We start from the raw sequence: 129,020 nt of genomic DNA, 5'->3' as shown, positions 1-129,020 counted from the left end.
TAATTTCTGAGGTTTGAATTTTTTTGGAGTAAGATAATTCTGCAAGAATAATCTGAAATCCTGATGACGTCACAATGCTACTGAAGTCATTATGACATCATCAGTTTAAAGATTTATCACTGGAAACCAAAATTGGCAGCAACAATTGCATGAAAATTTTCCGCGGGTGGATTAGTATACACTTATCCACTGGGTGTGAGTGGGATAGCTCTTTTATCAAACCCGCGACAGAGAACTATTCCCCGAGGGCTTGCCCGAGGGGAATAGTTTCTGTCAAGGGTTTGATAAAAGAGTTATCCCACTCACAAACAGTGGATAAGCGTTTTATTATACTGATGTATAATATAATTTCTGAGGTTTGAATTTTTTCTGGGAAAGATAATACTGCAAGAATAATCTGAAATCCTGATGACGTCACAATGCTACTGAAGTCATTATGACATCACCAGTAGATAGATCTATCGTTGGAAATCAAAATTGGAGGCAAAAATTGCATGAAAATTTTCCGAGGGTGGATAGCAAGAACTATACCCTGGGGTATAGCTTTGCTATGCGTGAACTATAAAAGATAGCTATTTTACCTTCTGAACCTTATATAGGAAACATTTTAACAGAAGTATAATAACAAAAACTATACCCTTTATATAGTCTATACTTTATATAGGAAACATTTTAACTGAAGTATAATAAAAAAAATTATTATACTTCTGTTAAAATGTTTCCTATATAAAGTTCAGAAGGTAAAATAGCTATCTTTTACAGTTCACTCATAGTAAAACTATACACCGGGGTATAATTTTTGCTATCCACCCGCGGAAAAATTTTCTTGCAATTGTTGCTGCCAATTTTGGTTTCCAGCAATAGTAGTAATGATATTTTAAAAATATTGATTTTAAAAAAATATATATCACAAAAAACTTCAAACAAACAAATAAAAAACACAATTAAAAAAACAAACAAGTGTTTGTTCTTTGCAAATAAACCCTTCAACGCCCTTAAAAATCAAGAGGCGTTTGTAAATTGACATATCTAATTCTAAATTTTAAATCGCTTGCACATCTGCTAGAAAATAAAATAAATGATACATACGTGTATATTACTACTGGTTTAAGTAACGTTGAAATCTCGAGGAAATCGAGATATTGGAGGTATTTGTCCTCTGGGGTGGCGGGTAGGGGTACGTGCCCCAATTTCGTCAGACAAAATATCTTGCATGCCCTCTGATTTTAAATACCTGCCATAATTCATTAATTTAGTAGTGAGATATAATCGAACATGCAGGAGAAGCAAGCGAAAAAATTCTAAGCCCGGCTCCCCCTCCCCTGTCGGCAATTAAAATCGATGGTTCGTGCCTGAAAGAAATTAAATCTCTGTTGGGTTTTTTTCAAGAGTTTCTATTTCAAAGTCGTTTCTTGCAGAAAAAAGAGCCATAATAATATTGTTCAATGGACATTTAAGCAGTCTTTTTCCGGCAATTGGCGATGTCAAAATTGAGGGGTTTATCTCTTAAGTTCCTTGTCTCTTTGTGGATTTTTTTTATTATGTGGCATGTATGAAGTAAACCCTTTCACTTTGTTATGCTCCCGTCAAAAAGCCCTTCAAAGTTTTAATGTAATAAACTTTGTAATATATCATGACGATTAAAGACTAAATATATTATTTTCAGAAAATACAAAATGATATGGCATTAATTACTAGTATTTCCACGATCAAAACATTTAGTTTTTATGAGTAATAGTAAATTATTCCCGTTTTGAAGACAGACTAAATAATTTTTTTTTCAAATTTCTCAGCATGGAATTTTGATTGCTTGTATCGTTCAAACGAGGATCGAAAATGCAGACAGTTGTTTAATTTCAAATCAGAATGTACTGTTTTAATTTTTTTTATGACAAAGACAAATAAAATACCGGTTTAACATTCCTTCCGACATAAATTTTTCAGTAGAACGTTAAATGATGGGTTCCTGTTACAAGAGGCTAAAATGGCGCGAAACTCAGAATGATGACGCAACGTCATAATCAGTTTTACTTGTGACGTAAATTTTTATAAGCTAACGGTAGGCCCAAAATAGGCCCGCGGCACTCAATGTAGTATTTGAAAATAGGCCCAAAATAGGCCCGCGGCACAAAGAATGTTAAACTGATGATGTCATAATGACTTCAGTAGCATTGTGAAGTCATCAGGATTTCAGATTATTCTTGCAGAATTATCTTGCTCCAAAAAAATTCAAACCTCAGAAATTATATTATACATCAGTATAATAAAACGCTTATCCACTGGGGGTGAGTGGGATAGCTCTTTTATCAAACCCTTGACAGGATCTATTCCCCTCGGGCAAGCCCTCGGGGAATAGTTCCTGTCGTGGGTTTGATAAAAGAGCTATCCTACTCACAACCAGTGGTCTGGTAAGTGTATACTAATTTTCATTGGCTGAAAGGATGTCACATGATATGCCAAAACGTGAAGTATAGGGAGCATGTTTTTACCATGTGACCACAATGACAGTCGAGTTGATATAGTTACATGTAGGACTGTGTTACAATATAGCTGCAGCATTATGGTTTTATAATTTAATTCTGGTTGTAACGCTGTATTTGATTGGATAAAAAATTACTTCATATCGTATAAAATGGGTTGCCTACGTCACAATGACTTTCGTCAAAAATATCAATCCGCCTGACGTTACATTCAAAATTGAAGTCATTTTGTTAGAACAATCATCTTTTTATCTTACATCAAATGAATGAAAATTAAATTATAAGCAATGAATTTAATAGCTACCCATTTTATACGGTATAAACTGGGTTGGAACAGTTTACGCTTTTTTATAAACCGCTTCGCGGTTTATAAAGCGTAAACTGTCCCAACCCAGTTTATACCGTATAAAATGGGTAGCTATTAAATTCATTCCTTAAATATACTAGTCTTTGACCATAACGCTACGGATCCCGTAATGCAAAAAATAAGCAATTTACGGCACAAGATTTTTTGTGCACTGTTTGGAAGAAATTTCTCCACTTTCCAACTTTGGTAAATCATCTACCTTTCACCCCCTACTTCTTGAACCAATTTGTAAATTTTATCCTCCTCTCAACCCTTTATAGTTGCCTCTAGAAGCGACAAACTGGCTCAATTTGAATTGTCTGAGGGATTGCAGAGAATTCTATTTCAAGCAAGTTTATTGCTTGAAGAGACGACTATAAAGTGTTGGGAGGTGTATAAAATATACAGATTCATTAAATTTAAAATATGTTTCTAGAAGTATTGAGGGACAGGTAGATGATTTACTGATATTGGGAAGGGGAGAAATTCTCCCAAACAGTGCACAAAAAATCTTGCGCCGTAAATTGCATTTTTAGACGGAGGCTTAGCCTCCGCTCTATTGGTACCGCTCATCTGAGGCGGAAGAGAATTTGCGATCGCCATCTAGCGGCAAATCACGTTAACTTTGATTAGCCTGGTCCCCAGGCTCATACTTTCCAAGGCAGGAGTACACGAAGCAAAACAGGGACAGGTAACCAGGCTAAATTTTGATAAACCGGCCTGCCTGTCTGATATCAGATATGCGCTGTATACAGACAGGTGATCAGTGATGTATAGAGTCTGCTGCTGACACGCTCATTGGCTGATAAAAACTCTCGCTGACACAGAATTTAAATTGTCGGGGAAACCAAAACATATCACCGAGTGCAGTTCTCTGCATCTGATTTTGATGCAATTAATCTAATTCGGTCACAATATTTTCCAAAAACAATACATAATTCTTTTTTTTTCCTCATGAACCTATAATTATCTGACCTCGCCTGAGGGCTTTTAAATTAGTTTGCGAAGGTCTTATCACATTAATACCCTACATTACCTAGGTAAAAGAAATCTGCATCATTGTTTAACTGAAACTGACATATTTTAAATGTTCACTCACTGACTCAGCAGAGAGCTGCGTCTTATCTGTTTATAGAACAGGTACAGAATCTCTGCTGCATCTATTTTTAGAATTCCTTATCACATATTTCAGGAGATTTTGCAAACTATTTAGATGGGACAAACTGACCCACATGTTTCTATGTTTACATGACCAAAACAGTGGCTTGAATCTTACTTTGTGGTGTAAATTAATTAAGTAATATTATGGCTAATCTGTGCAAAAAAAGGATGCATTAAAACACTGTTGTCATGGAATCTGCAATAGTGACTCAAAGTATGCCCACAAAAAATATATGCAAGGCGTTAAATTTATTAGGTTTCCCAAACCTTGGAGAGATATTGAAAAAGTGTCAAAGATGGGTGAATGCTTGTAAGCGGTTCATTGGTGGATCCAAAGGAGGGTAGGTTCCGGGGTTGGAAGCCCCCTTTATTTTTTGTCAAGTGGAGAGAGAGAGAGAAAGAGAGAGAAAAAACATTTTCCGAGAATAAATTAAAATACATGTATTTGTACGTCTAACTTATGTATTAAATAGATAGATTCTCACACATTAAGTTTCTTCCACTCACTATTCCCTTTTATATGAAAGAATATAGAGTATACAGTACAAACCCTGGAACTCCCCTTTCAAAAATGGTTGGATCCACCTCTGAAACGGGAAGGATTGTCCACGAAATTGGGTATTATCCGTAAAATCACATATAATACTGGATATTAGGGTATCGTTGAATCCATGAGATCTAGTATTAAGGCGTTGTAATCACTTTATCAAACTTAAACAATGGGATGGCACATTTTGCGGTACGTGTCAACTTTCACCTGGATGCAAATGTTTTCTTAAGGTATCACCAGTCAAGTAAGAATTTGGAAGTCAGGATTAATGCACACTGGAAAATAAAAGCTATAGAGCTTAGTACATTTCATGATCTGGACCAAACAGGCGTTTGTTCTGCTTAATATTTTTCATAATGCTTGAAATATTTGCATCCTCTTCATGTTCATTACCCAACACAACAGAATTGTTAATCAAAAGTTGAATGTGCATGTTTAGATCTATGCATTGATATATCTGAATGCTTGTATCTCAGCTCCTTTTAGTCCTGAAGAGTTAGATATACTAAAGTACTTTTGGTTTTCTCACATTTCAGGAAGCTCTTACCATGAGTCACTAAAGAATTCAAATTAATATAGTTTATTAGCTCACCTGAGCCGAAGGCTCAAGTGAGCTTTTCTGATCAAAATTTGTCCGTCGTCTGTCGTTGTCGTTGTCGTCGTCGTCATAAACTTTTAACATTTTCATCTTCTCCTCAAGAACCACTGGGACAATTTCAACCAAACTTGGCACAGAGTATCCTTGGGTGTAGGGGATTCAAGTTTGTTCAAATGAAGGGCCACGCCCTTTTCCAAGGGGAGATAATCATGAATTTGTTAAAAATTAATGGCATTTTTAAAAAATCTTCTTCTCCAGAACCGCTGGGCCAGGAAAGATGAAACTCATGTGGAAGCATCCTCAGGTAGTGTAGATTCAAGTTTGTTCAAATCATGACCCCCAGGGCAAGGGTGGGGCCAAAATGGCCGACCCAAGTTTTACATAGGAATATATAGGAAAAATCTTTAAAAATCTTCTTCTCCAGAACCACTGGGCAAGGAAAGATGAAACTCATGTGGAATCATCCTCAGGTAGTGTAGATTCAAGTTTGTTCATATCATCACCCCCGGGGCAAGGGCGGGGCCAAAATGGCCGACCTTAGTTTTACATAGGAATATATAGGAAAAATCTTTAAAAATCTTCTTCTCCAGAACCACTGGGCCAGGAAAGATGAAACTCATGTGGAATCATCCTCAGGTAGTGTAAATTCAAGTTTGTTCAAATCATGACCCCCGGGACAAGGGCGGGGCCAAAATGGCCGACCCTTGTTTTACATAGGAATATATAGGAAAAATATTTAAAAATCTTCTTCTCCAGAACCACTGGGCCAGGAAAAATGAAACTCAAGTGGAATCATCCTCAGGTAGTGTAGATTCAAGTTTGTTCAAATCATGACCCCTGGGGCAAGGGTGGGGCCAAAATGGCCGACCCTTGTTTTACATAGGAATATATAGGAAAAATATTTTGAAATCTTCTTCTCGAGAACCACTGGGCCAGGAAAGATGAAACTCATGTGGAATCATCCTCAGGTAGTGTAGATTCAAGTTTGTTCAAATCATGACCCCTGGGGCAAGGGTGGGGCCAAAATGGCCGACCCTTGTTTTACATAGTACTGTAATATATAGGAAAAATCTTTAAAAATCTTCTTCTCGAGAACCACTGGGCCAGGAAAGATGAAACTCATGTGGAATCATCCTCAGGTAGTGTAGATTCAAGTTTGTTCAAATCATGACCCCCGGGACAAGGGTGGGGCCAAAATGGCCGACCCTTGTTTTACATAGGAATATATAGGAAAAATATTTAAAAATCTTCTTCTCCAGAACCACTGGGCCAGGAAAAATGAAACTCAAGTGGAATCATCCTCAGGTAGTGTAGATTCAAGTTTGTTCAAATCATGACCCTTGGGGCAAGGGTGGGGCCAAAATGGCCGACCCTTGTATTACATAGGAATATATAGGAAAAATATTTTGAAATCTTCTTCTCGAGAACCACTGGGCCAGGAAAGATGAAACTCATGTGGAATCATCCTCAGGTAGTGTAGATTCAAGTTTGTTCAAATCATGACCCCTGGGGCAAGGGTGGGGCCAAAATGGCCGACCCTTGTTTTACATAGTAATATATAGGAAAAATCTTTAAAAATCTTCTTCTCCAGAACCACTGGGCCAGGAAAGATGAAACTCATGTGGAATCATCCTCAGGTAGTGTAGATTCAAGTTTGTTCAAACCATGACCCCCGGGGCTAGGGTGGGGCCAAAATGGCCGACCCTTGTTTTACATAGGGATATATAGGGAAACCTTTTAAAATCTTCTTTTCAAGTACTTCAAAGCTATGAATTGGAATCATCCTCAGGTAGTGTAGATTCTAATTTGTTCAAATGATGAACGCCTGGAGGGGGGGGATAAATTCAAGCCCAATGTGCTCAGGTGAGCGCTGTGGCCCCTGGGCCTCTTGTTGCAATTAGAATGGTTTGTCCTTTTGATGAAAAATGGGAATTCAGTAAATTACATAATTAAACATTAGACCACGATAAATAAATGAAGAAGATGTATTTGTGAAACACTCTGGCCCCCCGTGTGGCAATATAGCGAAGATGCAAATTTAATATATTGGTACCAAAAGTATGGTATTCTTACTAGAAATACAATTGTGAAATATGAAAGTAGGCTAAGGCTAAAGTTAATCCATAAGTACGGAAATCTCCATGGTAAAGGTCAAAAGGTCATGATTGTTGGTATGCTATGAAAGGTCTTCCCACAAAGAATACATATGTGAAGTATGAAGCCCTAACCCTTCAAAAGTTATGAAAAATGATATTTTTTTAAAAGTACGCCAAACTCCAAAGTCAAATGTCTTGCTATAAAATGAAAGGTCTTGTCATAAGGATTAAATTTATAAAGTATGAAAGCACTAACCCAAAACCTTTTCAAGTTATGGTCAAAATTTGCTTTATAAAAGTAGGTCAAACTCCAAGGTCAAAAGGTCAAAGTTCTGGGTCTTCTTACAAGGATTACATATATACGTATAAAAAGCACTATTTATCCCTTACCATTCAAAACTTATGGCCAAGGTTAAAGTTTTTTCATAAGTATGGAATCTCGTAGGTCAAGGTCAAAAGGTCAAGCTTGTTAATATCTAATGAAAGGTCTTTCCACAAAAATACAAATATGAAGTATAAATGTCCTGGTATCTAATGTTCAAAAGATATGGCCAACTACCTTTAGGCAAATGTTGGGGTCAGAATATGAATAAAAAATTCCCAAAGAGACAACAAATCATGTTCATTCCAAGCCTCCGTCTATCAGTACTTTCAGTACTTTGATTTGAATTGAGGCAAGTGATATTAACCTCAGACACAGAAAATGATGGAGACCTGCAGGCTCAGTCGCTATCACTTTCTGTGCCTAAGGCCAATATCACTTGCTCTGAGTCCTTATAACTACATATCGACCTACACCTAAGTCCATTCTTATATAATATTGGATGAAATTTAATATATATCACAATATTAAATTCTCAAAATATATCTCTGTAAAATGTTCTGCTATTATAATTGGGGGTCATAAGCAAACCATTTTGTTGTCCAATTGAACTCGAGTTGTCTATTGGTATTTTTCTAAATAGAAATAAAGAAGTTCACAAATAAAAGTTGGTTTACAGTATATTGCATCTTAAGGAATTTTGTTTACTGCAGAATCATTTTATGATAGGTGAATAATCATGGTCAATCAACCAAACTTCTACTGGATTTCATGTGGAACTCTTATTTTGAGAAGATTCAATAAATAGATTATTTGACATTTGTGGAAGAGGATGGCCCACAAAATCTGTAAACATTTGTCCTGTAGCAATGGTGATGATTCTACAGTTACTGTATATAAAGAATAACACTTTAGACAAACAATTCTGTTTTTGTTTTCAAATATATCTGTTTATTACCTTGGTTAACAGATATGAAAGAAATTTATCGTCTAGAAAATACAATTACAAATCAAACTATTTCGTGCTTAAGATTAATTGACAAAGTTATGATATGTACAAGTTTCGATGTGAACTGGAGTCTGAAGGCTTATGAAAACAAAATGGAGCATTTTCAGTTAAGAGACAACTGATATCAACATTAGAAAAGCAATGGGATTTTCTATATTTAGGACTGATTCTGTAGATAATGTTAAACTGTCAAAGATAACTCTTATATATAAACTGTCAAGGAACATTTTCAAGTGCAGAGATCAAAAACTTTATAATTCTTCAAAATATGCAAGAATCGGAATCATTGAAATACACAAAGCAATTAACTAATAAATATTGGTCAACAATTACCATACAAAATGATTTATCTACCCGAAGTCTATTTTTTCAGTCTGCAACAATATACTACCATGTATAACTATATTGAAGGGCATTTAGAATTACCAAATCAGACAAAAGTCCCCTTGTGGTCTTTGAGCGATATGATCTTACATAAACAGGCAAGACTGATACATTGTACTTTTGAAAAACTTAGTAACATTAAATACTGAACATAAGTGGTTGGTAAATTAATAAATTGCAGCAGAAAATATCTAGTGATCACTGTTTTTGAAAAAAAGATTAAAAATTTCCAAAGTTTACAGCAGGCACTTTTAAGAGTTTGAGGTAATAGCAGTGACCTTGAACAATGAAATTAGATAGACACAGTCCTTAAAAATTGTCTTAAGCATCCTTCTTAAATGAAAATCTCAACTTAATACTGTATACAGGAAAATTTTCTCCCAACAAAGAAAAATTCAGTTATTACCAGGTAACAAAACCTTTCAATTGATGGGAGTACAAATAAACTTCAGAATAATCCTTCACAATCTATGAAAAATATTTTGTGGACTTTGATTAAAGTGTAAAGGTGCATTATATAGAGTTTATCAAGTTTATTTTCAACAAGGGTACCTGTCATACCTCTCGAAGAAACAAATCGATGGTGAAGTATGCATATTAGTGAACAGAAAAACACTGTTATTGACATAGATTTAGAAAATACTTACTAAAGACTTCAACTTAAGGCTTAAAATGGCTTGAAAATGGACTTTTAACCCAGTCACTCATTTCTAAAATGTAGATCATTTCCAGTATCTGATAGTGCACATCCAAGGATGCATCATCCATGCAAGTATTGTCACTATAGAACTTGGAATGGACTAGGTTCTAAAACTTTTACCACGTCACTCATACAAAATATGTAGGTCAGATCAAGCATCCAAATCATGTCTGGTAGAATGTATTCCGAAATTCATCAGCCATGCAAGTTAAGTTCCAACAGAGCATATAGATTTCTAGGTATGGACTTGGTTCTAAAACTTTTAAAAATTGCAGCACCAACACTAATGCCCTGTTCACAGGGAGAGTTTAATTCGAATTAAACGTAAATTACTGCGAATAAAATTTAAATTGCTTTCACACAGAGAATTTAATGCATATTAGTTTCATTCGAATTAATCTACTGCACATTAAATTACTTCACATTAGTCCCATGTGACACAAAGCCAAGCTAATTGGAATTTAATTTTGACGCATGCGCAAGGCCAGAATTAAGTCACAGGACACATGTTGGTGCATCGTTGGAAACCCACGGGTGATCTCGTCTTTACTTATCACCGGGTGATAAGTAAAGAAAAGACGAGATCACCCGTGGGTTTTCCAACGATGATGTTGGTGGTTAGATATAATAAGGTATTTGCGCTGTATTTGATTAAAAAATCAAGGCATAGTTATCTAGGATCCCCAGTTATATATATTTAACGAATTCCTTATATGGATTTTATGAATTACAGATATAGCGAAGTTATTTCATAGGTACCAGTAACTTCATTATAAACGAGTTTTACTGTATGCATAGAACAATCTAGAGAATTTCAAAAAACAGTGTCTCATTTTCATGTGTAACATTTATTGTAAACGTATTACATATGGCTTTGTATTCTATTTAGTGCCTTTCGCGGAAAGCATCATCCGCAAATCAAGTACAATGCTAAATGTTTTGGTTTCATATATTTATACAAAGCACATTCAGAAAGCACTAATTCAAATCTATGCTTACTTGTTTAAAAATCAATTCCCGCCAAATATCATACACGCCAAATAAAATACATTTACAGTATTATTGCTTATTTTGAAGACATGCAGGAATTTGTACATTCATTGAACCATGATTGGTGCTAATGGAAAAAATAAGCAAAATGAAACCCATGCAGCTTTAAGCCCATATAAACACCATAATAAACCTGTGTCAATACTGGAAGCTTCTCATTAACCTCTAAAAAATAATTTGATTTTCATGAGTAGAAAATAGATTTATTTGATTGTCAGGACACTTAATCAGTTATACATTCAATATGAAAAATATTTTTAAATATTTACATTTTTATAGCACTCTGGTTTGCACAACATTAGAAACCGGGTAAAAATAATACTTAAAGATCAAACTTGATTAACGCTTTATAATAATATGTGGATTTCACTTAAGTTGCTTTTCTTGAGTATGTATCATGAGATAGAATTGCACTTCAGTTTTGTTTTCTATTGTTGTGAGCATTCCTTCACGTTCGTCTAGGCTCCAGTTTATAAGAAAGTTGAGTTAAAACTCGTTGATTGTCTATAACTTGCAAATTTCTGAAAATATAAACACAAAACATATTAAATATCAAATAAATCTTTGTATTACTGTTCTATGGATCATGCTAAAATGACTTTGAATTAAACCCTGACCTGATGTAATCCTGAACCTCTGTGGACGACTTGGCTGTTGTAGGGGGCTCAAGATCTGAAATATCATTAAAAGTTAACTATAGCATAGCATTCTGTTTAGTGTCAGGTATGAATACATCATTAACAAAAATGTTACTTGTTTAGCAATTGGAAAAGTTTTCCCCACTTTTTCCTACACACTGTAGTATAAAATTCCATTTTAATACTGATACTAATGATAACACATCCTCTACTGAGACTCCCATATGCCAAAACTGAAAACTGTATAATTAAACTAGAACTGTCCAATCGGGACAAAATACCCCCCGCTGGGTTTTTCAGAAGTAAGTTTTTGCATAATAAAGATGATCACACAAATTAAAAAATTTTTCACATGACCTTGAACTTCCCCAAATGACCTTGACTTGACACACCCTATGCCTTTGAAAACTGATCAAACTGATATGGACCGGACACAAATTATGAAAAACCTTCCAGTGACCTTGAACTTCCCCACATGACCTTGGGTCAAGGTCATGACACACCCTCATCTTTTGTGTGAAATGAAAACCTACCAAGTTTATCCTTAAGAAAGATATGGATTTAAATTTTTCTACCAGTGACCTTGAACTTCTCCAAATGACCTTTTAACACACACCCTTGGGTCATGGGCAATCTTTATGTGAAATGAAAACCTACCAAGTTTATCAATAAGAAAGATATGGACCGGACACAAATTATGAAATTTTTCTTCCTGTGACCTTGAACTTCCCCAAATGACCTTGGGTCAAGGTCATGACACACCCTTGGGTCATGGGCAATCTTTGTGTGAAATTAGAACCTACCAAGTTTATCCATAAGAAAAATATGGACATATGAAATTTTTCTTCCAGTGACCTTGAACTTCCCCAAATGACCTTGGGTCAAGGTCATGACACACCCTGTTATGAGCAATCTTAGTGTGGAGTAAACTCAAAGTCCCTCTGTAAAAAATAATGAAGCCTTCTGGGCCAAACAAACTAGTAATACCTTTGCGGGGGGTAATAGTTCAAGTAAAACTCTTTTGCAAGCTAGCAAGGTCAAAGGTCAGGATTATTTGTGAGTGATACCCTTTTATTTATCTATCCACATACCAAATATTACAAGTCTTACATCTGTGGTCAAAGTGCAAGATTATGTGTTGGTCATGTTTGTAAAAAACATAGTCTTACATTGGACAATTTGTACACATGTCGAGCCTCATTTCAAAGGTAACAAAACAATAACAGAACAAAGCTGTGAAACTAGTAATCCTATTCTGTCAAAAGTCAAGTACTTATAAAAGGGTGATATCTCTAGGCCAGTAAGCATAAGTCTAAATTCAAGGTAAAAGTTTTATCCTATACAAAACTGCATAAGATCAAGAAGACTTTCAGTGTTAAACAATGTCTCCTGATAAATATTCACGTTATGGTAAATACACAAAGCCTACATTTTAACACTCCCCTTTGTAGTAATGTCCTTAAATTGTACATAATATAAAGGTAATTATTAGGTTCATCTGAAATTATCTAGTTTTCCTTTGGGTAAGTGTCCTATATATATTAAATCTTAATGGAGGTCGTTTTGACAAAAATTGAGCTAGCTGTTCAGATTCCTCCCAATTTAATTTGTTCATATATGTCAAACAGAGTAAATAACATACCTAATCTTCGACTTCGACAAATACGTACATTCCTCATTGTTTGAGCTATCATGTGCTGAAAGTAAAAATGACAAAGCTTTAGTAAATATAAACTATTGAATTCAATAGAATCTTCTGTTGACAATCTAAAGAATAATTTAATTGATAATTAATACAAGGAATGAATTCAATCTTGAAGTATGCAACTTTGAGCTTTTCAGGGATAGTGTTTCTTGAAAGACTGAAAAAATATTTTTTGCTACCATTTTCTCAAAATTGACCAATCCATCAAAATAGGTTTTGTTGCCATCATGGGTAAATGTCAAATCTACAATGGAAACATTTTAACTAAGTTTTTATAAGACTAGTCAAGAGAAATGACGTGTCAGTACCTTACTATGTGAATTCTCAGTAACATGATAATCATGTCAAAAACACAAAAAATGAATTGTTGTATGAAAAGATTTAATTTTCAAACTTCATCTAGACTTTTTGAATTAAATTATAAATCTAAGAGTTATCTTTCCTGGCTGAGGATCTGAGTACAATAATATATTATTTTGCTTTTGAACACTTTCAGTAAAATGTGAAACCTTTCATTAGTAATGGCATGAATGGAATGATGGGTGGGGTAAGCTTGGAGACAGACAGTCTATATACACGGTGATTTCTGGAGGGGTCCATCAAGGTCTCAAAGTCAGCAAACATCTTCTTAAACTTCCCTGGCAGTTTCTGAAATGTTATTATAAAAATAGAATTTAATTAACTTCTCTCTTCAAGTAAGAAAAATTGCAAAAGATATGAGCTAAAATTCACTGTAGTTACAAGAGTTGCTTGAGTATACCATTTCTATTTTTATTGTAATTAATTTCGAAAACTGATGTATCCCATTTTTTTCAGATTTAGTTAAGATTTTTTACCACATATTTTGAAAGTTCTATAGATTTTGTTATGCAATTATTTTGATGTTTATCAGTGATTTAATAGACAATTAATTTTACTTGCACACAACTTAAAAAGAGTTACCTCCCATGTCTGTGACAGCCTGCTAACAGCAATATTACTAAGTCCCATTACTATGGCAAAGAATGAATGTAAGTTCTGGAATTCTTTACAGCTGAAACAGAGAAGCATATATATCCACCTATACAGGTATTGTCATTATATATTTACAGATATGTACTTCATTACTTTTTTGAAATATGAAAACAGCTGAAATTAATCTCTGCTGTTTGAAAATTATCTTTTGAATTAAACCAAGAATTCTTTCATTGAAATCGGTTTGTATTCAAAAAGTTGTAAATAGACAAAAACATACTGTGCTGCAACTTTGATAAATTTGCGCAGAAGCTGGACTCGTTTTCCCACATTTTGAGCGAGAACCATTTCTGTTACTACCCAGTATTGCACTTCATTGAATCGACGTAAAAACAGATCTAAATTTGCCGTAATTTTGTTAAAGTTGGATCTTCCTAATACTTGATATATTAATTCATACTGAAAATAACAAAAAAGTTTTGTCACAACCTTAAAAAAACTTAAACATGTACTAAAGCATTGGTAATCAAAGATGACAAAGCTAAATTTGACAAAAGTTATCTATAGATAAGACTGAATCAAATGGTCTGGTAATGTTCATCTCTATTATAAACATCTACATGAGTTTGGTCCAGGTAGAATCTACAGCTACTTGAAAAAGGAACTACTCCAGAAAATTAAACTGTACAATGTTTGAGATTCTTACTTCTTGTACACATATAAACAGTTGCCAGTCATGTAATGTCATGTGATATGCTATTTCCTTTGTGCTGAGAAGTTCCAGGGTGTTGGCAGTGCCTATGGATGGTCCTTCCTGTTCAGGGTGGGGAGTCTGTAACAAAGGAAGATAACTCTCATATCAATATTAATCAATAATCTGTATTTATAGTCTCTGACAATGGTCAAGTTCTTTTTCCATTTATCCACAGTGGTTCAAATCACTGCAGTGTTACAACGCACTTTGAAAAATTACGCACTTTGAAAAAATAAAATTTCTTTTCAAAGTGCGTTAAGATCGACCATATTAACGCACTTTGAAAAAAAAAGGGGTATGGCTTGGCCAATATTCTTGCAATTCTTAGGTACATGTATGATAAATAATTGAACCTGTTTGATAACTCTTCAGTGATGAAGTCACTTAAGGATATGAAAGTGAGAGATTTTGATATTTTCATACTTTAAAATTCTTTCTTTCTTAAATATTTTACTGTGCTTAATTTTTTTCAGTTTGCATGCATTTTATGTGAACTAAAACTTATTGAAAGTTTTAAACGTCATACCAGTTATGTAAATACATATACATGTATTTGGGTGTAGCATAGGCATCAGTACCAGGAGGGGGGCTTAGGCACACAGATGTTTTGCAAAGATATACATAATATATAGGCATTGAAAATAGGAACTTACCTTGGGGGATGGAGTCCACTTTCAATTTGCTACAGACGGCAATGTACAATGTATAAGAAAAAAAAAGAGTTGGGCTGATAGACCTTCTACTTGTCTTCTCCTTGTTCTCAATGTGAGTATATGTACACAAAAAGTTTTTCACAGATATAATTATTACAAATTGATTCTCTTAATTACTAAAATTTAAGTCTAGAATATTTTATACATATTTTTTCAAAGTGCATTAAATGTCCCCATGGTAAAAAATGTTTATGTACACTCTTTACGCACTTTGAAAAAAATTTTCAAAGTGCGTTGAGTGTGTCCCAAATTTAACGCACTTTGAAAAATTTTTCCAAAGTGCGTTGATTTTGTCCCAATTTTAACGCACTTTGAAATTTTTTTTTCAAAGTGCGTTGCCACACTGCAGCCCTTTATGGATATAGCCTAAGAATAAGTACATACTTCTGGATGGAGCTAGGAGTGTTCCTTAAACTTGTTTTACCTTGATCGAAAAAATAACTTTGAAATTATACATTACTGAAAAATTAATTATACTATAGAATCTTCCAAAATAATTATTTTCATTTATATTTTTGTTAATATCTAACAGTATTGAGCTTGTATTTGACAGTAAGCATAATAAACAATTAAAAATTCTATGTACATCAATGTACTTACTAAAGCATCCAGGTGTTTTCTTGGAGAGATGAATAAGAGACCATTTAGACTCAGACCTGTTGTAACACAGAGGTCTTCTTCTTTATAGACAACCCTATCTACAAATACATAAAAAGATACACACACTTAAATCTCTGCAATAAAGTATGTATTACTTGTACTAAGGATCAGTATTGGAATCCTAACTCAGTACTAAAACTATTACTCAAGTGCAGTAACTAGATTATCAGTATCTTGAATATTATAGATCTGTTGCAGTGAGTTTGAGCCAGTTTTTCTTAAAGGTATTTTAACCTTAATATCATGAAATCCTAGATGTCTCAAACTTATACTTAAGTCCTTTTGCATTTCAGATAATAAGGTGTGACTGTATATTTAAAAATCATTCATTTCACTAACACCCTCTTTACCCAGTTTTAGTTTGTAATATAAATTTGTTACCTCCCGAGGACTTTATCTCGCAAAGAACTAGGTCATCTGAGCCCAGTCCGAGTTTTTCCCGAGCGTGCTCTATCAGTGTGTACACGGAGGAGTTCATTGGTAGACGTAGCGTGCTGTATGTGTGGTCAGCACAATAGATCTTGACTATATCTACGAATAAATAACCCAGTACATATAACATATATAAAGCTGGACAATTTAAAACACTACCAGAAAAAAGCTCAAACATAAATTTATCAAGTTTGTATGCATTGAATCTGTTGTGTATAAATCGTTATCCTTGAATCAAACCTTAATAAAACTGCACTGCAATTAAATTTATAGAAACTGTATAAAACAGTTATCCTATCAAATATACAGGATCTCATACTACTGTTTCATTTTAAAATATGCAACATCCACTAACTTTCATCTGTGGCCTTGATTGGTTCTTTCTTGTTGATGCTGTCTATATATAATTCATTGGCCATCTTCTTTGTTAGCATTACACTGGGAGAAATTCTTCGTTTGCCTACTTCAGGCTTTTCTATATACTGATAACTGAAAAAATAAAATGAGACACCGATAAAAGAAGTAATGAATAAGTAAAAGCAACAATATGGATTTTAATCTTGTAATGATATTTAGCATAACAAAGAATGTAAGAAGCAGAAATGATTTCCAGTCCATTACTCTGTTGCGTATCTTATAGATATCAATCTGTGATAGGGACACTTACCCCTTCATACATGTCATCATGCTCTCCAATACTGTTAGTTCTGAAGCCAGGGATGGAAAACAAGCACAGTCTTCATCCACATAACTGTGTAATTCCTACAAAAGACCAACAGAATAAATAAAATGGAAGGAAACTCACATTTTTCGTCAAAAGGCACAATAAACAACAAAGATATTAAATTCTTAAAGAACTTGAAGAAACCATTACCGGGTATATAAAATCAAATGTGAAAGATTATTAGGATTTCTTCTTTGAACAGTAAATCTAACTGTGCTATGTCATATTTACTCCATACATAAAGGAATATTAGGCAGGGTAATTTCACTATACAAATCCATCTCTGTTATAAAGTGGTTTCTGACCATTTTTTCAAGCCCATCAACAATAACAGGTCTACACTTACTGACAGAAGTCCTACCTGTAGAAAGGCCTGATCCTGCTCTAGTCACTGATTCAATGATGACAGATCTACTCTCAGAAGTCCTACCTGATCCTGCTTTTATCACTGATTCAATGATGACAGACCTACTCTCAGAAGTCCTACCTGATCCTGCTTTTATCACTGATTCAATGATGACAGACCTACTCTCAGAAGTCCTACCTGATCCTGCTCTAATCACTGATTCAATGATGACAGACATACTCACAGAAGTCCTACATGATCCTGCTCTAATCACTGATTCAATGATGACAGACCTACTCTCAGAAGTCCTACCTGATCCTGCTCTAATCACTGATTCAATGATGACGGACCTACTCTCAGAAGTCCTACCTGATCCTGCTCTAATCACTGATTCAATGATGACAGATCTACTCTCAGAAGTCCTACCTGATCCTGCTTTTATCACTGATTCAATGATGACAGACCTACTCTCAGAAGTCCTACCTGATCCTGCTTTTATCACTGATTCAATGATGACAGACCTACTCTCAGAAGTCCTACCTGATCCTGCTTTTATCACTGATTCAATGATGACAGACCTACTCTCAGAAGTCCTACCTGATCCTGCTCTAATCACTGATTCAATGATGACAGACCTACTCTCAGAAGTCCTACCTGATCCTGCTCTAATCACTGATTCAATGATGACAGACCTACTCTCAGAAGTCCTACCTGATCCTGCTCTAATCACTGATTCAATGATGACAGTTCTACTCTCAGAAGTCCTACCTGATCCTGCTCTAATCACTGAATCAATGATTCAATGATAACAGACCTACTCTAAGAAGTCCTACCTGATCCTGCTTTTATCACTGATTCAATGATGACAGAGCTACTCTCAGAAGTCCTACCTGATCCTGCTTTTATCATTTAATGATGAAAGACCTACTGACAGAAGTCCTACCTGTAGGAAGGCCTGGATCTGCTCATCTTCATTAAAAATGTCCTTGGCCAGATTGTGCCACTCGTGTACAAATTGTATGACACTCCTTTTCTGGGTCACCCCATAGTCCCCTGCATCTTGTTCTTCTGTCTTTAGAGACTTGGCATCATAACTTGATTACAATGTAAGGGAAAACTAATGTATGGGGAATGTATACTTGTATGTTTTTTTGTAATTTAAAACATGGTGGGTGGGAAAATAAAGTTCTTGAAACCATACATCAAACTGAAATTTAGAAAACCTTTTACTTAGAGCATATCCACAATAATTTCTGACAGAATAATAAAAAGGATACTATGAAAGCAATGCTGGACACAGTTTTTCTGTTGGCATGAATATCACATGTGTTAAAAGAAAGTCCTCCAGGAAGCTGTCTGAAAATTCATGAAATTCATTAAATACACTTAACAAACAGTTAATTACAATGAAATTTAAGGTATCAGTCTGTAGCTTAAACCAATCATTACAGAGCCTGACCTGTGGTTTCCTCAGACTTTGTGTTGTCCAGTCTGGTTTCCAGTAGGTGTTCCAGCATCTTCTCTGGAGTACCTGCCATAACTGAATACCTGAAATAAACCATATTAGTCAAATGACTTCTCTTTGTGTGATTCAGAGATGGCATAAGGTTATATCAGTATTTGTTCTGGAGTACAATTGGTAAAGAGCACTAGTCTTGTGTGCCAAATTAATAATTCTCTTTGAAATTGGCCCTGGGTTCAAAAAGTCACATTTTTCAATATAAAGTTAATAAAAAAGTTATATAATACTTTTGCTACAGGGGAAACCAAAAACATCCCAGGTCATGGAGGAATGTCCAAGGGCACATTACTAAGTGAAACAGCATAATGATATAAACCTTTGTTTCTTACTTGTAGTGTGATTGCATAGTTCCATCTGCTGCTTGTGATTTTGTAGGAATCTTTTCAAGAACCAAGACATCTTGGCCATGTTCCTTTAATCTCACAGTATTTGCCTCTACATCCTGAAAGAATATTTAAGATACCAACTTTCTATCAAAATTAGGTTTGCCAGAATATTTGTTTCCAAATCAAATACATTTCATTCTATTTTCATTTATACTACAGACTGTACCCAATATCTGTATCTTTTTTCATTATTTTCTACTTGACTTCTAAATTTGAATAACTTTTCTACAATGTTTTTATCTGTTTGAACATCATTTTACCCTTAATATCCTGTTAAAATCCTCTTTATCCACTCTGAGAAAATGACAGTTGTCTTCTCTCAACACAATGGTGGCTGCCCTGTAAGGTAGAGAGAGATGCTGGTACACGTAATATGACAGATTCAAGGATAATTCAAATCACCTGCTTTTATTATATTCTTTTTTAGATCTACTGTTTCACAGTTTAAAAGATGTTTGCAATGATGCTATACAATTTTCGAAATAAAATTATGACAGGTATTTATAAAACATGTGAGGTTATAATGACAAAGTAGCGTAAGTAAACACTAAAGTAGCATAAGTAAACACTAAAGTAGAGTAAGTAAACACTAAAGTAGCGTAAGTAAACACTAAAGTAGAGTAAGTAAACACTAAAGTAGAGTAAGTAAACACTAAAGTAGAGTAAGTAAACACTTAAGTAGAGTAAGTAAACACTACCTAGGAGCATCATTCAGTAAAGCCAGCTTCCCAAAATCATCGCCTTCATGGAGGGTACAAACAGCTCCCTAAAATATAACATAAAAATTAATGTCTTCAAGTTCAAGCTATCCTCTGTGTGAACTAATGAAATGCTTAATAATAGTCTTATCACAGGCATGAACACTTAATACTAGGACGAGAAAGTTTTTTGATATATTGTGACTTTCTGCAAAAGATTCTGCATTGATATTTTTTTTTTATTTTGCAAGAATTTAATACATTGCTGTCACTTTTAGAGTTACTTTTCTTGATTTAAACTTACAGTGATGAATCAATACAGACCTTGCCATATATAACAACATTGACCGAGCCCTTCAGAATGATGTACCAAGATTTTCCTTCATCTCCCTGGTTAAACACTGAAAGTTCAAATGAAAAAATTATTGACAGCTGTAAAGAGCACCAAACTGATTTCACTCTGTTAGTAGATGTTACTACTCATAAATATTTTGATACATACATCTATCAAATAAGAGAAATCAATAACCTGATAGATGTATAAGAAAGAGAAAAAATCTTAGCATTCAGATCTTTGTGTCTACTAAAAAAAGTTTTGTTTGCAATTTTTAAATAAGAAATATCTTCATTATACACATAAATATCCATTGATGAAGCTTTGGAAAACAAAAATAAACTAGATAAACTAGATGGTAGCCATCTTAAAGGGCTCCACTTTTAGCAATGAACACGAAAATGTAAGGAAGCTGAAAAGGGTTTGACCTTGAACCTTGACCTACAATCTTCATTTAAGGTCACTCAGCACATCCATTGACCAATGGCATACTGTGCGTGAAGTTATAATGAACCACATTGGATCAAAGGGAAAAAAGATATGCTCCAGACAAAAATTTTTCATATAATTCTGCTATAATATAACATATGACCTAGAAACTTGGGTCAAGGTCACAGCACACCCTTTACCAATAGACATACTGAGTGCAGTATCAGCCACATTGGACTAAGGAGGAGAAGATATGCTATCACTCTGTTACACACCTTTGACCTAGAAACATGGTTCAAGGTAACTGCATACACCCCTTTACCCAACGACACTCTATCAGTGAAGCGTGAGCCACATTGGGTCAAGGAGAGAAAAGATATGCTCCAGATAAGAATTTGAACAGAGAGGCTATTTTTTACCTTAACTCTTGACCTAGATTTTTGTTCAAGGTCATGGCATATCCATTGACCAGTGGCACTCTGTGAGTAAAGTATGAGCCACATTGGACTAAGGGAAGAGAAAATATTCTCCAGACAAGGATTTTCCTTAACCTTTGACCTAGAAACATGGTTCAAGGTTACAGCATACATCTTTTACCCAAAGACACTCTGTGGGTGAAGTATGAGCCAGATTGGGCCAAGGAGAGAAAAAAAATATGCTCAAGACAAGAATATGAACAGAGAGGCTGTTTTTTACCTTCACCCTTTACCTAAATTTTTGTTCAAGCACTGCATACCCATTGACCAGTGGCACTCTGTGAGAGATGTATGAGCCACATTGGACAAAGTGAAGAGGAGACATGCTCCTGAAAAGGATTTTTCATATAATTCTGCTATGTCCTTAACCTTTGACCTAGAAACATGGTTCACGATCACTACACAACCTTTACCCAAAGACACTCTGTGGGTGAGGTCTGAGCCAGATTGGGCCAAGGAGAGAAAAGATTTGCTCTGTACAAGAGAGCTAGGACAGACAGGCAGACAGTCTGATCACTCTAGGGCACCCAGAGAGCTGGGAATTAAGTTTAATATTTTTCCATTTTTTACTTGACAATCATTTTTTTTTAACCAACTGTAAATACATACACACAGTTCCTGCCTTGGCGTGGGACTCGAAGACAAGTACACTCGCTAGCTCCCGCTTGACACTTGTGGAGAGATGAGACAAGGCCTTAATGTGAAGTAACTCCTCATAGATGATCTCCAAGTCATCCAGCGTCCTGTCATGTGGTCTAAACAAAAAATAAAAAGTTATACTGAATGGATTTGTACAAAATTAATTATTCATTGTTTTCTAAGCCACAGTTACTTTTTGTGTGTTTGATAAATCCTTAGTTTAGGCCCAATGTGTTGAAGTAAATGGTATTTTTATTCAGAAATATTTCAATTTTTTGGTTACTATAGTCGAAGGCTGCATAAAATTTTTTATGTGAATGATTAAATCTAACTATGAAAGCAGGGACCTGTATACGTTATAAGTATATAGGTCCCTGATTAAATGTAGCATATATATTTATATTGCTGATCTAGAATAGAAAATATCCAAGTGTGAAATGAATTATTTTAAAATAAATAAGCTAGCTAAGCATTTAATGAAAATTTAAGGAAATTGAACTTGAAAAGGTTGAGCTTGGTAGGACATTCACCAAATGAATATATATTAAGAGACTTTAATTTTCAAAGCACAAACAACTTTAAAAACTAGAAAGAATTAAAGAGTATGAGAGGGGATGTAAATAAACCAGAAGTCTCTGTTGAGACTGTAGCTCTACTGATTTATACTTAAAACAAAGGAAGAGAAACGTAGCAGTTGGGACTTGAGACTTTAAATCAGCAATAAATAGAAAAATGATCCTTGCCACTCATCAAAATAAAAATCAATGCACAGAATTATGTATCTTAGTATAGTCTACTTGTGTGCCAAGTTATACTGAAATCGGACCAAAACTGCAGGAGGAGTAGAATTTGAAAGAATTTCACAGAAATTTCTATTTTTAGTAACCATGGTAACACCGTTCATTGAAATCAAAAACCCCGATGCACAGAATTATGTATCTTAGTGTAGTCTACCTGTTTTCCAAGTTATATCAAAATTAGGAGGAGTAGCATTTTTTTTTAAAATTTCACAGAAATTTCTATTTTTAGTAACCACGGCAACACCGTTCATTCAAAAACCGATGCACAGAATTTTGTATCTTAGTGTAGTCTACTTGTGTGCCAAGTTATATTGAAGTCAGACCAAAACTGTAGGAGGAGTAGCATTTTGAAAGAATTTCACAGAAATTTCTATTTTTAGTAACCACGGCAACACCGTTCATCGAAATCAAAAACCGATGCACAGAATTTTGTATCTTAGTGTAGTCTACTTGTGTGCCAAGTTATATTGAAAGCAAAACTGTAGGAGGAGTAGCATTTTGAAAAATTGTTTACAGACAGACAGACGGACGGACGACGGACGCATTACTATCGCATAAGCTCTTCTGGTCTCTGACCAGTAGAGCTAAAAATAAAATCCCAATGGCTATTAAACCACAGTGAGAATAATATAACTGCAGTAATAAGCATCTGTAGAAACACCATTTTCAAATCTTATATAAAAGTTATACATTCAGAATGAGAGCATATAGTATTGGATGGTCCATGCAGAAATTCTAAATTCTATTCCCCAAATAAAATCCAATTTCTCATTTTTGCACCACTCAATTGTATCTTTATATACAACAAACACACTTTGTTTAAAAAAATATTGCAATATATGCATAAATTGTATGCTTATATTTTATATATACAGATATTTCAGTATGTACCAGAAACCTGTCGTATGACAGCTGTGTGCACAATATCACATAAGAGATTAAACCTGCCATCACCAGCAGTACATTACGTGATATGATCTCATCCCCATAGACAGATCAGTCGATAAATCAGTCATCTACACCACTCTTACATTAACCTTTATATGTAAGTTGTTATTCCTTTCTTCATATGTATCTCTCTCTCTAATGAGATATTAAGCCCAATGGCATCTTCACAAACATATAAACAACAGGCCCAAGGGCAATGCAGCTCATCTTCCACTAAATGCTAGTGAGGGCTATTTTTGCTCATCATTTGGATTCACACTTGAGAATGGACCTCCACTTAAAAATAATCTATTAATGTTTAATCCAGGAATTCAAGACTTACAGTTAACTGAGAAAAAAAACCTGCTCTAAAAAGGAAGAAGCTGAAGTCAATAAGAGGGATATATCATAGGATTAACAAGAAAATTCAAAGAATTGTTGTCCCCAAATTTCTGTGTCTTATTGGATGGGATGCCATTACATGTATTTATGTATATTGTATCAAATATGTATGCCTGATCATTTGTCATACAAAAGTAATCACCAAAATTTAAAATTTTTGAAAATTAGGTCAAACATGAAGGTCAAGGTAAATTTTTTTAGCTTGCTTGAAAACATCTTGTTACAGGCAAAGTTCACATCACATATGACAGCCATATCTCTTCTCTATCAAAAGTTATAAGGAAAGATAACATTTTAGAAAAGTAGATCAAACTTCAAGGTCAAAGTCACAGGGTTAAAATTCATACATGTAGTGTATTTAAAAAGACCTTGTCACCGGGAATGCACATGTGTAGTTTGAAAGCCCTACCTCTTCTCTTTCAAAAGTTACAACCAATTAAGAGTAATGTTTAAATTTTTGAAAAGTTGGTAAATCTTGAAGGTCAAAGTCACAGGGTAAAAAATCATAGTTTGTTTGAAAAGGTCTTGTCAGAGGTTAGGTACATGTGAAATATAAAAGTCATTCAAAAGATATGACCAAGGTTAAAGATTTTTGTGACAGAGGGACAGAGACTGACAGGTGAATGAGATTTAATGTATCCTCGCTTTCGCAAAACCGGGGAACAAAAATATGAGTATAGATTGCCTAATTTAAATTTTCTACTGGTTAGTGCTTTAAAAAATCTGAAACCCATAGTACTTCATCATAATGATTACTTTCTTGTTAAATCAAGAAAACAACCTGCAGAACCAATAAAGATCAATTTACCCTGAAGTAGAAACTATTACGCGACATCATAAATTGAATGCAAAAGCCCAAAGAATATTGTACTGAATAACTTTTAAAATCATTGCCTTTCTCTTGCATAAAAACTGAGCTCCTTTCTTTGTTGTTTTGAAGATGTTTGAAAGTGTAATCTTCATAACGACCATCAAATAAGGCATCTCGCAATTAACCAGTTTTAAAGAATGGAAGTAAATTCACGTAGGTGGGAGAATTGTACATAACAACAGATGAACATCTTTGTGCTCCTTGGAACATCTCTACTTTCCTTTTAATGATTTAAGAGAAAATTACATAAAACATGACTTCAAGAATCTGTCACTTGCACCAAGACAATATTTTTGCCTTCATGTCAAAGACTACAATTTTTCTTCATTATCACTAACCTTCTGTAATTCCATCTTTTCACTATATAACCCAATACTCAAGCTGCCCTATTTATAAAGCCATTTAATTGAAAATCATCAGCCTAAACTGTAAAAGTATAATTGACCTTTTCTACCAGTCATATTTCACTTGTGCTAAAATTTATATTCTGGTAGAAATTTCTGACCTACATTGTAAATAATGCATGTGGTAAAACACAGAGTATATACATGGATATGTCTTAGGCCATAGTTTGACACAGTTGATGGATCTCAATGGGCCAGCTGCTTTATCATGTAAAAAGATGTATCTAAAATGACTGTATTTTTTTTTTAAAAAAGGAGATGGGTGAACATGACGAGAGATAAGCCCATAGCACGACAAACATGAAGGTGACAAATTAAATCTTAATTATATCAAAATTTTCCTTAATATTTCATCTAACATTAAAGTATACTTTATGTAAAGTCTCTACAACTTGCACAAATCTCATGAAAATTGAAGTTATTTGCCTGTGAAATATTATAAACACACGAAAGAGGAAAAACAAGTAATTTTTTCACACTATAACACTATTTTTCGTTATGAGTGGGTCTTCTCTCCATTTTTTTGAAAGGTAATCCTCAAAGTTTGCATAAAAACATACATATTTGGTTTCCAAAATTATGTAGCAATGACCCACTGTACCTTAAAAATTTAAGTTTATGACATAACTTTCGTATCTTTTCGAGAAAAACTTGAAGTCCCTTAAGTCAATGGTCATATCACAAACATGATTTAAATGCCACACTTCATCAGGACTTGTGTATTGTAGTGGTTAGCGTGCTAGTCTCAATAAAGAATGCAACTCAGGATTTTTATTGCCAGGGTTCGAACCCAGTGGATACCACATTATTTTTCTTTATAAAAGAATAAATTTTAGCGAAAAATTTTCCTCAAAACTTTTATTTTATCATGATTTTACAAAAATCAATGATGAGAACTTTACTCTAAATACTAAAATCACAATTTGAATATGATTTTTATATATCTGAAGCTTGTGGGTTTTTTGCACGCTAAGTTCACCCATCTCCTTTAAAATGTTAAATACAGAACTACATTTCATGTTCGGTATTCTCAAAATTTTACACAATCCATGGTGTTTGATTTATTTAGCCTTTATTAAACAGTTCTAAAATTTCACTTCTATGAATCTGCAAGTTAACATAGGTAGTCAAAGATTATGAAACTCTTCTTGACAAATGTTATCAATAAGTAAAAGCATATCTCAGACCATTTTTTTTTCAAGCTAGTGTGCATATTGAGATCAATATCTATGCAAGTTTGATTTAAATAGGACATCTAGTTACTTTGGAATGGCAAGTTTGATTTAAATAGGACATCTAGTTACTTTGGAATGGACTTTTAACCTAGTAATTCATCTGGAAAATGTAGGTCAGATCCAGCATCTTAAAAAAGTCTGGTTTTGTATCACCCATGCAATGCAGCTACTCCAACAACAATACCCTAATCTGTCATTTGGAAAATGTAGTCAGATCCAGCATCTGATGCATATCTTGTAATGTTCATCCTTTTATCCTTAAATGCATCATCCATGCAAATTTGGTCCAGGTAGCTTTTAATCTTAGTTACTTGGGAATGGATTTGCTCGAAAAAACTAATATAACCTTTTAGCTCATCTGGAAAATGTCTAGGTCAGATCCAGCATCTGGGGCATAATGATAGGGTCCATCCCTCACAAGTTTGGTAAAGGTAGGACTTATAGTTACTTGGGGATGGAATTAATCCTAAAGCATTTTAAATTGGGATGCAGATGGTAATGGCAACACCAGAGGTATAGCATATGCTCATCTCGAGATGGAGCTAAAATAAAAAAGGGAAATGAACTATGATAAACATTATTGGTTATAACAAAATCATTTGGATTTCAAAAGACATGAGAATTATTTTTTAAAGAATATATTTTAAAACTTTTTTGAATACACTTTACAGTCAAAGCCATAATTTAAGTATTTTTTTTCGTTCATAATCTAGAAAAGCATGCTTAATACATTGAAAAAGCTGAACATTAACTTAATGTTCCTTCCATTAAAGGTTATGTCTGTTGTCCAGTCACTTGAGATAATCAGGGGAATTGGCATATCAATCTATCAATTAGCCATTAAATGAAGACCTTTCCATATCTGGTCCCCTGCCAGATAGACATGAGAACCAGACCACATGTTCTCAGGAATCCAGGAGCCTGCAATTTGAGTGCTTATTTCTTTGATGGACATAATGAGACTAAAAAATGAACCTTATAGTATTGTCTTAGATGTAACTATCCCAGGCTTCTGATCTACTTATTTTCAAGAGTCTGAGTGGATCAGAACTAATGCAATAAAGTCTAAAAAAGAATAAATGTTCCATTTGACTTTTTGCAAATGATGTCAAAATATTGACAATAGAATTTGTAAAATGGTGATTTTGAATTTCTGTAGAAAGACCTGTAACATTAACCAATTTGTCGCTATCCTGCAGCAGTTTAAAATCTTATTATACAAAAAACATGCTCCTGATATCTTGAGATTAACATATGTTAAGAAGTTAGGAATTGATCTAATGTTTTAGATGTCAAATTTTCTTTATCTAAGATGAAGGTTAAATTGTACATGTTATACACGTTATACACAATGTAACACTACAATGCACAAGTTAAGTCTATAAGCTTAAAACTACATGTACATGTATAACTTTAGTACATTAATCATTTAGTTTAGAATTTTTATTCCTGAGTTCTCATTTAACTTTAACATTACCCCAAAGTGACATTACCATTGAAGCAGTAATTAAGTCAAAATATATATATGGTATAAGATTAGTTCAATGAAAAAGATTTTTCTCTCATTCTACAGTAAAACAAAAGTTCTCTCCTTTTTTTTTCTTGTTTTGATGTTCCTTAAATGGTAAAACTGTGCTATTTATTGAAATTTCACCAGATTTTTATCTTTATGGAGGTTCATTTTCAGCACTATAATTAACCGCAGTGCTGAAAACCTTTAACTTCCTAGTTCCAGTGAGAGATAGTGCTTTATGTGGCAATTAAGTCATTTAGGCTGAAAAGGGAAAGAGAAAGAAAAAGGAAAGAGAAAAAAAGCATTCTATTGAGTAAAAACATATTTCATAATTTAGATAATATACCATTTCAGAGGACTGGACATTATCTATGCATGTTGTAATTGTTATGTATTTTTTATAGAGGGCCTCAAGGAAGAATAGTGCTCGCACTAATTGAGTCACCCTTTTTAAATAAAGTATTATTATTATTATTATATTATTATTTTTAACATTGATCATCAAATTTTCTACATACTAGCTCAGTTGAGAAGTCAGCCAGTGAACTAAAGGTCCTCAATCTTGTAAATGTTAGGCTTTAACTATGGAATACATGTATATAGATGATATTTTTCTCCCTTAATAATTTGACTCACGTTTTGAAAAAAAAAATTAAGGCCATTGAAAACTCACAGGGACAATGGATTAAACTTGCAAAACAACTGGCACTTGTAAATATGACTTAATAATTGCAAGAACAGAAGCTATGTATGTCATGTACTTTGGTATTTCAATGCATACATTAAGATTCATGATCTATCATTAATTTACATGCTGAGTGTTGTTTTCCATACAAATTGTTAGGCCATAATTTTCACACTGATTTGTATACAGATTTTCTGTTGACCTGATCATGACAAAAAGCAGACAAGGCCAGGGACTGCTTACTCCTCCATGGCACCAGATCCCATCTCTGATGTTTCTACTCTCAATTTGTATTGTTCAAACAGACTTTTAAGCTTAATAATGTTTATGTTTCATTCAGAAATGATTCAGACAGGTATCTCTACTCTTTAATGGCCTTGACCTTACTACTTGAGGGCCACATAAAAAGATTTTACTACTTTTGTATACTGATATCAAGAGAGACTGACTGGTGTCACTGCAGGGTATATTTAGAGGAAACTGAATGAAAACAAGAATTATTGCCCTTTGCAATAACTTGAAATATAAAAAAAAAAAACCATAATCTCTTAGATGCAAACATGAAAGAAATGACGGGCAAAAATTATAATCAATTGATTACACATTCATAACTGTGCAGATTAATTTTGGTATTTGACTCAGATGTACCCAATCCTTCACAATAGATACTGTTTCTGCCTGATCTCAAAGTCAAACCCTTAATAGTCCTTTTTGTGAACTAACGATTTTACCTTTAATTCCAAATGACTTTTTCATGTATTCCAATTCAATTAGGATAATTACACTCTGACTGACCATTTCCTCATAAGTCAATAATTCAACAGAATATTAATGTAGACCTTTTCATAAGGGTTAATAACTTTCAGACTAATTGAACAGTATTGAACATTTTGTAATGCCATGCTCTGGCAGCTATACCATTGTTGATTCATTGATTAGATGTGAAATATTAAAATTGTAGAATAATTTACAAATATTAAATCAACTTTTGATAAATATTAATAATTGAATTTGCTTGTATTTCTGTATCTAGTATTTAAGACTATATTTTTAAAATGCAAAATGCTTGTTTACACTTTTCTTTCTTTCTTATTCAATAATGAATGACAAGTTGTGATTCTTAAATTTGTCTAATGGATGCCACTTAAATTGACAAAAATTAAGATGAAAATTCTATTTTCTAATTTTTCATCATCAATACATTTTCTATAAATTCCTAAACATAGAAAAGAAACATTTGAACATTTAATGCAGATTAACAGATTCTACTTACTTTTTAAGAAGTAACATACATAATATGTCATCTTCGTTAATTTGTGCAAGTGTCAGGGTAGAAAAGCTGCAACTTATAGTAGAACGAATCAAATGTTCCATTTCCCACTGATTTGTCAAATAATCTTTTAGTCCTGATAAAATTCAACAAAAATTCTTAATATTCCGTAAAATCCACAGGTCACCTTTGCTTTCGGGGGATTCACCAGTTATTGAAATTTTTCTTTATATCATAGACACTATTTAATCCAGAAATGATATTCCTTTGATAAATCACACATGTAGATAAATACAACTAAAGTATTAAAACAAACAAAATAAAAAATCCACTGGCCTCTGATATAAACTTTCCCTTTTACTCAATCCTCTCCCTGTAACAGACCAGTTTGTTTTTCAGTTCGGGACTGTTTATCACGCGGTGGCACTTGTTATGGCATTTTGCTTCAAATGCTTTAACATGTACATTATGGAGCATGTTCCCTATAAAGGCATCCTGTACAAGACATCCCATATCGCATTCCACAAACTTTCGCCCTTCTTTTTTTATTTTTTTATCAAATAATCAATTTTGAACAATACCACTTATTAATGTAGAAGAAGAGAGGATAACTTTTTTTCACAATGCAAAAAAAAAAGCCATTATGATTGTGTAAAATTGGGGTCACACATACCAAGCACGAGGGATCGAGTTTTAATAAAACCAGAGTAAATCAGACAGCCTTAGGAAAACTTAAATCAATTCACCTGTGACACATTTTTTTTACCTAACCAATATATGACTAAATATAAATTAATCACTTAAGAGAAAATGAATATGTGCAACATCTGTAAACAAAACGAAATAGATAACTATTTTTCCTCATCAACAAGTATCAAGCACAGCTATGAATTTCTCTCTCGTAAAAACCATGGAAAATGGCACATTGTCCAATGATTTATAGCTATCTATTCAAGCTTTTGACAGAACAAATTTCCATCATCATCATTATATACATGTTTATATCCCAGTCATTTTAATATTGATTAAATAAGCACATACACATTGAGTCAATGAACTGGGTTGGGTGGTTATTAGATTTAGGATGTAAATTTGGACTTTTAAGAAATATGAAGTGACATTACTGTAAATGTATTACATTTAGCAGTGTATTCTTTTTAGCGATTTTGGCGGAAAGCAGAGTCCGCTAATTCAAGTACATCGTTAAATGTCTTGTACATTAACTTTTATAACTAGCAACTTCAGACAGCGCTAAATCAAATCTACGTTAACTTGTTGAAAATTGAATTTCCGCCAAATATCGTACATGCAAAATGTTATACATTTACAGTAATATTGTCTTGGTGAAAAATGCTTAAGTTACAAAAATTCTCAAAATATCAACCTATATATCTTATCTTAGTCATCTGAGAAGTGGCAAAAATTTACATCTTTGTATTACAAGATGTTAGTGACTTGTACCATTTTTGGGTTATTTGATAGGATATAATACAATTAAAAAGATAAATTGTGCCTTAAAAAGAAGTTACTGTAATTTTTAACATTTAAAAATATAAACCAAATTTAACCTCTTTAAAATAAAGCTAAACAGGTTTTCTGAGTTATATCTTATTTACTGATCTTTAACATTTTTCTACACAAAAAGGCATCATTTTTTAATATTCTATTCACTGAAAAAATACATTGTGACTGTCTCAGTCAATCATGACAGGTGACAACAATGCTGCTCCTCTAATATATCTAAACTACACGTTCAAAGAAAAGTGTTTGTTGTTAAATTCTTGTATGGAATTTGTCTCCTTCTAATTAAACATCAAACATGATTTTTTTCTAAGACATAATTTTTGGTAGCAATTAAAATTTAAAACATGATTTAAAGACTGGGTCAAAAGAGTTAAAAAAAAAAAAAATAATAATCAATATCCACTTTTATCAAACCCAACATTTTCAATTATGCAGCAGGTGGATATCACATTATATTTGTGGTACTTGTATCGACTCATAATCTGTAGGAAATTTATTTACTGATGGATGTTTACCTGGAGTCAATCCTTTTGCTTTATATTGACATTTTATGACATCTGAGGGTTAATCTCTGGCCTCTTGGCTTTACCCTACAGGAAAACACTTCAGAGACTGTCAACAAAAATTGTTTCTGATCTTTCTCAGAAGCAGTATAGAATGCATATTTAGTGATTCACTGGATAACCTGAAAGATTATGCCAAACGGCTTTGAAAATATATTCCAAGACAGTTTTAAAAAACAAATACTGAAAATTTAAAAATTAAGAGCATTTTTGAACTTTTAAAGGCACACAATCAAAACTCATGTTTGTTGTATAGGATGGCAAAAATCCAAATATCTCTACATTTCAATTTAATTACACTGTATAAATATTTTCAACTATTAGAAAAAAAAGCAGCCATTAAGGTTTTTACCCCTTAGGGAGTGCAAACAAATAAATATACTGACGATTGCAATTCTTTTAAAATGACATGTATATATTTAATATCAGGAGTAGAAATTCTTTTACTTTTGTGAATCACAAATCAAAACATTATATATATACTGAACACAGAAGAGACAAAATGTGTTTGTGAAACACTGACACCCCCATATTACAGCTTATGGTCAATATGGAGAAGGTAAAAGTTTCTCAAATGAAAATCAAACTGTGTGCATGGTCAAGAGATCAAAAGTGTTTTACCTAAAAAAAAAAACCCCAGGGAATTTGTCTCAATGAATATAGCTGTTAAATGTGTAAGCCAAAGCACCAACCATTCAAAGTTATGGTTCATTTTTTTTAAGGTGGGATAAACTTTAATGTCAAGGTCAATGGGTAAAAATTTATGCTACCCAGGGGAAAGCCTTGTCTTAAGAAAAACACTTGAAACATTAAAGCAATCCTTCAAAATTTGAAGAAAATGCAGGACTTGAAATCAGGAATGAAATGTCATGGTCACAAAGAAGACCAAGAAGTTAGTTTACAAGACCTACTGATAAAAGTCAGCAGCATGATGGAATTATTTCAGTATTTAGCCTTCAGTTTTCAGATATTCATGAACATTAAGAAATAGAGAGTCCAAGTCAACTGGCAGGTAAAGGTTATAAAAACTGACTAAATAGTAAGCTCTGATAAAAATACTATGGAGTGATTATTATTCGTGGGGGATCAACGTTTGCAGATTTCATGGGTCATCTTTACCCACAGACTGGCATCCTCATGATAGTCAATTTTGTAAAATACTAAAGAAGAAGGTACAGTTTGGGCTTTATTGTGCCCTAAAAATTTAATGTTCTTAAAAAGTTATGAAATATGCTTTAACAATAGTTGAGTAGATGAATATGATAAATAATTAAAGAATAAGGTATGAATGAGGACCATTCTGCCAATATGACGCCATTAATTTGGTACATTTCTAACTTTAATGCAGAAAAGCCCCAAAATGACTTATTTCTGTGCCTACTTTCCTTTAGAATATAATGTCTGCCACTTTCGCCCGCATCAATTTTTGGATATATTATGTAAACTGCTTTGATAAATCATATATATAAAAATCTTCCTGGGCAACGGTGGCAGAGTATGTTTTCTAAACGAAAATTCCACTGAAAATTTGTGTCTTCTGCAACTGTTAAGAAAATACAGGAAAATGCACAAGTTAGTGACGTCACAATTAGCATTTAGCAGGTAATTTGAGAAAAATGATTTGTGTGTTCTTACTGGAATTCCTATGATTCAGAAAGAATGAATTTTATTTTTTATATCACTTTCATATTTTTGAAAAATACAGGGCTTAATTTGTATTGAAACTGTACCCTACTCTTACTAAATCTACTGAAAAAAAAATCAGTAACCCATAAAAGTTTGTTCCCCAAAACAAGTCAAATGTTGCTTGTCACAAAACACTGAACCCCATGTACCAAAACTCCACAGTAGCACATATCTAAATGTGGAGGTGCATTTTTTTCCTACTTGATGACAATTGAGATCTTATTCATAAATCATGAATGATGGAACAGTTGGAACTACTAGAACCCTCCACTCATATATTTTGACCTGTGTCCAGGGAGAGGGGAGTGAATGATTTATTGCCTTCTTCAAAATACGTACTTTGGACTTTCAAATAATGTCTTCCTTTTACAAAAATGTCTGAGAGAATCTTTGATCATGACCAATGTAAAGAAAAAGAACTTCAGCAAAAGAATGTTGAGATTTAATATAATCTTTTCAGTATTACTAATTGATTTATATTACTGATTGATTTATCCAACCATTCTTATCATTAAGCCCAGCAAAAAAAAACAGTTACCAGTTTGCACTAACCATGATAATGATTTTTTATATGCAAAATTAATCTGGAGATTACAGCTCCATGCATTTTCCTTTCTACATCTTTTTATTTATGTCAAAGTTCCCTACTACTTTGTGAGAGATGTTGGACAGATGAAAAAAAGAAGCGCAAAAAAAAACAAGAGGCCCATGGGCCACATCGCTCACCTGAGAAGCTTTGACCATTCTGTTCTTTACCAGATTTCCCCCTTGTTATACATAATGCATCCCCACCCTACCCCACTGGTCATAATTTAGACATTTTGAAATCTACACTACCCCATGATCCTTCCATGGGCACATATGTTTCAGCTTTTTTGGCCCAGTGGTTCCTGAGAAGAAGATTTTCAAAGATTTTTCCTATATATTTCTATGTAAAACTTTGATTCCCTATAATGGCCCCGCCCTTCCCCCGGGGGTCATGATTCCTACAATTTAGATTCTACACTACCCCAGAATGCTTCCACATAAGCTTCACTTTTTCTGGCCCAGTGGTTCTTGAGAAGAAGATTTTCAAAGATTTTTCCTATATATTTCTATATAAAACTTTGATTCCCCATTGTGTCCACACCCATCCCCCGGGGGTCAGTATTTGAACAATTTAGAATCTACATTATACCAGGATGCTTCCACATAAGTTTCAGCTTTTCTGGCCCAGTGGTTCTTGAGAAGAAGATTTTCAAAGATTTTTCCTATATATTTCTATGTAAAACTTTGATACCCCATTGTGGCCCCGCCCTTCCCCCGGGGGTCATGATTTGAACAATTTAGAATCTACACCACACCAGGATGCTTCCACATAAGTTTCAGCTTTTCTGGCCCAGTGGTTCTTGAGAAGAAGATTTTCAAAGATTTTTCCTATATATTTCTATATAAAACTTTGATTCCTTATTGTGGCCCCACCCTTCCCCCGGGGGTCATGATTCCTACAATTTAGAATCTACATTATACCAGGATGCTTCCACATAAGTTTCAGCTTTTCTGGCCCAGTGGTTCTTGAGAAGAAGATTTTCAAAGATTTTTCCTATATATTTCTATGTAAAACTTTGATACCCCATTGTGGCCCCGCCCTTCCCCCGGGGGTCATGATTTGAACAATTCAAAATCTACACTACACCAGGATGCTTCCACATAAGTTTCAGCTTTTCTGGCCCAGTGGTTCTTGAGAAGAAGATTTTCAAAGATTTTTCCTATATATTTCTATATAAAACTTTGATTCCCTATTGTGGCCCCACCCTTCCCCCGGGGGTCATGATTCCTACAATTTAGAATCTACATTATACCAGGATGCTTCCACATAAGTTTCAGCTTTTCTGGCCCAGTGGTTCTTGAAAAGTAGATTTTCAAAGATTTTTCCTATATATTTCTATGTAAAACTTTGATTCCCCATTGTGGCCCCGCCCTTCTCCCGGGGGTCATGATTTGAACAATTTAGAATCTACACTACACCAGGATGCTTCCACATAAGTTTCAGCTTTTCTGGCCCAGTCAGGTTCTTGAGAAGAAGATTTTCAAAGATTTTTCCTATATATTTCTATGTAAAATTTTGATTCCCCATTGTGGCCCCGCCCTTCCCCCGGGGGTCATGATTTGAACAATTTAGAATCCACACTACCCCAGGATGCTTCCACATAAGTTTCAGCTTTACTGGCCCAGTGGTTCTTGAGAAGAAGATTTTTTAATGACCCAACCCTATTTTTGTCTTTTCTTGATTATCTCCCCTGGCGAGGGGATATGTCCTTTCATTTTAAGAATTTAAATTCCCCTTTACCCAAGGATGCTTTGTACCAAGTTTGGTCAAAATTGGCCCAGTGGTTCTTGAGAAGAAGAAGAAAATGTGAAATGTTTACAGACGGACAGACAGACGGACAGCTAGACGGACGGACGACGGACAAAATGTGATCAGAAAAGCTCACTTGAGCCTTCGGCTCAGGTGAGCTAAAAAAGCGAGCTTCACAATTGAACAAACAGTTTTGTACTTCAATTCTAAGTTTAAAAAATTGAAATAAAACCTATCTACTAAGGCCAGATAAAATTAATCTTTAGATTCTCATCCCCGCCCGCCCCTCTCAAAATGTCCCGCCCCGGTGTTTTTTTATCTTGATTTTTGGGTGTTAATAAACGTATTTTCATGTATTTCTATTCAGCAAGAATTTGGGTCAAAGTTTAAGAGTTATCTCCCGTCTGTATTAAAAGTCGCATGTCGCTATTTATGGCAAAAGAGCCATGTGAAGAATGGAGAAAAATCGGCAATAAAAGCACTTTAAAAATGTATGGAAAGATAATTTGTCAGTATAGAGAAGGTAGAGAAGAAAAAAATAGCATAATTGCAACACATCTAGATACCATCACTGACATGTGCTTGAGTTTTTAAAGAGATTTTAGCTACGTAAAAATAGACGAGGAAAATGACACATGGTCAAGTTTTAACGATCTCCAGCTATGTATGATTTTGCTTTGAAAAAAATAAAACATCGTTGGCAGACTTTTGAGACTGTTTTATAAGTTCTAAGGAAATCTTAAAACTGTTCAGGCAGGGTTTTTAATAAAATATATTTCATCAGAATATTGTACATAGGTTGAACCCTCTTTTTACTAGAATTTTATAAGTACCAGTACGTTAACCAGTAACCAGTATGTTAACCAAACTTTCTTTTCTTTGGCCTTATGTTTTCCCTTTGCATACAATATTTATGCCATAATCATGCAATTAATAGTAGTGATTAAAAGTCAAATGTTACAACATTCAATCTGTTCTATTTATATGTCTTGTATAATTCTTATTTGTATTCTATCCCCACCCCCTTTTCTCAAAATTAATCCTTTACAATTAAAAAATGTCCATTGAAAGGCTGGTCCCCCCCCCCCTTTTCCACTCTTTCTACAGTATAGTTAAATCATGGTTGCTAGGTTAGTAAAGTATTATGTATTGTTAAAATTGAGATATGAGAGGAAGCTACAACCTAGTTAACCAACCAAAATTAACAATATAAAAGGAAAAGATCAAATATTGCAATATTTGATATTGCCGTAATACAGTAGTAGTAAAAGAAGAAATGACAACCAAAGGGGTCTTGTTCAATAAATTCTATTCCTTATCATTAAAGTTGAACATGACTCATAAATAGGCATATGCTATTTTTGATATTATATACCATACATCAACATCAGGGTATACATTTCGCATTTGTTAGACCTGACTACTCTATTGTCACGATATCAGCATGGAATAGCAACCGGTGTCCATGCTGGTTATCTTGCATTTCATTTGTTTACATTTTATTGCAGTTGTGTGTATCTGTGTTTGTTTGTATAGTGCACTGACCTGTACAACTATTATTGTAAATTTCTTGGTATCTTACTTTCCTGCATCAGATGAAGTAATACATTATTTTTATCGCTACCAAGTGCTGTATAGCATATGTCCGTCTACACTGGTGTCAATTGATTACACTGAACAGTATCAAAGTCAGGCCCTTTATATGGGGTCCTCAGATATAGCAAGAATCCAAACAAAAATGGCAGACACATTCCTTTACAAACTATGTTCAGCTTAAAGAAGTTAGCTTCTTGCTTAAATTTTCAAAATGCTCATACAATAGATTCATGATTCTTGATTGTCATTACAAGGACTTACAAACTTTAGTCTTGCTGCTGTGGTAATATGGTTTACCAGTATGTAGAAATCTGTGCGATTGATCATTCTGTGGAAAAATTTGTATCCCTAGGGTAATTCCTAGGGCCAAAATTTGACAAACTTACATCTACACTACCTGGGACAGTTGCATAATAAATTGACAAAGTACTGTAAACATTTAAAACTATGTGTGGCATGGTTGCATGTAGTGTGTTCGAAAAGTTCCGTATTAAAGTTCAGTGATTATAGGGTACATATACAGCAGCACAGCACTCTAAGCTCATTATAATGCTACATGTATGATTTAAAGAGATGAAATGTCATAGAGACTGATAGTGATGCCATGAAGTGTCATGCCCTAAGACTTTTTAGCAGAAACTGCTTTCCGTGAACATGGTGAAAGGCCCTAAATACATGTACAATATTATATTCTCCCTCAATTTATTCGTCCCATATAGTACTAAATGAGAAAATTACAAGGCATTCACAAGTTATATAAGCACCTGCTCGCTAGTGCTTTTATTCATTTTATACATAATAATTAATTTATAATAAAACATTCAGAAAGCTTTAAATGATAATAAATCAAATCCCTGCTAAATTGTTAAAAAATCAATTTCCATCCAATATTGTACATGCCAAATAAAATTCATTTACAGAATATCCCTTCTGTTTCTGAGAACAGATTTTTAAACATTTTGCAAATTATAAATTTATATATATGTTTGATCAAGCTGTACACTTTGTGTCCATGGGGTTCTTGGAAGCAATTTATAGCATAGAACAAGTTTGAATTCTATGTGTTAACTCATTTATTACTTTCAACCCAGTAAACCCATTTTTCCATCTTAATGACCTGAGAAATGCCGTTAAAAAATCATAAACAAATAAGTTGAATGTGAAATGCCCTATAAATGCATTCGTAAGAATGCAATTTTAAACATTTAAAAGTGTTATAATGCATTATAGTGATTAGTCTGTGGTATCAAATAGCAACATTTATGCAAGTCTTTAAGTGATATTGAGATAAAATCTATACTCTATTTCTAAAAAAAATATAGAGCTAGACAACCCTTCAGACTCTTTAATTTTGCAGCACCTTAAAATTCTCTATACCATTAGAATTCATTTAAGAAATGAATTTAATTTTTTGAAGATTCATGAGGTATATGAACTACAACGCTTCACGCCGGCATATTTCATGAAGCGCTAAATATGCCGGCGTGAAGCGTTGTAGTTCATATACCTCACGAATCTTCAAAATTTAAATTCATTTCTTATATTCACATTATTTTTCTGATGAGTAGCCACAAATTGATGCCATTCAACTCTATAGAGTGTTTTTAGAGTGCACTATAGTTTTACCTCAAGTGTGGTATTGTGTTGTGACAATGGAGATATTCATGTGCATCCATGGTAGTTCATGAGAAAATGAACAATGCTCCTATTTGCAAAGAATCTTAAGGAAAATTATTTGGAAATGTAAATATTTGCTAGAGTAAAAATATGGCTTTGTAATACATGTATCAGGTCTAATATTTTCCCTAAGGATAAGAAAACAACACTTCATAATTTATATGATCATATTTTGTGATACATTGTACCATATTACATTCTGAGAAGAGCAATGGATATATTTTTATACACATCCCATTACAGCTAACTCATATGAACTTTTGGAGAAAAATATGTGACTCGATGAAGTTGAATGTTTGCATATAGTATATTCATTCTGGATTTAATGTGTACTTAGTATTTCTAACTGCTACTAGGATTAGACAGGTTGAATTAAAACTGTCTCATGGGGATTAATACAGTTAAGATCAACTTAAGAAAGGACATGCATAACATCTTACAAATAAATTATACACATATACTACAAATTTCTATGACCTGAATCAACTGACTGAAGTCTGCACATCTTTGGTTGTGAGCAAATTTTTCTTTTCAGTGTGAGAGTATGACCTTCCACAATTGTAGCGATGAAATAGAAATACCGGTATGTCCTCCCTTGTCTTAGGGTTCATTGATAATACATTATGAAAATTTGTAATAGTGTATGAAGTTTAAGAACAGATAGAGGGAGGGGTGGTAAATGGACATGACAAATACTATATGCCCTGGACATATTCACAAGAGGCCTGAGAGCCACAATGCTCACCAATCTAACTTAGGCCCTGCTGTTTTACATAAGTTTTTTTTCTTCAAATATACATGTACCGGTATTTCTTATGTAAAATTTTGATTTTATTCGTTTGATTTAAATGTTTAAAAAATTGCTAACATTAACAGACAGACAGATGATGGATAACAGCTAATCAGAAAAGCTCACATGAGCTCTTAGTACCAGTGAGTAAAAAAAAAAAATTTGTTTAATTTAAAATTTTACCCTATTCTGAGTATTTGCAACCCCTCCATATCCACAGGAATCAACAATTTATAATCTACATAAGCCTGCAAACTTTTGTTTAAGTTTCATTTTGTTTTCTGACCAAGTGTTCTTTGGATAAAATTATTTTAAAATGAATCCATCCTTTTTGGCCTTTTCTTGATTAACTCCCCTTGAAATGAGCTTGACACTTTACTGTATAAATTTTTAGAATCTTTTACCTAAAGATACTTTATGAAGTTTTTGCTAAAATTACCCCAGTATTTCTAAAAAGTTTGAAATGTAAAAAGTTTGCAGACAGATACACAAACAGATCTCTGCTGGTTAATCAGAAAAGCTCACTTGATCTACCAGCTACCAATGAACACCATGTGATCATTTTAATAGCTTACAGTTTTCGGAGGATCATCCTCATCATGGCGTCTGGTCCGATCTGAGCGAGGGTGATCAGTGTGTCCTGTAGCTCCTCCTCACACTCCTTCTTCTGGGCCTGGGTCGGTACCGTCCCAATCCCCTGGTCATCCTCACAGAACCGGTAAAACAGGTACTTGTCCTTGAACTGATGCTCTCTACATACTGAAATACAAAATTGAAAAATTCTGGCTACACACTGGAAAATTTAAAAGCTGGCATTAACAGTCTACGATGGCTTTGTTAATCTTGAAAAGATTTTTTTTTATATTATCAATTTCCTATGTATTCTCCTGAAAATTTCCATTCCTCATTGTGGCCACCAAGGAATCATAAATTGAACAAACCAGAAATTATGGGTATGACACTCCATCATCAAAAACATTATCATGAAAAGAAAAAAAACCAAACAAACAAACCAAAAAAAAAGAAAATTTGTGGATGGACACTCTCAAATCCATGCAAGCCCTAACAAGGTTGTTGATAAAGATACATATTAACAAACTTTGCTTGGGAAAGAATGACAACTCTTACAGCTCTATTGATAGTGAAATATTGACACCTGCAACTCCCGAGAGTTTAGGAAAATTTAGGCCATTACCTTCAAAGAACAATGGTAAACTTCATTAGTAAGAAGAGCTGGCTGACAAAAGATCCACAAGATTTCCTTCATGTAGAGAAAATGTCAGTCTCAATATAATCTAAGGTAATTCAATATTAAAGACAATCAATTCCCTGAAAATGGTATTGTTACACCCAACAGATCAATTAGGGAAATGTCTAATTGTAAAATCTTTGGTTTGCACTCTAGAAATTGATTATCAATTGGAACTCGGTAGTTGTTTTCTTGAGGAATTTGTTTATTTGGAAACATCTTACTCATGGTGCACTTTTCTAGGGAGTACTCTTAATTAGCCTTTTTTTATTTTCTGTTTTTTATGAAAAGCATACATTTCTTGAAACTTTCATGTACAGCTTATGTTAAACCTACTGATGTAAAGAAGTTTTATTATACATCAAAATTTATTTGCAACTCTCCTTGTACATATTTTTTTTTAATTATACTATCACATACATGTACTATATTTTTGATATTTGAGACTGTAAAGTAACTTTTATTCTCATAGTAAAAATATCCACAAGTTTTGCTTCTTTTTCTAACTCGCAAGTTTTTATCACTGGGAACCAATTATTTTCCTGTGTATTTTTGTAAAATGTTCATCTATTGCAAAAATGAATCATTGTGGAATGATTGCAGACTGAAGTATCAAAAATAAAAGATGATGTAAATATTAATACTTGGTTTACAATATATCTATAACCATTTATAAAATTTGCCTAGCAGTTCAATTTTTATCATAATACGTATAAGTGGAAATTTCAGCGAGATGCAAATTTAGTGATTTGTGTGTTTTATTTTTAGCAAGAATTAATTTTAGCGATATAAAAAGCTCACTAAAGAATCCGTTACAACTAAAACCCAATTAATTTTTAGCGATATTCAATTTCAGCAATCTCAGCACCACGCTAATAATGCCGAAATTACATCCTCACTAAATATTCTGCTTATTTGGTGTTCAAGACACAATCTTACCATGTACAATGATGCCCTCCTCACAAAGAGCCTGCCAGATGCCCACAGCCTGATTTCTGGAGTGAACAATGGGACTCTGCTGCAGTAACCATTCTACCATCTCTGTACCCACCATGCACTTCCTATAGGTACGTAAATGGTACTTCCTGTCCCTCACCATGTGGGGAGCGCGAGTCAGAAGAACGGTCCGTAAAACTTGGCCGGCTCTCTTGAGCTTTTCGGAAGGAATCTGTAATTGTTGTTTGTACATAATGTCAACAAACTAATTTCTGATGGAAGCCGAATATATAGAACTTCAGCTTTCAACAGTTGAAATCAAATATATATATGTGTACATCATCACAAACTATTTAATGTTTATGATCTTGAATCCTTTAAAAAATAAAAATTTCAGTTATGGAAAAAACATAAAACAAATGCTTCAAGTCAAGAAATAAACATTATGGTGATTGCAGTATGTTATGCATCATCAGTTTTATTGGAAGTCATATAAATACAGCTGGCTGGGTGAGGTACAACTATTGCCCATGTAAAATATTGATTTTTGAATGATAAAATTTCATCTTACAGCATATCTAGGATTCAATTTCTTAAATTGATCAAGTTTGATTTTACTCATGTTACAATGTACATCCATCATCACATTTTTTTCCTCATGGCAATAAAATGCTTTCTTTTGAAATCATTTTAGTGTTATTTGTGCAAAGATCATAGATAATTCAGCAATTTTTACACCCTTGTCAATAATTTGAGCAATAAGGGATTTTTTTCGTCATCAATGCAAGCTTCAAAATACTAAAACTCAGTAATTGCTCTCTTGATATTAAAGATGAGGATGGGCTTCAATTTTTAATGTATTTTCTCACTGTTTTACAACCATTTGAAAAAATAATCAAAGTTAATCCCCTGATGTACTTCTGTCAGTAAAAGGGAAAGTGACATCATAGAAAACAACTGAATATTTTTTCATACAACTAAAGTCTCCTGGTGAATCTAGTTCCTTAGGGTTGATAGTAGTTCATGTAGAAATGGGGCAGATAAAATTATATTCATAAAACAAAGATTCTCAAGGCTTTTTGTACTACGAAGAGCTAGGGCAAACAGGATTAGCTAATAGTTTAACACCCTGTCTGCTTTTGTAGAAAGGTCTATAATTCCTTTGATACTTATGTTGAGTTGGTTATACAAACACTGGTGATGGGAGCTGCAGGATTAGGCTGGCCATTATACCGTGTCGCTGCTGTCGAGGATTTACGTTTTCCTGGTCTGGAGAAAGCAGGCGAATATTGCAACTGGTTAGCTGTAACAGTAATGTTTAGTGCTTAAAAAATATCTTTTTGCTCATTATGTACAATTAATATTTAATCCATGATTCTTTATTAAAACAAATGTATTTTGTCTATAAAATAAGATGATATAAGTTTTACATATAAATATGATTGTACTGCAAAGCTTTTACCAATTCATTTTCTTTCAATGAGAAAATTAGATTCCTGTTGACTATATGAGAATTGTTCTGTCAATCTGGGCTTCCTTTAATTTCTTTGTTCATGCATCACAGGTACTTGCTTTGTATACAGGACACCCCCTCCTTTTGGGGAAAGAAAAAGTAGCTGGGGAGGGCCTAGTGTATGCGAAACAAGCACCTGTGCATGTATTTCTGGATTTCACATCTGTAAACTCTCACCTGTTGTGGACAGCCTTTCCAGAGGGGTGATAACTCCTTCAAGTAATTTCTTACTCCCCTGCAAAGAATAAATACAGACTTTTTGCCCATTTTGTTTCAGGTCTATCTCATATACAGGATAACCCAGACATATGTCGAAACCATCAGAGCAGAACACCTGCTCCTTACTCAGATGAATCAAATCAGGGGTAGACAACTTTCGGGGCCTTAGAGTTCTTTTAAAATTGGTCATCAGTTTTAATTTGCTCACTGACTGCCAGGACTGTGACAGACTCTGCGTTCGTTTCACTTTCATTATCCTCTCACCAAAGCCTCAGTAATTCTATTAGTGTATGTCTGGCAAGAATTTTATTACAGTAAACTAAGGGTATGCAAGAAAAACCAAGATCATTAATTATCCTTCACGAACAAATTTAGCACATACTAAAGCAGAGAACGAGCAAATAAGGAATTCCCTTGAGAATGTTATATCTCACAGTATTTTCAGCAGAAAAGATATTAATATCATCGTTTTTGATGATTAAGATGTTTTTTCTCCTTTGCTGTAGAGAGATTTATTGCAAATGATGAGGTTGATGTATGAGATGGTAGTAAAAGCTCTGAAGCCTATAGGCTACTTAGTGAGTACTGCAATGGAAAGTACATAAAGGGGCTATACAGAGTTCTGATGAGAAACCCCATAAAACTGTGAACTCTGGGATTAAATGCTCAGCTGTGTAATCAGGTAGAAATGTCTATCATATCGATGGAAATGAAGTGCATTGTCTCATTGTATGTCCTCCATGACTTGTCTATAGATATCTGCTCTCTCTCTCTGGGTTTCATCAATGAACGTCAACACAATGGTAGTTATAGACTTCCAGTGACAAAAATCTTTCATTAACAGGTCTACCTCTAATTCAAATTGTATCTTCAAAATTTATGGAAACAGTCATCACTTTCTGCAGGTACAGAAGGATTTTTCAATTTTTTTCAACATGGAAGATCAATATCACTTGTAACATCAACACATTGAATATTAAGCGAGGCACAATTCAATCCCTGGCTAGCATTTGAATTAGAGGAAAGGAGCAATTTTCACATTGACATATGAAGCTAAATTACCAAGCCAATAGTCAGCAGTATAAAACAGCCAACAGACATTTCATCCAGTGGAGAAGAAAAACTAAAGCTGTCAACAAGAGCTAATCTGGCTACCATGCAGGCTAAAAAAATGGACACTGTTAATTTCTAAATTCCAAGTCAACAGTTGCAAGTTGACAACCAATGCACTGAGAAAATATTCCAACTTTTAAATATATAATTATATTCCAGTTTGTATGCACATTATCGATTCACAGAAAAAAACACAGCATAATTCTTAATTCTTGTTGCTTTTGTTTTTCATCAATTTCAAACTGCAGAAAAAATCTAAGAAAATTACTTCCATATGGTTTTGTAATCAATTTTAGGGTGTATACAAAAAAACCCTAACAACATCTGCAAGAGCTCAGGCAATGTATAAAATTCAAATTTCACACAATTTTGAAAGAAGTTGATATCATTGGCTGAATACACTTTAGAAATAACCTAACAGATTACAGATACGGTAGCCTAATCAAAAGGATTTTTTCCCCCTAGTATTCATTCAAAAATTAATCATGATGATACCCTCTTTATTGTAATATGAAGGTCAAATGAGTGTCCTTCATGCTAGATAGACATATAGAGTACATAGTTCATTAAAAAAAATGCTCCATTGAGACTGAATAGAATTTTTTTTTATCTATAAAATCTTCCATCTGCTGGTTAAGCATATGCTAAATCCTTCCAATAATTAGTGATTTAACAAAAAATCATTTTTAAATTACCAATAATTTTTTGTTCAACAAAAATAAAAATAAGCCTTGACTATATTTATCATCACTCAATCTCTACATTGTGGAAGAGTTTTATAAACTCCTGTAACGTGCAAGGGAGGTCACTGCCTGTGAACCCCCGCAGGCTCGTACCCGTGATAAAAACGGATAGCCTTGAGATGCTGCAAATATATACAATGCGCAGTCTTAATCACTTGGTACTGCGTTATATAAGGTCTTTACTGGTAGCGAACAAGTGACACTGGCAGGGAAGTCCACACACCAGCGCACTTCCACAAGAGACAAGCAGGGATGACCGCACACTTGCCCTTGCGCAGTGACAAGCAGGGATGACCACACACTTGGCACTAATACGTTCTAGCCTAGAGACACTGGCAGGGATTTCCGCACCAATGCTCTACCACAAGATGCAGGCAGGGATGTCCACACACCTGATCTTGCGCAGCAACAAGCAGGGATGTCCGCACACTTGCTACTTTAAGATGCCAATCACAGAGCAGGGATGACCACACACTCTGTCAAGTAATAAGCAGGGATGACCACACACTTACTACTTAAAACAGTACAATATAAGCAGGGAAGTCCGCACACTTATATGTACACACACAGGTTTGTCAAGTTTTACCTCTAGAACCGACTTCGCAATCCTCGCCAGTAAAAATCCTATATATCCTAACACCATCTAAAATACTTAGTGATTATTTATTTACAAAGTAATTAAAACACGAATCAAGCTTCCACTCAACCAATCTTTAGTAATCCAACTAGTGTAACATACAAAGATTATTATTGATAACTTTAATTCAAATTCAACACTAATTAAGTATTTATTTAAGCACATATATAATTAGTTATAAAAATGACAAGGGCGATAACTTTCGCTATAATGAAAATATAGAAAACGGCTTTCCGTTTCATCACCCCCACCCCAGCTTTATGTGTCCTCGCATAAAAAAAACACAACTGCATTTTTAAGAATCGAACAAATGCTATTTACAAAAACAAATATCTACACTGTATTCCCCATTCTGCAAAATAAAATATGTATAAATATTCTACTCAACAGAATAGTAATTACAGTATCACATTTACCATTGCGCAAAACAAAATGTTATATTTTGTTTAACCCAATGGTAAACAGAACCAATCAGGTTCACTTGCTGGCCCAGGTGCCTTTCATTTCTTTGAATTCCCTCCGCAAAGTCTCAAACTTTGCGCTTAATTCCTCAAGTATCGAGGCAGTTCTTCCTTCCTCGGATTCAACAGTAGTTGGGCGCGCATAGTTCTTTTTCTCAGCTCTGTTGTAAGCTTCTAATTCCACAGCCAATTGAACAGCTTCATTAAGATGCTTAGGACGCGCCTGCTTTATGCGGATGCGCATTTCTGAGTCGACCAATGCGTCCACAAATTGGTCTTTAGACAGTGTTTCCCGAATCCCAGCTGTCGCAGTAGGGAAGGCTAAGTTGGCAAGTCTGCGAATGGCCTGTCCTAGCTCCGGAAGAGATCCTCCAGCTCTTTGGCGCTGCTCACGCATCTGCACCCTGTATAGCTCCGTTGGACTCGGGGGTGCAAATCTATCTTCCAGGGCTTTAACAAGTGTTTGATAATCGGGCTTTGTCCCCTTTGGCATGTTCCCTAACACTCCCTGTGCACTTCCCCGAAGAGAAACTGCTAAATACAATCCTTTCTGAGGATATTTCCATCCACTGATTTCCGCGCATGCCTCGAAATGCGCATGATAATCCAACCAGGGACCACTGCCATCATACGTTGCTGGCTTTATCATTTGTCTTGGTGATGGAAACTCTGTTAGGGCATCGTCTCCCCTTTGAGGACTTCTAAATCTTACTCTGGATCTCCTTGTTATCCCAGGGAGAAGAGAATCATCTTGATCATCTCTGTACAGTTCTTGAGGATGAAGTCTACGCCATTGTTTGTCGTTTCGCGCCGCTTCTCTATCGAATCTTGTAGGAGACTCTGAATGAGTGTAATCGCGAGGTCCCTTTCCGGCTTCTCTAAACATGTCCCTGAGTGATTGTCCTGTAGACTTTTCTTCAAGGATAGGTGCGTGCTGGGTTAGCGCACCATCATGTTCAAGCGTTAATGACTTTTCTTCTGTCTGCCGCAATTCTCCGGAGATGTGAGATTCGCCAACACCCGAGTCTCTTACTTTGTCTTTTATACGCGGGGTCACTGGAGTCGACGACTTGAAACTTCTATTCCTGATACTTTCCTCTTTCAGCTCCGCTAGCTTCTCTTCTATCAGAGATAATTCTTTGTCTACGTCTTCCATCGCGCAGCTATCTCAAGGTATCCCACCGCTGCCACCAAATTTTATGTAACGTGCAAGGGAGGTCACTGCCTGTGAACCCCCGCAGGCTCGTACCCGTGATAAAAACGGATAGCCTTGAGATGCTGCAAATATATACAATGCGCAGTCTTAATCACTTGGTACTGCGTTATATAAGGTCTTTACTGGTAGCGAACAAGTGACACTGGCAGGGAAGTCCACACACCAGCGCACTTCCACAAGAGACAAGCAGGGATGACCGCACACTTGCCCTTGCGCAGTGACAAGCAGGGATGACCACACACTTGGCACTAATATGGTTCTAGCCTAGAGACACTGGCAGGGATTTCCGCACACCAATGCTCTACCACAAGATGCAGGCAGGGATGTCCACACACCTGATCTTGCGCAGCAACAAGCAGGGATGTCCGCACACTTGCTACTTTAAGATGCCAATCACAGAGCAGGGATGACCACACACTCTGTCAAGTAATAAGCAGGGATGACCACACACTTACTACTTAAAACAGTACAATATAAGCAGGGAAGTCCGCACACTTATATGTACACACACAGGTTTGTCAAGTTTTACCTCTAGAACCGACTTCGCAATCCTCGCCAGTAAAAATCCTATATATCCTAACACCATCTAAAATACTTAGTGATTATTTATTTACAAAGTAATTAAAACACGAATCAAGCTTCCACTCAACCAATCTTTAGTAATCCAACTAGTGTAACATACAAAGATTATTATTGATAACTTTAATTCAAATTCAACACTAATTAAGTATTTATTTAAGCACATATATAATTAGTTATAAAAATGACAAGGGCGATAACTTTCGCTATAATGAAAATATAGAAAACGGCTTTCCGTTTCACTCCCACGATTAAAAAAAAAAACTTGTAGGCCTACTTTGAAAAATTACCGGTAACCAGATATTCAAATTCTCTGTTTAGCTTATGCTAGCAAAGTTTAATGTCATACACTGATTACATATAGGTTAATTTATGGAACGCTGTAACTGCCTTATGTGGAGAACTTTCATTATATGCTGGTACTTTGTCATTATATGATGGTATTTTATCATTATATACTGGTACTTTGTCATTATATGATGGTATTTTATCATTATATGATGGTATTTTATCATTATATGATAATATTTTATCATTATATGATGGTATTTTATCATTATATGATGGTATTTTGTCATTATATGATGGTACTTTGTCATTATATGCTGGTACTTTGTCATTATATGATGGTATTTTATCATTATATGCTGGTACTTTGTCATTATATGATGGTACTTTGTCATTATATGATGGTATTTTATCATTATATGATAGTATTTTATCATTATATGATGGTATTTTATCATTATATGATGGTATTTTATCATTATATGATGGTATTTTATCATTATATGCTGGTACTTTGTCATTATATGATGGTATTTCGTCATTATACTACTTTTCATTATACTACTTTTCTTTATACTTTTCTTTATACTACTTTCATTATACTACTTTTCATTGTACTACTTTTCATTATACTACTTTTCTTTATACTGCTTTTCATTATACTACTTTTCATTATATGTTACTACTTTTTCGTCATTATTTGAAGTCTCGATCATCCAGACGCTTGTCTATAACACAAATTCGCTGTTCCTAGACTGGCAGTACAAAATCGGGGATCAGACAGACAAGCCAGTCTAGGTATTGTAACAGTTTTGTTTTGAACTTATTTTACTGAACGAATCAAATGGATTGGAAACAAGTTCTTACAACTTACTACTTCCTCTCCATAAATATAACAATATGTCATGCAAATAATACATTAAAATATAATATTTATAATATTTTCAAGTGATGCAAGTTAATTACAAATCAATTTAAAATCTACATGTTTCACTAATGAATCTATGGACAGCAGCAAAAATATTAATATTAATTGATACAGGCAAATCTCTATCAACCCATAATAACAGGTTAGTGTCAATTGTAACCAATTCTTCCTAACAGTATTTCACTTGGGTTCACGTCAAACCATGGCTGACGCAAAATAATCCCAGTATCTTCCCTTGCGATTCAGGCATTTTGATACGAGACTGGAGCTGAATTTTTTATGAGATGAAAAACAACATGTAAACTTCCTGTATTGACCAGATTTATTAAAATTAATATTTTGCGTCAGTCATGATTTGACGTGAACCCAAGTGAAATACTGTTACGATACCTAGACTGGCTTGCCTGTCTGATCCTCGATTTCGTACTGGCAGTCTAGGAACAGCGAATTTGTGTTATAGACAAGCGTCTGGATGATCGAGTACAAATAATGAAGAAAAAGTAGTAGCATATAATGAAAAGTAGTATAATGAAAAGTAGTATAATGAAAAGTAGTAGCATATAATGACAAAATACCATCATATAATGACAAATTACCATCATGTAATGACAAATTACCATCATATAATGACAAAATACCAGCATATAATGACAAAATACCATCATATAATGACAAAGTACCATCAAATAATGACAAAATACCATCATATAATGACAAAGTACCAGCATATAATGCAAGTTCTGCACATAAGGCAGTTACGGCGTTCCATATTAATTCCACAATTTATATGTCTTTTAGCATTTGATGAAGCAACATTATGATCATAATCTTTAATATATATATTCATGAATCTAGTAATTATGTACTAGTATTAGAAATGCACATTTTTTTAAAAATAGACAGGACAGAGACTGACTTGATAGTATAAAGTTAAGTTGTTTTTTTTTTTTTTTACACATAATTTGTGCAGATCTAAAAAAAAAAAAAATGGAAGCAATACCCTTGACAGTAACAAAGTCTAATTTCATATAAAAACTAAATGCATGGCCCTGATTAGACATGAGGTGTTGAAATTAATCTCGTAATATAATGTCTTTTATTCATACACGCAGTGCCCCACCCCCCCTCCCCCCTTAATTTTTAATATACATTGTATATGATATTCTATGGAATCAGTGCAATTTTATAAATGTTCCCTTTCAATCAATGTTTCATGATCATCATTGTTTGGCTTGTCAAGGAACTTTTGCCTGGTAGCATTCCTTTGCACCAAATTTTATTATCTTATTTAAAAGCAGACCAAAACTATAAAAGGAAAAGCATGTAACACACAGACAAACGGACAGATGAGGGCACAAAATCTTAAAAGCTCTTCTAGTCTTTTTCAAATAGAACTAAAAACTGAATTTTGAGTTGTTTTACCTCCCAAAGGATTTTAAAGTCTTTCTGTTCTACACGAATGAGCTCGGTAAACTCTCTGGTGGTGACTGTGCCATATCTGGGTTTGTTGGTCAAGATGGACTCTCCAAAGCAGGTGCCCTGCACCAGTGTGCTAACAATGACAGCATCCTATAAAAATAAGTCAAAAAATACTGTCATTTACACATCGTAAAGTCATGAATTACCCAATGAGAGTCTATTTATAAGACTTGATAAGAGATCCATGTTTACATTAATCATTGAGTAATTTAAGGACCATAACAAGGCTATTATCACATAAGACAGAAAAAGGACAAAGTCTAAAGCATAGGTAATGTCCTTGTATGAAATCAAACTGTCTTTGTTCACTCTTTGCAATTAAATGTTCTAATTCGGACATTGTCAATAAAAATAGGCCAATGAGCCTTGATGGTCATCTGAGTACAGCAAGTTTCGCAGATTAAGAACCAATTTTGCTCCATGAGTCACTGGAACTCTGGACAAAATCATTACAAAAATTTTATATATTTTGGTCATCACTCATGCCTCTTAATATTTATTATTATTTTTCATGCAGCTTGTCTTTGGAAGTTCATGAGTAAATAAAAAATATTTTGGAACATGCATAATAAATTTCGATTTATGTCCAACTCAATCCCACCTTTAGGCAAGAACCTTGGATTGGGGACATGCATTTTTCTAATTTTCTTGCAGAGAGCTAGCTGATCATTACAATCATGCAAACAACTTTTCCTGCTATATCACAGTCCCAGAGTATATAAAGATTAATTTGGTCTAGACCTACTGATAAAATTTACACCTGTTCCAACAAACATTCAGCAAAAGTAAGCCAATGTTGCATCCAAAGCATTCCATGGTGTTGTGAATCCCAAGTCAAGTGGAATCTACCATGCAAGTTTTGTTTTGGGAAACTTAACAGGTACTTGTGAATGAAGATTGTTAAAAAGTTTTGACTTGGTAATTCATCAAGAAAATTAAAGAAATATTAGAAAATGAAGATGCAGCATCTAAAGCAAGTCTATTAGTGCCCATCCCCATCCAAAGACTTGTCATCATTAAAGCATGCTTTATCCCCACAGTTTCTTGGGAAAGGACCTGCTCCAAAATCTACAACCTACTGAAGCAGGGGTTCTTGAATTTTGAATATGTTAATAGTGGAATTTTGAAAAAAATCCTGCTTATTAAAGATGTATTACACAACAACAACACTGAATCTGGAATTAAGGATACAATGTACCAAAGTTGTAGAAGACCATTTTGATGCACATTTAGCAAATGGTTCAAAAAAGATTGCCTAAGAGATCAGGCTCTGATCTGAGGGAGACCACAACAGACATGAGCAAAGCAGGGTGGCTTTATCTCTGTCAAGGTCTTATAGCAGCTATACCTACAGCATCAGTTATCCTTGAGATGTGCAGATTATTAGACCTGCAATCAATGCTGGTAATGGACTTTTACGAGTAGCGCTGACTTCTACAGTTGACAGCTTACTTTTACACCAGGACAATGTACAGAAGCTCTTTTACGATAAAATATTTAGCTCGACATTTAATTCAACCAAAATAACGGGTTATTTCAAAGTGTAAATCAGTTGTCTTTTAAGAAAACGACAACCACCCTACCTTCAACTCCCGGTCTTCACATGTTAGTGCCCCTAACAACATTAGGGGGCACTACCTATGACCACTAGAAAGGTGTACTTATCTATTATCATTTCTGTACCTCCATGCATAATGCAGGTTTAAATGTCAAGTAAACCATCAAACGTGAAAGTCAGTGCTTCTCGTAAAAGTCCAATAGGATCATATCTGTTCATAGCATTGTTTGGAATCTGCAACCCTTTCAAAATCAACTACTAAAGTCTTAGACACACAGAGTTTACCTAGGGCAATCCTGACATGACAATCTGGTTTAGCAACATGACCAAGATTTTTTATTGCATGACCTGCTGGAAGAGTATAGACATCTTATTGGGGTTTTTTCTTCAGAAAATTGATCCAGAAGGATAACTGAGCTGGCGTTACATGTAATGTTATGATGTGGGTAGTATTTTCCTATAGGTGTGGGTAGTATTAGCTAATAGATTTGGGCAGTACTATCCTATAGATGTGGGCAATATAATCCTATAGATGTGGGCAGTATTATCCTGTAGGTGTAGGCAGTATAATCCTATAGATGTGGGCAGTATAATCCTATAGATGTGGGCAGTATTATCCTGTAGGTGTGGGCAGTATAATCCTATAGATGTGGGCAGTATTGTACTATAGATGTGAGAAGTATAATCCTATGGATGTGGGCAGTATAATTCTACAGATGTGGGCAGTATAATCCTACAGATGTGAGCACTATAATCTTATAGATGTGGGTAGTATAATTCTATAGATATGGGCAGTACTGTCCTGCAGATGTAAGCAGTATAATTCTACAGATGTGGGCAGTATAATCCTATAGATGTGGGCGGTATACTGTAAAATCACAAAATTTCGAGGGGTCAAATTTTCACGGGTTGACGAAAATGTATCAATTCATGGGAATTTTATTTTGTGGCTGATGAATTGTTCAGTAGTAATATATGTGAAAAATTGCATTTCGTGGTGGACATAATTTTCTGGGCCTCTTCATACATTGAAAACCATGAAAATTAACCCCCCCATGAAAATTTGTGATTTCACAGTAATCCTGTAGATGTGGGCAGCATAATCCTACAGGTGTACACAGTATAATCCAATAGATGTGAGCAGTTTAATCCTACAGGTGTAGGCAGTATTGTCCTATAGATGTGGGCAGTATTGTCCCATAAATGTGGGCAGTGTAATCCTATAGATGTGGGCAGTATAATCCTATAGATGTGGGCAATATAATCCTATAGATGTGGGCAGTATTATCCTATAGATGTGGGCAATATAATCCTATAGATGTGGGAGTATATTCTTATAGATGTGGGCAGTATAATCCTATACATGTGGGTAGTATATTCCTACAGATGTGGGCAGTATAGTCCTATAGATGTGGTCAGAATATGCCTATAGATGTGAGAAGTATAATCCTATAGATGTGGGCAGTATTAATCTTATAGATGTGGGCAGTATAATCCTATGGATGTGGGCAGTATAATCCTATAGATGTGGGCAGTATAATCCTATACATGTGGGCAGTATAATCCTATACATGTGGGCAGTATATTCCTACAGATGTGGGCAGTATAATCCTACAGATGTGGGCAGTATAATCCTATGGATGTGGGCAGTATATTCCTGTAGATGTGGGCAGTATATTCCTACAGATGTGGGCAGTATAATCCTATAGATGTGGGCAGTATAATCCTATGGATGTGGGCAGTATTTTCCTACAGATGTGGGCAGTATATTCCTATAGATGTGGGCAGTATAATCCTACAGATGTGGGCAGTATATTCCTATAGTTGTGGGCAGTATAATCCTATAGATGTGGGCAGTATTATTCTTTAGATGTGGAATCAATCTGGCACTTTAACAAGGGAGTTTTACAAATGTACATCCATTTAACAGCTCCTACAGTTGCAAGTTTTTTGTTTTGTTTTTTCCCCTAAATAATGCAGCATAGTAAAACTGTTTTTCAACAAGACAATTCAAAGCCATATATCGATTAACTGACAAGTGGTATGTTAGAAAGACACATCTTCCAGACTCTGCCATCCCTTTAGCCAGAATTAAACCCCAAAGAGTTTGCATGGGTAAGTCTATCCACCAAAGACAAATTCTGCAACAGCAAGACAAAGTTCTAAGGTAAGAGTGGAATGAAATTCCTAGACATTTTGGAGAGACTGAATTACACCCATAAGAAGACATTGCCAAGTTGCCATTGGTCATCATAAGGGGAAACAAGACATTGATCTTCAATAACCTTAAATTGTGTATTGTAGAATTCCTAAGTCTGATAAGTGATTGTAGACCTGTTGTTGAAAACTGTTTATTAATAAATTATTCTCTTTAGTAACCTTCATGGCTTAAAGTGTCATTAAACTTTTACTACACATTTCTTCTTTTGATCTATTTATTTTAGTGTACGTATTTATGAAAGTAAGTTGAGTAGCAACTTTCCATGTTTTTGAGGTTGTGCTACTCAGCTAGACCATGAAATTAGATGGTAAATAACCCAAAAAAATTAAACAGAATACAGGGAGATCCAGGATTCTAAGTTTGAGATCAGTTGATTAGGCATGGGTCTGGGGCTACTTTGAAGACCCCACACAGTGGGTCCAGAGAGAAGCCCTTTAAGGGTCCAGGGGGCAAAAAACCCTCCCCTCCTCTAAAAGCTCTTGGACTCTAGATTTAGCAAGGCAAGAATGAGTTTTTATTGTGATGATTAATGATTAAACTTATTAAAACTACATATTGAAGAGCACTGTTCACGTTATGCATAAAACGACTCTGTAGATATACCAATTTATGGACTAACACTTTAGGTTCCATTTTAAACATCAAAATAAAGTACAGACCTAGTACTTTCATTTCCTATTAAATTTTTCTCATTAAACTCCAGCTCTTGGAACAAAGAAATTGCAATGTTCTTGAATTTTGATGTTAATATGTATATTTGAGTACTTTCAGAAAAGAAAAATAATATGAGCACACCCTCTGATCTAAAAAAAAAATGTCTTGTAATCCTCAGAAACAGTTCAATCATTTTCTAGTTATTTATTTTAGATCAGAGGTTGCACTCTACATCAAATATTGAAAAATAGCTTTAAAAACTGGCTGTTTTTGTAGACTTTTTCAAAATATGAGGAAATTGATGCATTTCTTGACTTCATTATGTATTGACTGGCCAGAAACATACATCATTTTTCATAGACATGCAATTCACCAAAGGTCTAAATGATATTTAATGCATTAACTAAAATTATGCAGTTTTGGGTTTTCAGAAATTCACAGGGCCAAATAAGGCCATAAGTGAACCTTGTTCTTTTTGGAATCAACAATCCCCCTCCCAGCATCTGCCAGTCAGGAATATAGAAACAGAACCTTTACTTTCAATATGTTCAGTCTGAAAATTCATTTCTTTTCAAAGATGGAGCCATGATTTGTATGGAATTTGACAATTTCAAGGACGATTAATTAAACCAAATCACCATATATGTGCTAATTTATACTTGATTTTTGATTACAATTTATAATACAGACATTTAAGAAACACTCAACAACACTAAAATACGACTCCTGCAGAAAATTAGTAAACATTTTAAGTTACTTCCGGAAATACAGGAATGGTGCAATGACAAACAGCACTTAGATATTAACCAGCAATACTGTGCAATGAAAAACTGTGCATATATACATGTATTAACCAGAAACACTGTGCAATGTAAACCAGCACTAATACTTGCAAGTTTATAGAAGGAAGTTATAAACTTAATTACCAAGAAAGGCAAGACAAGTAAAGATGGCTACATGATAGCCTAAAAAAACATCTCAGATGAAATAAATGAAGGGAAAACTGATAAACAATCAATAAAATCAATTTCTTGAACATAATTAGAAGGAAAGAGACCTTTCTCTAATCTACTTTAGGGCTAAATTGTACAAATGGTACAGACCCAGCAATTACTTTCTGGGATTAGGGGGGGAAAGGTGCAAAGAATTGCCATGTATCAACAGCCTCTAATGAACTCAATTTCAGTGCTTTGGGTAAGAATCTTTCAATTTAGGCCAAAATAAAAAATACCTTTGTTTCCCCTAACGCGACCGACCCAATTAAATCGCGCCGACTGAAAAGATTTTTTAAATAAGATGATTCAAAATTTTTTTTTATTGTCAACCAAGTTTTATAAAATTTTTGATTTCATCAAAATCAGTTTTTATCAGAACGGCCGACATTGTTCTACTATGACTTTCAAGCATTTGATGGAAACAAAATAGCGCCCAGATGTGATTACAGAGAAGTAGTTCTTCATAAAACAACGGCGATGTCTCAGTCTTAAGCCTTTAGCTAACTAGAATTCTTCAGTCTTGAAACAATTTGATGATAAAATTCACCATGACTAATTAAGAGTGTTTCGGAGGTGTCTTGGCGTTTCCATGTGAGTGAATAAAAATTTGAAAGGGACGTAAACAAAGAACAAACAAATCTGTCTGTTGAATTTCAGGTACGTAATACATGGAAAGGCCAGTCTCATGAGCAGATGAGGGGCCCACCTAGTGAACACATCATTCAATTTCACTGCATTTTATTTAATTTGAGTTTTGATCTAATAAATAATTCATCTATGTTCCTATGTTTACTCTGTGCCATTATGGAATCATAGGAGTAGTAAATATGTCTGCATACTCATCCTGATAAATATTATTCAGTTGTACTTTTTCATGTCTTTATTTACGGGTTAAACTTCGTGACTATGACATTATTTTATATAGCATTTTTATCATTTGTAGATTCGGTTTGGTTTATTCAAATATTGTTTAAATACTCTTTCCAAGTAGTTTTGAAATCATAATTCAGCTTCCTGAGACGTCCAGTGTATTTTTCTTTAATTAGGCCTTTGAAGATTGGTTGTTTCTTTGCTTTTAATCCCTTCGAGATTTGTTGGGACGACATTTGAACATTTCCCCATTGCTCTAAATTTAGACGTACTACGCACCTTTTTGCCATTAAACAGTGGGGATCTTTTTTGAGCCAGCATCTTCTGCGACACTGGACATAAGTTTTTATGGTCCCTTTTGATGGACCGTTCTCAACGTTCCTCATTGGTATTTGAATGTGCGACTTAAAATTAGCCACTTACGTCTTAACTCCAAAGCAAAATGCTTTAGAACCACCGCAAATCTCATGGCCCTCAAAAAAGTACATTGACTGTCTATAAGCACTGGAGGATGATTGAAGGTTTGAAAAAATATACTCGGATGTCCAGTCTTTGCGTATTTGAGAATCTTGTCTTTTTTATTCGATTTATATAAATGTACTCTGGCGTGAGATATTTTACAAGTTCATCTAAATTACAGTTGTGAATTAATTAATCATGAATTTTGGTTTTAAACGGCATATGCATGATACTTAGCATTTTGTTCACAAATCAATTTCTTGTGCACTTTTCTTATTTATAAATAATTTAATTCTGATTGTAACGCTGTATTTGATTGGATAAAAAATTTACTTCATATCGTATAAAATGGGTTGCCTACGTCACAATGACTTGCGTCAAAAACGTATCAATCCGCCTGACGTTACATTCAAATTTTGTACAAATTGAAGTCATTTTATTAGAACAATTATCTTTTTTTCTTATAGCGAATGAATGAAAATTAAATTATAAGCAATGAAATTAATAGCTACCCATTTTATACGGTATAAACTGGGTTGGAACAGTTTACGCTTTTTTACAAACCGCTTCGCGGTTTATAAAGCGTAAACTGCCCCAACCCAGTTTATACCGTATAAAATGGGTAGCTATTAAATTCATTCCTTAAATGTAATTTTCCATTAAATTTTAGAATGTATTTTCAAAGCTGCTGTCAGAAAATAAAATTGTTTACCTACCTACCGACCCAACTTGAGAATTTAGGGTCGGGTTAGGGGAAACAAAGATATTTTTAATTCCGGCCTTATCCCTCCCCAATCAATAGTTTAAAGTGAAATTACAATGAGAAAGGAAAGGAGGGTTTATTTGTTATTCCATCATTATCAGGACTTCTTCCTTTCAGTCTGTCAATATCTATTGATATTACCAGTCTCACATGGCGTGATTAGAATTCATTAATACCAATTTTTTAGTAAGAAACAAATTTAATGAGGAGACAATTTGCCCCAATTTTTTTTCTTGGCCATGTATTTATGACAAAGGATAGGTTTCTATTGGCAAGAAACAACACTGTATTCCCTTTGCTTTAGATGTACTACACATCTCTAAAAGTGAAATATAAATGAAAAGTGCAAAATAGCTAGTAAATCTGCTTTGAATTCTTAAGTAATCCTTTAAAACAAGATCAAAAGCTAAAGGACCAAATACATAGCTTCATGTATTAGTGATTTTATGGAAACAATTCATATTTTCTCCATACTCACATCTTTCTTTTTAACTTGAATAAATTCATGATATTTATGCATAAAAATAGACCAAACATAGCAAAGAATTTCCTATGTATTACATAAAATAAGATACCCATGGGCCACAACTCTAACCTGAGTGACTTTAATAATGCTGTTCTATCATGAAAAATTTTTAAGATTTGTCCTCCTCATGAAATTATGACCTGATATCATGACTCCATTCTAATAATAAGGGGTCCACAAATCTGCAGAACATGGAAATGCATATATACAAATAGGACTGGAGATAAATTTCATCGATTTGTGAACCAACAAGAGCCCCATGGGCCATCATACTCACCTGGTTTAATTTTGGTACCACTGTTCTTCACCAGATTTTCCCCATAACAATACCTATATATTGTGGCCCCGCTCTACGCCTGGGGTCATTTTTGGAACAATTTTGAGTTAACACTACTTAAGGATGATTCCACATAAGCTTTGGCTTTTCTGGCCCAGTGGGTTCTGGAGAAGAAAATTTTAAAAGATTTTTCTTATACATTTCAATGTAAAAATTGGATTCCCTATCATGGCTCCGCTCTACCCCTAGGGGCCATGAATTGAAAAATTTAGAATCTACACTACACCAAAATGCTTTCACATAAGTTTCAGCTTTTCTGCCATAATGGTTTTTTGAGATTTTTCAATGTCCCCATCCCATTTTTTTAATTTTCTTATCTCCCCTTGTAAGGGTATTATGGCTCTTCATTTTAATGATTTATAAAGTCCCCTTCACCCAATGGTGCTTTGTACCAATTTTGATTAAAGTTAGCTGGTTCTTGAGAATAAGTTGAAAATGTGAAAAGTTTACAGATGGACAAGTGGACAACGGATGATCACTTGAGCTTTCAGCTCTGGTACTTGCAGAGCTAAAAATATTTTATGGGCATTAAATTAAGTTGTTTCGAAAGTTACCCTATTTGCATATAGTCATATAAAGCTTTTATGGGATTTAATTTTGTTGCTTATTGTTAACTATGAAATAAATTAAATTCACCAGAAACATTTCCACTTGTACAGTATACTGTATATAGAATCTATACTTACAGTGACAAAATTCATTCATTTTTTTTAATGATACTTTAAGATCTCCAGACAAAAGCCCTCCGAGAACAAATAATAAATAGAGAAATAGATGAGATATGTATGGCTCTTTCATGTTAGTACTAATTACAAATCCATTATTTATGAAATTAATAAAAACTTGCAGGGGGAAAGAAAAGTCTCATTTGGGCAATATGTTATCATCCACAGTAATGGCTATCATAAATGATTTAGATGTTCTATTAGGGTCATGATTGATGCTGGCCATTTTGTAGAGATACTTGGATTATAATATCATCTTTAAAATTCTTCAAGTCCACAAAAACATCTCATTAGCTCAAAGGTGAATGAAATGGATGTTGAAAATTGAAAATTTGTAAATTATGTCTGGAAACTTATTTTTATAAGTTTTCAATGCTTTACATTGTATACAATACGGTAAAAACTGGGTTATAGCGAAGTCATGGGAACCTGTGAATTTAATTTGCTATATCCGTAGTTCGTTATATCTGTATAACGAATTCATATAATAAACTATATACATGTATAGCGAATTTGCAATATGCACATTTTCCTTCAAGTATTACATATACCAGGGCTCGACATTAACGCTTGTCCGGTACCAATGAAAAAAAATTACGGACAAGTGAATATTGCTGGGCACTTGTCCGATTGGACAAGTGATTTTTCTATGTAAAGAAGTCTTCAAATAATAATAATCAAAACAAAACAAGAGGCCCATGGGCCACATCGCTCACCTGAGAAGCTTTGACCATTCTGTTCTTTACCAGATTTCACCCTTGTTATACATAATGCATCCCCACCCTACCCCACTGATTTTAATTTAGACATTTTGAAATCTACACTACCCCATGATCCTTCCATGGGCACATATGTTTCAGCTTTTTTGGCCCAGTGGTTCCTGAGAAGAAGATTTTCAAAGATTTTTCCTATATATTTCTATGTAAAACTTTGATTCCCTATAATGGCCCCGCCCTTCCCCCGGGGGTCATGATTCCTACAATTTAGAATTTACACTACCCCAGAATGCTTCCACATAAGCTTCACTTTTTCTGGCCCAGTGGTTCTTGAGAAGAAAATTTTCAAAGAATTTTCCTATATATTTCTATATAAAACTTTGATTCCCCATTGTGGCCCCGCCCTTCCCCCGGGGGTCATTATTTGAACAATTTAGAATCTACATTATACCAGGATGCTTCCACATAAGTTTCAGCTTTTCTGGCCCAGTGGTTCTTGAGAAGAAGATTTTCAAAGATTTTTCCTATATATTTCTATGTAAAACTTTGATACCCCATTGTGGCCCCGCCCTTCCCCTGGGGGTCATGATTTGAACAATTTAGAATCTACACTATACCAGGATGCTTCCACATAAGTTTCAGCTTTTCTGGCCCAGTGGTTCTTGAGAAGAAGATTTTCAAAGATTTTTCCTATATATTTCTATATAAAACTTTGATTCCCCATTATGGCCCCACCCATCCCCCGGGGGTCATTATTTGAACAATTTAGAATCTACATTATATCAGGATGCTTCCACATAAGTTTCAGCTTTTCTGGCCCAGTGGTTCTTGAGAAGAAGATTTTCAAAGATTTTTCCTATATATTTCTATGTAAAACTTTGATTCCCCATTGTGGCCCCGCCCTTCCCCCGGGGGTCATGATTTGAACAATTTAGAATCTACATTATATCAGGATGCTTCCACATAAGTTTCAGCTTTTCTGGCCCAGTGGTTCTTGAGAAGAAGATTTTCAAAGATTTTTCCTATATATTTCTATGTAAAACTTTGATTCCCCATTGTGGCCCCGCCCTTCCCCCGGGGGTCATGATTTGAACAATTTAGAATCAACACTATACCAGGATGCTTCCATATAAGTTTCAGCTTTTCTGGCCCAGTGGTTCTTGAGAAGAAGATTTTCAAAGATTTTTCCTATATATTTCTATATAAAACTTTGATTCCCCATTGTGGCCCCACCCATCCCCTGGGGGTTTTTATTTGAACATTTTAGAATTTACATTATATCAGGATGCTTCCACATAAGTTTCAGCTTTTCTGGCCCAGTGGTTCTTGGGAAGAAGATTTTCAAAGATTTTTCCTATATATTTCTATGTAAAACTTTGATTCCCCATTGTGGCCCCACCCTTCCCCCGGGGGTCATGATTTGAACAATTTAGAATCTACACTATACCAGGATGCTTCCATACAAGTTTCAGCTTTTCTGGCCTAGTGGTTCTTGAGAAGAAGATTTTCAAAGATTTTTCCTATATATTTCTATGTAAAACTTTGATTCCCCATTGTGGCCCCGCCCTTCCCCCAGGGGTCATGATTTGAACAATTTAGAATCTACACTATACCAGGATGCTTCCATATAAGTTTCAGCTTTACTGGCCCAGTGGTTCTTGAGAAGAAGATTTTTTAATGACCCCACCCTATTTTTGTCTTTTCTTGATTATCTCCCCTTGCGAGGGGATATGTCCCTTCATTTTAACAATTTAAATTCCCCTTTACCCAAGGATGCTTTGTATCAAGTTTGACACGGCCCAGTGGTTCTTAAGAAGAAGTCGAAAATGTGACAAGTTTACAGACGGACAGACAGACAGACGGACGGACAGACGGACGGACGACGGACAAAATGTGATCAGAAAAGCTCACTTGAGCCTTCGGCTCAGGTGAGCTAAAAACTATTGTAAAGTTTATCGAATAAAAACGGAAGCATTACTTAAACCCGAATTTCATTCCCGATAACAATCGCTATGTAAATTCACACTTGATCGGGATCAATGTTCACTAATTGTAGCCATACTATTGCATGGCATGGATCTTACGACGTTTGCGAGTTTGGAATATATTTGATTGATATTACAGATTCACTTGCCAACATTTATGCTGTTGTCAGGACAGATAGTCTAGATTAAATTTTGTTTTATATGACTGTGTTTGTCTTATTCATCAACACTAATAAACCAAGCACATTTAATTTTTTAATTTTTTAATTGTTTTCAAGTTGACCAGGGACCTATGTAATTAGTATATAGGTCCCTGAGTTGACATAACAAGACATTCATTGAAAAATTTTTGGATAAGTGAAGTTGAAGTTCGGACAAGTAAATATCTTGATCACTTGTCCGAATGGACAAGTAGGAAAAAAAGTTAATGTCGAGCCCTGTATACTACAAAATATGCTAGGAAACCAATTGTTACAAAACATACCTTGGATAACTAAGGTTTTATTAAATTATAAATATACAAATATTTAATGAAAATAAAGTCAGTTAATCAAATTTTGTGATACATGTATCTGAAAATTTGTTATAAAGATATAAAGCTTTCAGTACATTAACTTCTACAGGACTCAGTTCTCTATATCTGTAAGTTCGCTATATCAGAGTTTGTTATAACCGTAAAATTTTACAAAGAATTTTTTCTGGGGATCCTGAAAAACTTCGCTATAACCATGAATTCGCTATATTCGTGTACGTACTAAACAAGTTTTACTGTACATTAAACATAAAATATTTTACAGCCCCCCAAAAACCATACTAGACAATTGTTCTTTGGGGAAGTACGCTGTGTCAAACTGACTACTTTAAAGTTAACTTAATGATTTTCCAAAAGAAAGAATAAAATACGGTATTGGCAATAATTCGCCGAAAATAATACGATATTTTAATCATCTTTGTATCATTGTTTGATGTTATGCATTGAAGTAAAGAAGATGCGAAGTAAATTCTACAGGTACAAAAATGACGTAATCTTTAACTATGACGTCACTGATACGCGCTAAACATCGAATGGTCGTGCAAAATCGTTAAATTATGCTGAAAAATGAGTAATCTTTGCTGAAATTAGACACTTTCACATGCAACAACCACTTTTGTACTCCGCATATAAGTTCAACATTACATATCTTAGTTACACTATTAGAATAGTGTTGGTTGTCACCTGTGATCATTATGAATTTTACAAAAGTTAGCATACGGATAAAGATGTTCTACAGACGCAATGTTCCTGATTCGATGCTAATGACGCTTAATTTACACAGAATATTTTTTTTTATTTCAAGTCCCATCACTGGACTTAGTAAACTATATAAATACCTATCAATATAAATAAAATATTTTGAAAACAAAGAAAAAAATGTAGTTAAAGGTGCCGCTTGTGCTTTTGCTGTTTGTATATCGTATGCACTTGTAAGTTCGTATACTAGTGTCCATCGGCTGTATACATGTATTATTTAACAACACTACTAAAATATCCTATAGGCCTCAATTCAAGCCACAAAAAGCACAATAATATTTTTTTCAATTTAATAATTACAAGAGTAATTAAAAAATCTATGATACATTTTTTATTCTATTGCAAGTGTTTATTTCTGGAAGTCGGAAAATTTCGAATTTGATTTTTTAAGTAGCATAATATTTTCTTCTACGAGTCTTCCTCAATGTATATAGTCTAACTATAGTCACAGTGTGACCTCCGAACAATCACATGGGAACCAGAAAAATACAATAAAATGTAAATACATTGAATAAACTTTACGATTACCTTTTCATTTGCCAAATCAATCATTGTTTTTACCCTTTAATCGTGAAAAATATACATGATATAAATCTTGAGTATATAGTTGATATCAGTTTAAAAAAAATCCAAGTAAAAAAGTTCCCGAGTACATATGTACATTATTAGACCGAAATATAGCGCATACAAACTCAAATGTTTATTTATTGTATTTTTTTCGTTTGTCCAAATATTTCGTGCAGATTACATGTTTGTAACACAAACGGGTATTTAGATGCCAGTGGTATATCGGGAAAGGGTGGTGCTTATTGGGTTAAAAAAAAAAGACTTACAATGTAGACATGTGCATGTTCGTGGAATTCTGAAATTTATCTGATATTGGTCAGCGATAATCAGCAGCTTTTGACCTGTGATCAAGCTAAGGGCTCCCCCCTTTCATCCTTGGATTTTCAGATTTTTAAAAAAAAGATTAATAGTAGACAGTCAAACGGACGAGACAGAACCCACGTGATTCTTTGTTACAAAGGAAAGCAGATCATCTTTGAAAGTTGTCAGCAATGAAATGAGTGTTTGGACACCTTTGCTGTTTAGTTCTTCCCTGTCAGAAAAAAAATCTGCGTGTGCTGTAAACAGTACGTCTTTTATATACATAGATACATGTAAATGTATTTGGCACGTAAATCCGAGTGCATATAGACAATACAATTTTTAATTTGTGATCATGGAGTTCATGTAGAAAAACTAGCATCTACATATATGTATTTTTTTTATATTTTGCACTTAGTCTATCATTAATTTGCGACTATATTAATACATGTATAAAATAATAAAATTAAGATAAAATCCCACCACTTCATACTAGTAACATTATGCATTTTTTACTATAGATACATGTAACAGAAACCGTATGACGTATATTGGGAAATTATATTTGTACAATAAAAGACAACGCTAGCGACTCTTTCAAAAAAAAAAAAAATTCAACATAAGCACTTAGCAACCCGGGGGGGGGAGGGGGGGGGGCACTTTTTCTCCAAACATTTTAATATTATAGAACTGTTCATTGAAAGCCCCCCCCCCCAATTTTATTACAGTACAGTGAAATAAGGGTAAAGTACAGGTAGTACATAATGTATGAAAAAAAGTGGTACTGAAAGAACTTGGCTTATTATCACTATCTTTGGCACCCCCCCCCCCCCCCCCCCCCGCTAAAAAATTATTCTACGTGAATGCAACGCTCTCAGAAATGGAAATATCTATTCATGGGGGAGGGGTTGTCATGGACCAACTAATGAAAGACCCGTTTTTCCGGGTATTGGGGATTGCAGATTGTTTGTGTTTTTTGTTTGTTTGTTTTTTTTTGTTTTTTAATTTTTTTTTGCTTAAATTACTTTATTAACATTAATTCTTGTTGAAAATGACTTTACTTATGGACCAATACATTTTACATCTTTAGTATATCCTTTTTATATACATGTAGGAAATACCTGTCTGTATTGTATTGTAAATACATGTAAGCCCATTAGATTCTTTTTGTCCATTGCAATTAAGAAGCGTGGCGCAGTGGTTAGAGCGTCTGCTCCATAGTCGCGAAGTAAGGAATCAATCCTTCCGTCGCGGGTTCGAATCCCACTGCGGGACGTGGAGACCGGTCCTTCGGATGAGACCGTATAAACCGAGGCCCCGTGTCGCAGTGGGTGCTGGCACGAAAAAGATCCCTCACTGTTCAAAGGCCCTGAGTGCCGAGCATAGGACAAAATTTGTAGCCCTTCACCGGCAAGTGGTGGCGTCTCCATATGAGTGAAAAATTCTCGAGAGGGACGCTAAACAACAAACATGCAATCCATCAATCCATTGCAAGAATCATACTTACATTCTCACATTCAATTGTCAGAAAAGTAAAGACACACGGAAGTTTAGATTTTTTTTTATTTTTAAATAGCTACATTCTCTACTAAGCAAAGAAATTTTGCGAGAAATTAAAAAAAAAGAAAAAAAAAAAAGTGATACTAGCAACTCAAACGTATTTTGATCCTAATATTAATGGGCAAAAACATGAAATAAAACATTTGGAATAAATATTTGTCATTGACTGCTAGAAGGTGAGGATTCTGCGAAATAATCCATGAGCGATTATACTTATCCGACGTAATTGTCAACATGTATTGAATATGTAAACATATAAACAAATGACTCTGTAAGTATTTACTCGGACTGAAAAAAAATGTAGAAAGCCTTTCAAGTGTGAAAGGAGAAGAGTAATCGGCTGAATACTAACCAATAATAATGTTCCGGACAGGTTTTTAAAACTTTTTAAGCGAAATGAAAGAACGCCTGTTATGTTATTCAGTCTGAACTGAGAGTCCGATTTATAACTCCCCCCCCCCCCCCCAGCAATATTTTTTAATCAAAACATTTACTGATAATTCATTTTCAGTCTTATCAAGTATTATCTTACATGTGTTATTAAAAAAAATATTTGTGGAAGGCATATATAAATGATAAGAACTCATTAAACTCGAATGGGGTGGGTGGGTGGTGGGGGTGTTACATTTAAATTTTAAGTATTCCTCTGTCATCAAGCAGGATGTAAATGAATATATCACAGAAAACAATCAGTTTTAATGTACCCATTATCTGATTTTAAAAAGGTAACTGTGCTTAAATTTTTTTATTTCAAAATCGGGATCGAAATCCCTCGCATTCCTATTTATATTATTTAAATGTCTTTAAAAGTTTATTAGCAAAATTGACCATTAGAGGGGGGATTTCTGCTCTACATTAAATATAACCATAGTTTTCTGTACGACTAGTACTGCTCCAATAAAGATATATAATATAAATAATATTATCTTGACATTTGAGTTTTCTGGTCTTGCACCTTACATATTCCATATTCTTGAGAATTGAATTTTTTTGGTGCCCGTGAAACATCGATCTTTTTTTCTCATCAGTACATTATTTTTCACTAGATCTGATATACAAATTTTTCTCAATTTATTTTTTAAAAAATAGCTAAAAAATATTTAGAGCGTATAATCACTGCAATAAAATGAAAGAAAATATCAAACAGAAAATAGTTTATATCTTTTTCTCCACGTTCCCCAGCTAGACTCATCAACTAAAGCGGTGACACCTTTGTGGATGATTACATTGTAAGTATAATTATACTAATGCTAATAAATAAATAAAAAAGCAGAAACAAAACAACAATGACGTATTAATGAATCAACAACTTAATTTCTTAAATTTATATTTGAAATAAACTGTGCCATAGCGAGTAAGTCAGGATTTTCAGATTACGCATACTACACGTTAAATGTATGACGTCGCGTCAAAATTCTTCGTAAAATCTCGACGTTCTGCTACAAAAGGTACAGTATTGAGCGTTATTTTTCAAACGCATACTTTTGAGTCAGGTATATAAATTATATATCATTTAATTCTAAAAATTCTAAGCTCTTTAAAATGTTTTGAACGGGGCAGGTCTGACAGCCGGCATTTTTTGGCCAATACCGTACTTTGTTCTTTGTTTATAAGTAAAATACAATTTTGAAACAATTAGAGCATAGCTTGCGGAACAAAATTGGACCAAAAAATAACTTGAATTTATGTACATAATAATTAATAAGAATATTAAAAAATGCGCTGAATCAAATCTACATTTACTTGGTCAAAAGTCAATTTCCACCAAATATCCTATACGCTGAATAATGCACTTACACTAAACATTGTTTGAAAACTAGCTTACAGTAAAAAGCAAACATGGGAGAATAGCTGCAATAATGTAGCCCTCTCAGATTTTTTTTATCTGATGTTTTCTGACCTCTCCCAAAAAAAAAAAAAAAAAAAAAAAAAAAAAAAAAAAAAAAAATTCGGAGAGGGCTGCATTATTGCAGCTAATGGGAGAACAATGTTTGAGGCAAAGATGATGAAAATTCTCTTTAAAATAATGATGATGATAGAGTCCTGTATTACATTTATGCTGGGGATGACTAGGAATTTGATATCATATTAAAAATCCAAACACAAAGAAATAAAACTGAAAAATTTTCTCCTCTCTCAAGCATGTAAATGTGGTATAAAGAACTTTATTCGGTAATAACCAATATTTGCCCCCCAAATCAAACTTTACGGAGAAATATTTAATTACGTTCTTAAACAGGGGGATACATGCTGACTTAAAAGCGCTGAATATTTTCAGAAGCAATGACGTCATATGTTTGATATGACGTCATGAACATGATGTAAATTTAAAATTTCCAAGATTTCTACAGAAAAATGTATATATTACGTCGGTATTTTGAGTAAAAAACACCGAGCGCAGGTCTGATCAGGCTCCATATTTAGGTCTTTCCACCTTTCTGTGGAAAGACCTCTTGAAATGCTTCTGTTTCTTTTTATTTTATTTCTCCCCTTAGCTTTTGAGACCGTAAGACTTATCGAAAAACTTTTTAGTTCATGATACTGGATATATAAAGTTATTCCGAAAAACGACCCCGTATGTTTTAACTTCAACCCCTTATGCAGTTATTGGCCCTTTCACCGTTAAGCTTGTTATCGCTACTCCTCAGAAACCGTAAACCGTAGAGATACGAAACCTTCACCATTGTCTTGATCTAATTTAGGAGACTTTTCAATCTATTCATTGCAAAAGATTTCTTTGACCCCTTCAATGAGTAATTGCCCCTGAAATTTTATAAATTTTACAAAAAATTAAAAATTTTCAAAACGAAAAGTCGTAGAGACATGAAACCAACTGCATAACATTCAATGACCCTTTGCCTTCAAATTCAATTCAAGGTCAAAGTTCAAGGTCATTCCAAATATGAGAAATAAATTTTTCTTAATAGCTCTTATGTCCTTAAACATATACTTTCTATCTTATGTCTTTAATATGTACTTTTGAAACTCTTTAGAAGATATAATTCTTGGCCCCTAAGATTGACCCTTTAAAAAGTTGTTGCCCCTTGTGCTAAAAACCCTTGTTATCGCTACTCCTCTGAAACTGTTAACCGTAAAGGTATGAAACCTTCACCAATGGCTTTGCCTAATTATGGGGACTCTTCAATCTATTCATTGCGAAAGTATTCGGTGACCCCTTCAATGAGTTATTGCCCCTGAAACTTTTTGAATATTACAAATAATTAAAAATTTTCAAAATGACAAGTCGTAGAGACATGGGACCAACTGCATAAGATTCATTGACCTTTGACCTTCAAATTCATATAAAGGTCACAGGTCAAGGTCATTCCAAAAATGGAAAATTTAGCTCTTTTTATATCTCTTTTGTCTTTCAACATATACTTAATGTCTATGCATCATTAATATGTACTCTTAAAACTGTTTCAAAGATTTCACTCTTGTCCCCTAATTTTAATCCTTTTAAAAGTTATCGCCCCTTGTGTGAAAAACCTTGTTATCGCTACTTCTCCGAAACCGTAGACTGTAGAGACACCAAACCTTTACTAATATCTTAAGGGTATTTAGGTCTTACTTCACTGTACAAGTGCAAATGTATCTGATGACCCCTTATATGAGTTATTACCCTTTAAGTTCTTTGCACTTACTATAAATCCTTATAACTTGAAAACTATAAGGCATAGAAGCATGGGGGCAACTGCATTGTGACCCTTGACATTTGACCTTGAATATTTTTTCAAGGTCAAAGGTCAAGGTCATTCATTTTTTTTTTTAATTTTCATTTTTTTTATGCTTCAAGAGAGTTCTGGTTTCTTTTTCATGGAATTTAATTTTTAGGAGTCATGTATAAAACAAATTTAAAATTCAAAGAAGGTGGAAAGACCTCTTATTGTTCTGTGAACAATAAGTCTCCTAGTTTTATATAATGTTTAGAATGATAATATCAATAAAATATTTAAATATTGTTCCTGAGCAAACTTGCGCTCTATAATTTTTAAAGCTAAAACTGTTGAAATTTTGTCTATTTAGTCCTCTTTCTAAAAATTATAAAAAATCGGGACTAGTTTGTGACGTCATAAAAACAAAAATTGTCAATAAACTACTTTGAAACTATAATATGTTTTGTTAACTTATATTTCTTATACAATTTATAGAATTCAGCACATTTTTTTTTTAAATTCAAAATTTGACTTTTTGGGGGGCAAAGATATGCAATATACCGCATATAGTTCTTTCCCTTTTAAGTGCTCTAGTTTTAAACAAATTTCTTCAAAAACTTCAAATTTACTTGTTTGGGCTGTTGAATGCTTTTTCATACCCCATGTCACTTATATAGAAACATCACCATTGAAAGGCTTCAAATGTTGACCTTTACTCAACACATAGGCAATTGAGTAGTGAAGGATCTTTATCATGTTAAAGCCTACCTCGATTTATAAGGTCTTATCAGAAAGACTCCAACTTTCATTTCAAGGTGCCTAGTGCATGGCAAAGGAACAGTTGCTAACAATTTTTAATCAAATTAGGTCAGCCATGGCCAAGATTCAAACTTACTCTTATGACCTCCCGATCACTGAGTGAGTGCTCTATCAACTGAGCCATAATGACAATTTTATACTAAGGAAATCCATGATTGCTAAAATGGTCAATGTAACGATGTTAATCAGTGCATCTCTTAAGATGTAATCTTGGAGTACTTTCAGTACTTTGATTCTTATCTCATTACTTACACTTGTATATCCTTCATTTTTGAAGATTAATTTGGTAAAAAATAAAAAACACAAACACTAAATTTGGGAAACAGATCAATACTTAAGAGTAAGAATTCCTATTTGATGTGTACAATCCAGACTATTTCCCGGCTACACCCCCATAATCATACCTGGCTTATTCCAAATTACCGGGGGATGACATATCAACTGACTGCATTTACTTCTGAACTTTGCCAAACCATTAATGACACCATATCTTTAGCTTTTATTAAGCAATTAACACATTTTCTGGATCATCATAGGGTAAGATAACTATAGATAAAAGCAAATTCTGTTGAGATTTATGGCAAATGTCAACTTTATGATGTAAAACATTTTTTTTTCATAATTCTCTACCTTGTGTGATATATTTGTACTGGTAATTTAATTTTCAGACAGACATCTGAACTTATGGTTTAATTAACTTGACTGTGTAGTCTAAGGTTTTCTAGACAGAACTACTGTAACAGAAGACAATGGGGCCAATTTCAGATCAAGTTAAATATTTTACATAAATATAATCAGGAAAATTGTCCGACAACTTGTCTTAGATCAAAATAACTCAAAATTGAGCCTTGAAGATACAATTTACAGAAAAAGGCGAGAAGCAATTAGATTTGTTTTGTAGGTCTGTCAACGAGGATTTAATCTTATTTCTGTTACACTAGAAAATTACCCTGCAGAAGGTGTAAAGAGTTCCAACATCAGGCTTATGTACTGTATCAACCTTACCAATGTTGTCAAGTTTGTGAAGAATGATAATGAAAAAAAAATCATTTCTAATCTTTTGTATTGTCAGTATAAAGAGGCCAATGGGCAACAGTGCTTACCTGAGTCATCAAGACCTTGCTGTTTCTCATCAGTAATTTTTTCCTTAATCAGAATATTTTCTTAAGTATTCCTAATAAAACTTTGCTTGCTCTGTGTGGTCAAACTCTATCCTTGGAGGTCATAATTTAAACAAACTTAAATCAACACTATCTTTGGATACATCCTTTTGAATATGACTAAGATTGGATCAGGGAGAGTTCATGGTTACTTGAGAATTGAGCTGCTCCTAAAACTTAAAACATGGGACACTGATATAAGGGGCACAGCATAAGCTCACATTGACTTCTTTGAGGTGACCTTGAATAACTCTTGGATTTACCTTGTGGTCCCCCGTCTCTGACACTAGAACCTCCAGGCTTCCAGAGATCACAATGTACCAGTTTGTCCCAATATCCCCTTGGCGGAACACTACAGGAAAGAAATGTAATTGGTAAAGGTTCCATCTGTATATTCAATTTTTACAGAACTTTGACAGCTCTACTGTTAAAGACTTGAATAATCTCAATACATGTATAAAACGTAACTTATTAATTTTATACAAAATGTTCCAATGAAATTTTTTTAAATAAAAATTCAAAAAGGGATCAGAGAGATGCAGTTACTCCATAACAAAATCATTGTTGAATACGTGATCAAACAATGAAACTTACATGTAACACCTTTGTCCAGGTCTTCATAGTACCCATAGACACAGATCTGTTGGAGAAGGGTTGGGTGAAACTTCTCAAAAGCTTTTAGATTCTTCAGGTGTGAGTAAATCAGATCGAGTTCTTCCCCTGTTCTGTCACATGGTCTATCAAAAGACAGGATGTAATACTGTAAACCAACTTTTATTCGTGTGTGAGAAATTTTTGCGAAGTTCGCGAGAACCTTGTCATCGCAAATATTTCTCGCTGTGAACTGGTCCTTAAAGTCTCTGCGTTATTTAATAATCATAACATATCCAAAATTGGCTTGATCACAAAAATTAATTGTCGTGAACTAGTTTACCCCTGGTAAATCGCGAAGTAAAGTTGTCACGAATAAATGTTGGTTTACAGTAGTTAGTAGTTGGTGTCCCTTCATTTCATTTCAAATGAGTACTGAGAGAGATCTTGGAATGGACTTTATTGAAAACAATTCTGTATATAATTAACAGCTTGTTGGTGTGAAACAAAAAAAGATGCTGCAGTGATCAGAGAATTTAAGAAAACTTTTGATGGGAGTGAAAATTAAACTAGAAGCATGTCCATAGAAATGAATGCCCTGCCCAGGATGAAGCTGAATAGTTCTCCTCAGTATGTATCAGCATATTTTAAAAATTTCATGAAAATATCTTCAATAGTTTCTATGACACTAAGATAAACAGACACTAATTTCAGAAAATTGCTGGAGTTCAAGGTTGAGAAAAGGGTCAAGGTAAAAAAAAGTTGATAGTATAATAGCTCTCATCAAAATGTATCAGCACATGATGCTTGATAAAATATTTGAAAAGTTTCTTTTAAACTGTGCTAAATGCAAAATGTGATTCAAGGACAGAAAGACAGTGATGGAAGATGGACATGACAAACTGTATATGGCCCCAGTCATATTATGGTGTAGAATAAAAAAAAAATTTGTATGATTGATAAATTTTATTTTACAAATGAAAAATTCTGATTCTGCGCCATCAGGAAAGTTATTTCTCCCACAAAAAGCCCTCCTTTATCCCATAAAACTGCACAAAGGGACAATTTACAAGTGTATGGTGTGTATTCCTCTCCCATAACTCAAGAAAAAAAATTCTGATTTTGCATCCACATGAATTGCTCTTTCCAATTTGAGTATATACTGTATACAGGGAAATTTTCGCCCCCGTTTTATTTTTGCCCCTTTCGCCCTAACCTCTGTGGGGCAAATTTTAAAAGGAATTTAAAGAGAACAGTATATTTTCTTAAACAAAATTGTGACTGGGCGAATTTAAACCTGGGAAAAATTGATTGCAAGTGTGAAAGGGCAAAAATAAAGTAATGCGAAAATAACCCTGTACACAGTATATAAATGTTTGTATGCAAAGTATTTTTCTATATCAATAATACCATATACTGTATAACAGCAAAGTGTTGGGTGACATTAAATTCAACCAACATTGATTAGATTAATATTAACCAATTTCATTACTTTGGTATTAAATTCCCATGAAAAATTTATCAGTTTAGTAATTAGTGTTCACGCTAGACATGTGGGGATACTGTTACAATGTACACACATTGATTAGCTTAATGTGTACCAGGTATCTAATGGCATTTTGTTATTTTTAAGTGACTTATAAAGTAATGGCTACAGATGAGCAGCTAATTATAACTTAATTGTACTCCACTGAATGTCAATCGGTCACATATGGCACTTGCAAAATACACACAATCCCTTCCTATCTCTTTTCTAGTGAAATTTAAAACTCTAACTGAAATAGACAAATTGATAATACCACAAAAATCAATATAAGTCCCCAAATCATTAACTTTAAAATTTGAAATAGTTTGTCTTTTAAAACAAAAGTAAATACACATGTATATCATTTCAGGATCAATAAATGTCACACATAAATACTACGAGCTGTTAAATTTCAAAGAATACTCTGAAGGTTTTAAGCAAAAATTTAGTACACATACAAAAAACCTCACCATAACTGACAAAATGTCTTACAAGGCAGACTAGTTTCATGATAAATCACTTTTCTTCTTTTAAACAGTTACCTAATTTGTCTAGACCAGGCAAAAAAACCCAAACCTCGACATCTATAGATCTACTTTTTTTTCTAGACGACTAGACATAAAAAAAATTGACATACCTTTTTGACATAAAAGAAAACTCAACATACCTTTTGTCTAGACAAGCAATCCACTCTGAGACCATCATTTATAGGCATTCATAGGCTGGTAACACTCACAGTGAAAGTCTCCTTAATTCTTTTTTATTAATCTTCTGAATCTAGAACCTATTTTAAGGGTCACATTTTTCTCATCCCCTAAAAGAATCTAATAAAATGTAGGATATTTATAATTAGTGCACAATGTTTAGTTATATTGCATGGACCTAAAGTTATTATCACTATGCAATACATTGAATCAGATGTACACAAAAGATATACCCAGAGTAAACTACTGGTATCTTCTTTAAAAAAAATAAACTCCAATATTATTTTAATATGAGTAATTAAAACAATTATCCACCGAACATTTTCTGCTGCTGATGATACAACTAGACATAACTACATAAATTCAACAAATGTTTAATACAAGAGGGAAATTTAACTACAGACTTGAGGTTTTATATAATTTTAATTGTGTGCAGTAGGAAACTGTAAAACAAATTTAATAAACAATAATTTGTAAAAATAATTATAAACAGGTTAGATACTTATATAATGTAACAGATAATAATAAGGAAGCAAAGTGATCCTTCTAAACATGCACCTACCGAAATAGTCCTCCATGTTCTATAAAAGCATGACAGAAAATCACTAGAATTCCCGGCGCTAATTGACAGATTCAGGAATGACTGTGAAAACCAAGCGTGGCTGAATAACTAAAACTTATCCAGTATAACTACAACCAGCAAGTGTTATTAGGAGACAAAGACAGCCTGGTTATAATGAGTAATCCACTCTCTACCCGTGTCAGAGGAGCTCATCACTACATGCTCCCCGATAAAAGTAATCAATGCCCATATATTCATAGGTATCTGCAGCTGGCAAGTAAAATATTGACCATGAAGTGATACAAGAATCACAGTGAAGAGCCAATTATATGTGGCTTGGCCTTCTGAGGTAATACCTAACCTTTTAATTATAAGCTGTTCACACTGATCCGAACGTGTATAAGTCAATAAGTGTGTCATTTTACAAAAGAAAGAAATAACAATATTACCACATCCAAAATTGTAAGGTAATTTTTTTTTAGTTTTAAACATAACATATAGTTTATACATAGATGTAAATCTCCATGCAGTTCTAAGTAATATTTGTAAAATATCAATTTTTTTTTACATCTAAAACCAAATGGAATTTAAGGTTAAGATTTTTTTTCTCCTAAATATCAAGTATCCAGGTATATTGTATTCCCTGCTCTAAACCTGTCAATGAAACTTAACCCCGAATGCATGTGGAAACATTGTTGATTTCTACAAAACATAAATCCTGCTTAGATCCAACACTTGGACCAAATTACATTATAAAGGGAAACCTTGTCCCTTGCTGTTTAATGTATAACGAAGACAAAGTGACATGGGGGTCTTCAGGGATCTCATATTGTTTGCTGCTGTTGTTTAGTATAGCCCCTCCTGGGAGCCCCAGTAAACAGAATTCAATATCTTCATAATTATCAGATGACACCAATCAGTATTCTTGTCAGATTATTAGGGGACACAATCTCTAGTGACAATGAAGTATACCGCAGGCTTTCAAAGTTTGTATTTTTTCCAGTGAAAATTTAATTTAAGAGTTATTAATATGCTCTCTCAGTCTATGATCAATACCTGAATCATAAAAACTGTCATAAAAAGGATGTATAAACTAAGACAGCCCATACCTACCCAATATTTTTAAAAATCTTTGAAAAATTGCAATTGCCAATATTATAAAAAGCTGATCAAATCTGGTTTCATGAAATTTTGAATTTGAATTAGAGGGTTAATTTATAATCTGATGCAGAAAAAAATTAAACTGGACTATACAGACACAAAATTAGTCGGCAGACAAAAAAGGTCAAGTGAGCAAGACAACAGCTGATGAACTGCCAACTGTCCGCTGAAGAATCCAAATTTTGCCTCAAAATTCATTGGCTGTTAGTCATTTTTGGCAATCTGACGTTTTTTTTTTTGTTTTTTTTTAGAAATAGCACATATTCCAGACTTCTGTGAAAGTGATCTAAATTTAGATGTGGTCAAGGTCAAAAAGAATGTCAAGTTCAATAAATAGATATAGTCAATAGCACTCATCAAAATTCATTAGATATGAAGTTTCTATGAAACTGAGCTAGTCAACAATTTTAAACATGGTGAGGTCAAAGGTAAGGTCAAGGTAAAAAAAATATATTGATGCTAGGGGACACAAAAACAGTTCATTATATATGTTAATTCATTATATCACAGATCATTATTACATTACAATTTTTCAATGAATTTTGCTATGGATTTTTCCAGGTATACTAAAACAAATTCTTAAAATACATAAAAATTCTCTATACAATTCTATCTGTGTTTCCCGGTATACTAGACAAGTTTTACTGTAGCCAGATCGCAGAGACACAGAATATCAGGGAGGGTGACAACCACTCAAAAAATACAGGTGCATTATGCTGACAACCACCTCTCATCATTTAGAGCAGTTTACCTTTCATTTCCATAATTACTGACTGTGCTCTAGACAAAAACCCGAGCTTAAAAGAAACGCATTAACCATCAACCTAGGGTTTACCTGTAATCAATTATGAAGATCAGACAGAGGGAAAATAAAAAGACCAGACTGGGAAAAACTGCAGGAAGTTACAACCTATGTCATGCAAACATCTCTGTAATAATCCCTTCTCATTTAGTCGAAGCACAGCGCTAAAAAAGGACATCTAAAGGGACTCTTCTAACAAACCGGTACTTGAAGACTTTCATGCATGCAAATTATAACTTACAAAAGGATGTTTCTAAACCTCAGTGAATAAAATTCATTAACAAATATATTTCTATCAAGCTTTAATAAGCTTCACACTCCTTTGAATAGAATGACATTTCACAAAGTAATTTCAATGACAATTTGAGTTATACATGTAACACATGTCTTTCAACATTTGTTTCAATTGCTACATAAACATAACTTAACGTAACTTAATTTTTTAAAACTAATTTCGCTGCACTGAAAAACACTCCTAACAAAAACATATCATGTACAATTGATTAAGGATTGTCGGTACATGTCCTATAACTATTAAATTAAGAAATCAATGGAGTAAAGCAACAGATGAGATTGAGTCCTCTCATAATCACAACAACAGCATCACAGATTTAACAGGCAGTTCCTGACCTACCTCTAATCTTTATGGAAATAAATGAAGCAAGTTTTATTGACAAATCTTAATTTACTGCCAGTGACAGAGAGAAAATAATTGAAAAGTAGGTACATGCATACAAGAAAGTAGAAAATAAGCAAATGTCCATGTTTTTTTTCCAAAACAAAAAGTCATATAGAGAGTATATAATTTAAAATAATCATTTTTTTTTCCAAGATTAAAAGGGTTCAAAGTAAATTTTCATAAGGAGTTAAAGTGAAAGAAAAATATTGAATTTATCCCTTTACAGCTAGGTCATTACCTGGAGATATTCCAATCCTACAGACACATTGTTCTTGTAACAACTCAATCTCCGATGATCATATTCCGTCAGCACAAAATCCTAAACTCCTAGCTCCAATAATAATTCAATCTAGGTTTTTACAGCAACATCTACATCACCAACACATCTCCATGACAACTAACATAAACAGGCTGAGGGAGAAAAAACCAGAGAGTGGACCAGATAAGGCCCCGGCAATTAGCACCCTGGCACTACGTGTGGAGATGTTTTGTCAACTCTTCACTGGCTACTACTGTGATACACTTCAGGTGGACTGATCCGATTCTGTCTGTTCTCAGATTCAAAGTTGAGGAAAATAGATACAATTGTTGCATAAAATGTTATAGTGAGAATTTAACAGAATACATGAGTATTAAAACAGAAAAAAATATTATAACTTATATATATTCCTAGATGTCTGCTAATATTCCGATATTTGTACCTCTATTGAAAAAATATCATACATAAAAGAAGATGCTTTAGCTCAATGCATTAAAAGTTTTTAATCATTAATTTTGATTTAAATTACCGGTAACAGCCTATAGTCAAATAAAACAACTGGAAATTTGTTCAATAATAATATATTCAAGTTTTTCTTTTCGAAAACAGACATCTTTGAACAAGGGGAAAAATTGATTTACATACATTTTCCACTCCTCAAAGTTCAAATAGCAGTCCTGAAAGGAAAGTTCTCCTTTAAACTGTCAATATAGACTTTTTAAATCAATGGGAAAAATTGTATGAAAGAGAGCTTAATATTCATGACAGTCAAAATCAATAGGTTAGATTGATTTCTTCTCTCCCTTTCAAACTCCACTTTGGATCCATTTGCTTCAATTGTCTTCAACAATATTAAAATATTGGGCATAATTTGAACTCCACATAGATTTCCTGAATGTACAGATACATCAATTCAAAATTTTCTGATTTTGGTGGTTCCAGCAATTTGCAAAATAGAAAAAAAAGGAAGCATACCATTTGTTCATATAACGAATTATAAACCCCTGAAAAACACACAGCAAGTTTTGCTAATGACAAATATTCATAATTACAGATTTTTTTTTTAAATAAGAGAGAGGAAGAAAATGGAGGTAACCAATGGTCTTATATTCAATGATGAGCTTTTCCCATACTTTTTTCTCATTTGTCTCAAGAAATCCATCATTTCTGTTTGCCAAGGCGAGATTTGAAAATCTCCTTAAGAGATGTGTGGATCATTTTGTTAGAGAGCCTCAATCAGTCGAAACAACGTGCCTTGCCAATACAAAATTCAAGTTGACAGTTTACACGGGATTGAAATCAATAAATCAGCTAGGACAATTTATAGTGGCTGAACATGACAGTATGTGATTGCCAGGGCTATGGACAACTGATGGCACTGATCAATTGACAGGATCCTTTTTACTTCTCTTCAATGAAATTAGCTCTCCATACAACCTATAAAACCACCATTCCCCTCAACTTAAACACCATTTCAAATTCACATCTAAACTTCCTCTTTTTTTTTTTTTGGCATCCAAGTCTATGGACTCAACATACCAAAATTAAAAAAAAAAATCTTCAAATTTTCTTTTCAGAATTCTGCTTGTTTTCAAGTAATTTAGAGAAACGCCCAAAAGTCATTTAAGGTCATACGCAAGGTAGTTTGAACTTTATTGGGTTCTTCCCTGGAGTTGAAGAGTTCCACTAAATGAAGGACCTGTGTGCAATATTTTTAATGTCTATATATGGATTTGTACACCTATTCTAAAACAATTCTTGAAAAAAATCTGGAATTTATGTTTTATAATTTTTGTACAATTTTCTTTGAATAATGTATTTTTTTTCCAAAATTTGATATCTTTTCAAATTCCCGGGTAACACATGTTGATTCTTTGTCTAAGAACATGTTATGGTACATGTGTTATAAGTTTAAATTTAGAATGTCTTGAAAAATTATCAGTAGGTAAGGTACCTTGTGTATGTCCTTAATTCACTTCCATGATTCATGTATTAATGTGCCATTTTACACTTAAGATAATTGATATTCAATATCTAAAACTTGCCCGATACCAATGTTAGATCACATTACAAACCAGACAATGCATTTACATGTTGTATGACCATTATAGTCAAGACTTGGTTACCAATTGTATAATGATAGCAGTTAAGACTAAGTATAATCCAGGGTAAATGTCAAACTTTCTACCACACAAAGAAGTTAGTGCATTCTGATATGATCAAGATAATTACCCATAATACTTAACCAGGTTAACTATCAAAGTGATTGCAGAGAACTTAGAAACTTGTATTAATTGAACATAAATGTATAGTTACGTAATCACCGTTAGACAAAATGGAGACCAACACCATAAGCTGAATCTGAAACTGACTCTTTGAGATGTACCCAACAGCTGATGTCAAGTAGTACGTAACTTAGAGAACAAAGACATTGAGAATTACATTCCATAAATGTACTACCATTCTGCCAGTCCAGTACATGTATATTGTGTAACAGTTTGCCACCTCCTGCTACCTCCTGTTTAGAGAATCAGTGAACCACTTTAAAACATTATTTTAAACTAAATTTGTAATTACAGTGAAACCTGTTTAATCCGACATGGTCTGGGAGACAAATTTTATGTCGAAATAGACAGAGACTGTCAGATTGCAAAGTATAAAAACCAGAAGTCTCTGTCGAGACTGAAGCTCTACTGGTTTGTACTTATAGCAAAGGAAGAGAAAAGTACTTAAGCAGTTGGAAATTGAAACTTTTCAACAGCAATAAATAGAATAATGATCCTTGATTAAGTCTCTTTATGTTCTTAGTGCAGTCTACTTGCATGCCACATTTATATCATAATCAGACTAAAATTGTATTTGGAGTAGCATTTTGAAAGAATTTCACAGAAATGTCTATTTTTAGTAACCACGGCAACACCGTTCATTGAAATCAAAAACCAATATACGGAATTATGTATCTTAGTGTAGTCTACTTGTGTGCCAAGTTATATTGAAATCAGATCAAAACTGTAGGAGGAGTAGCATTTTGAAAAATTGTTTACAGACAGACAGACGGACGGACGGACGGACGCATTACTATCGCATAAGCTCTTCTGGTCTCTGACCAGTAGAGCTAAAAAATGGAATATAGTAAACTAGGAACAAATTGAATGTGGGAATTCACAAGATTGCATAGGTGTCAGATTAGACAGTTTTCAATGTATCTTCATACTATAAATTATTTTTTTGTCAATAATTACTGCGAAAAATTTTACCAAAGATTGTGCATATACCTCCAGATTTAAAGGTACATTGTATTAGTATGTTTATATTATGTGTCATATGATTGTATGACAATGTTCATCAAATCATAAATAAATTTTGTGTATGTGTGTGTGTGTGTGTGTGTGGGGGGGGGGGGGGGGGGGGGGGGGGTTACCATGCCCCTTTTCAGGTCCATCCCATCCCAAGGGTGAACATGCATACTTGAATCTACACTCTATCATGAAGCTTTCACTCAAGTTTTTTTTCCCCTTTTCTAGCCAAGTTGTTATTTGGGAGATGTGTAAATGACCCAATCCCAATAATCACCATTTCTTAATGACCTCCCCTTGGAAAAGGGTGTGGCCTTCTACTAGAAAAACTTTGAATCTCTTTCACATAAGGACAGACCTAAGGATAATCTGTGCGAAGTTTGATTGAAATTGGCCTTGTGTTTCTAGAGAAGATTAAAACGTAAAGTTTACTTACTAGTCGACAGACACTGGACAAATTTTAAATAGAACAGGTCACTGTTCAGGTGAGCTCAAAACACAATATCAGAAGTAAATATCAGCACAAGGTCTCAAAAATAATGAATTAAGTACTGAAAACAACAGAATAATGTCTAATAAATATATTATACAGATTTTCTCCACTAAAATGAACCAATGCAATTTTAGTACGGAATTAACAGTACAAATATCAAAGAGTAACCACACCTTGGTATTTGCAGAGAAATTTTTTTTTACCAAAAAATATAACACTTTTCATTATAAACTGACATTTTCAAAAAGCAAATAAGAAATTGAAATTTTTTTTTTCGTGGAAATATTTATTTTCATTCTTTAAAAAAAAAAAAAAAAAACATCTCATAAAATTAATCATATTGATTTCTTTAACACATAAACTACAGTCACACCTAATACCAGATATTTCTACAACTGAGTAAATAAACTGATTTATCTTACATCAGAGATCATTATGAAACTGAACGTAAATATAAATTTACTGTGTGGACAAATTCAAATCTAAATTCATACAAGTGCAACCATTACATGAAGGGTGATTTTCAGATAAAATAGACTACCTTTTAAAATTTCTGGACTCATGTGAAAAAAATATATAAAATGCATCTATGAAAGCACTCATACACAAAAAATATACAGTCAATAAATACCAAATATACATAGATATGTATTTACACTAAAACACTCATGCTTCAAGGTTTAATCATCTTTAGAAATGAAATACTGTACATACGCATGGGGACATTATTTTTAAGAATCAATCCCCCCTTTCTTTTTTCCAAGCGTACATTAAAAATGTATCAATCAATCAAAAGAAAATCCTCAATAAATAATTTCTCACATTTTATCCAAAATAAAACTGAATTACTGAATCTGATTTCCTCAATTGATGATCCTGTTAGTCGATCAAGCCATACAGAGTCTATGATCAGCACCATAAAGCAAAACCATAGGTCTCTTCAATGCATGCTATATAACCAAATACAACAAGCAAACCTGATGGAATCCAAGTATAAAATGTCATGTTTCATGTGTCAATTCACTTTTCCTCAGTTTTGAGGTAAGGACAGTGACTTCTCAAGTCTTGGTTTCACTTTCTGCCCCGGACACATGATTGCAGATGCTGATTTGTGAGAACGAGTCTTTTTCACTTTCTCCCCTACATATGATTGAAGATGCATTTTTGTGGGAAAGACAATGACATCTTTGGTCTGGGTTTCACTTACTGCCCCTACATATGATTGAAGATACTGTTTTGTGGGAATGATGATGACTTCTCTAGTCTAGGCTTCTTTGCCACTGGCTGATGCTGTTTTGGTAGATGGGCTTTTCTTGCCTTTCCCTGGGTTGGACCATTTACTGCATTCTACAATTTTACAAGAACCAGATTTGAACTCCCATGCTTGATCTACTCTCTGGTTTTCTTCTTAAATACTGTAATCCATTTATTTTCATATCATCTTTTATTCGAGATTTGGCAATGTGACAATTAATTTTCATGACCAAAGAAACCTTTTCCATTCATAGACAGCAAATTAATTGTACATGGGAAATAGTATTCACAAATTAAAGAAGACTGCAGTATCTGTGAATTTCTTGCACACAAATAAAAGTTGGTTTTACAGTAATATGAAAGTAACACAACATACCTGTTTATTTGTGTCTTTGTCAGGGGAGATAACCTGGAAGACAAAGTTCCTGGAATTCCTAGGTCCAGTAGGGTTAACTGTTGTCTTTGTGAGTTCGGCAATCTTAGCCAGAGTTTCTTTGTTCCTTCCAAGGAATGAACCCTTCTTCTGCATCTGGAACAATATTTTATCTCTGAAATCCCTTTTAATTTAAACTACATCAACATTACTTAAATAACTGTGCTTGAAACAAGAGAATTTTTCTAAGTCTAAAAGGGCATAACTCTGTCAAAAATGGTGTGATCATACCCAAAGCATAACTTGACCTAGATATTCATCTGAGTAATCTGAATACTAAATTCCATTTCAATATGTGCAAACTCTCAAAAGAAAATGAACGGAAACTGCAAATAATTGGAATTTTTCTAAGTCCAAGGGGCATAACTCTGTCAATTATGGTGCAATCGTACACAAAACAAAACTTGACCTAGACATTCATCTGACTAATCTGTATACTAAATTCCATTTCAATATGTGCAACCTCTCAAAAGAAAATGATCTGAAACTGCAAATAATTGGAATTTTTCTAAGTCCAAGGGGCATAACTGTCAATTATGAAGCGATCGCACCCAAAACAGAACCTGACCTAGACATTCATCTGATATACCAGTATACCAAATTTCATTTCAGTATGTGCAACGATTATGAAGAAAATGAACGGAAACTAAATGGACTGAATTTCAAAGTATTAGTGTTACACTTGAACAAACAAAGCCGTGAAATTCATTTGATTAAATTTTTCGCAAAGAAAATTTATGCCCCGGTAAACAATACCGACCGACAGACAGCAGCAAAGCAATATGCCCCCCTTCAATTTATTAAAGGGCTATTAGTGTTTAAATCATGGTTTTTTAAAAATGTTTCTCTCTGATTATATATGGCAACATGCACACAGAAAAATTATCTTCAGATTCTAAAATCATAATTCTTCAAACTGAACAAGACATAATTTTAATTCAGATATTTATTTGTCAAAGCTGTTAAGATCAGACCTTCAATCTGCAAAACACTTTAAAATAATATGTTGCAGGTTTAAGTGTCAATTTTTTTGTTCTTGATGTAAAAATAATAATTTTGGTTGAAACACATATTCCATTGAATATGAAAGATTAATCAATTGAATAAAAAAAATAATGCATTTTAGAGGGAAAAATTGTCTTACTTTCTAAACACAATGAAAGAAAATTAAATTCAAATTTAACATCTACACCCATTTATATTATTCCTTGTGCCAAACAAATGTGGTTAAGTACAATTTCAGTTATTTGTTCAAGTCTAACCATAAATTATACCAAACCCTAAATTACCTCAAAATTTTTCATCAATCCCAACAAGACTAAGAAGATAAATAGAACTTACTGTTGACTTGAATATAGTACTGGCTGTCATCTGTGTCCCATTCTCTTTGTTGACCATTTTCTCTGAAGACACCTTTTTGACTGCCCCAGTTTCTGAAACTAACCAAAAAGAAAATATTTTTAAAAAGTTTTTGTTAACATACCATGTAACAGGTATTTTCTGTGGATGGAAATTTTTGCGATTTTACCCCTGAAAGATAGCTGACTTCCATGTTTTCAGGTGAAAATTTATTTAATGGAAACAAATACTGAATTGTTTATATTTGATAGAACTTACATTTTTTAAACAAATTTTCATATTTCATGCATCCCATTAGCATAATTCTTATATTTTTACAATTCATAGTAAGAAGTTCAGAAATAACATTAAACAATAATATTTTAATTGCCATATGCACCATTTATAAGGCTAACATGCATGAATATCTAAATTATAATTGAAGGAATATTTTGCAAGAATAATTTTTGCAGATTTGTCCTATCTGCAAAATTTCACAAAAATTGTTCAACTGCAGAAAATACCCTTTATACTGTATTCTGATTCAATGAAAATGTATTATTAAATTTTATAAAAAAAATTAAGGATACACCAAAGGTTTCCAAAGGGTAAAATTTAATTTGCTTGTAATTCTTTCATTAACAAAGATAACATATTAAAAGTATATATCATTTGAAAGCTTGTTAAATTCACTATTTAATGATCTTAATTTAAATTTTCAATTTATCTTATTAAAAAATTATTAATATTTTAATGTAAATATTAGTGCATTTATATTTTATAAATCAACTTTTTTGTATTCCACCTCTCAAAGTCAAAATTTTGCCTCAATGTAGACTAAAGATTGAACTTTAAAACCGTATCTCAGATTTTTGATAAATCTTCTTATTCAAAAGTTACATCCATTTGTCTTTCAATGTTACCAATTTATTAGCCTAATTCTACATTTCCCCCAATAATTCGAGAACTGAGCAAGATATCAAAAATCTGAGATACGGTTTTGTGAACACACATTTGAGATGCATTCTGGCCAGTTTTCAGAGAAATTGGTCAATAAATAAGGGAGCTGAATCCTTTCAAATAATACCACCAACTGTCTGATCTTACTTTACAGTAGAGGGCAAAAACCCATTACACAACAAAGTCTGCCAAAGCTGGAAATATATGACACCTCGGAGATTCAGCTTTGGATACCTGTCACTTATCCATATTTCCTATGTATATTCACAAGAATGGGAGGTTCTGTTCTTTATTTAGGTGCTTTTAATGAAGTAAAATAGGTTCAATTCTGAATCAGAAAGATTTCCCGGCAAAATGGCAAGAGCTAAGGTCCACCTCCTATTTCATGGTCATTAGTGACCTGTTAGATCTCCTTCCCTAAATCTAGAGTCCCTGTAGTTTAATTACTGATAGCCTCTGTGTGGCTAGTGAAGAATTCCCCAAGTGGTCACAGTGATTTATTGCTCCTTTCAGAAGCAGGCAGTTACAGACCAAATCAGAAGCTTCAATAACGGCACATTCACATGTGTTAGTGTTTATGTTTGATTATTGTTAAATAATTAGAAAACTATTTAATAATCAGCAAGAATTTTTCATGCATTATAAAGCAGTGATTAGCATTGTTTTCTTAGCCAAAAATCTCAAAATTGACAAAAATCTTGAAAAAAGCCTTTGGTGTATCCTTAAACTGAAATCTTTAAAACAAATGTACATGAACTTTACAACTATTACCAAATATTGATATTTACAAAAGAATTTTTTAATTTCTATAGAAAAATACATACTACTTCTCTTCAAGAAAACTTTTCCAAATTTAAGGAATTGACTATTTTCATCTTCATTTCTTTCTTTTTCCTGAAAAACAAAACCCAAATACAAACATTACAAATGCTGGTAAATTACTTTAAATCTTTAAAAAAAATGTGAAAAAAAGGAGATACAAATGTAACCTGACAGGTTTAGCAAGGTGGACAACTCATTGAAAAACTGAAGAGAGAATGATGAGTGATGTTCTTTCTTGCATTACAGAGTGTCAGCATACTGTAAATGTATTATATTTAGCGTGTACAATATTTGGCAGAAAATGATTTTTGAACAAGTTAGCGTAAATTTGTTTTAGTGAATTTCTAGATGTTGTTATCAATGAATGCATGCGCAAGACATTTAGCTTTGTACTTGAATTAGCGGATGTTTCTTTCCGCCAAAAGCGCTAAAAAGAATACACAGCCAAATGTAATACATTTACAGTATAAGGAGACTATTAATATTGAAAACAAAGGTTGGATGCAAAGGGGTGTTTGGGAGAGTTTTCACATACAAAATATAACAAGGATTCCTACAAAACCAGCTTAGACCTGACCTGTTGTTCCTGTAGAAACTTTTCTCTCTCGTATCTCTCCTGTCTCCATTTAGCCTCCATATCTTCCTCTTCCACGTTCTCTCCATCAGAATCATTGTTAAACATGTCCTGTTGGGTCCCTTCATCTGAAAGTTAGAATCACATTACAAAATGTCTGCTTAATCCTACTATTAAAATTGCAAATATATGTTGTAAACTAATATTAAATCCTCAATTTTTTCTTCATTTAAATGTAATGAGCCAACATGTATTTCTTTTTAAAACTAGATGTTTAAAATCTAATATGCAGACAAAAAAATATGCACACTTTCTCAAGAATGAGTTTTAAGCTTCTAAAACCATTTTTTTAAGTCCTTGACTTTATAAACAATACATACCTATGTTACTCCATTTAAACCTACGGATACGACCTTGACCTTCACTGTGCAGGTCACCATCAGGTAGGTACATTTCTTGGTATCTGATCAGTTCTCTTTTGTCTTCATCTATAACTTGTTTTCTTTAAAAGAATATAAAACAAAATAATGAAGTAAATTACTTCTTCAAAATACAGAAAAAGTTTGACCCACAACTTTTAAAAAGCAATTTTTTTTTTCATTACAACTTTTTCTGAATAAGAATTTCTCTTTTCAATTAAGTTATGAATGTAAGATATGAATAAGAACTTAGAACTATGTCAGGTGAGTGTCTGAGGTCCAGTAGAATTTCTATTGCCTCCTAATGAACTTACAGGTGAGCCCTGCCCACTTGGTTCCTAAGTTCCTCCTCTGTGCCCACTTCATCTTTGTCCCCCTCCTCCATCTCTAAAATGTCTTCCTCCTCAGCAAGGTCCAAATTCTCATCACTGTCATATTCACTTCCTGTAATATGTGGAAAATACATGTATTCTAAAGCATGCTGGAATGATGTATGATTTTAAACAAATATCAACAGAACAGAAAATTATGCCTTATACTTCCTCAAAATTTCAGTTAATCTGACCTGATAATTCAGCCTCTGCTTCAACAAACTCTCTTCTTATTTTCCTGTTGAAAGGGAAATGTAAAATTCAAAATCAGAAGTGGAAATAGCACATAATTTATTTCATCTCTAATAACAAGGAACGTAATTCTGAGGTACATTCACTTTTCTCTGAACATTTCCCAGTAGAGGGTTCTTCTAGGAAAATATCATTTGTTGGTATGCCTTATTAATATCATAAAATGACATTTTGTTATTGAATATTTTTTTTTTAATCAGTCTTTTTTTTCTTCATTTTCTGCAAAACCCATTAAAACATCTGATTTACATTCAGTTTTCAGAGTATAATAATTAAATTTCAAACAAGCAAAAAATATAAAAAATTTCCTAACTTTAGAAATCGGGGTCTTTATTCAGGTCATAGAGTTGTGGTATAAAAATCATTGCAAAAAGTTGAGGTTTCTTGAGATATTGTCAGGAAATGAAAGTGAAAGTTGGGGGACAAAAAAGGTGTTCTATACATATACCCGTGTTTGTTGGCAATGGTAAATCCTTTGAACTTCTCCTGTTGAGGTCCCTTACCGTCTTCTTCCTCCTCCTCCTCATCTATTCTCTCTTCATCACTGAATACATTCTAAAGAAAAAAATCATCAGGGTGGATTAAGGATTCTCTTAAACACATAGTTTAAAGTAAATTTACCAAATCATTTTTTTTTCATCATAGTATGTGTTCCCCAACTCTTATCAAGTTTACATTACTTAAATATGGTGTATTTCAATCACCTTTCTATTATCTTCATCTTCCTCCTCATTGTCACTCACAAGTTTGAAGGAATCACTGCTGTCTTCTTCTTCATCATCTAGAGGAGATTTCCTCTTCACACCAGTCTTCTGAGATCTCCCTCCATCCACTTGACTAAAGAGTGATAAATTAGAGATTATATACCTCTACAAATGTAGACCATATGTACAAGCGAGACAGTCTCGTATTAAAGAAATTTTCAATGAGATGCACTACACAATTTCAAATTTTAGTGTTTCAATTACACTAGTAAACACCACAAAAACATGGCTGAAATATAGCTGACTTGGCATTAAGCAATGATCAATTAATCACATAAGGCAAAAAGATCATTTGAAGCAAGACTAGTAATCTACATTCTGAAATCTACGTCATTTGCGGATGTCTTTCCTCACCTCTCAGCAAACTTTCCTGAGCACAGTCCCATCAGCTGTTCCATGTTGTTCTGGGTATCTGTCTGGGTCCCAAACAACTGCTGCTTACAAGAACCTTTCTTATCATTTTCTGGTTATAAGAAAAAAGGGTAATGGTACATGTTATACTAACTGTTCAGTGGTACACAGTAATTCACTAACCGAAAAGAATATTAAGAAATTCATACTTTTTTCTCTCTTTCTCAAATCAAATTATTAAACAATCTTGTACTGTTATCTCATTTATACATGTAGGTACATAGAGCTAAATGTGTGTTCATTTATAAGGAATTAAAAATCAACTTTTTAAAAGAAACTAGAACTGTCCAAATGTGACAAAATACCCCCCGCTGGGTTTTTCAGAAGTAAGTTTTTCCATAAGAAAGATATGGACCGGACATGAATTATGAAATTTTCTTCTAGTGACCTTGAACTTCCCCAAATGACCTTGGGTCAAGGTCATGACACACCCTTGGGTCATGGGCAATCTTTGTGTGAAATGACAACTTACCAAGTTTATCCATAAGAAAGATATGGACAGGACACTAGGGGTGGGACGATACACAGATCTTGCGATACGATACTTATCTCGATATATTAGCACGATACGATACGTATCTCGATATTATGATAAATTATAACACTATTTTTAAAAAGTATTTTATTACATTTTCTGTCTTGACATTAAATCAACTGTTACATGATAAATTATAAAACTATGCAAAAGAATTAGTATCTTATTTCATTCTTTTTTTGTCTTGACATTAAATCAACAAATTATTCTTAGACTATATAAAATCATGTGTGCTTTGAAATTAATACTTGAAGTTCATTTATTTCATTGACTAAAACTTTACAAAAACAATAATACATGTATATATTATTGTTACCAAATTTCTATAAACAAGTTTTTTACAAACATTAATGTAGTTCATCAAAGAAGACTGACTAAAATTTCATATTTAAAAAAAACTGCACATTTACATTATAATCAATTGCTGACAGTCTGCAGCCTAGTTGAGATTACAATAAAGCACGAGATGGACTAACAATTAATAATGTCAAATGTTCTGGAAACAATACTTTCTGTGTATAGCACGCTTTACATACTGAACTTTTCTTGTCCAATCTTCCGAGGCTGCTTAAAAGTAAAAACGTTTTACCCCTAATCAACGACTTATTAGTTCTATAGTGTGTTTTCAATATCATCATCGTCTCTTCGCTTCGTACAAGCCGCCATTTTCCAAGGACAGGTACGTTCATTTTCAATTTTTGGATAGGTCGTTCCTGTATCGTTTCGTACCGATATTTGAATGCTTGTATTGTAAACCGTATCTTTGAGGAAAATATCGATATGTATGGGTGTATCGGTATATCGTCCCACCCCTACCGGACACGAATTATGAAAATTTTTCTTCCAGTGACCTTGAACTTCCCCAAATGACCTTGGGTCAAGGTCATGACACACCCTTGGGTCATGGGCAATCTTTGTGTGGAGTAGTAGATTCTAATGTCCCTCTGTAAGAAAGATATGGACCGGACACGATTGCACAGACAGACGGACAAGGTGATTCCTATATACCCCCCAAACTTCGTTTGCGGGGGGTATAATTATCTGCTCTTATACAGAGTTAGACAAGCTGCAAACCTTGGAATCTCCCTGAACATAAACCAAGGAGTTCATCAAAGTTCTCTTGTGAAGAGTCCATATCAAAACTCATATAAGGTTTAGACTTGGGTTTCTTGGCTGTTGAACCTGTGCGTAAAAATCTACAAAACAAAAATTCTCCAATAGAAATTGCTGAATTGCATAATACACATACAGTCAAACTTCATTATCTTGAACTCAATGTGACCAAGAAAAACAAAATTGAATATTTCTGGGGATTCAATGCACTGAGGGTAAAAAACTGAAAGAAAACGTGATTGGGATTTTAAATCACTTTGACATATCCAAAGTTATTGAGAAATCAGTGTTCGATAACATTATACTGAAATCAAGGAAAAAGGAAAGAAAACTTCAATGTGAAACAAAACTCTACTAATAAACAAGAACAGTTACCCATCATTATCAAACATCCTAGACTGGGACTCCTCAATGTAAAAGTTGAGGGTCTGGGATTGCTGGCTGTCCATACAGGTGGAGGGTATGGCTGGGAGGGTACCATACAGATCCTGGGAGTCCTCCACAGGGGGGATCAGGCTGCTGGTCCTCTTAACCTCCTGTAAAACAAGGTGCTTTATATAGATATTACAGTAATATAATAACTGTTATATTATTGCAGGTTGTCCCTAAGAGCCATACATTGGGGAACTTCCACACCTACATGTATAATGATGTAATCCCCCACTTATTTTGGTATTACTCTTTAACTCCACATTAGGATAGGAACCCCTTGTACTCCCTTGTACTTCTTAAATGTCTCTTCTATTTCAGTTCATAAGAACAACCCTGTGATTGTATTAGTCGACACACGTACAAAATTATAACAAGATATTTATCCAATATGTAAACAGGCTTTGATGTACAACATCAAAAGTGTCAAGGGACACAGACTGAGATTTGGAAAATGTGATTACTATAAGGGTTCTATGTTTTTATGCGAGGCCCTAAAATAGTCATTTTGAAATTCTCTTCTGAATACAGTGATTAATTGGATGCATTGTCATAAAATCGGGAATACCTGAGCTTGTGTTGCCTGTGAACCATGCTTAGAGAAAGGAACAAACATATCATCAAGTGGTTCTTTGAAGAGACCCTTGTCATCAGTTTTGTCTTCCTGTGCTTTCTCTTTATTTGGATCAGATCCACTTTGCCCCTCCTCATTAGTGGCTTTTTCCTGTTCCTCAGTAACATCCCTGCTCTCCTCATCATCACTAATCTGCAAAACTCGGGGCTTCTTTTTCTTTGCTGAAGATTTGATTTGTATTGCTTGGTCTGGAAAAGTTAATAACCAAGGTGTTGTTCTATCCTCACATCAAAAATATAACTAAAAACAACTATCCTTCCTTTTTTGTTTACCTTTTTCATCTTCTGTCTGATCCTCTACAACATCATCATCATCATCATCATCTGACAGATGAAGTTTTAGATTATCAACGTCCTCATCACTTTCACAGCCCGCATCATCATCTCCATCATCTTCTTCTGCCTCATCATCAGCAAAGGGGTTTTTCTGTATAAATTATCAAGATATATTAAATTAAATCATAAATTACTTGGGTCTGCTAGTATTTAGTGGTGTAATAGGCTCCATGCATAAGGCAGGGATTTCCAAACAACACATTCACACAGATAAATATTGCATTCAAAATACTTAAAGAATTTGTAACCAAAAGAATAAGTACAATTATCAGCAAAAGTTATTGTGCACTACATGTATATTTCACAAACCTCTTTCTCTCTTTCCTCTTCTTCTTCCATTTCTTCATCTTCGCCAAACTCTTCATCGAATTCATCATCCTCCACATCAGTGTCTGAGTGTTCTGACATTTCATCATCGTTATCTAAGATGGCATCCTCATCCTCTGCTGTGTAACCTTCCTCATTGTCAAGGTCATATACATCCTGCCTCTGCTTCCTAGATTCCTCTCGTTTCACTTTCATTTTCTCTTGAAGCTTCTCTTTAAGAGCTACAAGTTTTGCTCCTGAAAAACAAATATCATTTGACTTTCTATACAATTTTCATTCATGACATTACAGGAACGAAAGTTTTGAACCTGTTATCAGCGTACCTGGTGCATCAATGGCTTGGAGAGAACTCTCATCTTCCTGTGTGGGATGATAAGTGAAAGTCTTCATGTGGAGTTCATCCTTGTCTTTCTCAACAATTCTAAAGAAAAAAAATACAAAATCAACATCAGAGATGAAACCTTCAGTTTCATAAATATTCCTCAAGAAGCAATCATACAAAAAGCAATACAAAAATATATTGTTAAAGAATCTTTCACACATGACCCAGAAAATTCCTACTGCTTACCTTATATCAACATCCTTGTTGACATGTTTGGTCCTCTTTTTACAATGGTCCATAAACCTCCCCATAAGTTTCCTGACCCCTGGGTTTTGTGGTTCCTCCTCTTCTTCTTCATCTAGACTGATAACAGCATCAGGGCCCCCACTTAACTTAGGAACAGCTGACATGTGTGGCAAGTCAGGTTCTAGCAAGAAAGACAACTTTGATTCCTGAGTTTTGGTGTGTTCTGTCCTGTTTTGTGAAGCAATCTCCTCTGAATTGGATTTGGCCGATTGTTTTTCCAGAGTTTTTGTAGAATCGGTACACTGAGTGTTTGAAATATCACCTTCAGAATCTACTGACTTTTCACAATTAGCACCACCTTCATCTTTGAGGGACAATTTAGCCTGCTCATCCGATAGTTTGGGAGAGTCATTCTGTCCCAACCTTTCTCTGACTTCTTTTTCTCTTTCCTCCAAATCAGGAAGATCATCTTCTCCTAAATGAACTTCAGAAGATAAATGTTTTTCTTTGGCATCTTCAGAAACATTTTCCTGTGCACTAATTTCCTCTTCTGTGTCTTTTACTATTTTTTCAGATCCTTCTGCTGCTTCGATATTTGAAGTCTTTTCTGTAACCTTTTCTGAAGTGCTCTGCATTGTCTTATTGCCTTCACTTTCTTTATTTGTTTTGTCTTTTTCAAATGTCTGCTGCATTATCTTGGCCTTACTGGAAAAAAAAAACAAAAGCATAGTACAGCACAATTACTAGCAATACTCGTGAAGTTTGATAATTACAAAGTTACTTTTAATCAAATTTTCCTATTTCCCTCGATACAGAGGTACATGTATGTGTATTTTTTTTTTAAGGATTTGTCCGTGTTCATGTTCATTCTTACTGTATATCTCTTGTATTGTGCAAACTTTTGTATAGTTCTTGCTTTCTGGAAGCTCTGGCCAAAAAAGCTGACAAAGGTTTGGGTTCTGGCTGGTGATAAGGCAAGTTAACTCGACTCTCTGGAGAAGAAATGATCCATTACTGGAGATACCAGTATACAGTGAAAAAAGATTTTCTGTTATACAAATTTATCTTGGAAAAAAATTAATATGTATCAATTTTTTATAAGACAATTTTACAATTAATTATTAATAATTTTCGCACACGCAATGGGTTACCTCTAACAATTCTCTGGGTTTCACTGTGGATATCTAAAAGTTCATCCTTTCTGGATTTTTCTTTTGTCTTTCTACTGGGCTTTTTTGCAGCACCCTGACAAACATTCATAATTTATCAGTTTAGTTCATATGTTTACTTTATATATTCACAAACAATACATATGCATTGAACTTTATTTTCTAAAATGAATGCAAGTGTTTGGGTGATTCTACATTTTCTCTTCTGTTGAGAAGAGAAGGGGATGGAAATAAATGTGACATACTGTAACTGTGTACCTTCTTTAATTTGGCCAGAAGTTTTGGATCCAAAGAAGATTCATCAAATCCTTCATCTTCATTGCCCTCCTTGCTGCTATCTGAGTTGTCTCCACTGTCACTCTCAGAGTTATCTTCCTTGTTATGGTTCTCTCCTACAATATTTTCAGACATTAACATTTGATGTTACACTAATATCTGCAAATGTAATTAGACTTTATGAAAAGAAGTATTTTTGAGATGTTAAATACAGATACAGACCTTGTGAATTTTCCTCCTCATTTTCAGCATCAAATAAGTCACTGTTGGCAAACAAAGTACTCTGTGAAAAAAATCATAGATACATGTAAAAAATAAATCTCCATTTGAAACAAAATTTACAATTACTAGATAGTAAAATGTTCTTGTTAAACTAGAATATCCTGGCTAAGTTGAAATATAGCAACACATACATTATTTTAATGTTGAGACATTACAGGACTTTAATAGTCGAACCCATTACCAGCAAGTCACCTGTGTTGTTCACTACTTTCAATATTAACATTTACTTAATGACTAAGAAGAAAATATTGTGATTTTCTAAGTGCTGTGATAAGATTTCCATGATTTTGAATTGTCAATCTTGATCCTTGCTAAACCTCAGTAAGTATTATTAATCACATTGTTTGCTGACAAATGTCATAGACAATGTACGAATATTTTTTTTCTCTGCTTGTCATCCAATTTGAGGTAAGTTTGTGTATGTCTCTGACATTAGTCAACAATCTAACCTTGAATAAACTATTAATTCCATGTAACTGTACCTTAGCTGCCCCTGCTTGTTCCTGATCATCTTTTTGTTCATACTCTGAAACGAATTTGGCATAAAAGGTTACTTATATTGTACCACTAATACTTTATAGTTTTACTATTACATACTGTAGATCACTTAATTTTCGCGAGACCTTATTTTCGCGAGATAGTCATTGACTCGTTATTAACGAGACAAAATTTTCACGAATTTTGGTCATAGCCCTATATAATCTTAAGGAATTCAATTATAAGCGAGAATGAAATTTTCTCGAGCATACCGCCTCGCGTAATTACGCGGAAATAAAGTTCTCGCGAATAAAAAGTGATTTACAGTAGCTACTCAATATTTAAAGAGGTTACTTGAATTACCTTTGGTAGAATCGTTGCTATCATCATCAAATACAGCAGCAATCTGTAAATCACAAATACATCAGAGATAGAAAAAGGAAATTGTGTTAAACTTTTCCTAACAGCATATCAAAGTATTCTTGTGACATAACCTCAATACAATAATGATCTCTGAATAAAAAATATTAAAAAAATATTACAAACAGTAGTATCAATATAAAGACCCTATCTTACATTTCAGTTGCAAGTTATAACTTTACTTTCACTTATTGTATAACTTACTCTTTTCTTCTTTATAACTGAACCTAAAGTTATTTCATCATCATCATCATCACTATCACTACCTACAAGCACAATATACATACATGTACAGTTTAATCATAGCATTTCTATTCCAATTTTCAGCTCTTGGCAATTAAGTTTAAAGATAAGATTCATTTTTTCCTTCAATTTTATGACTGTATATCAAACCATTCTCGGATCCACTTTCCAATGCTTTGGTTAGAGCTTCATCTATCACCTGTAAATAAGACTGATATATTAAAATGTTTATAAGGAATCATCTATTTTTCTTAGCAAGATTGCAGACCTGTTTACCCATATCGTTGTCTCTTAGTATTTTTGATTAGATTTGTCCATGAGATTTTGCATTTGCCGATAAGATTCCATTTTCCATCAATTTTACATAAAAAATAGAGAACAACTGCTTTTCTGACTACTAAAAAAAGGGTTTAATAACATGGTATTGATAATTTTATACCATGATGTTTTGGCAAACCGACATAACTATGTTTGAAATCTTTTTAAGTAATTATAAAAAGCTTGAAACTGAGACAGCTAGATCATCAAGAAAAACAACTTCTAAATTCTTAACAAGTGTATTTCTTATCCCCGTATTTTCATAATAGCAAAACGCGAGACATATTTTGGAACAAAAATCTGTACAAAATACAGCGAAATTGTAAGAGTAAACAGGTCTGAGAGTGTTTGAAAAGAACTTTCAAACTTTTATGGTCCATAACAAAATGAATAACGAGGACTGCAAAGCAGAGCATTCTTTCACAAGACAGCAGATCCCAAAATGTATTATTACTTCCTCTATGTATATACTCACCATTTAGGCTATCTAAATTTAATTCCTTGGTTCTCAGGCCAATTTTCTCCAAAACAGATGCGGGAGGGCGGCATTTTATTTTTCATTTTATTGGCAATAAAGGAGATGAGGGAGGTATTTTTTTTAAATTTTAATTTCCGATTTTCTTTAACATAAAGATAATTTTTTTAATCACAGATATACTTTCCATTTCTGGTCAAAATGTCTGCTTTATCCATTGCTTAACAGCGTGTAAACATCGTAGGTAATGTCCTCAAATGTATTTTCAAACGAAGTAGCCAAAATCTCATTGTAAATGGCTACCGGAAGTGATATTTGAATACTAAACTACGAAACAAATGAGGTCGGAATTTTTTTTCCCGGATTGGTCTCCGCAATACCAACTTTTTATTTTATCAAAAATACAATAAAATCGGCAATGCGGGTACCTCCAAACAGATGCGCGCGGGCCTGAGAACCAAGATTTCATTTTTATATGGCCTTACATATTCACAAGTGTTTTAACCCCTTACATGGCATATACGCATTTCTACGCCTCTGACTTGAAAAACGAGTATAGTGTGAAAAAACATTCATCAGCTTTTTATTAATACTGCAAATATCAGAATAAATCTTCCAAGATTGGAAAGAGAAAATAATTACGATGAAATAATCTACAGAAATGTATTCAATTGGTTGTACCAGTTTTTTGCTAGCTTGAGTTAAACTTTGCGCATAATTTGAGCGATTTTGCCATTATCGAACTCAATACGGGGGTAACAAGTAATGTGTAAAAATGCTAAATTCTGGTGATTACCTCCCAACCCCACTCCATCCCCTCAAAATACTAAAAATTGGTTTGTGTAAAAATGTACAATATGCTCATAATTTTCAACACAACAATAAAATATTTTTCTGATATATTTAGCTAAGCAGAAAAACTAGAATGAAACTCATTCTTGAATAAATGGAAATTACAGTATGATTATGATTTATTTCGTTGCCATGGCAACTGAAATGATATTTTTATAACCATTTTCAGAAAGTACACAATACCTGCTTTCAGAATATATATACATTGGTATGTACAAAAAATTCAAGAAATACTAAAAAAAAAATGCATTGAAATCTTAATATCAATTTTCCTAGAAATGCTTAAAATCTTTGCCATGGAAGAGGTTAATACATCCCCTCCAACTTGTTGCAAGGGGATAAAAACTTTAATTTTGCTACGCAACTTACCAATGGTGATTCACTCTCTGTTCTCCTGACATCTTTTTCTGAAAATATTAGTTAAAGGGTCTGGTTTTTTTTTCAATAACTTCTTAATGCAAACACATGGTAAAAAGAGCCTTCATACTTCTTACATAAGTTTGCTCGAAATAAATTAAACCCTTAAAAATTTAACTTTTATCAATTTCACAACCTTACAAGTCACTCGGTTTGATTTAGAAACATGAATTCCTGTCAACTTTACATAATACCAAAAGACAAAATCAGAGTCGAGATTTCAGTTGAACAGAGAATACACACCTTCTATTGTTGTTTCTCCTTCCCCCTGAGTACTCTCCTCTTCTTCATCGTCCTCATCATCCAATATCCTCTTACTCTGATGAAACAAAATTGTCTAGTGAACATGCTGTTAAATATGCAGTTTCCCTTCTGCCTTGAACCCAAAATATTTTTTTAATCATCATCTTTTTACTATTTTTAAGCATACTTTTTTTGTCTAACATTTATTACTTGGCCCGTACATACAGAAATCACTCTGCGTATCTTCGATTCTAAAATACCTTCCCTTTTTTGTGTGTGTGTTGGGGGGGGGGGGGGGGGGTTCGTGTAAATGTACATTTTTGGCATACTGTAGATTCCTTATTTTTCGCGAGTACTTTTTATCGCGATCTGGGCCTTTAACGTCAAATCGCAAGAATTATAATTCGCGAATGGACGGTAGATTAACAATATTTTCCATAAATTTCAGCACCATAATAATAAAAGCGAGTAATATTTTTTTCGCGAGTGACGCTTCTCGCGAAATTACGCGGAAATTAATTCTTCGCGTATAATTAGGAATCTACAGTATTACTTGGTTTAGATGTTTTTTGCATGCAGAATTCAGAATTACTGTTATGACAATGCACATTTGAAATTTACCTGTTTTGATTTTCTGCCTATCAATATGTCATTTTCTTCCTCATCACTCACTAAAAACAAAATATAAATCAGTGAAATAAATCTATAATAAAAATTCTTTGATAGGGCCATATAAAAAGTGATAGCAATGTTAAAGCGATGAATAAGTTGAACATGAATCTTGCCTTCTAAAGAAGCTAAATTCAGAAAATAAAGTTGTAAAAGGTAAGCAGTCACAACATTGATTGATTGTATAAATGAATTTGCAATTTTCTTTGGCCTCCACTCTGACTCTCATCCTCACTTCTCACAAGCAGTGGCAGAGTCAAAGCAATCCAGTGCTCCAAGTTGCGACTAAAATGGTCGCATTTGCGACTAAAAAACTGATTTTGGGACTAGAAATAAAAACAAACTCACATTTTCGCAACTGAGAAAATTTGGGCTGGTAACGTCGATTTTTAAGATCAGGATCGAGATTTACGTTGATCAAGTTTCTCTATCAAGAAAATGTTTGAAGACATATACTTTAATACACTTTACAAGGCATCGCATGGACTTGGATAACGTAATGTTATGACAGCATGCTGTAATGGTGACTTACACAAAGTTTGATAGAACCAGAGACATTTATACATAATGTCTCTGATAGAATGGCATCCAAACTTCGTAAACTTTCTGGGACCCAACCTTGTTATTGATCATGAAGCATTTGGTCAATTGCTTGCATATCACAACGAATCATGCTAATAAAAAGTGTTTTGGTGGTATTTATAATCACAATAACCGTATAATGAGTGAATAGATAGAATGTTCTATCGTTAAATGATAAATGTCCCACAGACCCCGTTTAACGATAGAATGTGTTCCGTGTAATCACAATGTAGCAAAGTAAACATGGTCGATTACTCGTACTAGTGCATTTACTATGAAAATCAAGAGAGTTCCGAACGTAAACATGGCGTTTAAATTTGAAACGAGAAAAAACGTTGAGAAAATTAGTTGAATTTTCGTCTTTATTTAGACTAAACTTTAGGTTTAAATACTTACGCAGCCCCAAAAAGGTTTGTTTTGATTTATTTACAAGTTATTTTCAGGGCAAATCTGTTTGTATCCTTCAAAATCGTTTTGGAGCGATTCTGCAATTTTTTGCTACATTGCGAGTATATGGGTGGTATTTTAACTGTGGTGAGAGCTTGTCCCGAGACACAGTTAGATTATTCTAACTAAATGAGTTAAGTACGTAGTAGTAAGTAAACATGACAAACAGATCGCTAAGTCCTGTGTCAATAACTGTCAGAATCGAATTTTCAGTTGATAAAATTTTATTTCTATGATCAGATTTCTTGTGTTCTGTGTTTTGTACAACCATAAGGGTAGATGTATTGAATAAAAATATTTCCTTCAACCTAGCAAATTGTTTCTAGTCACAGTAATAAGTAATATCTTGGATTTAATAAATTAAATTAACTAGTTTTATTCAAAAAATGTATTTTTAAATTTTATGGCGAGTGAAAAATTTGATAATGGCGACCAGAAATTCTGAAATGGCGACCAAAAAAATTTTTAGCGACCTTAAAGCAAGTGTGACTTGGAGCACTGCAATCTTGGATTATAAAAATATAAATCTACACAATCTCAATTACAAACAAGGTAAAATTTTTCCTTACAGTGTATGTCTTGTTCATTAGACTGCTGGCTATCATCATCCATCCCTGAATCCACTTTTTCACTACTGTGAGCATCTTCTTTCAAACTTCCCCTTACTTCAATCTGCTAAAAAAAAAAACGTATTCCTTTTATAACAGCATGATCAGATTCTTCTAATTTTGTGCATATGGAAGGAAGTGTCTATCGGCACGACGGTCGTGCCGATAAATTTCGTTATCCGCACGACGGTCGTGCGAATAACAGTTCTTATCCGCACGACACAAGAGAGATAACTCTAACATAAATTATATCAACACTGAACGCTGCTGGTGGGGGGAAATTATATATGTACAACGACGTATACTTTTTACCCCAAACCAACGAACGTATACTTTTCACCCCAACCAACGAACCTACGAACATTTAATATATAAAATGAATTATCTATGATATTCTTTTAGTTGCTTTCAAATTTCCTTTGTTGAATATTCTTCATGTCTAAATAAATTGACATAAATAAATTATATTTTAAATATTATTCATCCTTTGTATTATTTAATTCTTGGGTATTTTTCAAAGGTTATGTTGATTGGAGCAAAAATTATGTAAATTATAGCCTGTACACAAATATTTTTCTCATCATAATATACTTTCCTTTATTTACGATCTTTAATAGTCTTTCCCTATTTTAATTCTGTCTCTCTCTCTCTCTCTCTCTCTCTCTATTTCTTCCGAATACCACGTGAAAATTATAATATGGGTAAAATATTATGTCGAATTTTCCGTATTTATTTTTTGAGACGTGTACATAATGTAAGTCCCTAAGTGCCGCTGAAATTGTGCACGTGAATTGCGCCCACAGTTGAAAAATTGACCATGCGGTAAGTAGAACTGCGATAGTTTGAAGGATTCAAGTTTGAAAAAAACTTCCCGGATTTTTAGACAGGGGCGACCCCTAGTCCCCAAAATGATAGAGAGAATCCAGTATATGTTAATCTTGTTTTGTTTATAAATAAGATATAAACATTCATTAGTTGCATTTTAGTTATATGTACTGCATGTATAAAAATGTTATGAATTTCCAAAATAACACCCCACCCCTAAAAAAATATAATAATCATGGTTAACTTTAAATTTATTCTATGCTTTATTATTTTACGGTCATACTAAAATACGCCTGCCGACGCCTGCCATGGGAAAATACGCCTGCCGAGAAAATATATACACGTATTTTAGTATTACCCATTATTTTATGTACAGCACACAGGCACTTGTTTCGGAAATAATTTTTAAACTCAGTATAATAATAACACAAGGTGATATTACTATACAAATACAAATACTTTATTGGCACAAACGCAATTATAATGATTGACAAAGGCCTACTGAACATCATTAAATAATGTTTAAATAATTTTTTCAAGAATTGTCAAGTAATTGACTTCTAAGTTCAAAACAGTCTCTGATAAATTTAACAGTAACTTTCAAGACTTTTTGTATATATGCTATGGGTTTAAAAATTATTTCCGAAACAAGTGCCTGTGGTACAGCATTATTTTACAAATAAGAAAACGATTACTCAGTATAAAAATCGAAATTTTATTTATTTAGAAAGGAACACAACTATGAACATGATGGATAAAATAAAACATCACAAAACATGAAAGAAACGTTCTGAAAGAGGGTAACCTTGTTTGTTCTTTTAATTATTACCATAGGGAGATCGTAATCTCGATTCCTATATTACACTAGTTCATGTATCATATCAAGTGTGTATATAAAATTAAATTTGCGTGTCGTATTTCGAAAATAAAATTGCCGTTTTTTAGGGGGGTCTTTCTTTTCTTTTCTTCTTTTTTTCTTGGAAAAATCAAATCACTGCAAAAAACGGCTAAGTCACATTTTTAATAAAAAAAAACTCTTGCATAGAAACACATGAATAATAAGCATGGAAAAAGGTGGGTTAACTATTAGGGGTGGGACGATATACCGATACACCGATACATATCGATATTTTCCTCTAAGATACGGTTTACGATACGAGCATTCAAATATCGGTACGAAACGATACACGAACGACCTATCCAAAAATTGAAAATGAAAGTATCTGTCCTTGAAAATGGCGGCCTGTACGAAGCGAAAAGATGGTGTTGATATTGAAAACACACTTTAGAACTGATAAGTCGTTGATTAGGGGTAATACGTTTTCACTTTTAAGCAGCCTCGGAAGATTGGACAAGAAAAGTTCAGTGTGCAAAGCGTGCTATACACAGAAAAGTATCGTTTCCAGAACATTTGATATTATTAGTTGTTAGTCCATTCATACTTTTTTTCGTAATCTCAACTTGGGTACAGACATTCAGCAATAAATAATAATGTAAATGTGATTTTTTAATGAGCTTTTAGTCAGTGTTCGTTGATAAACTACACAACTATTTGTTAACAACTTGATTAATAGAAATTTGGTAATATGTACAATTGTCCTGTACTATTGTTTTTGTAAAGATTTAGTTAATGAAGTTGATGAACTTCAAGTATTAATTTCATAGCACACATGATTTGATATAGAATATTTTTTTGAGTTAATGTCAAGACAAAAAAATTAAATAAAATACTAATTCTTTTGAATAGTTTTATAATTTATCATATTGTGTTAATGTCAAGACAAAAAAAAATGAAATAAAATACTATTTTTTAAAAGTTTTATGATTTATCATAATATCGAGATACGTATCGTATCGTGCCAATATATCGAGATACGTATCGTATCGCAAGATCTGTGTATCGTCCCACCCCTATTAACTATATGTCATGTGGATGTCTAATAAATAAAATTTGTTTTGAGCTTCAACGTACAGAAGCAGAATGACATGTAAAAAATCATATCAAAGTAAAAATATAATACAAATAAACGTATAATTAATATTAATTAATTTTGAAATTTGTCGTGCGAATAACGTTTATAATTCGCACGACCGTCGTGCGAATAACTTTAGGTATCGGCACGACCGTCGTGCGGATAACATCGGTAATTAGCACGACCGTCGTGCGTATAGCCTCGGCCCATATGGAATTTTTATGCCAACCGCCTAAATGATGTTTAGGTCTTTAGGAGTCTGATAAGAATGTATGTGTCCTCACGTGAGCTCATTTTCTTTGACTTGAATTTCATAAAGATACAAAATCAATGCATCTAAACAATAACTTACGGTAGCATTAATTTCTGTTGTTTCCACCGTCATCTTTACATTTCCTCTTTCGCGCGTTATTCCGGCGCCTGCGTAAATCTGCAAACTTCCGGTAGAATACTCAAAGGAGCGAAAACGTGCTGACTTACGAATTCCGGATTATTTTTAAAATGTATTAAATACAAGTTTGGCTTTCCAGAAAGCTTGAAATGTCATCTCTTTGGGCTTCATTTATGTCACAGAATAAACAGTTAATTGAATGTAACTTTTTTTCAGCACTGTCAAGTTTAAATAAATGGAGAGGTACCCTCTCTGATGACACGTGTCTGTAATTCTAAATTTATGTGAAAATATGTTTTAACTTATTATTACAAATATTTTTTTTTTGTTTAATGTATTTAGAAATTGTTATTGTACAACTAAGCAGTATTCGAAAAATTTGTAAGCATTTTTTTTTAACAGGAAGTTGGACAAAAACCTTAGCGTTTCTTTTGACCTTACATATACGTATTTCACAGCTTCTTACTCTGACGCAGACAAAAGCGCTAACTTTATAATTCAGACCCTTTCCTTTCCAAAGATTTTCCTTAATCTTCTCATTCCTTTAAGTGACATGCCCATCGAACACCCATGGGATATAAAAGGGGAAAATGAACTAAACTTACATAAAAAAGTTTACTATTCAGAATTTTAACTTTTAACAGCACTGGCTAATTTGAGGGGGGGGGGGGCAGGTTCGCCCTTTTTGTGTGCAAAATATACATAAGATTTCATAATTCATTTTTTGTGTGAGGCTGTAGGCCCCTACCCTGAACCCCCCTTTTCAAGATTCCTGTATCCGCCACTGTGAACGCTTTATAAAATATAAGCACATGCACAAGGCCCTGTCGAAATATAGCATAGGATAGAGAAAACTGCCATCAACGTAATTAACTTGAAAGCACATACAATATCAAATCTACTTTTACACAATTTTATATAGCTTATTATCCAAAGAAATAACGCCCACATATTTTTAAATACAGGTGAGTAATAACATTTAACATAAAATTAAGCATTTATAAATTATCTGAAAAAAGAGTCCTAATTTGCCAACTCTGAACTTAGGCTGTTTTAGGAATACAGTATTGTGCCATTATAGTGATCGTCAAAATTCACGTGCAATGCGTTTATTTCTGTGTTTTGTTTTAGAAAACTTGATCTGCATACTAAAAATACACAATTCTGTAAATTATAATTTTGGCTCCATTTCAGTAATATAGGAGAAGTGATTTGATGACTCTTTTGCCATTAATGCAATTTACAACTGCATAAAGAATTTGATTGCAAGTTCTTTAATTATAAACATGATAAATCCTTCAAAAGAATAGATTAGACTTGCAAAAAAATACTTATTTAGATTCTTTGCAGCTTTGAATTGTGATCAATCTTCCAATATCTGTCAGTAGTATGTTATAGACATTTATGTTAATGCGCCTATAACTTGTGCTTTTAATTTATGATTTTTTTTTACTCATAATACATTCGCTGAAACAGTCTTGTATTATTTAAGAAGAATGACGGCAAGTTATAAAATGACTACAGTATCCTGTTGTTGACCAGTTTTCATGTTGTAAATTTTGCATTTACCTGCCCCTAGTAAACAACCTGATAAAAGTACCAAAAAATTAAAGTTTTCACCTTCAGTTCATATCACTAAACGCGATTACTTTTGTAAATGTTAAAATAAATTTGATTTTGTTTTTTTTTTTGTGAATTCTTGGATCCAGAGGATATTTACACACCCGCTGACCTAGTTAGAAGATTCTATCTTGTTCATTTACGTAATAGCCAAGAAGACTACCGGGGTATATATAAGAACATACAGTGTATATTTTGAAGACTCCGCCACCCAGGCGATTGTGTGTGTCTAACTCTCTCTGATTTCTGTGCAGCTTGTTTTCTTTATCGATAGAAATAAAGGAGATCGTTCATTGTTTACATCTCTATATTTAGAAAATAGCATCAACTCGGCGCTCCTCGGGTGACCTCGCACCTTTTATATGGAGAGCAGTGGATTCAGCCGAGGATTGCCAACTGTTAAATGGCAGCTTACACTGGGACTTCACATCCGGAAATCAAACTTAATGTGTGTCATTTCTCTCGAGAGATGACAATAGATCTAAGCATCGTACTTCTTTTCTAAATTTTTCTTGGCTTTCAAATAGGCCAAAACCGAAAGTAGATCACACACTTCTAAGCTAGTTCTTCTAAAAGAAAACCAGTTTACAGGCTACTTGGAACTCCTTGTGTAGATTCTCACTTGAGATATTGTAAAACATCGAGGATTCCCGAAAGATTAATGGAGGCTTACACTAGGACTTCACTTCCGGCATACAATCTTAATGTGTCATCTCCCGAGGGAGATGACAATAAAATTAAAATACACTACAGTGGTTATAACCAGTGTTAACATGTCGTAAAACTGGAATATAATATTCTTATTTTGTACAATTAACAATTTGTAAAGAGACATATGCATAATAAAATCATGTTATACAAAGAGTAAAACGATAAATCCCATTACTCACCCTTCCTTGTGTGTTCAGGGGACGTAGCAACGGGTAGGGGGGGGGGGGCTGGCCCCCCACTTTTTCCCCCAACATTACCTTTACTATAGGAAATGTTCATTGAAAGGATGGTTGCCCCTCCCACTTTTTACCACAGTACAATGATATGAAGGAATGGTGTAGAAAAGTGTAGGAAAAAATTGGAAGTGAAAGTAACTTGGCTTTGAAAAAAGTTGGCCACTTTTTTTTTTCTTGCTTGTCAACTTTTTCAGGTAAGTAAAAAAAAATTTTCTCTGGTTGGCCCCCTCACTTTCAAAAACGATGCTACGTGCCTGGCGTTGAATAATTTTCCATGTATTTTTTTTTTTTTTTTTTTTTTGAGACGCAGATTAATACATGTATTTCTCAAATCAGTAGGCCTATAATATCATGACTGATACAATGCTATAGCAACTGACGACAAAACATAATTTTAAAAACTCATTTTATTTGGAAATTATTGGAACCAATTTCTGAACGTGTTTTATACACGGATCCAGAATTTTTTCCAGGGGGGAATCCACCCAAATGAACTGACGAAGGCCACGTTTTCTTGGTTTAGTATATATGCATTTAATAACTCTGCAAAGAATTTTAGATCCGCACATGCGGTTTGATCGACACAGGCTGAACACTTCTGCATTGATCTATTTTTTGGCATATTAAAAAGGTGCAGAAGTCAAATGTACATTCAAGGTCAAATCAAAATAAGACAAATTCTTCAAACATTCAAGTGTTTGCACAACAATTTTTGTCCTCCGCTTTTGCGAAAACCTGGGTTTTTATGACAGACTGACAGACGAATGAGGTTTAATATCTCTTTCATCTGTCAGTCTGTCATAAAAACTTTAAGCTTGGTCAAAACTAAGAGATAGAACTTTCATATTTCACATGAACATTACCTGTGACAAGACCTTTCCAAATATACTATGATTTTTGAACCGATGACCTTGACCTTGAAGTTTTACCTACTTAAAAAAATATTATTTCTTTAAAATGGCCTAAACTTTTGATAGAGAAAAGGTAGGGATTTCATATTACACATGTTAGTTACCTGTGACAAGTCTTTTCTAAATACACTCTGATTTTTACCAAGTGAACTTGAAGATTGGCTTACTTTTCAAAAACTTTAACCTTGGCCATAACTTTTGAATGAGAAGAGATACAATGAAGCGCATTGAAGTGGTAAAATTTTCCGTTCGAATGGAACGTTTTGAGCTATATTTAGAGTGTTTATTGTCATCTTTTGACACGCCCATTTCTTTAGAAATTGATAAAACGGTCAAGTTGTTTCTTCAAATACCTGTAGAACAGGTTTTCCATAAATATAATAGCCAATCAAATTGAGGATCTAAATAAACACCGAGTAAACACGTGTTCGACCAAAACATGTGTTGTGGTAACTTCAATAGACATGATAAGTTCAAAAATATGTACATATTCGTTGCAATTTGTGTTTAAAAGAAGTGGGGAGTATCTAACTCCCTATTCTATTTTTTTTAAAGCTCCATTTCAGTGTAACTCATGATGCTTGTCGCGAAGAATGGGATGTCCTAAAACTACGACGAATATTACTTTCTCGTTTCTAAAAATATGGGCGTGTCATTATGTTATAATTGACCTTCAAAACATGACTCAGAACTTTTCATCCAAACGGAGAATTTTACCACTTCAATGCGCTTCATTGTAGTGCTTTCATATTCCTAAAGTCAGTTACCCGAGACGAGACCTTTCTAAATACACTGTGATATTTGACACGTGACATTGAAGTCTGACCTACTTTTCAACAATGTTGGCACATGACGTTACTTATTCTTCTTTTAATAAAAAAAAAAATAAACCCTTACCTAATAATATTTCCATTTCTAATTTTCTTTCTGTGATAACTCTTTGAAAGTTAGCGGAGTTGATTTCTTGATAATTCTACCCGAATGTAAATTAGGCAGGTCGATAGATCAGGAGCTGAGAAGGCCTAATATGCATACAAATCTCGTGCGCATCAGTCTCTGTGTCTGACGCTAAGTAGGCCAAATATGCATGTAAATCCCGTGCGGCTGCTTTTGTGTTTGATGTCAGTGGGCGAGGAGTATTGAAATTAGTATGAGTATTTAGATCTATGTCTACATTTTAAAGTCTAAATCTACAATTTTATTTCAAAATGAAATGGAAATATAAGGAATCACAGTCTAGTTAGTATAGTATGCCAGGGACATCAACGATAATGGGAAACATGGGATAATTTATGCATAGCGGGCTTCGCCTGTGATTTTTCCATATAACTTTTAATAGAGAAGGGATAGGGCTTTCATATAACTTAAGAGCCCTGACTGAGCAAGGCCGTAACTACCATTGAGGCAAGTGAGGCAAATGCCTCACTAAATTTTGAGAGTTTTCTGAAAAGTGAAAACGTTTTACGATCTATCTATGAATTATGAGTGTCTTCATGCTAAATTAATATTTTAACTTTTGTTTCAATTTCTGTAAATGCTTCATCTCAATAGGTGCCCCATTTTCGTTAAGAACGCATGTAAAATATAAATCAAATTGTTTGTTTACTATCCCTTCTAAAAATTTCTCATTCATATTGAGACAGCAGTACTTGCCAGTGGAGGCTGCAAGTTTTTAATCCGTACTGAGCTTTCAGGGTCACGGAAGATACTGAGTAGTTCTTTTTGTGTACCATTTATACTTTATAGGACCTCATTTTTTACGGTCTCATCTGAAGGATCGGTCTCTATATCCTGCAGTGGGATTCGAACCCGCGACGTGAAGGATTGACTCCTTACTTCGCTACTTAAGAGCATACGCTCTATCTACTGTGCCATGCGGGCGACAATTCAAAATGTAAAACCTTTCTAAGATTAAATCTTTTATTTTCTAACATCAAGGTTTCAGAATACCCTCCCTGTGGAGGAAACCCCCATTACTGGCCATCACGTACTACCCTTGCCCCGTCTGGGACTAGGAATGCCCAGCATCCTTGCCTCACTAAAATTTTGGGCCTAGTTACGGCCTTGCTGAGGTGCACTGTCTGTAACAAGATGTTCCCGAGCATGCTTAATCTTTTATCTCTTGACCTTCACGATTGACCTAATTTTCAAAAATTTTGTAATGGTTAAGGGGCGTTTAAATTAACGCAGAGAAGACCTTAAATAATGAATAATGGAATGACCTGACTACCCTTGGAACAGAAAAGCCCAAGGGTATATAAAGCGATGCTTTAGGGAAATCAGGCATTCAGAAAGGTTACGGCCGAAGCAGAAGGCTGAACTGAGAAGATATCGACTTAATATCGGAGAAAATCAAGAAGTTAAGGGTAAGAACAGAAATAGCACCAGTGGCAGGTAATCTAGGGAATTGATGGTAAGTTCTGGGTGCAGTAAATCTGCAGAAGATTGAGACACCCAGTTCTTTCCTATCAAAAGGAACCTAGGGTAGAAACACGGTGCAAAAGCCATACCCAGTCCACGTCTCTAGATAACAAAAATTTTAATAAATTGTGATTTTCCCTCAGATAGAGCGGTCGTACAATTATTAGTCCAATCATTAATTCAGATAGAGTAAGAGAAATCCAATCCACTAAGACACTAGAAGCGGGGGTGGGGGGCACAATTCTGTGAATTCAGGGACGTAGCAACGCCCCCCCCACTTTTTTCCCAACATTACCTTTACTATTGAAAATGTCCATTGAAAGGTTAGTTGGCCCCCACTTCTTACCAACAGTATAGTGATATCAAGAAAATGTAGTATTGTACGCAAAAAATTGGAAGTGAAAGGAAGTTGGGCTTGAAAAACGTTGACCACTACCCCCCTCCCCCCTTTAACCAAAACTTTCGTTGCAAGATAACAAAAGAAACACAATTTTTAGTTTTGATCTTTTCCACGAATACAATGTATAGTAGAATAAGTAATGGTATCAAGCACAAATAAAAACTAATGAAATGTTAATTGACAAAACTAAACATGATATTACAAGATATTGCACATTAAAACGTCGACATCACATGGACTATTTCTCAGTACACCGGAAGAGCGTCCCACATTTTTTTGGCGCCCTCTGGGTCTATCTGGAAGTCCACAGCGTCAGCGTTCCACATGCCCACCCCTCGTAGTCCGTGATACGTACTGATGTTGTATTTCAGAACGAGGCTCTCTGGGTCATCATACCATATCTGATATGTTACTGTCTGCAATAGAGGACAAGTTACGTTTTTCTCTAATCATAAAGATGACAGCTAGCAAGATTATAAGAGAGCCTTTGGCACTGGTGAGCTAATAAATTCGAAAATTCAGAAAAGTCTGCTAAATACAGGTAGTACAGCAACTTGGGCTGGCTATACGGTACTACAACTTCGCTCTGCTTTAAAATGATAGATTCTTTTTCAAAGGTAATTATACATTTTTATTACACAAAGAAGCGATATTCTCGAAAGTATTTTGTAATTTTCTACAGTATTTTGTACATATCGGCAAAGATTAAATTATTGTAGGGGACACGCCCCCTGTCCCTTCTGCCTCGGCTTCCTACAGACATGCATGTTAAAGATCCAACATTACAAGACTGACGAGCAAAGTGTCCAACATTACAAGATAATCATATAAAGGATTTAATTTAACATTGCATGATTGTCATGTGAAGGTAACATTATAGTATTGCTATGTTTATGGTATAAAACAAGAAGGATGCTATGTGACAACATTGTAGGAACCTTATTTAAATGGCTCACAAGATTGCCACGTAAATGATTCAATACAAGATTATCATGTTATGGAAGAAGTATACAGAGTACTTACATTGTTAACGAAGTTAAAGTATGGTGAAAGTGTTTTCTTATCCCATATTCGCCCGGTTGAAGATTTAGGTAACAGTGAAGACATTATATAACTGTAATTGATTTCTGATCCTGCTGCATCACTGCAGTTGATCCCTCGGAAAGGAACATGTTTTATTGCACATTTATTGTCCTGAAATTATTCACATGATCAGTGATAAAAGCACAAAAAACAAATCACATGTATTGAAGAGAGATAAAGGAATTAAAATTTTTGATAACCATATTAATTCGGGCTTTCACAACAAAAGTCACACAGTTGTTTTCGCTATCTAGAAATACATGTATGGAAAGGAATCGCCAATCAAACACTTCCCACAGATCAAGAAAGGAATTGCTAACCAAACACTCTTTTGATCTCCTCTTCACTTACCTTTGTGATGCTTTCACATTGGTAAATATAACCATACCATGGTACTCCCAACACTAACTTATTTAAATCGGCTCCCATTTCATAGTACTTGTAAAAACCTTAGGAAGAAACATAAAAATTATCATAAAGACTACGCGGTGTATCTAGTCACGTGTTCTATTATCTAATCAAATTAGACAGACATGATCTTAAATTATTTATTACTGTTTTGTTCGTTTTTTTTTTTTCAAAATTTCTAATGATCTTTAAAAAAATTTAACCTGATTCTGTTTTGTAGAATCCAGAATTTGCGCCAGCAATGCATTCTCCATAGATTTGACTTTGTTCATCATAAGACATAATGAACAAGAAATCACTAACATAACTGAGTTTTAGGTAGTCGTAAAACCTCTGATCGACCCCCACTGGACTCCAAGCCACGTCTACACTAACCTATAGAAACGGAAAACAAGAGATAGTTAGAGATGGAAGAACACAATGCTATTTTTTCAACACGATCCCGATCTCAAAAGTCAAATATGTACATTTATATAATTTATTTATAACTAATTTTTCCGTTTGCCTTTTAGTTCATTACCTGATAATTTTTGTTGGCTTGTTTGAATGTCTGATAAGTTTCATTTACAAGTGCGGTATAACCGTCTCTCTGGTCTGTCCTGTCCTCAGCAATGAAGTCTTCGAAGTCGAAATTTATTCCATCGAGGTAGTTTTTCTGTACAGTGTTTAGCTGGTCTTTAACCCAGTTACTTCTCTGCGTCGCACTGGTCAGGTTAGCCTTTGGATAGTTTGCTTTAAAAATATATCAGTCAGTTAAGCCCTGTTAATTCTTTTTAAAAAAATTGGTTATTCTTTTAATTTTAAAATATAAGCATTACCAGCCTTTGTTGTATAATAGAATTACCGATTAGAACAGCTCTTGCTCCGTGTTTGTGGGCAAAACACATCAAATCAAGGTTAATATACCCAACCATAACCACGGTGGTCACTTTGGACCAATCATAATGGCTCCATTTCGCTTCTCTCTTATCCAATGAAAATATAAATACCTACAGAAATAATAAAGTAAGTTTGTTTAAAAAATACATGGGTAAACTTACGGAAAATTTCGAACAGTTACTAACTATATATAAATTTAAAGATTTTGATAAATATAAAATTAGAAGCCATCCTTATCAATCAAATCAAAATTTTTCAAAGTGAAAGCTTACAAAAGATGATTTTCAGTTAAAACAGAACTTCCTATTTCTCAGATTGCTCAACCAGGCCCCAATACCATAAACTAACAACTTTAGGCGGATCCAGCACCGGCGCGCAAGCAAAGCGTGCCCCCCCCCCCCCCTTGATTTTTTTTTTTTAAATTTGCATGTATTATCCTAAAATCAAGAGAAAACCACCTCTTATTTGTTAGAATTCCTCATTTTCCAGGATTCACCAGGACTGTGCCCTGAACCCACTGGAGGCTTCGATGTAGCCCTCAATCAACCCCCCCCCGCCTTCTATCCCCCCTTTATGAAATTCCTGGATCTGCTGCTGAATTGAGAACAGACGTAAGTCAAAATTTCAAACCAATATAACCAAAGTTTCATCAAGTTTGAATTTAAATGTTGTACAAAATCGTTTAGAAATATATATTGGAAGATCCCGGGTATGAATTACCCTCCCCCTTTTTAACTAAAGAAAGTGAAAATTCAACTTTTACTTTCTATTTGCATTTACTTTTAAAAGTTTGTTATAAATGCTGTTGTTGAAGAGGTGTTGTTAGATACAGTAATTCTATAAGTTTTTAAACATAATGATGAAAAGTGCATGAATCTAAAATAGAATTAAGATAAGTTTAAACCGTAGTTTAAGCCCACATTGACAAACCTCTTTTCGCTTATTATCCTTAACTATATCACACTGCTGTTCATTTTCACAAGGACAAGCACACTTTACAAAGTTTACAAAGTCAGTGGTTAAGAAGAAAAGTAAAAATATATAGTTAAACATCGCCTCAGTTGTCATGTTTACAAGAAAAATAGATAAAGGCGTTCCACGGGCGGTGTGTATTCAAATCGTCCTACAATAGTTCAACGATGTATGCATAGTCCTCAAGATACTTCGACCACCATAAAAGGTAACGAAGAACCTAAATCGACTGAATACATACGTGTATGTTTAAAATATGGATGTTTTAATGGAATTTGTACATCACTGATTCGTATGAAATAAGAACCTCTGGAAAAATTGATAAAGTATCTTTCGTGCTAATAGTAATACTTTTGCCGATACCATCGGTGCTTCATTTGGGTATGTTTTGTATTTATTTTTTTCTAAAAATCTCGATTTTTACGATCTGATTACTGATAAACCACAGTTAACGTTGGTGTGAATTCATTCATGCAGAGGGAAATAAGGAATGTCTGTCTGTCAGTGTAGACATTTTTTGTCATGATAATTTAAGGCAAACAGGAAGAATTATTTTTGAACTGAATTACATACGTTTTTCAACAATATTGTATGAGATAAAGCTAGTCCTTGATATTTTTATTATTAAGATTGTTCCTTTTTGTGTATGCAAATATTAGTTTTACTCTTAGAAGCACCTGAAGATTTGCATAGTTTTTACTGTAGCCTTTTGTGAAAAAATAACGATTTTTTTTATCGGAGACTTACACCACGTGATGTTATATTTTTTCGAATAACAAAGAAATTGAAATTGTCAAAAATCTTCAATATTAGAGTTATCTATTATTTTTATCATTTATTCCAAGCTCTTTGATTGGCTCAAACTTTATCACATGATTAAGTATATAACAGCATAAAGACTTGAGTTACTATTTATAGAATCTGAAATGCATATCGACTTGACGTTTCTTAAAATGGAGATAATTTTCTGTAAAACAAAAAGAAAAGAACTGATTTCACAATTATAACTAATACAATGTATGACTTGATAGTTCTGAAAAAAAATATATATACTTTCTTTTGTATTAATATTGTTTATGCTCTGTAATTAATGAGACAAAACAATGCCCTGGATTAGGATTTTCTTTATATTAAAACATATTGGCTGTTTTTGTCTAAAATTGATTCAAAACATAATCAAATAAATGTAGTATTTTGAATAAGTAAATCTGACATCTAAATTAATCCATCGATGTAAAGAAAACACAATTCAATAAATTAATTTACACTTACAATATTTTGATCTCTGTTCTCTAAGGGTTAAAGAGAGAGAACTTGTGCCTTGTTCCAATTATATTCATATTGTGTTTTGTCAGTCAATGTAAAAAATAATGTAACAAATGTAGCCCTTTAATTTGGTCAATCCAAAGATATATCGGCTTTACAGAAAAGCATATCGACCTCGCACTTCGTGCTCGGTCGATATGCTTTTCTGTGAAGTCGATATATCTATGGATCGACCTCATTAATTAAAGGGCTATATTTACATAATACTCATCATCTGTTCATTTATTAAGACAAAACTGTATATGAAAGAACAACTAAAGATATGCTTGATTTTTTTTTTATATAAAAAGACCAACTTACCAATTACACATTTTTCTTGATGAAAAGTTGTACTTGAATTATTTGTTTGACAAGTTAGTTGTTCCAAAGTTCTCTGATTGTGCTCTTTTTGTGTAATTGTTTTGTTAAATGTCTTTTCGAGAATTTTTCACTCAAACCAAGACGCCACCCCTTGCCGCGGGAGATAGTTTGTGCCAGTACGCACTGCAACCCGGGACAATAATGCCCCCGTATATGGCAACACAGCGAAGATTAAACTTTTAAACTTTTCTAAAATGCAAATTAATTAAATGTATTGGTACCAAAAGTAGGGTCTCCTCACGAGAAATACGATTGTGAAATATGAAAGCCCTAGCATCACCTGTTCAAAAGTTATGACCAAGGATGAAATTTTGAAAGATATGTCAAACTCCAAGGTCAAAGGGTCAAACTTTTTGGTTTCTTAAGGTCTCTGGTTTCTGATTAGGTGCAATATTCAAAGTACATCTGCTTATATGTCATATACATGTATATATTTAGGTGCAAGAGATTTAAACGACTATTTTTTTTTTTATCACAACTGAACAACTTTAAATAGAATTGGTAAACGGCGTTTGAAAACTAGCAGGGACTTTATTTTAGGCGGAATGGTGGCGTATGAAAATATATTCTTTTCTGCCTCTCAAAGTTATTATTGGGGGTCTATTTTGAATGAAATTTCGGATTTAGAACAGTAAACGATCCGAATAAGCCCATATTTTTGCTTTGATTGTTATGTTGATGCTGCAATGCCACGCCTTAACAAAGATGAACACAACAAGGCTCTAACACTGATACTTACCGGAAATATGCAACTGAAAGTTGCGACTGCATTTGGTGTACGTCAATCAGGACCGTCAGATCTTCCTTCAGCACCTGCACAATCGAATCAGAACTGCTTTACAAACTGCTAAAATCAACATAAAGTGCACAAATTGTTCGCAAGAGACTGAGGGGAGCTGGTATTCGTGCACGAAATTCGTCCAGTGGAAATCAACTAGCGCTGAGAGGTTGAAAAGGACGTATGAACTGGTTAAGACGTATGCCTCTAGAATTTGGAGGCGACATCAATGACATCAACTTAACTTGTCAATTTTAAACATAGGACATGTTTGATTTTTATCACAACACACTCTAAAACCACTTTTAAAAATTAAGGTTTAAACTGAAAACTTATATTACCATGTTTAATCTGAATATGCGTTTCTGTTTCTTTTCTTTCCTTTTTTTTTTTTGAGCATATATTATTTGTTCAAGACCATATGTTATCTATAATATTTTAATAGAATGTTTTCTTAAGCTTCTGTTCTGATAAATAAATGCTATTAAGTAAACTACGTTTACTAGTATTAACATTGTAAACGAGAGAACCAAAACCACTTGTTATCAAAATTAATATTAGGAATTTAATGTTGTTCACACGATTTGTATATACAGTTTTTGTTGTAAATATTCTGTAATGCTATAATTGTAATGTGTAATTAAATAATTTTAAGAAATATACTAATATGCTTAATAAACTTTAAAAAATGGTTAATTTTGACTTTCTATATCAAAGTGACAATTTACAGCACGCACTTTTGCACTTAAGATATTGAGTTTCTTCCAGCTGTTACATATAAGAATGTTATACGTTAATATAAAATCTTTTCCATGACACTATCAATTCTATTCTGGAATCAACAAAGGTATGTGCATACAGCTAACAAATTTAATTTCAATATTTTCCTAGAATTTTCAATAAAATTTAAATATTCTTTTAATTCATATTTAATTTATTTATATCACATATCTGGAAAAGACTTTACAGACGGACACACAAAAGCAAATGACGGACACGTCTTTTTCGACCAGAGGCGTTAAACTATAGTTTGCAAGTATAATAACATTTTAATCCTGATGTATTGTCTGTTAATGTATTCTGATTCTGATACAACATTTAGATGCAACTACATGAATTTCTTTTTTCTTAGTTTTACGGCGAAAGTAAAATGGACTACAGGATCCTTTTTGTTTTCCTTCTGATTAAAAGTGTATTGGGAATGGAAGCTCATTATTCGGTTAAAAGTAAGTTTTTGTCTAATACAAATACATTTAGTCACTAGATAAAAGTTATACTGCTAAATTGAATGAGGAAAACAATTATTTTAAAACTATCAATTGCTCTTGATGTATATCATTTTCCATCCGTAATTCATATACTAAGATTAAAATAATTGTGTATATCATACTGTTTCCCTGTAAAGCGCAGTGCTCGACATAGACAAAGGTATTGGGAACAAAGGCTTAAGTCTTATTAAGTGGAAGGGACGCCATTATATATGGCATATTGTGTCATATATCATTCAAAAGTAATCATCAAAATTGAAATTTCTGATAATTCCTCAAACATGAAGGTCAATGTCAAAGGCCAAAAAACCATAGCATGCTCTGTAACATCTTGTCACAAGTAATGCACATGTCAAACTCCAAAAATGGAGTTTGAATGATATATGACATTTTTGAAAAGTAGGTCAAACTTTAAGGTCAAGGTAACAGGGTCAAAAAATTATAATAAATGATATATTCAGAAAGATCTTGTTACATCTACATGTATAATAAAAAATTCATTTATCGTTTCTTTTCTGAAAAGTTTTGTGACAGTCAGACAGACAAATGAGATATATTCCCTCGCCTTCGCGAAAGCGGGGGACAAAAATTGAATTATATAAGTAAGAATAAAACCCACTGATACGTTGCACTTGCTTACAAGGTCATAACGACGTTTGTTATTTTTAAAAAGAAATGTTAACTTTAATTAAACGAAGATTTGAAATCTCTGTTACATAAACTACTAGTAATTTATCATTAAACTGTCTCGGTTTAAAAAATGTCCATTCTCATGGTATGCTTTTGAGTCTTCGAGAATTTCACTCAATTCTGTATTTGCTGACAAGGTCATTGTATCGACCAAAGGGCTTACGAAATGATGACTTTAAACTAGATTGCTGATATTCTTGTTTCTTCAACTTGTTTGTCAATAATTTACCCCGTTTTAAAAATCGTACATACGTAAAGCATGCTCTTGCGTATCGAATCAACTGTTCTCCTGAAGTAATATTACTTTTATTTTGCCATGTCTTTTTCCATATAAGACCATGTTTTAATTAAACATCTTTCCATTGAATAATTGATTAGAAGTCATCCCTCCTAGAACAATTGAACGAATACCAATATATATGCCGGGTATTTTGATACATGCATCAGAGTTGAAGACTTCAACGCAAAAAGTGACTTATTTAATTATTTCATATCATGAATAGCCAGTGATATATATATTTCACATTCATTAAAGTTTTTTAAGATTTTAAATATTTTCATAACTTTTGGAAATTACTCCCATAACAATTTGTCACATACTTTTTGCTCTTTCAGTGATGTACAGGGTGTTTCACAATATATGTCACATGTACACATCTAAATGGGCATAATCTGAATATCGAGCATGATACCGAAAATACCAAAACACTATAGGTAAGCTTATTGATCTAAAATTATGATATTGCAAAATATTGGAAAAAATATAATATACCATGAAGTAGCCATTGATATTATCAGTTATGTCATAATTCCAGTTGTTCCCAAAAATGGAAGACAACTTGCAGCTAAAATTTGTTGTAAACTTTTATTTTTAGAACAATATCCTAAATACATGTATTGTACAGGGTGTGATGATGAAAAATATCCAGACAGAAATTGCTGTCTAGTTTAAATATATAAAGAATAATTAGAGAGTTTGAAGAAAATTATAATGTATTGGTGAAAGGCAGTTAACCCCCCCCCCTCCCCTCCAAAAAAAAGTCAAAAAGAAATGAGAACAATATCAAACTGAAGTCAATCTTTGAGAAAACCTTACGAATGTTAGATCTGAGTTTAGGGAAATGGATTGTAACAATGCTGGTAAGTGTATCAAGTGTATTTAGAAATCTTAAATTTGAGTTAACTGTGTCTGCATAAATGATTTCAGCATTTAAGGCCAATTTACGTTCCGCGTCGGTTAAAATTTGCAAGATTGATTGAAAGAAAGAGCGAAAGAAGTGGACAACAATTCACTAATACCGGTACTTTTGAAACGACACATTAATTAATATTTACATGCAACTTTAAATAAAAAAGATTCGCACTTTGGAAGTTCTGAAAAGCCAGATATAAGAAAAGACTCAAGTATCCTTTGAAACTTACAAAACAGTGGTCAGTAATCTCTAAGCATTACTGTAGTCTTTTTAAGTTATTTAGGAAAATGTCGGGAAAACACTTGGAAAATAACATTTTAGGATTTGTTGCCATAGTAACTGAAGTGGAGAGTGTTATGTACTTCTGACTCAAAAAAAGAATTTTGAATATACGCTGATTACATTGATATATAAAATGTATATATAGGTTTTGTTTTTATTTATCTATCTGTCTTTAGATGTGTGACATATATTGTGAAACACCCTGTATTTGATGTTATCCAGAAATTCGTGTAACGTCTTTTTGCTTAGCTATAGTTTTTCCCCCTTTTGGTTTATAAATATCCTCATTCATAATATCACTGTCGATGTAATTTTGTTAATTTCTTCAACATTGGGTATAATGCTTTTGGGAAAAGTCTACAATAGCTGTATTTAATTTCTTAACATATTGCAAAATAGGTTCCAGTGGACTTTCATTCATTCATCTCATCGGAACAATTTCAGAAATTTAAAACAATTGTAATTTCTACCATACAATTCCTTTGAATGTATTTATTTGATCATTTTAAATTAGTTTCTGAAACAAATTTTATTTTAGGAAATTTTAAGTGGCATCCCCATCATCCCTATTTTTCCCCCTTAGCATATTCTATTACTGTTAATTTAGTTAAAAAAAATATTTATTGTTTGTGTAAAAGGTTTGGATCTCCCATGTTACCAGTATCTTTATTCAATCAAAGAGGGATTATGTTTCTTAGCTTTAATGTTTACTGGTCTTTTTATTCGGAGATTTTTTGGCTTGTCTTCCCCCCCCCCTTTTTTTTTACACACATTTTAAAATCGACAGTTCACCGAAGGCTGGCTATCGGGGTAAATCAGTATGATAAACTATGGATTAAAATTAAAATGGCTTATAAGAACGGTAATTACTATATATGCATAGATCTCTCTCTCTCTCTCTCTCTCTCTCTCTCTCTCTGAAAAAAAAAATACATGTATGGAATATAACTTTTAATATTAAGACTTCTAAACTTGAATTCAAAATTCAATTAAGCATTTGTAAATTGCTCAGAAAACAAATATGCAGCATCTTAAATTTAGTCATGCATAGATCGCTGTTCCATAGCTAGCAACGTGCATGTCCAATGCCCCGTATATCTACATCAAGTTAAATACTTAAACAAAATATTGAATAAATTTACGTACTAAATTGTAAATATATCATATACCTACTAGAAAATGTTCGCACCAAGTTCCAAATTTTTGTTACGCTTTGAAATTTAATTTTATTTCTTGTTTTCAAAATGCAGTCAACAAAAATTACTTCCGTGTATACAATACCGCGACTTTGACGTCGTTTTCTGAGCATTGTGACGTCAAAAGATAAGGGCCCTTTTCTCATGACGGCAGTCATATATTTTTTTAAAAAGGTCATTTTGATATGATATGACAAACATGTTTTGGGTTATTTTAGATCGTGTTGGTGAATATCTGAAGACCGCTAAATGGAAGCATTCAAAGACCTACGCCAAACTTAAAACTCCTTTATCTATAGATATTACTTCAAACTTCAAACTCCCTGCTGGAATGATTCTGGGCAACGGTAAGTAAATATAATTTTTGTTGGTGTAATTCTACCCCGACTTATTTGTTATCATCTTCCTAGAAGCCCCCCCCCCAAAAAAAAAAAAAAACTTGGCGATCATTGCTGAACGTGTTGCAAAATGTTTCTGGTGGCTGTGAGAGTATCTCACGAGAACTTTATCTCATCCTATTCAGATGAGACATTATACTCCAATGTATATATATTTCGAGTCACCCATTAGTTTTGAGAAATACGATCTAATTTATCGACTATCAAAATTAGTATCTAACCCGAACTCGATTAAAATTGTCAAGTATTGTAGACTAGTCATGATCCAATTTTCATTCGATTAATCGGGGGTTACATGTAATCTTGGGGATCTAGTATTTTGACGCATGAACTCCTATTTCAATTTTTAAAAATAATATGATCAATAAAAAGCATACATTACAGCTAAATTTCCTACTGAGTTTAAAGAAAACATCTCTCATTTCCTATTTGTCTTTGCACAACAGATAACTAGAAGAGAGAAACACCGGATGACAACGGTGCATTAGATTCTTAACAATGTGTGTAATTTTTTTTAATAATAAATTGTATTATTGCAGTCGATAGTGATTGCGAAGAAATTCTAAAGAATAACCCTAGCACTAAAGGAAAAGATGGCGTATACACCATATATCCAGACAAAATGAATGCTACAAGGGTCTACTGTGATATGACGATGGATGGAGGCGGTTGGACGGTATACTGAGTATATTTTGAAATAGATGTATTTTATGTATTGGTTCAGGTTCTTATTAGGGGAAAAATTGCGATTCCTAATGTTCACTGTAAGTCATTCAAGCTTACGTATTATACTAATTTTGCGAGTAAAAAAAAATGAAATACTTGACCTTTTTTAAGGAAATGAACAATAACCGGTATATATATTTTGCTTTATTTTAAAAATCCTTAAAATTTTGTGGAACTTTTTCTGATTTTTTTTAGTCACGGAATCGGAGGAGGGATATTTAGTGTGCTTTAGTTATACCTTTCAATTATAACGTGTGGTTACCTATTATCTCACTTAAGAGCCTTCGGCTTCTGATCGAATGTCCGACATCTCAACAGGGGATCAACGTTTTACATAGCAATAGAAATACATGTATACAGGAAAAATCTTTTAAAAAAATTTCTTGATATAGCAAAGCCATAATCATATCAATTCAGGACCATCCTCAGGCACTGTAGATTCAAGTTCGTTAAAATAAAATGTCCCTCTGGTAAGGGTAGCGGCACAACAAGGGGGAGGAGAGAACTTAACGTTGGAAATATTTTCCAAAAATTTCTTCTTGAGAGCAATAAAGTTATAATTAGTCTTATTTATATGAAATCATTCTAAGTTAGTGTAGATTTAAGTTAAAATCATGACCCCTGAGTGGGCAAGAATGGGATCAAGTTTTACAAAGGAAAAACTTAATAAAACTCTTCTTCTCAAGAACAGCAAAGACAAGATTAGTCATTATAATATGAACGCATCCTCAGGTAGTTATGATGAACTTTGTTTAAATCGTAGCTACCTAGGGTAGAAAGGAGTCAAATTATGTGATAAAAAGTTTACATATTTACGTAAGAATACATAAAAAAGAATTTCGTGATGAACCGGGGGGGGGGGGTTATTATAGTTACTCGGGTGAGCGTTGTTACCCATGGGCCTCTTTTATTGTAATTCGTAAAACTAATGCATGAAAAGCGAATTCACATGTATATGCTAGTATAAACGCGGCCTTTTTTGTACTTGTTTTTTTATGATTTGTTTCCGCAGTTTAAAAAAAATCATAAAAAGAGGATCCGTGTATATTGAATGTATATTATACATGTAAACAGATATAAACCTTGGGTGATTACTGTTCTATGCTACGGACGCAACGCTCTCTTTCACGGTGAGCTAAATATAAATTCTAAAACAGAATGCATTAAATCAATGTGGGGAATTATTGGTTAATGTAAATACTATATAGTATACCTTATCCTTATTATCAATATGAGAATATATATAATTTTGTGGAAATCTCAATAAAGTGAATTTGATTCCCAATATGTCAGGTCATACAGAGAAGATTTGACGGACAAACTGATTTTCGTAAAAAATGGAACGACTACAAAGAAGGATTCGGTGATGCTAGCAAGGAATACTGGTAGGTAAATGTCTTGTTCTGCGATCGTTTTTCTTCTTTGTGCATATCATAAACAATCAATACCAATATCCCTAGGGGCCAGTTTCACAAAGCTGTCTTATGACTAAGATCTTATGACCAAAAATTATCTTAAGATTGCACCATAGCTGTTTCACAAAACTGTCATATCTTATCATCTTAAGATCTATCAAAATCTTAAGACAACTAGATACATGTCTTAAGTCTAAAGTGAAACTGGCGACAGCATATATTTCGGCTAAAAACCGAAGGATATTTAACAAGATAAACGGTTTTTAGTAATAGAACAATCCTTTGGACTTTATCAGGCCAGACGGAACAATGAAAAAATAATTTGCCAATAAATAAACGAAAGAAAACTTAAAATGTACCTACTTTATGTTTTTCCACTTTATTCATTTCAATGCATTTTTCTTTGCTTATGTCCGCTCCCAACTGAAATTGCACCCCCCCCCTAAAAAATGCGTCTTAAGGCCATGTATGTACATGTATGTAAAATCCATATATCATATATAACTTTATTCAAAATTGAAATTGTTTCATTTGAATTCCATACCCCGCAAAAATATCACAATAACTATGACCAAGCATTGCTAACTTAAGCAATTTTTAAAATGGCTAAAGTAATTCCAGATACATTCGATGTTAAGATTCGAGATACATTTAGTTTATTTATACATATGTAATTTTATTCTTGAGTTATCCCTCAATAATATGCCGGAATGTAATGTGTATGAAAATCATGCTGTAACATTTAATGCTGTATGTACATGTTTTCTTTATTCTTTTTTAATAGTATTGAAATTATAAAATTTTGATTGAAAATTGTTTTTTTTTTTTTGTTTGTTTGTTTGTTTGTTTCTTTTCTTCATCTGTTAGCATTATTATTTTGTTGCAGTGGTTGAAGCGTTTTAAAGACACCTTCATCGAATTTTATGAACGAACTTTGAACACGATTTGGTGTTTCAAAAGGATTAATTACTTTAACCATTCATTAATTGCAAAGGTTCAGACACTTCAGTAGCTTTAATTAAAAAAAAGCATCTCATAAATTTCGTCAGTAACTATTTTCTGAGCAAGAAGACATTTAAAAAACAAATTTTATTCAAAAAGAACGAGGGCGCTTTTGATTGGCATTCGGCAGGAATCTGGGCGTAATTGAAAAGTGAAAATTTTATTGACATGTCACATGAAATTTTAACATTTTTTTAATTTATCGGATTCCTGTGCAACAGGAAAGGAAAATATTTTCCCGAAATTAAGCTTTGGTTTGCTAAAAAATAACTTGAAAATTGGCCAAATCAGACATTTGGTACAAAATGGTACATTTTTGAACACGTTTTTCTTAAATTTTTCTATTATATTCTTTTTTTTCACTTTTTTCTGGGACCAGGAAATGATGCGATCCATGCTCTGACAAGCGGAAGAAATCAGGAATTACGAATAGTTATGCAAAAGTTCACTGGTTCTATTGTCTATGCACAGTACTCCAATTTCTCTGTTGACAGCGAGGTAAACAAATATCGACTCTTTATCAGTGGATATACCGGAAATGCTGGTAAGTGACAATAAATATTTGATATAAACTTTAAAAATTGACAACTTTTTTGTGTAAATAAAATGATAAAACTTGTAAATGATCCTTCTTAATCTTGAAGTCTTATCGAAATTTTCAGGGGACAATATGATAAAAGCTCACAATCTAAATGGGATGTATTTTACTACTATGGATCGGGACAATGATAGGAGAAGTAGTAATTGTGCTAGAGGTCACACTGGAGGATGGTGGTACAATAACTGCACACATTCAGATTTAAATGGCGTCTATGCAACCTCAAACAAGACGGACCGAGCAAAACTCTTTTGGGGAACAAATGGCGAAAATATGAAAACTACCAAAATGATGATACGGAAGAATTAAAATCGCATTTGTTAGTTGTGAAAATCAAATAAATATAACAAACATAAATATATTGTTTATACATTATTTGTTGAGTTAATATTAGGGATGTCAACGAGTACCCGGTTAACCGGGTACTCGATCGAACGTCCGAGTATCGAATACTAAAATCGGTACTCGGTTACTCGGATGTATATTTTTGAATATTTCTAAGCTTATTTACTAATGCATTAAAACATCGATTTTAAAAAATAAAATTAGGGTTTCCTGCGCCTCTAATTGACCGTTATCGCCTGTGGCAGTGTTTATACAGTAATTACCGTGACCAAGCACCTGCTACTTACCTGGCTTTTCTCACCTTCGGCTGTCTTCCACCCTTATGTTTAGATTGCTCTAATTATTTGTTTTCATTTAACATCGTTTAAGGTCTATTATGTTTAAATAATATAGATAATTTTGTCCTCCAGAAGCCGTAAATTCTCGGGGAAAGAGACAGACGATATTGCACGTGCGATTGTTGATAAGGATGCGTTTGGTTACGTGCCAATTAATGCAAATGGTTGAATGCAAAGGCTTTAAAAATTTTATGTCCATCGTTGTACCAAAGTACAACATACCGTCTTTTAATTTTATGAAATCTAGGATCGAAAAGTGTACGCAGATCGTAAATCCGCTCTGTTATAGAAGAACTTGATCAAATTAATACTGTACATGTAAATCCGATTACTTATCACTTGGACGTCAAACGCATCAAAGAGTTACATTACAATTAGGGAACAGATTATGTACATATTTTTAAACAAACCCACTTTAAAACTTTTATGGTTTTATTTCTCGTATTTATCTGATGAATAAATTTCGTCTGGCACAAAGTGGTCGTAATTGTTTACACATTTACACATTTACAGGTAAACCTCCCATCAGACCATGTGATTTTATTTCTACAAGAGTTTACAATGTTTTACGGTTATCAAGTAACTTGTTCATATTTATTTAGACTTTTACCGAGTACCCGGGTACTCGATCGGAAAAACGTTCGAGTAACCGAGTATTAAAAATTCACCGATTTGACATCCCTAGTTAATATACAATGTATAAATTGATGCCAATATAGTTCGATATACAAAAATGTATGATTTTGCTTTCTCTCTCTCTCTCAAGTTCATTTTATTCATTCAAACCAAGATTGGCACATGGGGTTCAAATAATCTCTCTCCCTCTCTATACTTTAAGCCTTTTCTGTTTAAAAATGTACCACATTTATGACGTCATTTTTCCAGAATGGTCCTCCTTTATGCCAACTTTCGTTTATGATTTATCACATTCATATACTCAACAGTTACCTGGTATTAAGCCAATTTCAAAAAATTTTGAAAACATGAAATTTTAAGGGCACAATAAAGCCTAATCCGTATCTTCTAATGTAGGAATATCACCTTAATTAAACGATATACTTGTGACAAAGAAACATATAGATCTAATCGTCCGTACGTCACCTTACCTCTCTGTCCACTACCAGTAAACTAAGTCAAATCAACCACAAAACTGTTTTGTAAAACTTTTTATTGCACATTACATTTTAAATGAATAGATCAGTAAATACTCTGAAGTAACTGATGTAGTATACGTAATACGAAACAAAACAAAACACAAACAAACATACTAAAGACGTACGGGCAAAGACGGCCTGTACCTTACGAAATAAGCCAAGAATGAACAAATACTGCAACTAGGTTCTTTTAAACATGACAACGCCAAATCAGAAGAAAAAGCGAACCGAGTTTAATTTACAAAGGGAACTGAAAGTTGCACATATACCATGTATACATCTAGTTATTTTATTTTTATTGTTCATTTAAGAATACAATTTGTGGGAAACTTCCCTCTTTATATATAATTGAATTTTTATATACTATACATGTAATATTGTACATGTATATTCTTGGGATACAAAAGCTTTGTTCCGGTATATCGTTTTTATTTATACATGAATTATAACATGGTGAAACAAATTGAATGTAAAGCAGAATGATTATGTTTATTTGCGTCATCTAACTTTCCTCAAAATTTTACAAATGTGGAATTAAGTAGATTATATGATTTTATCTAAATTTCACCAGACAACAAAAGATATGATTTCAGACTTTCCTGTTAAGCACATTACAGCTGTAATGATTTTTTTAAAGCTGAAGTATATTATAATTATGCATTGTGTTGTATTAATACGGACCTGACTACTACATTTTTAATATTGTCACCAAGACTTACAATTATCAAACTTATAATAAGAATTTCACGGGAAAAAACAAAAGCAATGCATGTAAGTTGAGAGGGATTGAGTGTTTTTCTTTGATCAATTCATGACAAATCGTCCATTGTGGTCCGTGGTCAGATTGGGCACGTGACCATTACACTCCGGGTGATAGTCTGGATCCTCAAGGTTCAGGTCCTCAATCTCCAAATCCATCGACTTAAAAAAAGATACACGTTAGTCATTATGATTATTATACCCCCCGCTTGAAAAGCGGGAGGGTATATAGTAATCGTTAATTCCGTCCGTCTGTACGTCTGTCCGTCCGTCCGTCCGTCTGTCCGTCCGTCTGTCTGTCCGTCCGTCTGATACGCTTTGGGGTACCCATCTCTTATCCGCAACTCCTCTCATACCACTGAA

At 33.7% G+C, this 129,020-nt stretch overlaps 3 protein-coding genes across 4 annotated transcripts; all 3 read right to left on the bottom strand.

Moving 5' to 3' along the window:
* Positions 1 to 10,251: 10,251 nt before the first annotated feature.
* LOC134283101 (rap guanine nucleotide exchange factor 4-like) lies at positions 10,252 to 76,637 on the bottom strand. 2 transcript variants are annotated; one of them, XM_062765535.1, is made up of 29 exons: positions 76,293 to 76,637; positions 75,694 to 75,850; positions 73,505 to 73,647; positions 73,174 to 73,262; positions 51,692 to 51,838; positions 44,263 to 44,320; positions 43,766 to 43,875; positions 42,576 to 42,804; positions 40,963 to 41,146; positions 22,077 to 22,222; positions 20,553 to 20,629; positions 20,229 to 20,296; positions 19,791 to 19,869; positions 19,474 to 19,586; positions 19,082 to 19,170; positions 18,900 to 18,978; positions 18,566 to 18,716; positions 17,220 to 17,314; positions 16,908 to 17,041; positions 16,502 to 16,651; positions 16,061 to 16,158; positions 14,700 to 14,825; positions 14,274 to 14,452; positions 13,982 to 14,072; positions 13,549 to 13,687; positions 13,219 to 13,283; positions 12,977 to 13,031; positions 11,314 to 11,368; positions 10,252 to 11,217 (listed from the first exon to the last, which is right to left on the bottom strand). In XM_062765535.1, exons 2-29 carry the CDS (start codon positions 75,729 to 75,731, stop codon positions 11,145 to 11,147), a joined length of 3,060 nt encoding a protein of 1,019 aa, XP_062621519.1. In that variant the 5' UTR covers positions 75,732 to 75,850; positions 76,293 to 76,637; the 3' UTR covers positions 10,252 to 11,144. The 2 variants fall into 2 exon arrangements, with proteins under 2 accessions (XP_062621519.1, XP_062621520.1); XM_062765536.1 differs by having other exon boundaries at positions 75,694 to 75,840.
* A 6,652-nt stretch (positions 76,638 to 83,289) lies between these two features.
* LOC134283099 (claspin-like) lies at positions 83,290 to 105,241 on the bottom strand. The gene is made up of 31 exons (XM_062765534.1): positions 105,150 to 105,241; positions 101,961 to 102,066; positions 100,315 to 100,364; positions 99,694 to 99,769; positions 99,403 to 99,440; positions 97,539 to 97,587; positions 97,350 to 97,411; positions 97,089 to 97,131; positions 96,731 to 96,774; positions 96,189 to 96,249; positions 95,949 to 96,082; positions 95,673 to 95,766; positions 95,396 to 95,513; positions 94,522 to 95,226; positions 94,277 to 94,374; positions 93,936 to 94,189; positions 93,564 to 93,717; positions 93,226 to 93,479; positions 92,604 to 92,764; positions 92,190 to 92,311; positions 90,524 to 90,632; positions 90,110 to 90,242; positions 89,854 to 89,960; positions 89,348 to 89,391; positions 89,097 to 89,226; positions 88,744 to 88,865; positions 88,367 to 88,491; positions 87,792 to 87,861; positions 86,011 to 86,108; positions 84,613 to 84,765; positions 83,290 to 84,329 (listed from the first exon to the last, which is right to left on the bottom strand). Exons 1-31 carry the CDS (start codon positions 105,180 to 105,182, stop codon positions 84,195 to 84,197), a joined length of 3,882 nt encoding a protein of 1,293 aa, XP_062621518.1. The 5' UTR covers positions 105,183 to 105,241; the 3' UTR covers positions 83,290 to 84,194.
* A 6,459-nt stretch (positions 105,242 to 111,700) lies between these two features.
* LOC134283086 (di-N-acetylchitobiase-like) lies at positions 111,701 to 114,941 on the bottom strand. The gene is made up of 7 exons (XM_062765522.1): positions 114,788 to 114,941; positions 113,823 to 113,967; positions 113,499 to 113,710; positions 113,182 to 113,353; positions 112,922 to 113,019; positions 112,511 to 112,681; positions 111,701 to 111,903 (listed from the first exon to the last, which is right to left on the bottom strand). Exons 1-7 carry the CDS (start codon positions 114,923 to 114,925, stop codon positions 111,733 to 111,735), a joined length of 1,107 nt encoding a protein of 368 aa, XP_062621506.1. The 5' UTR covers positions 114,926 to 114,941; the 3' UTR covers positions 111,701 to 111,732.
* Between the last annotated feature and the right edge of the window lie 14,079 nt (positions 114,942 to 129,020).

The sequence above is a fragment of the Saccostrea cucullata genome, unplaced genomic scaffold (assembly GCF_032062105.1).
Source record: "Saccostrea cucullata isolate Sc308-1 unplaced genomic scaffold, CSIRO_AGI_Scuc_v1 ctg326, whole genome shotgun sequence".
NCBI classification, from domain to species: domain Eukaryota; kingdom Metazoa; phylum Mollusca; class Bivalvia; order Ostreida; family Ostreidae; genus Saccostrea; species Saccostrea cuccullata.
Note: the sequence above shows the minus strand (reverse complement) of the source record. Positions and strands in the feature narration are given on the sequence as shown.

Coding starts and splice junctions, on each gene's coding strand:
- LOC134283086 (XM_062765522.1), bottom strand. CDS start 114,925: ATGACAACTGAGGCGATGTTTAACTATATATTTTTACTTTTCTTCTTA. Junction 113,711..113,822: donor AGCAAGAGCTGTTCTAATCG/GTAATTCTATTA, acceptor ATATTTTTAAAG/CAAACTATCCAAAGGCTAAC. Junction 112,682..112,921: donor AATGTGAAAGCATCACAAAG/GTAAGTGAAGAG, acceptor GAATAATTTCAG/GACAATAAATGTGCAATAAA.
- LOC134283099 (XM_062765534.1), bottom strand. CDS start 105,182: ATGACGGTGGAAACAACAGAAATTAATGCTACC. Junction 100,365..101,960: donor TAATGAACAAGACATACACT/GTAAGGAAAAAT, acceptor TTTTGTTTTTAG/TGAGTGATGAGGAAGAAAAT. Junction 84,330..84,612: donor ACAAAGACACAAATAAACAG/GTATGTTGTGTT, acceptor GTAAAATTGTAG/AATGCAGTAAATGGTCCAAC.
- LOC134283101 (XM_062765535.1), bottom strand. CDS start 75,731: ATGATGGTCTCAGAGTGGATTGCTTGTCTAGACAAAAG. Junction 43,876..44,262: donor GGAAAGGCTGTCCACAACAG/GTGAGAGTTTAC, acceptor TTACTGTTACAG/CTAACCAGTTGCAATATTCG. Junction 41,147..42,575: donor GGAGGGCATCATTGTACATG/GTAAGATTGTGT, acceptor TTTGTATTTCAG/TATGTAGAGAGCATCAGTTC.